At 41.1% G+C, this 144,179-nt stretch overlaps 5 protein-coding genes and 2 long non-coding RNA genes across 7 annotated transcripts in view; 3 read left to right on the top strand and 4 right to left on the bottom strand.

Moving 5' to 3' along the window:
* Nucleotides 1-23,695: 23,695 nt before the first annotated feature.
* Nucleotides 23,696-30,648, top strand: LOC105893368 (basement membrane-specific heparan sulfate proteoglycan core protein-like). Its single transcript, XM_042710399.1, has 15 exons — nt 23,696-23,778; nt 24,976-25,242; nt 25,451-25,717; nt 25,843-26,115; nt 26,381-26,641; nt 26,904-27,236; nt 27,331-27,609; nt 27,834-28,079; nt 28,163-28,291; nt 28,434-28,458; nt 28,555-28,670; nt 28,897-28,950; nt 29,049-29,099; nt 29,387-29,469; nt 29,658-30,648. Exons 1-14 carry the CDS (start codon nt 23,736-23,738, stop codon nt 29,446-29,448), a joined length of 2,406 nt encoding a protein of 801 aa, XP_042566333.1. The 5' UTR covers nt 23,696-23,735; the 3' UTR covers nt 29,449-29,469; nt 29,658-30,648.
* A 5,998-nt stretch (nt 30,649-36,646) lies between these two features.
* On the top strand, nt 36,647-71,767 carry LOC105896014 (basement membrane-specific heparan sulfate proteoglycan core protein-like). The gene is made up of 12 exons (XM_042710551.1): nt 36,647-36,784; nt 37,797-38,075; nt 42,131-42,397; nt 69,464-69,727; nt 69,943-70,188; nt 70,270-70,320; nt 70,464-70,574; nt 70,729-70,753; nt 70,850-70,965; nt 71,210-71,263; nt 71,362-71,406; nt 71,701-71,767. The coding sequence occupies exons 1-12, from the start codon at nt 36,718-36,720 to the stop codon at nt 71,760-71,762; spliced, it is 1,587 nt and encodes a 528-aa protein (XP_042566485.1). The 5' UTR covers nt 36,647-36,717; the 3' UTR covers nt 71,763-71,767.
* Nucleotides 71,768-73,538: 1,771 nt separating this feature from the next.
* On the bottom strand, nt 73,539-85,473 carry LOC122133719 (basement membrane-specific heparan sulfate proteoglycan core protein-like). Its single transcript, XM_042710398.1, has 17 exons — nt 85,461-85,473; nt 84,969-85,232; nt 84,624-84,821; nt 84,058-84,327; nt 83,481-83,678; nt 83,053-83,325; nt 82,559-82,819; nt 82,028-82,351; nt 81,648-81,920; nt 80,495-80,747; nt 80,297-80,412; nt 80,126-80,144; nt 79,449-79,504; nt 79,039-79,122; nt 78,855-78,908; nt 78,261-78,329; nt 73,539-74,017 (listed from the first exon to the last, which is right to left on the bottom strand). Exons 1-17 carry the CDS (start codon nt 85,471-85,473, stop codon nt 73,644-73,646), a joined length of 3,099 nt encoding a protein of 1,032 aa, XP_042566332.1. The 3' UTR covers nt 73,539-73,643.
* Nucleotides 77,015-77,838, bottom strand: LOC116224533. Its single transcript, XR_004165617.2, has 3 exons — nt 77,774-77,838; nt 77,464-77,529; nt 77,015-77,355 (listed from the first exon to the last, which is right to left on the bottom strand). It is a non-coding gene; the product is annotated as an uncharacterized LOC116224533 (long non-coding RNA).
* Nucleotides 85,474-85,856: 383 nt separating the features above from the next.
* LOC116224534 lies at nt 85,857-100,479 on the bottom strand. Its single transcript, XR_004165618.2, has 3 exons — nt 100,377-100,479; nt 86,949-86,984; nt 85,857-85,881 (listed from the first exon to the last, which is right to left on the bottom strand). It is a non-coding gene; the product is annotated as an uncharacterized LOC116224534 (long non-coding RNA).
* Nucleotides 100,480-114,579: 14,100 nt separating this feature from the next.
* Nucleotides 114,580-119,835, bottom strand: LOC105896011 (Fc receptor-like protein 5; the record flags this gene model as incomplete). Its single annotated transcript, XM_042710397.1, has 13 exons — nt 119,796-119,835; nt 119,462-119,695; nt 119,162-119,345; nt 117,826-117,947; nt 117,304-117,591; nt 116,914-117,180; nt 116,723-116,789; nt 116,519-116,679; nt 116,026-116,286; nt 115,638-115,776; nt 115,443-115,606; nt 115,064-115,336; nt 114,580-114,818 (listed from the first exon to the last, which is right to left on the bottom strand). Coding segments are annotated over exons 1-13 (2,439 nt in total), but the record flags the coding sequence as incomplete, so codon positions are not given.
* Nucleotides 119,836-143,413: 23,578 nt separating this feature from the next.
* LOC116224583 overlaps nt 143,414-144,179 on the top strand; it is a 2,385-nt gene continuing 1,619 nt past the window's right edge. Inside the window, exon 1 of the mRNA XM_031584761.1 lies at nt 143,414-144,179. This exon is cut by the window's right edge and continues 942 nt beyond it. Within this exon, the coding sequence (XP_031440621.1) occupies nt 143,414-144,179 (766 nt within the window).

The following is a 144,179-nucleotide window of genomic DNA, read 5'->3' as shown; positions in this document are numbered from 1 at the left end:
ACCACCCTTCCATTTCTTTAAGGATTTCTCATACTCACGGATCCACCCCCCTCTGCTGCTCTCCGTTTTCTGGGAACTTTATCCTCATCCAGACTTTCTAGTTGGTCCTTCACCTTAGCCTGGACCTCAGTGGGGGCGGTGGCCTGGATCTCACCAGCACCATCATCCAGGACTTCCACAAGTGCGGGAATCGGGATTGTGTCTGGCCCAGTTAATTGGACCTCATTCCTGGGCACCATGATGGTGAACGGGACTCTGAAAGAAGGGTAAGGGGTCATACTGATACTTGACTGCTCGTTCCGGGTGCTCATGGAGGGCCGCGGGGTCCAGGGGCCTGAGTAATTGCCATGGATGCTGGGGACCCGAAGCACCTTGTTGCTCGGTCTGGTCTTCCTGATGGGTGGCCTTTCCTCCCACAAGGTCGTCTTGCGTTGAGGGAATGACAGGCACACTATCATCAAACATATTAAGATCCCTATTATTGACCCTACCAGAAACCCGTTCCTCCACCATTTCATCCCGTAGTCCTTGTCCAGGAGAACTCGAACTCTCACTTTCTCCTGTTCCACTGGTTCGAAGCTGTCCTGTAGCAGTAGCCTCCCCTCTCTCTCGTCCTGCCCGGGCAGCACCTCCTGTATCTCCTTCGTGCTGCTCCTGTCCATTGCGCTGGACCACATCTGTTTGGCTCTCCTCCGGTGCTATAGCTCTGTAACAGAAGTTAAGATGGTGCCACACACTTGATCCTTGTACTCTTACCGCTGTTGGAGTAACCTGTGTCACCCGGTAAGGTCCCTCTCTCCTTGGCTGGAGACTTTTTCGCTTGAACTTTTTCACAAAGACCCAGTCTCCAGGTTTAACCGGTCCTCCTGTGTCCGCCTGAGGGTTGTTCACTGGTTCTTGTCTTTTTGCCTGTGTATAAATGGTCTTATGGATTAGTGACAATTGTTGTACATAGCTTCTAATTTCTCTTTGAAGTTGTTCCAGGGACGGGCCCTTATCGTCTCCCCTGCTCCGGGGTGTTGGCATGACCCGTCCTGTGAGCATCTCATGTGGTGTGAGATGTGTGATTCTATTCTTTTGAGATCTCATATGCATCAGTGCTATGGGTAAGGCATCCAACCAGTTAAGGTTCGATGATGCACATATTTTTGCTATCTTAGCTTTCAAAATCCCATTTGCCCGCTCAACCATTCCCTGACTCTGAGGATGATATACACAACCTAACCTCCTTTTTATCCCCAAAGCCTGCATTATTTTATTCCATGTTTTTTCCACAAATGCCTTACCATTGTCACTTGACACCACTTCCGGGATTCCGAACCTGGGTAGAATTTCACGTGTAAAAAATTTAATTACAGTTTCTGAGTCCGGTCCTGGACTAGGGCATGCTTCCACCCATCTTGAGAATCTGTCCACCACCACCAATACATACCTGTGTTTTCTGATTGTTTTTCCCATGTCAATGTAATCCATAACCAGATGTTTAAATGGACCCTCTGGCATAGGAATATGCCCTAGAGGTCTTGTTGGTATACCCTGTTTTATATTATAGGTATTACAGACATAGCATTGTGCTAATTTGTGATCTATAATTTCTTGTAAGTAGGGTGACCAAAATCCGTCACTCAAAATTTTGTTACGTACAACCCCCCTAGCGCTGTGATCAATATCATGATAATCAGCGATTAATATGGTCAATAATTTGAGTGGCGCCACAATCCGGCCATCCTGGTATCTCCAAACCATATCATTGCCACTTGTTGCCCCCCTTTGTATCCATTTAGTCTGTTCCCAAGGACCAGCATCCTTCTGCATTTGAATAATGTCTGTAATACCTATAGTTGGCTGTAAATGAACTACTGGACCCTGGACATCAGGCAGCCATGGTTCACATGGCTTACCACAACATAAACGACAATCCCCCCTTTGACACATAGCACAACATAGAGGATCAATATGATGGTCATGACCTGGCATAAACATTAACTGACACCATTTGCATTCAGATTCACCAGTGCCAACATATGGGCATAGTGAGGGGCATGGTAAGGTGTTACCATCCCACGCCCCCTCCACTAGGACCACAGCATGTGTTGTTTCTGACTGAGGTGGGACTCCAAGTTCCCTAGCCTTTAATGCTGCTTCTTTTGCACTCTCGTCAGCCTTTTCATTACCCAGCGTGATGTAGTCACCACCCTTTTTGTGTGCTTTGCACTTACATATGGCCAACCGCTCAGGGCGCATCATGGCTGTTAAAAGCAATTGTATTTGTTCTTGATGTTGTATCGGAGATCCATCGGATTTCTTAAATCCTCTTTGCTTCCATTGCGCACCGTATACATGACACACATTATGGCTGTAAGCACTGTCCGTGTGCACGGTTGCTCTTTTCCCTGCAGCTAAACTACAAGCCTCAGTTAACGCTTGAGTTCAGCCAGCTGTGCTGAACACGGCTGCTTACAAGGAATACACATTACTGTAACATACTCCCCTGGCCTTACCATTTGCACCACGCTAAATCCAGCCTGTGTTTTATTATCATAATGATGACTTGACCCATCCACGAAATAAACTACCTCTGCGTCACACAATGGTTCCCCCTCCAAATCCGGTCTGAGTTTGGAGAAAATCACAGAGTCAGCCACACACCTATGCGGGCTTCCCTCGTAATCCAGAGGCACTCTGTCTGCTGGATTACCCACAGAGTCACAAGTTTTAACAGTTACATCTGGACAGAAAGTCAAATCATAATATTTCAACTGCCTCTGTGCAGTGAGACAAAACCTCCCCTGTTCTGTAAGCTGAGCAATAGCATGGCTCGTATAGATAGTTATTGGCCACCCCATGGTTATTCCTGATGCTTTAACATATGCCATATATACTGATTCCAACCCCTGATAGCAAGGTGGGTAACCCTGAGCTACAGAATCCAACCTAGAGCAGTAATACGCTATTGCTTGTTTGGACTTCCCCTGACATTGTGCCTGCATCAACACACCTGTCATGTAAGCATCACACCCTTCTTCTTTTTTCACTGCAACATACAGAGCAAACGATTTAGTATAATCTGGCAAAGCCAATGCGGGTGCCTGTTGCAGTTCACTTTTTACAAGATCAAAAGCCTCCTGTCCATCTACCGTCCATGTTACGTGGTTTCTCAAATTTCCTATTCCTGCTTTGCTTATCATAGCTCGTAGTGGAGCAATTTTCTGTTCATGACACTCTATCCAGTCACTGCTAAATCCTATGAGGCCTATGAACGCCATCATCTGTCGTACTGTAAGAGGCTTGGGAGCATCTGTCAATGCCTGAATTTGTTCAGGTGCTATTCGTCTTTTCCCATGTGAAATTAGTCTTCCCAGATATGTCACCTGTGATTCTGCAAACTGTAACTTTTTCCGAGACACTTTATGACCTCCTTCTGCCAACGCTGTCAACACTTTAACCGTATCTTTCTCACAGGTGGAGACATCAGGTGAACAAAGAAGTACGTCGTCCACATATAAAAGTACAGTAGAATCCATTTTTAAATGTTTTAAATCATGTCTAAGCACTTGATTAAACACATGTGGACTATGCTTAAAACCCTGTGGCATCCTAGTGTATCTGTACACCTGACCCATATACTGAAACGCAAACAACTTCCTGCTCTGCTCTGCCAACGGTATTGAAAAGAACGCTTGCGTTGCGTCAATTACGCTGAATGTATTAGCTTCTGCTGGTATGTTTGTCAATAAAGTATGAGGGTTAGGTACATCTGCAGGCCAATCTTCCACTATTGCATTTACACGACGTAAATCCTGCACCATTCTCCATCTCACCTTATCTGCCTTGAGTACTGGATAAATGGGCGTGTTGCATTCAGCAAACGGCACTTTCTCCAATACACCAGCCTGCAAGAGTCCCTCTATTGTGCCACGTATTCCTTCCGCTGCAGCTGGAGAGATAGGGTACTGCGCCTGAAATGGTAACTGAACTCCGGGTTTAAGTTGAAATTCCATGGGGGTTACAGATTTCACTAATCCTATATCGAAATCCCCCTTAGCCCAGACTTTATCTGGAACCTGCTTTAATATGTCATTTTTGTGTATATCTGTGCCTTCCTGTAATATCATCATTTTCCATTTCTTAATTTTTATTACAGATTTGTCCTGAGGATCACTGCTTGGTTTCTCATGTTCCGTTAATGGCTTATGTAAATTAACATGCCAACATCGATAACCTGCTCCTTCGAACTGACCATATAAACAGAATTGATTTCCATAAGGGCAGGCTACTGTGTATTCTTTTTCATCACTCATCTCCACTACCTGTGGCTCCCCTTCTAGCATTGCTACGTGTCTAATTTGCATTAGTGTATCATCTTCTGACACTCCTACTCCCTCCGTGCCTGACACATCAAGGGGCACCCATACACTAGTTCTGGCTCTTTCATCATTTTATTTATATCTCTTGCTCTATATCCTAAGCCTACCCTAAGTGTAACATGCGGTGTATTATTAGGCACATTAAAGACTGTCGCATGCAATTTGTTGTCTAACGTTACCTGAACTGCTACTCCTTCAGCTCCTATGATCACCCACTGGGTCCCTTTGACCTGCTCTCTGTCCTGCATCGCCTTCCTCCATGCCGTGTCTTGCTCCTCACATTCGCCTGTGCATGAAATCTCACACACAATTACTGCACAATGTGACGGACAACGAGGTTTTCTTAATGTAGAGTGTCTGTCATGTATCAAAGTTCCCCATTTATCGAAAATTTCGTTTTCCCACCCTGTTTCCAGCAGTCTTATCCAATGAATATGTTTAGTTTGTGGAGTGGAAAGTGATCGGAGGGTCATGGAAAGTTGTGGACATCTGGTTAGTTAATGAGAGTCCATCTGGGGTACACTTTAATTTGGACTCCCTAAACGGCAAAGTACATCACGTCCTAACAAATTAACAGGAGTTTTTTCTGAGATCAATATTGGCATTTTTACTGTTTACCATTTACTTCAATTGTTATTGGAGCTGAAAAGGGAATTATTTGTACTTGCCCCTGAAAATCCAATTGTCTTAGCCACCCTTCCTGAGCTAGACAGGGGAATGTGTCGAGCTTCATCAGTAGATACACACGTGTAAGTAGCTCCTGTGTCTATCATTACTCTAACTGATTTACCCTCAATTAAAACCTGAAGTACAGGTTCTTTGTCAGCTCTCTCTGATAAAACTGTTAACTGACCCTTCCCCATAGAATCCTCTAGGCGTCCTCAGTATGGCATGCCTCCGTAGGGAGACATGGAGCCCATGGGTGCATTCATCGGTGTCTGAAAATTACTCCTTTCTGCCACATTTTGCCTCTGCGCACATGTTCTTGAGATATGTCCTGGTTGTTGACAAATCCAACAGATAGGGGTTTCTTGGCCTTGCCATCCCCCCTGGCCCCCTCTTCCCCTCCCCCTTCCTCTGAAACTCCCGTGGGTCTGACCCCAGGGCTGCCGAAGCAGCTGTGCCCTGTTTGGTTGCCCATATATGGGGTTTGGGTGGCCAAAGTCATTTTGGGGAGAGGGAGGGCTCTGTGTCATCACTGGGGCCTGGACGCTTGGTTTCTTCCCATTTTTATAGACTCAAGTTGCGTTTGGATGAGCTTGCGTTGCCTCTCCGTATCCTGCTTCTCCAGACATTCCTCTGTTTTCCTGTGTTGATTGACAAAGTGGGTTACCGCATCCCTAAATTCATTTTTTGGCATAGATCCAACTCGGTGATCATTTTCAAGTTCTTTTTTTGCCGAAAAAGGGAGAGCATCAATGATTGCCTTTCTCATCATGTTACGGACCATGGGATGCTGGTCAGGATCTAATTCCATCTTCATTCTCCAGTCTGCCTCCACTCGTTCCACAAACACTGCAGGGTTGTCGTCTGCCTTTAGTTTATTTATGACCACACTTGACAGGGAGAATGTGCTGGGGTACGCTTCTCTTAGCGCTTGCCAAATTCGTGCTCTGTAGTTATTGAAAAGGCGTTGCATCCACCATTGTATCCCCTATGAGTGCTCCCAAGTTCACTCTGTTGAAAAACAGATAAGGTAGTCTCTTTTGTGAGGATATGGCTCAACAATGATTTAATGTCGCCAATTGCGAGGCTCTTTCCTTCCATCTCACTTTCCAGTCTAGTGATGAAATTTTGATGCGCTATCCTGCAAAATGGGCAGTCGTGAGACCAGTCCAGCCATGTCCGAATGCCCCCATGGCTGATAAACATCATTATGACCCTTATTTATAAGAGGCATGACTACGTCAATAGTTTGAACAGGACTCTGTATCTCTGCTTTTTCTCCTTCTTCTCTCTCCTGTCGCTCGAGGACCTCTTCAATTTGTTTAACCTTATCCTGAATCTTTTTTCTTTTTTGTTTTTCTTTCTCCACTTCTTTAAGAACTTCCTTCTTAGTCAACATAGTGACAGAGCATTGCTCTACTATTCCTACGTCTTCCTCTTCTGAATCACTACTTTCTTTTCCCTTACTCCATTCCTTTATTTCTTTCAGCGTTCGTTTTAGTCTTTTTCCAACGTAATTTGTTGCTACTTTTTTTGCTGCCATTCCAAGTTTTAATGGAAGCAATGGGGTCATACTCCCTATTCCCTCCTTATCGGGACTTCCTGGTCTTTTATTTGATAAACTTCCCTCAATGCGCCCTCCTGAGATCTCAAATGTCACTTCTGTATCACCTGTTTTTGTCCCGTGTGCACTTTTTGCCAGCTCTTTTCTCCTAACCGCAGGCGTCAAACCCTCCAGGACCTCCTCCCGCATTTTCTTTAAACTCCGTAAATACCTTGTGGCTTTATCGTATTTTTTATGCCCTTTTACTATTACCCCGGACTCCATAATGTCTCTAATCAACGCATCCTCGTGTTCTATTTCCTTCATCAATGTTTCCATTCCTACCTTTGAGATTCGCTGTTTTAGCGTTTGTGTTACGAAATCATTCAAATGAAAAACTCTTTCATCTATTTTATCCCAAAACTCCTCATAATCTTTGTCTATACCGAAATTTCCCTTGATACTTGACAGACCACCCCAATCTTCCTTTGCATTCTTCTCACTGAATTCCTTCATCTCTTTCTCTGTGTCACTGATCATGTCTGTCGAAAGACTGGTGAATCTTTCGTATCTTCTTTTTACTTGTTCTCTATCTTCCTCATCTAAATGACTATAATCTTTTCCGTCTATCCTTTCTTCATCGGTCGAAGACCCAGATTTTCTACTGATACTTTCGACATTTAATTTGCTGTCATTCTTTTCTCCCCCGCTTTTTTGACTGACGGTTCCCCCACCTGCTGCTTGTGGCATTTCACTTCCAAGCTGGTCATTCTTACGCAGAATACCTGATCCTTCCTCTATTCCTCCCAATTTACAGGATATTTCATGTACTACCGCACTCACATCATTCATCATTTGCCCAAACCTTTTTTCTAAACCGTGAGTCAACTCAACTTCGCCCTGTATGGTCCCTTGTATTTCTACAGCAGCGCCTTGAACAACAGGTAACTGTGGATACAGTCTATTTACTGCAGGAAAAGATTCATTTGAGAATACATACGGTGGGGGCCTGAAGGCATTTCTGTCTTCATGTTCCCTTTTCTTACTTTGATCATTAACTTGTTCTGAACTTTGTTTCTGGCTCAGAGCCTTGTTTTTCGCTATTTTCATAAAGGCGCGCAACGTTAATAATTCCTGTTTTCTCTTTGTCTCCTGTACTTTACTTGTTTCTTTATGCTTATGGTCATATATTTTTCCTTCCATTTGCAGAATCAACTTGAGATCCCAAGAGCCTGCTTTTGGCCACGGGCTCGCATCATTTTTTGTACGATCATACCATTTTCTACAAATTTTTTCAATAATACTCGCCTCTGATGAGTACAATTTACTTATCTCCTCCAACGGTGTAATTTGTTCTGTGTCTACCAAAGCCATTTTTTAAGTCCAGAAATTACCACAGAATTATTTGTATTATATTATTCCCTTCTACTCTCGGTTCTACTTGTATATGCAGAAATTCACTTGTGGCTCAAAATGCTCATAACAGCCCCTCCTTTACCACGCTCCCAGGCTTGTGGGCTTAGAATAGCCCCCACCCGTTGCCTTCCGCGTGCCCCTTTCTCTCTATAGGGAGCAACTCTGCCGTGTACTCAAACAAACAATGATTGCCAAAGAAGTCAAAGTTGATCAGTTATTATGGTCAAATTACAATACTTTGAATGATGTTAATTACGATGTTATTCAATATTTTACGCGTATGCATCCGCATATATATATTTCACACCATTTCGTATTTCCTTTGTTAGTCACGAAATTACCTTTAAAGGGATATTCGATGACAGTTTTTCAAGTTAGATGTTTTACAGATCACAATTCTCACTTCTTCACAGAACTGTTATTTCCTGAAAAACAAAACTTATTTAGCACATACATCAACCAATCATTGAACTTCACTTTTCTTCATACAATGACCAATATCAGTAATTACTGACATACCAAACATTTATCACAACTCAACAAGTTATTTTTCCAAATCTTCCAATTCACAAGGAAGACCCCTTTCTTTACACACAATTTTCTACTCACCATTTACCACTTTTTTAGTAAATTAATATATTAAAGGCCCTGCCTTCTTCCACGGCAATCCCCTGATTACCTAAATAATTATCTGTGTCTAATAAGTTATGCCTAACTTTTTCCTAGACACACGGAAAATCTCCTGGTTTCCCTTTTTCTCAGGTCGTTATCCGAACGCCTTGATATCCTTTTAATCCGATTATTTTCTCATGCAATTTCTCATGCTATTCACATGCAACATTTAAAACAAACATTTTTCCTAATTACTTTCAGATATTCTACACACTCAAGTCTCATTCCAGGGTTTTTGTCTGAAGAATTTTGTCCAGGATAGGGTTTTCCTTTTGACTCAATTTCCCCAGTCTGGTTAACAAAAGACTTTGCTTACCGTTTCTTATTTAGGTGCCTTGGGTCAAGCGGTTCCCCCTTCGGATCTTTTTCTGATCAGTCCCATCGAGGGGTGCCAAATATGTCGTGGCTGATCATTCCATTTCTTTCCGTGATTAATATATTTTCTGAGACTGATTGTAGAGAATATCTGATAGTATTTATTGTGGTCGTTAATGTCACAATAAGGAGATGGTCCATGGATTAGCTCGATCTCAGCGCATGTACTGGTACGTTGGTACTATTTAAGCCTCATCATAGTGGGGCGTTGTCCCTGTATTAGGACTTGTATCGACTACCAGCAGGGGGTATTTTTACTGAGGCCACCTTTGACCTGACACCTGTCTCTTCAGAGAGCTAGACTTCTTGTCTACTGTATCGTTGTTACTTATATCTATTCTAAGAGTGCTTTACTGTAAACATGTCCTTATCTGGTACAAGTTTCCTTATCTATTCCTGTACTGTATCTTGCGCTGAGACCCAGGCCATTCCATATTCACATCAGCATAAAAAATATCCCACAGTTCCCTTAGCAGGGACCATATATAACAAGAGTTGCGTGTACAGTGTTGCTCTTGGATTGTGCTTCTACGCTCAGTTTCCTTTCCAGGACTGATTCGCCCGTGTGCTTCCCAATTTATAGGCTCCTGAGGGGGCGGGCTCAGGAGAGGGAATGGACAAATCGCAGCCTTTCAGGCGTGAATGAATAAATGCTTGAATTGGAACCGTGACTAACGTCATGTCCCATCTGCTATATCTGGTCCCTGCTTAGGGAACCGAGGTTACGTAAGTAACTGAGACGTTCTACAGCATGTAGGTGTTGTATCAGAACTCGTAAACACAGTAATGAAGCTGATAACATTGATATTGAGAGGAAGAAGATACAAATGTTGCAGGTTGCCGTATATAGATGCTTGTAGAAAAGAATGAAGATATGCACATTTATTTTCTTCCATATCACTGGTATATAAGGGCTGCAATAGAATGCATGTTGGTAAATAATGATGTCCAATTTCAATAATTGTTATGGTTATAATCAGTTGCACCCCTAATATTACATACTTTTACAGATCTGCAGTCTTCTCCTCCTGTCAATCCAACTGATTGCTGGCAAGCTAACAAAAATCTTCTTAGCTTGCACTCTTGCACTCCAACATAAAAAACAATAATCCTTCCTCAACTAGGCCAAAAAACCTACAGTGCCCTCCACAATTATTGGCACCCCTAGTGAATATGAGCAAAACAGGCTTTGAAAAAATATGTCTTTGCTGTTTATCCTCTTGGTCTTTCACTCAAAATATTCACAAAAATCTTCACTAGGGGTGCCAATTAATTGTGGAGGGCACTGTATATAGCCTTCAAAATGTAGGTTAAACAAATGATGTATGTTTTGTTGTGTTGGTTCTTTTGGTAAAGTTTCCACAGCTCTCTAATTCACAATCAAACAAGTGATAATGATGGCTGATTAATGAAGGCAGTGATTGGCCAGAGTTTTGAGTCAATCATATTCAAGTCGAGAACACGCATGACTGTAGCCTATTACATTGGATAATCACTGCTTACCAGTGACATATTGTCATAAGAGTCCATTTAACTGCAGAGGGGCAATGAGCTGCGGGCAGGTGATCTAGATTTACATAGAAAGGAATGGATGGAAATATCTATGGTAGCAAAACAGTGAATTTGAAAGAGTGAAGTTCATCCTTTCACCTTGGGTCGGGATGGCGCTGTTTTACAGATTGTAACACTAGTAGTAGTTGAATTCAGGAAATCTACCTCGTGTGTGGCAGGATAACGGCAGTTCTATATTTCAAAGGAAGTGTTGTTGTAAGGTTTTTTTTTTGCTGTTTGATTTTTGTTTTTTGGGGGGGGGGGCGAAACACTGTTTCACCTGTAGTCTGTATTTGTATTTTTGAGAAAACCAGCTACAGCTTTGTTTATTAACTCAAAACTACGGGAAATGAGAGTCAAATCAAGCTTTGGGCTCACACAGTCCTTAACACTCTGGACTCTAAGGCCTGTTTTTTACTTTAGATAGTCTGCCAGTCTGCCACTAAAAGCAACTAACTAAAAGCATTGAGGTAAAAGTGTCATGTATGATTATATTCTAGAAGACCTCAGCAATCATAACATGAGAGTAAAAGGAATGTAGTCAAAAAAAAAGTCTAAACATGCCCTTACAAAAACCTAATTTTAGAGGTTCTCAGACTTTTGGAGATTTTGGAACAAGGCTTTTGAACTCGGAACCTTGTAAACATCGGTGTTAGCTTCAAATAGGTGAGTTTAGCATTCAGAAAGTGTGTGTGGTTTCACTAATACATATTAGTAATTTCAAAGTAACCTTTTCTTCTCCAAAACCACAATGAATATTGATGAGTTAGGTCTGAATTGACCTGTGATTGCCCCTCCCCATTGTCACTGCAGTATGGCTCATCTGTCAAAGACAATGGCTTGTGAACATGGCTGGCGTTCTTTACAGGAGCCTAATTACTTCACAGGACCCTAATACTAATTTCTGCACAGACAACAAACTCCAAACACCGACGTATGTAGCCTAATAAAATGAAGCTCAAAGTAGAGGCGTTTGTCCTCGTTTGCGAAGTTATATAGTAAGATAATGTTCCAATCAACCAATCTCTTTCACATGAGGCTTATTTCACAGTGCAGACTGTTACATGGTCCAGGCGCTCTCATTCACTTCTGTTTTTGTCAATAGATGGTTTCTCTACGTTTTGTCGCAGCCCAGCTCTCGGAAGGACGCAACAAGGGAATTTCTCAAGCACGTTCTTTATTAAGGCTTCAAAGTTACAACAAAGGTATTTAAACAAACAGAAAATGGGGTAAACCCTCCGGCTTGCACCCAGTGCAACCGGCCCCTTCCCCTCTGTCTCTCTCTCGTCAGCCCCGCTTCTCATTGACTCTTTAAAGTCTTTGTCTGACTAGATTGGCACTGATCAGCCACTAGTCAAACAATCTGCAGGTGAGCTTTCAATTAGGGAAAGCCCGACCTGCCTAGTCCCCAGAACACCTCCCCAGGGTCCTAAAGTCTGCCTTGTATAGGCCTGGTAAGGGAATTCACTCGTGTTCAAACCAAGTGGGAGCCCGAGAGCAGCTTGGGCTACCACACACCCTCCCCCTTAACTTCAGGCCCTTCCCGGGGGCTAAAAGGAAGGTTTTAATTAAAGTCTTTCAACCTCAACACAAAAACCACCCAACATAACACATTTCAAGGCAGCAACAGGTTAGTCAAAATGACCACAATTTCAACATAAAATGTCCATTTTCCATTCTCAAAGTTCTGTTACTTTCCTGTGTCGGTAACCAGTTGGTCTGTCCAGCTCCTTCCAGCCTTGGGGTCTATCCTTCCCCCTTCCGGTCATGGACTCTCTGTCTCTCTGGCCGGGCGATCTCTGTCCCTCGGTTCCTTTTGGCCGTGGGCTCACCATAGCCCTCAGTCTCGCAGTTGGTGGTCTTCTTGGCCCAGCTGGAGTAAACCAAGGAGTGCTCTTTCTCACCCAACAGAAGGCTGTCATTGGCCAGAGACCAGCCCACCTGCACCTCATCGATGTCGAGGTTCTTGCTGGAGCTGTGCTTCACTGGAATCTTCTCAATGACCTTAATCTCGAAGCCAGCCTTGCCCTCGGCTGCACTGTATCTGCTTTCTTCAATGTGTCCCCTCTCTTTGTAGGTCTCGTCTGTGGGGCTTGCTACTACCGCCTTGTGCTGGTAGCCGGTGAACAGGCACATCTTTTTCCCTCGGGGCAAGGGCAGCCATGCTTGTCTGGTCCCCCTCTTCACCGAGGTCGGCGGCAGCATCATCGCCTTCGTCGTCTACCTCTTCACCGTCATCGTCTTCCCCAGACTCTTCCTTAACCATTCCAGCTTCCTTTGCTGGCGCTGCAGGGGTTGCGTCCATTTCTTCCTCCTCATCTGAATCATTCTGGTCATCAACTTCAGACTCTACCTTAGCCTTCCTCATACCAGCTTCCTTTGCTGGCACTGCAGGGGTTGTGTTGGCAGCAGACGTGGCTGGAGCTGCTTGTTTAGCTGGTGGGACTTCTTCCTTTGACTCACCATAGTTATCTTCCTCACCCGCTCCGTTATCATCATCATCATCCGCAGCATCTTCATCACCACCTTCATCGACAGCATCATCATCATCTTCATCAACAGTAACGCCGCCAACAGCATCTTCATCATCACCGTCACGGTCATACTCTTCATCATCATCAACATTATCTTCATCAACATCGACATCATCTTCGACATCACCATCATACTCTTCGTCATCCTCTTCATCGACATCTTCATGATCACCGCCGTCATACTCTTCATCATCAACCAACTCACCCAGGAACACAATCCCATTGGTCCTGGCCATCTTCGGTAGAGCCTCCCAGACCTGGGCAGTCATAGCCACCTCTCCATACGGCTGGTAAACCTCTGCTTCAAGCTGCATGTCCTCTTTCATGGCAGTAAGCATAGCCTTTACCTCCTGTCCTTCGGCCCCCTTGGTCAGCTTGGTCAGCTTCTCCTCAACCTCCTCTAGGTCCTCATCAGATGGGTTGGTCGATGTTCCGTTTGCGGAGTTCTGCAGCGGCTACCCGCAACTCTTCCTGCGACTGCCTGACGGCGGCCATCAATTCCTCTAATCTTGGATTCATAGCTTATATCTTCAAGCTGGGTCACTCTGCCCGTAGTCCCCCTGTTCGGCGACTTAGCTGGGTCACTATGCCCCCCTCTCTTCCTTCAGCTGGGTCAATGTGCCCGCATTCTCCACCATATGTCGCAGCCCAGCTCTCAGAAGGACGCAACAAGGGAATTTCTCAAGCACGTTCTTTATTAAGGCTTCAAAGTTACAACAAAGGTATTTAAACAAACAGAAAATGGGGTAAACCCTCCGGCTTGCACCCAGTGCAACCGGCCCCTTCCCCTCTGTCTCTCTCTCGTCAGCCCCGCTTCTCACTGACTCTTTAAAGTCTTTGTCTGACTAGATTGGCACTGATCAGCCACTAGTCAAACAATCTGCAGGTGAGCTTTCAATTAGGGAAAGCCCGACCTGCCTAGTCCCCAGAACACCTCCCCAGGGTCCTAAAGTCTGCCTTGTATAGGCCTGGTAAGGGAATTCACTCGTGTTCAAACCAAGTGGGAGCCCGAGAGCAGCTTGGGCTACCACAGTTTACTGAAAATGAGCTGCTGCCAGTTAGGTTGTGCGTGGCACACTCTATGGTGGCACAACTTTCTTGAGTGTCTGTACCATAAATGAGAATCCTGCAGGGCCCCTGGTCATAATGGTGTGTTCACTAAACCTCAGCCACTGATGATAGGTAAGCTTTCAAATCTTAAGCTCCTATCTTTAGCTTAAATGGTAAAATAAGTTTATTGGATCCTCCTGTATTTGTCTATGTTCACTGTACATATACAGCTTAAACCTGTGCTTTATGAGCAGCATGCCTTTGGTCAGAAATGTGTAAGAATTGGCATTGATAGAAGAGATGTTGAAACGCTAAGTGTAAGCACAGTGCTCTCTGTTTCTCTCTATCAGTGTGTGTGTGTGAACACGTGTGCCTGTAAACATCTTTGTGTGGCTGAGTAAGTGAGAGAAAGAACATTTCTGTAGACATACTTTCTAATCTAAAGTCCAATAGCAGTTTCATTGTTGTTGTGAGATGATGGCATGGCCAGGGGTACGTTCGTCGTAGGATTGAAGCTAAGTTAATCAATTGGCCTTTTAGCCCGTTAAGATAAGCGAGCTGATTGAGAACAGCAAATATCGGTTCGTTAACGGCTGATCCGCATCCTAATCATGTGGTTAATTTCAACCAGGCTAAAGTTATCATGGCATTTGCGCGTGCACGTCCTACTTCAAAAGGCAGGAAAGATTGATCACCAAAACCATGATTTTCTAACGGTATAATGGTTCTAAACTCAAAGAAAAGGGCTCTTTTTTTCTCCGCTGGCGAGTAGGAGATGAACATGAACGCTTATGAAGAATACAAGACCATAATCATGGCAAAATTCAACACCACCACCGCTGTGAGAGCAAGGTGTGTTGGGATGTTTATAGGGTGATATCTATGTATGAATTCCTGACGGCAAAAGTCAGCTGGTACAGAGGTTTCCTCTACCGGTTTGAATCTGTATGGTTGCTAGTTCAAATCCCCTCACCTCCTTCCTCGATGTAGTTTTACATTTCCTTGGAAGTCGCTTTGAATAAAAGCGTCTGTTAAATGACTAAATGTATTAATAACAAATGCAATAAATTGAAGCAGTGAAAATAAATTGTCTGTATTTCTCTCTATTCTTATCATGAGTCCACCGTAATAATTTTCTACAATAATGATATGCTATGGCGTACTAATAACACTCATATAATTATGAGTGCTTTGTTCTCCGCATCACCGACACTACAAAAATGTACCACTCGCAAAAAAGCGCAAGACGGTCAATGTGGTGTTTGCAATAAATGACTCGAGAAGGTCTTGTAAATTAATGATTCCTTGTCGGCTGAATCGGTAGCGCTCATACAAGAATAATGGATCTTGGCGATCACAAAGCACTCTCTCCCTCCGCTAATCTAACTCTAATATCAGTCCTTGGTCAATGGGATCCCTCCTTTTTCCGGGGGTGTGGCAAGCTTATCCAGCTACACTTAAGTTAGCCTGCCCTGGAGCAGGTTAGTGCTAATCGATATGTAACTATGGTGATTTATCAAAAGTTGCTTCCACGAACCAAAAAGAGGGGCGTTTTTTATCTTAGCCTGAAAATTAGCTCGCTAAACCGTTTAGCGAGCTAAGACGAATATCCCCCAGGGGTACGTTCGTCGTAGGATTGAAGCTAAGTTAATCAATTGGCCTTTTAGCCCGTTAAGATTAGCGAGCTGATTGAGAACAGCAAATATCGGTTCGTTAACGGCTGATCCGCATCCAAATCATGTGGTTAATTTCAACCAGGCTAAACTTACCGGGGCATTTGCGCGTGCACGTCCTACTTCAAAAGGCAGGAAAGGTCGATCACCAAAACAATGATTTGGTAACGGTATAATGGTTCTAAACTCAAAGAAAATTGCTCTTTTTTTCTCCGCTGGCGAGCAGGAGATGAACATGAACGCTTATGAAGAATACAAGACCATAATCATGGCAAAATTCAACACCGCCACCGCTGTGAGAGCAAGGTGTGTTGGGATGTTTATAGGGTGATATATATGTATAACTAACTGACGGCAAGTGTCAACTAGTACAGAGGTTCTCTCTACCGGTTCGAAAGTACAAGGTTGCTAGTTCAAATCCCCTCACCTCCTTCCTCGATATAATTCTACATTTTCTTGTAAGTCGCTTTGAATAAAAGCGTCTGTTAAATGACTAAATGTATTAATAACAAATGCAATAAATTGAAGCAGTGAAAATAAATTGTCTGTATTTCTCTCTATTCTTATCATGAGTCCACATTAATCATTTTCTACAATAATGATATGCTATGGTGTACTAATAACGCTCATATAATTATGAGTGCTTTGTTCTCCGCATCACCGACACTACAAAAATGTACCACTCGCAAAAAAGCGCAAGACAGTCAATGTTCGACTGTGGTGTTTGCAATTAATGACTCGAGAAGGTCTTGTAAATGAATGATTCCTTGTCGGCTGAATCGGTAGCGCTCATACAAGAATAATTGATCTTGGCGATTGCAAAGAACTCTCTCCCTCCGCTAATCTTATTAACTATCTAATATCAGTCCTTGGTCAATGGGATCCCTCCTTTTTCCGGGGGTGTGGCAAGCTTATCCAGCTACACTTAAGTTAGCCTGCCCTGGAGCAGGTTAGTGCTAATCGATATGTAACTATGGTGATTTATCAAAAGTTGCTTCCACGAACCAAAAAGAGGGGCGTTTTTTATCTTAACCTGAAAATTAGCTCGCTAAACCGCTTAGCGAGCTACGACGAATACCCCCCAGGGCTGTAGTGGAGGGTAAACACACGTAAATGCCGTTTACGCACCTTTGGAATTTTGGAAATAGCGTTTACGCATCTCAAAGTGGCGTTTACGCATCTCAAAGTTCCCTGCGCCTTGTATTCTGCCGTTATAAATTTGGTGTCATTTTAAATCATCTAAGACTAAGTTTCATATTGTTGAACATATAAACGCTGTAGTCTGAATCATTTTCATCTGCGCTGTATTATGGTCTGTGACCCTCCAATCAGTGCCTTGCGGCTGCGGCGGCACCACCAATAAGGATCCAGGAAGTATGTAAACACATACACATTGTGGATTAGCCTGCCTGTTCGGAATGGATTAATTAGCCATGGATATCAGGCGATTTTCAAAGAGACCATCGAGTGCTTTCACTCACACAGATGCCCGCAAAAGGCCTCAAGTACAAAGTAAGACTGAAGATCAATTCATATTTTTAAACGTCGCTTTGGTTCGCACAACATCGCATTAAGACAAACGCTTTTAATAACGTGCTTTCAAATACGATGATGCAGGTAACAAGCCAGCCTTCCCGGTTCCATCTAAATAGGCATAATAAAACGTACATTTTTTCAGCAATTGAAGATGCATGAGTAATTACATTTACATTTAGTCATTTAGCAGACGCTTTTGTCCAAAGTGACGTACAAGGGAGAGAACAGTCAAGCTAAGAGCAATAAAAAGCATGGTGTAACAATAAATACTACTTTACATGAGAATTAGAAAAACAACGACCTAGAAAAAAGGAAAAATAAGTGCAGGAATGTAACTGCTGAAGTGCAAGTTAAGCGCTAGTCAGGTGCCAGTTAGGAAGGGAGGTGCTCTCTGAAGAGTTGGGTCTTCAAAAGCTTCTTGACGGTAGAGAGGGACGCCCCTGCTCTGGTAGTACTAGGCAGTTCGTTCCACCAACGTGGAACTACAAATGAAAATAGTCTGGATTGCCGTGCTTGCACAGACGGCAGTGCCAAACGACGCTCACTAGACGAGCGCAGCGTCCTGGGTGTAACATTTGCCCTTACAAGAGCATTTAGGTAGGTGGGAGCAGAACCAGCAAGCACTCTGTAGGCAAGTATAAGTGACTTGAACTTAATGCGAGCAGCTACTGGCAGCTAGTAGGGCTCAATGAGTAGCGGGGTGACGTGTGCCCTTTTCGGTTGGTTGAACACCAGACGCGCCGCCGCGTTCTGGATCATCTGTAGTGGTTTCACCATCCTCACGCATATCGCTGCAGATTAGGCTAATTCATTGGAAATTGTAGACAGATTCTTTGCAAGCCAGTTAGACATAGCTAAGTGAAATGTGTTAGCTTAGCTATAGAATCTTCCATTTTCTCAGTCAAGGTCAAATATAAGTGTAGAAGAAGAGCAACGGGAGAACAAGCATAAACCCGACCGCCCCCTTCATTGAGGCAGAGATACTGTTTGTCTCCCTTCCGTGTTTTTTCACTGAGGTTTTTTGTCAGATCAGCAAGACTTAATTGGGTTCTACGCATGCGTTCAACCCAGTTTGTGAGGGATTGCGCAATCTGAGATGAGGCACAGCTCGTCGCTGCCTCACCGTCTCGCTGTCTCCTATCTGTTTGAACAGGACATGCGCAAATTCAGCGATTTTGATTATAAAAATCATGCAGAAAATACATTTATACCACAGATTAGTAGAAAAATATTAATATTTATTTAGTTTTATCGTTATTTGTTTTTTACTTTCATGATGACAGGTGAGGCTCTGCCTCCCCTGACCGCATAGAAACGTCAGCGGGGAGCCAAGCTGTTGCTTCACTGAATAGGCCTATGTGCTTAATCAATACGCTATTTGAAGTCATGAATGGTGTAGAGTAGCCTGTAAGCGAAATACACTGGAAACATAGATTATTTGAAAACAAGTCAGTTCTCAATGTGAAAAAAACATGCTGTAAAGGCTATTTATGCTGATTTAGGTAGTTATAGCCTACATGAGTGTTCAATCCAACACAGTATGTGAAGTCCTGGCTGGTGAAGCACAGGAGAGCCATGAACCCCAGAACACGCCCCTGCAAGGCAGGTTTCTCCAATGGTTAAAGAACAGGGAAAGTGTTAAATTGCAGCATGGTTTCTTTTTATATTATACTTTTCAGCTGTAACACCCTGGGCCTGTTTCCAGAGGCCTTCATTTTTTTTTTTAGGTCCTATAGAGGTCCTTTCTTTTGTCTCCCCCACCACCCCCTTCATTTTTGTGAGGCCTACACATACTTTTCTTTACTGTTTTCTTGAAATTTTATAAACTACAATCTCCAAACACATCTATTCACTGTCATATGACTTTAACTGATAACATAATGGAATATAGCCAGGTCAGCCTTACAGAGTGGCAACGCTTTGTGTTGCGTTGCTTCACGCCGTGTTTTATTGCGTCGTGTTGCATCGGGTCGAGGTCTGTCTGATCACAAAATTCATAGTTTACCCACCTCTAATTTTACCACTACCGCACTGGGCATGGCTGTAATGTAATGTAATCTATTTGTAAGGCACAATTCACTGAATGATTAAATCCAAAAAATGGACATTTGCTGTGTTTTGTTAAGCCCCGTCCTGTCTCCTTGTTAGTTTTCCTTGTGTTATCACGTGTTCTTCGGTTTTGTGTTTGTTTACTTTTGTCTCCTCGTGTCTGACTCCTCACACCCCTGCCCTTGATTGTCTGCCACCTGTCCCTCGTTATCTATTGTGTATATAATTTGTGTATTCTTGTTTCTCGTAGCGTTCACGTCATTGTATGTTTCATGGTAATTACATTGTGTTTCTCTGTATTTCTAGTGTTGACTGTTGTCATTGTTTTCTCCGTTGTTATTTCCTCGTGGTCCTCGTGTTAGTTTGATAGTTCCATTTTATTTAATGTATTTGTTGCCAACCTATGCCTGAACATGAGATTACTCTTTTGGTTTTGCCTTTGTGATTTGTTTGCCTGGATATTTGAATGAATATCGTGTACCGAACCTTTTGCAAGTAAAACTTTATTCTCTCTCACCATCGCTGTGTCCGAGTCGTGCGCTTGAGTTCACCACATCACCTCTCCGTTGTTTCATGTTTGGCCACAGTTGAACTAATTGCCACATGCTGCATTCCTTTAGTATCTAATTGATTGCTTCAGCCTTACCCCCATTGCCCCATTGTCACAGAAAGAACCCCAAGAGGTTTGAGATTTCCAAGTATGTGCAAATGTATATGAATGTAACATATTCATGTTTGGTCTGATCTTTGGTCTGTATAGTGTGACTAGTCATTGTAACTTCTGCCTGGGCATTCCCAGAAGACCAGGGTTAGTGGGGGGTGGTGTTCTCTTAGGGCATCAGGGACAGAATGTGGCCTTAAGGGATTGGCTGGTGGCAAACGCATAACAAGGGGTCTTGAGGTACAACACCAAGCACTTCAGAGTGTTTGCGTTTCTCTCTCTTTCTCTTTCTTCTTCTCTTTTCCTCCTGCTGTTTCTCCTCTCCTGTCTTTGAGCGTGGGGATCCTCTCTTCCCCTGCTCTCTTATTCTATCTTTCAGTCTGTTTGTCTCTCCTTCACCATTTATCTCACTCATTAATTTCAGGTTTGGTTATTTATCTCAGGTTATGTTATTTTCCATCTCATGCATCCAGGGTTATCAGGTTTATTTGGTCATTAAGTGGATTTGGTCTAATTGCCATTCAATCCGTTCATTCACTTGCTACTATTTACAGTTGTACTTATTCATTAGGGTTTTACATCAAATTCAGTTTGACTGATACTTATAATATTTAAGTTACTGTTTTTAAATAAACTGTGTATCGTGTCATTATATCTAATAATTGGCCTCTATACTGCTTGGTAATATTGAGTAATTGTATTTTCCACAGTATTTACCACTGTGATGTTTTCTACTGTCCCATAAGGTTCACACACATATAAACTTACCTGTCTGGTTGCCTGTGGCTGTGCTTACATAATGCATGTAGGTTTTAAGGTGTCAAAGTATAGCTGATGAAATCATTATTCGGAGGAAGAACATGCACATTTGGCTGGTTTGAGTATATAGATACTTGTAGAAAAAAGGAACAAAGACCTGCAAATTGATCCCACATCAGTGGACTGTAAGGGCTGCAACAGATTACATGAATTAATAATGATGTCTAATTTAAATTAATCTCCTATCTTTAGCTTCAATGGTAAATGTAGTCTATTGGATCCTCCTGTATTTGTCTGTGATGTCTATGTTCACTGTACATATACAGCTTAAATCTGTGCTCTATGAACAGCATGCCTTTGGTCAGAAATGTGTGAGTCATTGGCACTGACAGATGAGATGGTGAAACACAAAGGAAGGAGATGCTGTATGACTGCACTTTGCACCCATTTATGGTCACTTGGCTTTGTCTTGGAACAGACCTGTGGCTTTTGACTTGTTGAAGTTGTAGAGTATTTGATGATTGTGCTTACATGGATCTGTGTATGGAATGAGGATCTCTCTGTGTCTTTGTGTTCCAGTGCTGAGCTTGTATTCCTACTCTGGACATGCTGAAGGTGAGATTCATTCATGTTAGTCAATTGCTTTCAAGATGCACACATTACAATGAGTATGTATTCACAGGTAGAAAGAGGTGTAGATGTTTTTCAGTCCATTATATTTTGATAATAGTTCAAAGTCATATTGACCAATGCTGCAGTCTCTGGCCTCCTGTCTAACCAACTGATTTATTAGAGATACATATTTGCCCCTGACACATGTAGGCTGCAAAGCCAGTTTATGGGGAACAGACTATGTATAGTTTGATCAGAGAGACACAGTATCTTAATTATTTCCAGTGTGACTGACTGTAGATCCACTTAGTGCTGTTGTCACTTGGGAGGTTGATAAGTTTGGATGTAACATACTCACCATTTTGTTTCTACAAACACATCAGACTGCAACAATTTACAGCACGTAATATGGCCACTATTTGGCCTCAGTATTAAAGCCTTAGCATAATATGATATAGAAGGAGATGACGAGAGATAAAGAGAGGGAGAGACTGCCTGGCATGGTGTATGGTGAATTTAGTTTATGTTTAGTTTTGATGAGTTATATTTAGTCATGGTTGGCTGACATGAATAATGAGAATTTAAAACTTTAGTATGCAAGGATAGCAAGGGTGCCAGGATACGAACAACAGTGCACATCTGGCTGCAAGCTCTACCCAGGATCCTTGAAGGCTCTCCTACACAGTACTGTCTGCAGCCCAATTGTATTTAGGAATTTCATATATGTTTAGTTTTGATAAGTTATGTTATCACAACCAGGGAGAAAAATAATTCTTGATGTAAAAGGTAACCACTGAACAGATATGTGTGTGTGTTTGAGAGAGAGAGAGAGACAGAGAGAGAGACAGAGAGAGAGAGAGAGAAATAATGTAGTTTTGCTTTCATCATATTTTAATTTGTGACCTTTAACTAAGAGGAGTTTCAGTAAAGAAACGTTGATTCATTCAGGGTCATGGTAGTGTAGGTAGAGCTATAGTTTATGACAATTCTTCTATCATATGGTCCTTTATGTAAGGGATAATGTATTGTCCGGAGGTCATTATCCAAAAATAAATCCCGACGGGGCGAACTGTTGTTTCGTACTGAAGGGATTTATTTTTGGATAATGACCGACGGACAATACATTATCCCGCTTATTATACGGTTACTTGCCAAAAACAATAGAAGACATTCCTCCAAAATACCTCTTTTTAATGATTTAGTTGCTGTTTTGTGATTTACGCTAAGAAATAAATAGTTCTTCAAGCAAATAGAACTTTTAAGTTTCAGGTGTTGCGTAGCAACCCATTACTTGCTGACTTCAAATTACAATGAGTCTGTTACGTTAAATGACCGGACTACTTGCGGAATGATATGAAAGATGTGAATTAGAAGCACAAAACCCGTTGCCAATGACAGCGGTCAATATCTTTTCGCAGTGGTGAATATCAGGAAATATTCACCGGCGAACGTTGGGATGGCCCATTCAAATCAACGGAACTTTTTGGAACATTCTGAAGAGCCGTATATTTAAAGATTATTAATATAAATAGGTAATTAATGTTAAATATGTTGTCGGTGGTCTTTGACAATGATGATATTTAAAATGATAATTACTATCTAATCTAATCTATTCACTTAAGAGCTCATGTTCATAAGCTTTTTAACAGTTTGTTTAGTTTTGATAAGTTATTTTATCACAACCAGGCAGACAAATTATTCTTGATGTAAAAGGTAACCATTGAATGGATGTGTGTGTGTGATAGAGAGAGAGAGAGAGAGGTAAATAACGTAGTTTTGCTTTCATCATATTTTAATTTGTAACCTTTAACTAAGAGGAGTTTGAGTAATAAAAAAAGTTGATTCATTCAGGGTCATGGTAGTGTTGGTAGAGGTATAGTTTATGACGATCCTTCTCTCATATGGTCCTTTATGTATATTTAACGATAATTAATATATACAACTAATTAATGTTAAATATGTTATAGGTGGTCTTTCACTCACACAGTGGGAGTCAGTCAGTAAATTAATCTTTGTCTGTTAATGATGTTTTCCTCCACAGCTAGGCCCACAGCTACACTGTCTGTAGTGTCTCCTCAGGGTCCATACTACACTGGAGATGTAGTCACTCTGAGGTGTGACATAGCAGAGTACCCAGACTGGGATCGGTATAACTGGTACAGAGGTAGTGACCTCATTGACTCTCAGGAAAGCCAAACCATCACCATCTACCTACATTATAATGTTGTCCAGTACCAGTGCACATGTGAAGGAGAGAGAGGATCTAGACCAATGACTTCCCGGCGCAGTGCCCCTGTCTCTATCACTGTCACAGGTGAATACAGCTACAATGATGATATTTAAAATGATAATTACATCTATTCACTTAAGAGCTCATGTTCATAAGCTTTTTAACAGTTTGTTTAGTTTTGATAAGTTATGTTATCACAACCAGGCAGAAACATTATTCTTGATGTAAAAGGTAACCATTGAATGAATGTGTGTGTGTGAGAGAGAGAGAGAGAGAGAAAGAGAAAGAGAAAGAGAGAGAGAGAGAGAGAGAGAGAGAGAGAGAGAGAGAGAGGGGTAAATAACAGAGTTTTGCTTTTATCATAATTTATTTTGTAACATTCAACTAAGAGGAGTTTGAGTAATACATTTTTTTGATTCATTCAGGGTCATGGTAGTGTTGTTTGAGGTATAGTTTATGACGATCCTTCTCTCATATGGTCCTTTATGTATATTTAACGATAATTAATATATACAACTAATTAATGTTAAATATGTTATAGGTGGTCTTTCACTCACACAGTGGGAGTCAGTCAGTAAATTAATATTTGTCTGTTAATGATGTTTTCCTCCACAGCTAGGCCCACAGCTACACTGTCTGTAGAACCTCCTCAGGGTCCATACTACCCTGGAGATAGAGTCACTCTGAGGTGTGACATAGCAGAATACACAGACTGGTATCGGTATCGCTGGTACAGAGGTAGTGACATCATTCACTCTCAGGGAAGAAAAACCACCACCATCTCCCTCCCTGATCATGTTGGCCAGTACCAGTACACATGTATGGGAATTGGAGGATCTAGACCAAGGACTTCCCGGCGCAGTGCACCTGTCTCTATCAATATCACAGGTGAATACAGCTACAATGATGATATTTAAAATGATAATTACATCTATTCAGTTATATATTTTAATGACTATGAATATTATCTTTGAGGTAAAGAAAAAGGAGAGCTAATGCTTATAAACATATCAAGTCCTTATACAGATAGATGGCAAGATTAATGATAATACAAATGTGAAATGTCAAAATAGTTATATTACAATACAGTTTTATTTCAAAGGTTTCACCACATCAGTCATTATAACATGCCTCACAGCTGTGAAACAGTACAAGGACATGTTTAATACTATGATGCCTAGTTACCAAGGTTGGGCCCAATGCCTGTATCCAGATAGACATGGAACAGTTCACACACTCATTGTCCTTTGCTCCTTCTTCTCTCCATGTGTTCCTCTGCAGCCCTGCCTTTGGCTACACTGACTGTGGAGCCACATAGTCATGTGTTCACTGGAGAGACAGTCACTCTGAAGTGTGTGATAGCGTCTCACAGTGGCTGGGTGTATAAGTGGTATAAAGACAGGGATAACAATGTTGTGTTTGAGGGAGACACATTTACTCTTAAAGAAGTTACTGAATCACATAACGGCAAGTACTGGTGCAAGGGAGAGAGAAAAGAATCACCCACATCATCTCAAATCACCAGTGAAACAACCATTAAAGTGCAAGGTAAACTTGAAACTAAATGTATTGTTATTATTATGAATGTGTGTGTGTGTGTGTGTGTGTGTGTGTGTGTGTGTGTGTGTGTGTGTGTGTGTGAGATATACCATGTCTCACTATGTTTAGATGTGTTTGACACTTACTCTCTTTCTGTATTCTTTTTTGTAATGTCAGTCTGGTAAACAAGGATGTGTTAATCTCTATGTGTTCTCAGCCCGACCCACAGCTAGACTGACCATAGAGCCCCAGAGTCCTGTGTTAACTGGTGAGACAGTCACTCTGAAGTATGTGATAGAGTCTCACAGTGGCTGGGTGTATACGTGGTATAAAGACAGGGATAACATTGTTGTGTTTGAGGGAAACACATTTACTCTAAAAGAAGTTACTGAATCACATAACGGCAAGTACTGGTGCAAGGGAGAGAGAAAAGAAAGACCCACATCATCTCAAATCAGCAGTGAAACAACTGTTAAAGTTGAAGGTAAACTTGAAATTAGATTCATTATTATTATCATTCTATGATTTTGTGTGTGTGTGTTAGAGTGATACAATATGTCTATCTATGTTTAGATGTGTTTGACAATGACTCTGTTTCATTCTCTTCAGCATCAAAGCCCAAACTCACATTAAGTCCAGGCCACCAGCTCCTCACAGGAGACTCAGTGACTCTGACATGTGAGTTGGGTGTTTCCTCTGGTTTGGTGTTCTACTGGTACAGAGACACACAGTCCTCTGATCCTGTGGTCCAGAATGATAGAAACTCCTACAGCATCATCTCTGTTAAAGTCTCTGATGGAGGACAGTACTGGTGCAGAGCTGGGAGAGGAGACCCAGTCTATCACACACAGTACAGTGATGCAGTTGAGATAAAGGTTACAGGTTAGTTTGGTTCATTACAAGGATATATGGAGATTATAAACTCTTTGACTGTATTCTTAAGATCAGTGTAGTATAATGTATCTGATTCACTGTATTTTATGATATTCATACTTTTAATGTGCAGAACGTTTACAAATGAGGATGGATTGTTCTTATGTTTTAGGGCCAGTGGTTACCTATAACAATGCAATTATTATATATATAATATATTTTAATCAAATAACAAATAAAAATAAAGTTCTGAACTTTCATTTTTCTTTGACAGAAAGACCAAAAGCTACTGTTACCTTTAAATCAAACTGGACAGAGTTCTTCAGTGGAGAAAAGTTCTCTCTCAGATGTGACATAAAGAGTGGGGAGAGCAGTGACTGGGGGTACAGCTGGTTTAGGGATGGAGTCTCTAAGTCTGAAAAGGAACATGAAATCAATCCATCCCAAAGTGGTAACTATACTTGTAAAGGACGAAGGAAACGTGATAAAAAAGATTCAGAAGAAAGTGCTGCTGTTGGTATTACAGTTTCTTCAGGTCAGTATGTGATTATTTAAATTGACATTTACTGTCCACATTACATGTCTATTTAATTGACTAATGTTGAACGTGTCTCATTACACTGGATATGTTCCTAAGAGTAGTATTTTAATAAATTATGTTTACAGACTTTATTCATACTGGTGGCAAAGACATTTCTACACATGTATTGCTATATCATCTGTTGGTGTATCAAATATGAAGGCTATCCCTGTTGGAGCTGTGGTGCATTTTACAACTTTCTATTCTTCTTAAACAGAGAAAGCCCAGGCAGTTCTGGGTTCCCTTTCACAGATGTGGCTGACTGAAGGAGACTCAGTGACTCTGAGCTGTGAGGTTAGAGGCTCCACTATAGGCTGGAGATTCCACTGGTACAAGACTGCCCCCTATAGTCCTGAGTTGGTATATGTGTTACATGAGAGCAGGGGATATTCTCTACAGCTGGTCTCAGACAGCATCAGTGGAGCTGGAGGCTCCTACACTCTCAGCCCAGCTGTTCTTAGACACACAGGGGTTTATGTGTGCAGAGCAGAGAGAGGAGAGCCAGCCTATCACACAGAGTTCAGCCAACCTCAGCCACTCTGGGTCACAGGTGAGATAAACACTCTCTCTGTGTAGAAGTTCAGGAATGCAGAGTGTCTAGGGGACTTTTATTTCTACCTGTTTGTTTTTACTGTCTGTCTCAGGTGTGTCTCCTCCAGCTTCTGTGATCATCCACTCAAACTGGACCCAGATCTTTACATACGAGTCTCTCTCACTGAGCTGTGGGGTTCAGGGCAACTCTACTGGATGGAGACTGAGGTGGTTCACAGGCAGAGGAGGGGAATCAAAGTGTCCCATTGACTGGAGATCAGAAACAGGATCCACCTGCAGCATCAGCTCAGCATCATCATCAGACAGTGGAGTTTACTGGTGTCAGTCTGAGTCTGGAGAGCCGAGTGATCCTGTCAACATCACAGTGCACAGTGAGTATAATCAGGCATCATTTGATAATGTCCGAACATTTATAGTATTGCTTATATTTAGTATCAGATTGTTTCTGTTATTTGTTAATTCCTAATTTATCTGATTTATATTTCCACATGGTGGTTCGACATTGAAGGAAATGTTCATATTTTGTGAGAACCCTTGTAAATCCTCTGAATAATAATTATGATGATAATAAAACCAACTCACCTTCTGTGTACAGCTGGTGATGTGATCCTGGAGAGTCCTGCCCATCCTGTGACTGAGGGAGATCCTCTGACCCTGCGCTGTAGATATTGCTATAAGCCATCAAACATGAGTGCTGACTTCTATAAAGATGGGACACTCGTCCAGACCTCCACCACAGGGGAGATGACCATCCCTGCTGTCTCAAAGTCACATGAAGGAGTCTATAGGTGCAGGAACCCAGAGAAAGGAGAGTCACCAGAGAGCTGGGTCACAGTTAAAGGTAAATGTTGATCTATTCTTTCTCACCAAAGCCTTTTTGCCAGTGAGGTCACTGTTAAGACGTCTGTCACTCTCTCCCCATAGAGACCCATTCTACACATGTGGATTCTGGTTCCTTCATCATTTTAGCTGTCAGAGCGGTGATGGGAATCTCCTTGGTCTTGGTCGGAGCCTTTTCAGTCTTCCGGCTACATCAATCAAAATATCTCTCAGGTAAAACAACAACAGTAACATAAATTAATCTCACCTAACATATAAGGTAATTACATAGCAAATGTCCATAAAAAGGTGAATAGAAAATATGATTGTTCGTGATGACACTTTTCCAGTTAGATTTGTTGCTTGTTGTTTGCAGGTCTTTGTTTGACCTCTACAGCAACGTAAGTATCAATCTGCCTACATTATTTATATGGACTTCATCAGACACACATTATCACTTTGTCAGACATGACAGACAGATCTGTGTGTCCCTGTAGAGACCACCAGCAGCAGCAGCAGCAGCAGATGAGCACCAATCAGAGTTCAGACCAGGACCAGAGTCAGTCTGCAGGAAGAGGGGGGTCTGAGTCAGAGTATATGCCTCTGCAGATGAGTAAGATTGACTCTTTTGGTACTGTGTATGGTGTATGTGTTATATATGATAATGTATTGGATTTCTTACTTATTAGAGACTTCCTTGTTAGAACAATTATGGCAAACTGCAATTGTGGGATGGATAGTTGTCATATGACGGTGTGATGAGGTGAGGTTACTGGAGCATCTTATCATAGGAATGAATCTCTTTCATTGTAATCATTTGTATCTGTTTCTCCCCGTAGGAAGCACAGATGTCTATGACACCATCACTCCCCTATATATGCCACTGCAGAGAGGTCAGTGTGTTCATATTTTGAAATATCTGGACAGATTAATTTAACTCTTTTTGCACTATTATGGGTTTATTTGTATAACTCATTAATATCTGAGACAGGTGCTTCAGATGTCTATGAAACAATTACATCATCTAAGGACTCTCAAGAAGGTATACATATTGTTCAACTAAAAATCTAAATACAATTTTTCTACCATCTGCAGAAGCATTCACACTGACAAACTACTGGTACTGATACATTATTAGTGCTGTCCATAGTTTTTAAGTAGTTATTTAAGTATTGTTTCATAACCGGTTTGGATAATGAAACTGCATATGATATTTCAAAAGTGATTATTGTTTAATTTGATGTTATGGACCTGACATTGACAATCTCACAAAAAGCTACATGTGGAGTGTATGAAGACAATCCTGGTAACTTCTGTCTTCTTCTCTAGATGATGAGGAAGGATATGATGATGTGGTTCCCTCCGACACTAGAGCAGAGGAACATGTGTAACTGAGGAAAAGAAAGGGAGAGGTAAGAGCAGGCCATGAATAGTTGTGTGATGCAAGAACAAAATGAATATCTGGAAGTTGTGCGATGCATGTTAACATATCAGTATGTATTTATAATTGGTTAATGAGGAATTATAAAAGCAGTGTGTATATTATGTATATTATATCAGCTATTTTAGAGGCAATGAAACTCTATTTTTCCCCTTTTAGATGATATAACATCCATAAATATCCTTGTACCTGTTACCAAGGCTTAGGACTTCCCTAACGTCCAAGACAGTCACGGCTGTTTTATCATTTCTACTTTTTAGTTTCATGCCTTTGAGCATCTATTTGCAATACAGCATTTGTGCTCTTAATGCGTTTTCTAAAACAGTGCCATTTCCTCAAATGTGTAAATTGTAAATGTAAACAGCCTCATACATCTATGAATATGTTTGGAAAGGACAGAATGAGGGCAATGGCCTAATCAATCCTTCATTTTAGTTGTTTTAAGATTGCGAAAGGCTGAGTTCAACTCTCATAAGATATGCTAGGTGGCAGCCAATTACCTTCTGTAGTACTGTAAATATTTATATATTGCTCAACATCATAACACCTTTTTTATTTGAATGCATTTTTATAAGTTCACTCTATCTTCTGTAGACTTATATAGATGTATCATATCAGTTATTTTGGAGACAATTCAACTCTTTTTCTTTTAGATGTTGTGTTTTCTAAAGCAATACAACGTTCTCACAAGTGTGTTGTTTGTAAAATGCCTTTACTGATGAATTGTAATAATTCCTCTCTATGGGACAACACCACAGATTTGCCATATACACAATTGGTGTGTGTTTCCAAAAATGAGTAACACAACTTGTTGCAACTTGTATGTATTGTGACAAAATGACATACATTTATGAATATCTTTGGAAAAGAACAGAATAAGGGCACTCGATCCTTAATTTGAGTTGTTTAAGACTGTGAAAAACTGAGTTCAAGTCCAATAGGATACACTAGGTGGCAGCCTTTAAACTCGTGTGTTACTGTAGTTAATATTGCTCAACATCATAAAACCTTTTTATTCTAATGCATTTTTCCAAGGTCACTTTATCTTCTGTAGACTTAAATAGACATATTTCAGGCATTGTTGATTGCTTATTACTCTTTTAACTTGATACATTTTATAAAACCTTAATTCATTAAAACAATTACTTTTACAGGATGACTTGTCTCATATGCTTGTGTTTATTACACATATGGTATATTTGTATTCATTTTGTATTAATATTTACATTTTATTCTCTGTTTTCATAATATATGTATTTTATATATTGGAAATAAAAGTAATTAATTAATACTCTCTTGTGTTTCTTTGGCCTGGGGTAGGCAAGAAGAAATAGTCCATGTTAGTGGAAAACAATGTTGTTTTATCATATTGACTGTGACTTCCACTCAGAGCTTCACCTGATTATCTATATTATCCATTGAAAGATTGCAGTTAAAAACCCTCTGAGAACAAGGGGTGTCACCCTATTCATGAGGCCTCAGAGACACAAGTCTATGAGCCATTTGCTGACACTTTCACACCCTCCCTCAGGACAATCTCTTTCTCTTACTAGAAATGCTTACATTCTAACCTATGTCCAAATAAAAGCACAGTTACAGCTAGATATAAGATGCATTGAATTATTGACTAAGGTATATCATTATTAACTCTTTATTAACTCTGAACCTTCAATTCTAATTCCTTCACTGGCATGCATGAGTAGCTAAAAAAGTATTTTGATGGGATAATGAAGGCTCTTTGTCTGAACTCATCCTGAAACCAGTAACCCACAGCCCAAAAGCTTATTACACTTTGGAGAAATTCATTCAGAAGACAAAGTTTCAGGTCTATTAATATTTATCATGAGAAGCAGAAAGAAGCCCTGATCCAGGCGTGGGAGCTGTCCAGGGTGCTGAATTACTCGGAATCCTAGTATTCATGTCTTTCAGTGTTTCACAAAGCCTCACTTTATCCATCACTACCTGTACGTACAGATCTGTGCCTTCAATAGTGCATTAAAACACATGTGAATTAACCCTAATACCAATGAACCGCAGGCCAACTGAACCTCAACGGAACAGAAGACAAAATACATCACAACTGACTAACTTGGCACACAACTGACTAACTGACTAACTTGGCGAACAATAATTGTCTTAGCTCGCACTCTTGCAGACCAATTTAAGAAACAATAATCCTAAACAATCCTTACCTTCCTCAACTAGGCCAAAAAACCTATACACGGTAGCCTACAAAATGTAGGTTAAACTAATTATGTATGTTGTGTTGTGTTGCTCTCTTGATGAAGTTTCCATAGCTCTCTTAATTTGTCATCAAACACTACCATCGGGTAGTGACAGCGACTACCATCGGGTAGTGACACAGTCAAATTCCTTGTTTGTGCAAACTTACTTGGCCAATAAAACCTGATTCTGATTCTGATTCTGATCGAGTGAGGACTGCATGGTAGTGCATTGTCGCAGCAAAAAACAGCCACTCTCTCGCAATTCCACAATCAATAGTCAAAAGGCCTAATGTGTTGATCTGAGGTTTATTGTAGTCATTAAGCCACAAAAAGGAGATGGCGTTGGATTAGCTCAATCTCAATGTATGAATGTCTGGTCAGACTTTTTAAAGGAACCTAGTTCCTCCCACTCTCTTGTGTTTGTTCGTGGCTCTTTCTGTATGGCTGTTTTCCAAGACCAATCAGAATTATCTATCTAATATTATATAACTTTTTATGAGCTCATTGTGAGTATTATCTCCTCGTGAGGGTTGTGTTTTCCATGGCGCCTGATGGGGCCCCTGGAATGTCAATGAATCACTTTTAGAGTTTGTATACCGTTTTCCTAGCCTGACGATGTCATACTCATAATTCTAGTCAGAATATGAGTCTGATACTGCTCCATTGGGCTGTGATTATGGGGCGTGTTTCAAACGAACCAGGAAAAAAATGCCTCTTCACTCAATTGGATAGAGCTACAACCAATCAGAGCAACGTAGTCATCATTGGGGCCAGCTGATAAATTAAACTTTTTCCGAATCCCGTAGGAAGGACGGCAAAAACATCTTTCGATCTACAAATGCCTTGATCGCGTTTCTCTGTTCCTCTTTCAAAATGAATGCGCTGTCGATGACTTCTAAAACAGACTAGATAGCAGAATCAAAACATCTCAGCTCTCCAGCAGCAGCCATGTTTGTGAAAACGAATTCAAACCAAGCGCTCTTTTATGACGTGGTGGATAACGTTACTGTTGATCATCTGTCCATCATCGTAGAAAGCCCGCCCTGACAATTTGATTGGTCTATCTATCTCCTCACAGATTTTTTTTGTGGGCGGGGCTAAGTTTGTCTGGCATCCAGGCTACCGTTTTCCAGCTGTTCAGCCTGTCCACTTGTTAACTTTTCATACTAATGAGTCAATCCATGTTCATCTTATCATAGAAGAATATCCTACAGCATCAAATTAATTGATCATGGATTTATTATGTAGCTTATGTAATGTAATCTGTTTGTAAGACGCAATTCACTGAATGATTAAATCCAGAAAATGGACATTTGCTGTGTTTGGCCACAGTTTAACTAATTGCCACATGCTGAATTCCTTTAGTATCTGGTTGATTGCTTCAGCCTTACCCCCATTGCCCCATTGAACCCCAAGAGGTTTGGGATTTCCAAGTATGTGCAAAAGTATATGAATGTAACATATTCATGTTTGATGAAGCGGCACGACCGGGAGACAGTGGCAATGTGGTCTGTGAATGTTAGTTGGTCATCGATAATGACACCTAGAATTCTTTCTGCTTTGGAAGGAGCAAGAGATAAGGAATACATTTTGATATTGATGTTGCGGTGTATGGCCTGTTGGGCTGGGAAGACCAGCAGTTCCGTTTTAGCCAGTTTGAAGATGGTAATCCTTCATCCATGTGGATATATCAGAGACAATCCGAGATCCAGTTTCTCTCAGGTTATGTTATTTTCCATCTCATGCATCCAGGTTTATTTGGTCATTAAGTGTATTTGGTCTAATCGTCATTGAATCTGTTTATTCACTTGCTACTATTCACAGTTGTACTTATTCATTTGGGTTTTACATCTGTTACGACCCGGCTCATGAGCGGCAACATACATTTGAAACATTCCACAGAGTATAAAAAAAATAGGGGTTCTTTTCAAGAACACAAAAATAGGGGATTAAATAATGAATGCAAACCAAAAAAAACATGCACACCAGCATCAAACGCATGGTGAGAATGCAAGGTCCCCTTTTCAAGTGTGGACAATCAAACACATTATGCCCATGCTCCACCCAAAGACTGTTGCACTGCCACTGCAAGGCCAGTGGGGGTGCAGAGGGGCGTAACACATCACATTCAGTTGACTGATACTTAGAACATTTAAGCTTTCCGTGCCATTACATTGAGCAATTGGCTTCAATACTGCTTGGTAGTGATGTTACAAATGAACCCGAGGCTTCGGAGCTTGTGTCGCGAAAATGAAGCACTTCCAGACGGAGCGCGTATCGAGGCTTGTATCGTTTTGCCGAAATGACGTCACTTGTGACGTCTGAAGCCTCATTTGATTCAAGTGCTTCACCAAGTGGTTCGTTCGTTCACTTTTGGCGGGACGCTTCGACTATATGATGTCCAAATTCCCATCTCGTATTCGTGGTTGTTGTTGTCAGTGGTTGGAGATTTAGCGATAGTTGGAGATTTAGCGGGAGTTGGAGATTTAGATTGTTTGGTGTTGTTAGTAGTATAGATTATTTGAGATAGAGTTATGGAGCCAGTTAGGAAGAGAAAGCTCCTTGATCCAGTTGCACAAAGCACTTTCGCCCCCTTTTCAGTGCCCTGCACTTTCACTGACCAGTTGGCCAAAAGCACTCTCACTACCCTTGGTTTTACAAAAGTACTGACCTGTATTCCAAAAGCACTTTAACTCTGTTCCAACAACATAGGCTACAGAATAGAGTAAAGATAATTAGCAGGCGTTTTTTATCCAAAACATCGGGTTAAAATTTGCTTTGACAAGGCTTTGCAACTGTGTAGTAAACTCCTGTAGGTGACGTCGCTAACCGTTGTGCCACCATACAACCTTTTATTCCATGGGTCAGACTATTATTACAACAAAGAATAGCAAAGGAAAGCCTTTATTGTCGTTGTTTTCCTCTACAATGAAATTTGAATTAATGGAGGTACGTTTTCTTCACCATACGTTTGTGTGCATGTTATTTTAGCAGGCCTTGCGCACCACAACAAATTTAACAAATTCACTGTCCCGAGAAAATCTTTCTTACAACGTATTTTTAATGAACAGCAGGTGTCACTAGAGAGCAAACGACGCTTCGAGTAGTGAACCTTTTTTCAACATATCTGGCTGAAAAGCTTCAAAGGTTCATAAAGCTTCATTTCACCATCACTACTGCTTGGTAATATTGTAGGTCATTTAATAATTGAATTAGAAATTGTGTTTTCCACAGTATTTACTACTGTAATGCTTTCTACTGTCCCATAAGGTTGACACATAAACCTTCCTGTCTGGTGTTTTCCAATGTTTGTAATATCTTGGCTGTGCTTACATAATGCATTTAGGTTTTGTGTTTTAGTGTCAGAAAGTATAGCTGATTATTAATTATTATTCGGAGGAAGAACATGCACATTTGGCTGGTTTCAGTATATAGATACTTGTAGAAAAAAGGAACAAAGACCTACAAATTGACCCCACACCAGTGGACTGTAAGGGCTGCAACAGATTACACGTAGGGAAATAATGATAAATAATTTAAATTAAGCTCCTTTCTTTAGCTTCAATGGCAAATTAAGTCTATTGGATCCTCCTGTATTTGTCTATGTTGTCTATGTTCACTGTGCATATACAGCTTAAATCTGTGCTCTATGAACAGCATGCCTTTGGTCAGAAATATGGGAGTCATTGGCACTGACAGATGAGATGGTGAAACACAAAGGAAGGAGATGCTGTATGACTGCACTTTGCACCTGTCACAGGTATAACTGAGACCTTTAACTCCACCCGACACAGGTGGATATACAACCTCTCCACACAGAAGACCAGGACAGTTTATTGAAAATAAATATCTTTATTCATTGCCCACACCAAGCAACATGCATAAGGTCTCACACCCCTCCCCTACTCAGCTCTGATGGGGCAGAGAACCTCCCTCCCTTTGTCAATGGGGGTGGGCATAAGCTTGGGACCCGAGCAGGACAAGTCACAATACAAACGTGGTAAACATTTACAACCTCAAACAATCAGGCAATGCAGACAGTCTACCTAGGGCACTGCGAGGGGAAAGTGAAGGCACTCCACTGCATTCTGAAATACTTGGGCACTGCAAACTATTTCCAAGACCCACTCTGGAACCTAGCCCAACCCGCACCCCCTTAACTTGGGACCCCCAATGGCGATGGAAATGCAGGAGGGGCAAGGAGACACACACACAATACAGACAAGAAAGTTCAAAGAGTGGGGATCGACCCTCGAATCCCCACACATAAAAGAAAAACAATAAAACTGTCCATTAGTGGCTCCCTGCGATGCCACTTCCCTCTACTAGGCACGGTCCTGGTGATGTCACCCACTGTTCCGCGTCAGCAACCAGGGAAAGAGGAATCCGGCAGTAGATCCGGGAACGGCACAGCAGAGAAGCCTGAGGAGTGCACAGCCTTCAGTGTGGACAGTAACGAGAGGCAAACAAAAAGAGACTAGACAACAGCGGCGTAGAATGGGACACGTTCCTTACTGTTTGGATCTTAGCTCCAGTTGCACGGTGTATAGCCCCGTCGTCGCTGATCTGCCCAGCGGTCACTGCCTCCTCGTGCCAATCACGAACCGGGAATACAGCCACTACTCCCTCCCGTGAAACCAGCAGGCGCGCACACACAGGACACATAAAACCAGCACAGATTCAGACATACCGAGTGCCAACCTGCACCTAAATCCACCAACCTCCCGCACACCAAACACAGGGCCTTTTAAAAGAGGATTCACCCTATCCCCACCATGCTCTACCAATCAATGAAATGGGCAACAGCTGTGTCTCAATCACTGCCAATGTCAATCACTGGCATGGGCAACAGCTGGGCCCAACTCACTACCAATTCACCCTGTGACACACCCATTTATGGTCACTTGGCTTTGTCTTGGAACAGATATGTGGCTTTTGACTTGTTGAGGTTGTAAAGTATTTGATGATTGTGCTTACATGGATCTGTGTATGGAATGAGGATCTCTCTGTGTCTTTGGGTTCTAGTGCTGAGCTTGTATTCCTACTCTGGACATGCTGAAGGTGAGATTCATTCATGTTAGTCAATTGCTTTCAAGATTACCACATTACAATGAGTATGTATTCACATTGATAGATTGTAGATTGTTTTAAGTCATTTGCTCCTCAAAATAACAAACTTTTCTTTGAAATGTTAAGTTTGATAGTCTTCTGCCTCATGTCCATTCAACTGTTTATTAGAGATACATATTTGACACATGTAGACTGCAAAGCCAGTTTATGGGGAACAGACTCTGTATACTTTGATCAGAGAGAGACATCTGAATTATTTCCAGTGTGACTGACTGTAGATCCACATAGCGCTGTTGTCACTTGGGAGGGTGATACTTTTAGATGTTACATACTCACCATTTACTTCTGCAAACACATCAGACTATGCAGTGAGTAAGTGTCTGTCTTGAATAACAAGTGTTGTATCATTTTGAACACACTGGAACTAATTGTTTCATAGGACATGAGACAAAGATAGCAGGTGTGTAAAGTTATCAAATGCTTGTGATCATATGAGGTTTCATTTCAACAGCTGTAGTTTGCATTGACTATGCTGCAGCTCTTAGCAATTTATGGCAAATGCATATAGTAAAGACGATGCAGTGTAAAGTCTGATGCTAACAGAAAGCAGAGTCGCTGTGTGAAATAAATGGAGCCTGCACCGGTAAAAAGTTGTTGATGTTGTATCCTGCTTCTTGTGATATTAAATTATCAGAAGACAATAATCTACTTCCTACCACAAACCCTGGGCGCTATGACAAAAATGACAATGACGGCACCTCAGATTCAGTTTATCAAAGTTTCTGCATCATCTGGCAAAATGTCCTCAAAAAAATGATCTAATCAACATCTTGTGTGCATATCTTCTATCTTCTATCTTTCTTTACATGTAATATGGTTAGTCTAATTAAAATGAATTGATTAATCTGCAATGCTATACTACTATATTTCAATTTAAATATTTTTAATTTGAAGAACTATGACAATCTCTCCATAGCTCCACACCATGTTTGTGATTTAACAGAGACGACCAAAGCTGTTCTGGTACTGGATCCTGATCAAACACAGTTCTACAGTGGAGAGACTGTCACTCTCAGATGCAGCATAGAGGGACAGAACACCTCAGGATGGAAGTTCCTCTGGCATAGAGATGGTCATGTGGTTCACCCACCACAGGGCTGGACTGACAATAATGAATATACAATACAGTCTCTGGATGAGACCCATAGCGGTGACTACACCTGTGCTGGTCTAAAAGATGATAAAGATGTCCAGAGTGAGACTGTGAAACTGCACATATCTGGTATGTGAACCCTAATCACTTTTTCTGAACTTAAATTACTTTAACATCTCATCAGTTTAGCAATAATTGTACCTCCTTGGATGTCAGTCTGGATACATCAGTAGTTAAGCAGAATTATGGGGTGATTTTCACTTTTTGACTTTTAGAGCCACAGAGTCCTGTGTTCACAGGAGAAACAGTCACTCTGAAGTGTGTGATAGAGCCTAAGAGAGTCTGGAAGTATAAGTGGTATAAAGACAGGAACAGTAATCTCCTTTCTCAGTCTGACACCAGCACACACATCATCACAGTGTCTGAGTCTGATAAGGGTCCTTACTGGTGTCAGGGAGAGATGAGAGAGAGGCCTGTATCATCACAGATGAGTGGAAGGGTTTATCTTCCTGTTAAAAGTGAGTAACATCTTGAGGGTGTGATTATGTATAGTCTTCATTTGGTCTTTTGGAATGTCAGCCATTATATTTGAAAAGTGTAACTATGGCAGCCTCAGAGTGTCTTGAGAGAAGTGGTGAGAGCAAGGAAACATTTAGGCTTCCATTGCAGGAAGAAGACAGTGGTGGCAGTGTTGATGAGGGTGTGTATTCTTTTGCTTATACCTGGAACAGTTCACACAATCATTGTCCTTTGCTCCTTCTTCTCTCCATGTGTTCCTCTGCAGCCCTGCCTTTAGCTACACTGACTGTGGAGCCACATAGTCCTGTGTTCACTGGAGAGACAGTCACTCTGAAGTGCGTGATAGAGTCTCACAGTAACTGGACATACAGGATGTATAAGTGGCCAAGCAGTGCCCCAGTGTCTGAGGGGAACATCTTCACCATCAGAGGAGCTACAGAGTCTCATAAGGGCCAGTACTGGTGTCAGGCAGAGAGGAGAGACAGACCCACAGCATCACAATCAAGCAGTAACATAACTCTTGATGTAACAGGTAACCTTGCTCTGTGTGTGTGTGTGTGTGTGTGTGACAACAAAGCCAATCCCGGCATGGAGGTTGCCCTGTCCATTCTGGTGGCGCGCCTCTCGTCTCTCACTCCTGTGATGCTTTTCCATGGGCCACTTGGTGGATAGGAAAACATCAAGTCAACGGGAAGGTAAATACAAGGTAGAACAGTTCACCAAACTGTTAGGAAAGGCAAATTAGCCACAGATTAGCCAACCGAAAACCGAATTTCGCCCGAAATAGCAACTGCTAGCAGACTCAAAAAACATATGCTACCAAATATTTTACTCTATTCCCTAATAGCTGAGTGTACTAGTAACTATTAGCCTACTCTAATATACCAAAGTAAAATTAGCCACAGATTAGCAAACCGAAAAACCGAATTTCGCCCGAAATAGCAACTGCTAGCAGACTCAAAAGACATATACAACATATCCAGCAGCTGTCTCTTAGTTTGACGATAACCGTACTGAGCAGTCCTTTACGGTGCCAGTATGGTTAGTACGTCATTTCCTGTTTATCTATCTCTGAAAAATCTGTGTGCCTTTACAAATGTTTGTAACCTACCCCAGCAGCTGTCTCTTAGTTTGACGATAACCGTCCTGAGCAGTCCTTTACGGTGCCAGTATGCATGTTCCAATTGCTGATGGAAGTGGAAACATTGCTCCTCACCCCCACTACTCCTCATCTACGCATATGGACAGCCAAACTCTACCCACTCACTCTGTTCTTTTTCTTTTTCTCCTAATCTAGACTATCTTCGCTATGGGACGCTGCTGTAGTCTCTCCACCCGGTCTACCTGTAGAAACCCTCGGCCAATTGCACCCACCGCCACCGCACTGCCGTACACTTACTCTACCCCATACCCTATGCTAGCATTTATATACAATATATATTATTGCCACCATTGACATTTTTCTCTGCTCCTACTCCCCTTACCCCTGTAACAGTAACCCTATGAGCACAGTGTATACCCACTAAACTGGTCTTGTTTGTATCATGTATTTACCACCGGATGTCTGTATATATATATTATGTACAGTACATCTACCAAATGCAGGCTGTGTACAACACCTGTTGTTTCCCTTCCCCTTCTGCCACACAACCCTCCCCATCCCCCCCTTCCTATCTCCACCCGGCCGACCTCCAGCAGATGGGTCCCCCCTTATGTGCCGTGGTTCTGCTTAAGGACTAACATGGAGTTTTTTCTTGCCCCTGTTGCCATTGTGTTTGCACTAAGGGGGTTCAGGCTCTGGGCTCTGTAAAGCGCCTAGAGACAATTTTATTTTTATGGCGCTATATAAATAAAATTGAATTTAATTGAATTCAGGGTCATGGTAGTGTTGGTAGAGGTATAGTTTATGACAATCTTTCTGTCATATGGTCCTTTATATATATAACAGAATGTTAATATATAATATGGTTCTTTATATCCATTTTATATTAATTAATGTATAACTAATTAATGTTAAATATGTTATAGGTGGTCTTTGACACCAGAGGCTGTTTCTCCACTCACACAGTAGGAGTGAGTCTGCAAATACATCTTTGTCTGTTAATGATGTTTTCCTCCACAGCTCTGCCCACAGCTACAGTGTCTGTAGTGTCTCCTCAGGGTCCATACTACCCTGGAGATGAAGTCACTCTGAGGTGTGACATAGCAGAGTACGGAGACTGGGATTGGTATTACTGGTACAGAGGTAGTGACCCCATTCACAATGGGCAAAGTCAAACCACCACCATCTCCCTCCCTGATCATGTTGGCCAGCACCAGTACACATGTGAAGGAGAGAGAGGATCTAGACCAACGACTTCCCAGCGCAGTGCCCCTCTCTCTATTACTCTCACAGGTGAATACAGCTACAATGATGATATTTAAAATGATGATTACTTCAAAGTTCCTGTTCATAAGCATTTTAACAGTTTTACATCTTGCTTTCACCACACAGCTATGCCAGTCCCTACACTGACAGTGGAGCCTTCGCTGAGTCCAGTGTTTGCTGGAGAGACAGTCACTCTGAGGTGTGTGATAGAGTCTCTCAGTGACTGGACATACAGGGTCTATAAGTGGCCAAGCAGTGCCCCCAGTGTCTAAGGGAAACACCTTCACCATCAGAGGAGCTACGGAGTCTCATAAGGGCCAGTACTGGTGTCAGGGGAAGAGGAGAGACAGACCCACAGCATCACAACCAAGCAGTAACATAACTCTTGACGTGACAGGTAATCATTGTATGATCGTGTGTGTGTGCGTGTGTGTTTGTGTGTGTGTGTGTTTGGGTGAGGGAGAGAGAGAGCGGCAGTGGAGGGGTAAATATTGTAGTTTTGCTTTCTTCATGTGTTAAGAAGTAAAGAAGCAATTATTCATTCAGGGCCATGGTAGTGTTGGTAGAGGTATAGTTTATGTGGTGTGTGGTACGGTCCTTTTTAAATATGTATATGTAATATAATGTAATTAATGTTTATAACTCATTCATGTTAAATATGTTAAAGGTGGTCTTTGACACCAGAGCCTGTTTCTTGACTCATGCAGTAGGAGTCAATCAGTAAATTAATCTTTGTCTGTTAATGATGTTTTCCTCCACAGCTCTGCCCACAGCTACACTGTCTGTAGTGCCTCCTCAGGGTCCATACTACCCTGGAGATGAAGTCACTCTGAGGTGTCACATAGCAGAGTACAACGACTGGTATTGGTATTACTGGCACAGAGGTAGAGGCCGCATTCACAATGGGCCAAGTCAAAACACCACCATCTCCCTCCCTAATAAAGCTGGCCAGTACAGATGTAGAGGACATAGAGGATCTAGACCAACGATTTCCAAGCTCAGTGCCCCTGTCTTTATCAGTATCACAGGTGAAAACACTTACAATGATGATATTTAAAATGACAATTACATCTATTTACTTATACATTTGAATATGGCTATGAATATTGTCTCTGGTTTCACCTCAACATCAGTCATCATAACATGTCTCACAGCTGTGAAATAGTACAAGGACATGTTTAATACTATGATGCCTAGTTACCAAGGTTGGGCCCAATGCCTGTATCCAGATAGACATGGAACAGTTCACACACTCATTGTCCTTTGCTCCTTCTTCTCTCCATGTGTTCCTCTGCAGCCCTGCCTTTGGCTACACTGACTGTGGAGCCACATAGTCCTGTGTTCACTGGAGAGACACTCACTCTGAGGTGTGTGATAGCGTCTCACAGTGGCTGGGTGTATAAGTGGTATAAAGACAGGGATAACAATGTTGTGTTTGAGGGAGACACATTTATTCTAAAAGAAGTTAATAAATCAGGTAATGGCCAGTACTGGTGCAAGGGAGAGAGAAAAGAAGCTCCCACATCATCGCAAATCAGCAGTGAAACAACTGTTAAAGTTCAAGGTAAACTTGAAACTACATTCTATTATCATTATTATTGATATTATCGTGTGTGTGTGTGTGTGTGTGTGTGTGTGAGAGAGGGTGAAAAACTCTCTATGTTTAGATGTGTTTGACAATGACTCTGTTTCATTCTCTTCAGCATCAAAGCCGTACAGTACACAGTACAGTGATGGATTTGAGATAAAGGTTACAGGTTAGTTTGGTGTATTACAAGGATATATGGATATTATAAAAATGCCTGGCTGTATCCCTAAACTCTGTAGTATAATTAATCTGATTTACTGTATGTTATGGTATTCATAATTGTAATGTGCAGAATGTCTGAAAATGAAAATGGATATGCTGATGTTTAGGGCCCAGTGGTTACCTATGAAAACAATTATAAATGTATATTTTTTTAAATCAAAGAAATTAATTCTAAATTGTAATTCTTCTTTGACAGAAACACCAACTGTTACCCTTAAATCAAACTGGACAGAGTTCTTCAGTGGAGAAAAGGTCTCTCTCAGATGTGACATAAAGAGTGGGGGGAGCAGTGACTGGGAGTACAGCTGGTTTAGGAATGGAGTCTCTAAGCCTGAAAAGGAACATGAAATCAATCCATCCCAAAGTGGTAACTATACTTGTAAAGGACGAAGGAAACGTGATAAAAAAGAATCAGAAGAAAGTGCTGCTGTTGTTATTACAGTTTCTTCAGGTCAGTATGTGTTTATTTTAATTGACATTTACTGTCCACATTACATGTGTCTTTAATTGACTAATGTTGAAAGTGTCTCATTATATTGGATATGTTCTGAAAAAATGTATTTTAATGAATAATGCTGATGTTTGCAGACTTTATTTATATTGTTAGCAAAGACCATTTTACAGATGCCCTGCCATATCATATGTAGCTATATCATATCTGAGGGCTATACCTGTGGAAGCTGTTGTGGTGCATAATACAACTTTCTATTCTTCTTAAACAGAGAAAGCCCAGGCAGTTCTGGGTTCCCTTTCACAGATGTGGCTGACTGAAGGAGACTCAGTGACTCTGAGCTGTGAGGTTAGAGGCTCCACTACAGGCTGGAGATTCCACTGGTACAAGACTGCCCCCTACAGTCCTGAGTTGGTATATGTGTTACATGATAACAGGGGATATTCTCTACAGCTGGTCTCAGACAGCATCAGTGGAGCTGGAGGCTCCTACACTCTCAGCCCAGCTGCTCTTAGACACAGAGGGGTGTATGTGTGCAGAGCAGAGAGAGGAGAGCCAGCCTATCACACAGAGTTCAGCCAACCTCAGCCGCTTTGGGTCAGAGGTGAGATAAACACTCTCTATGTGTACAACCAGGTATCTAGTTTCAGGACACAGAGTGTCTCTTGGGGACTTTTATTTCTACCTGTTTGTTTTTACTGTCTGTCTCAGGTGTGTCTCCTCCAGCTTCTGTGATCATCCACTCAAACTGGACCCAGATCTTTACATCCGAGTCTCTCTCACTGAGCTGTGGGGTTCAGGGTAACTCTACTGGATGGAGACTGAGGTGGTTCACAGGCAGAGGAGGGGCATCAAAGTGTCCCACTGACTGGAGATTAGAAACAGGATCCACCTGCAGCATCAGCTCAGCATCATCATCAGACAGTGGAGTTTACTGGTGTCAGTCTGAGTCTGGAGAGCAGAGTGATCCTGTCAACATCACAGTGCACAGTGAGTGTAATCAGGCATCATTTGATAATGTCTGAACATTTGTAGTATTGTTTGTTTTTAGCATAATTAATACAGTTATTTTCAATTTAATTTATCTGATTGATATATATATGTGGTGGTTCTGCAGTGAAGGAATTGTTCATAATTTCTCAGGACCAGAGAAATGAAATATGAAACTTTGAGTGCTGTTGGTAGGCTTACTATGTTAATAAATTACCCAACTGATCTTCTGTGTACAGCTGGTAATGTGATCCTGGAGAGTCCTGCCCATCCTGTGACTGAGGGAGATCCACTGACCCTGCACTGTAGATATCGCTATAAGCCATCAAACATCAGTGCTGACTTCTATAAAGATGGGACACTCATCCAGACCTCCACCACAGGGGAGATGTCCATCCCTGCAGTCTCAAAGTCACATGAAGGAGTCTATAGGTGCAGGAACCCAGAGAAAGGAGAGTCGCCAGAGAGCAGGGTCATAGTCAAAGGTCGGAAAGGTTAGTAGATATGCATTGTTTTTTATCAATGGAATCAACTAATTTCAGTAACAGCCATGTTGATCTGGTTGTTGTGTTTAAAGTTTCAGATTCTGCGTCCTCTAGTTTGGTGGTAGCAGTGGGCGTAGTGGTGGGACTGCTTATACTCTTTGCTCTGGTCATTTTACTAGTCCTGCTGTGTCGCTCCCGCAAGGTCAAAGGTGAGAGAAGAGCAGAGACCTGACACATTTAATGTATTTAGTGTAAATGAACAGACTGTTTTTAATTCAAAACGAACATGTGACACAACAATGACTTCTAAAACTCTCTCCCCTGAGGATCAGGTTCAGTGACACCAAACCCGTAAGTTTTTTCATTCATTTAAATGGGTAGTCATGGATTGTGTCTGTGTGTGTGTGTTTGTTTGGTGTGTGTGTGTGTGTGTGTGGGTTTGTGTGTGTGTCCGTGTTTGTGTGTGTGTGCGTGTGTGTTTTTGTGTGTTTGTGTGTGTGCGTGTTTGTGTGTGTTTGTATGTGTGTGCGTGTGTGTGATGGGGTAATGGGTTTTTAATCGATGTTTTACACACCAGTGGTCAGGGATTGCAAAAATCTAAATAATAAAAATGAGATATAAGTTACAACATATTCAACCTGTGAAAGTATCAAAATAAATTGCAAAATACAGCAATTACATCATCAAAATAAACTAAAGCATTTTATATTACGTATACAAACCGTGACCGTGGCCATGTCAAGAAAGCGAAAAAGGAATCATATAATTTCTTGTCATCCAATCAGAGAGAGGGACAAAAAGCTACCAATGTCTGCTTCCTTTCAAAATTCATGGAGGTGACATGGTATACACTGCCCTAGCAGACACACATTATAAATGTCCCTTTTATGTCAGTTTGTGTTGAGCTGCTCTTGTTGCCTGTACTAAAAGTTGGCCTTTACACTGAATCAGAGAAGACAAATCAGACATTGATCTTTGACTTTCACAAGACATGTGTCTTAATCAAGCATGGGCAATGTGCTCAGCACACCGTTCTGTCTCCCAAAGAGGCATGCAGATGCATACATGTGACATGATGATGTTTACAGTTTTAGAGAAAGTGTTGTCTTTGTTTTTAAAAAGCAAAAATGCTGAACACTACACTACTTAGATTCTATTTTTATTAGGCCCATTAAATACAAATTAGAAAATACTATTTTGTATGTTAAATACATGTATCAGAAGTATTGTCCATCCATGCCAATGAATAATTTCCTGTTTTTCTCACGAGAAGATCTCTTTCTCCCTCTAGTGGTCAGCAGCAGAGCAACAGCCCCAGTTCAACCTCCCAGCAAAGACAAGGTTTAGGTAAGAGATTGTGGTCAGTTTCAACATGTCTATGGTAGGTCATCTTAAATTATGAATGTTTTCTGAGGAAAAAACTCATCATAAGTGGAGTTGGTGTGTACATGCAGTTAGAAAAAAAAGGGAAAAAATAAATAATTAATAAAATATATAAATGTTTTCATTGTACACTGGTCATACCAGTAGTGTTTTGGCATTGGCCCATGACTCCTGTATCAAGGTTGTCATTTTAGGAGATCAAGGACAGTAAAGCAAAACTGCAAACAGGCTAAACAATAACAAATTGCCAGACCTGCCTTCATGAACAATAACAAATAGTAGGCCTACGTGGTAAAATGTCTTTTCTTATTGCAAACAGCCCATGAAATTAGCCAAAAACATTAAACATGAGGAGAACATGTATTTATGAAATGCATTCAATTCAATTGTGATGTGTGCTTTGTGCTGATGGACTGATGCTGGTAGGCAACAGTAAAATAGGCTACCGGTACCTTATTTTACCCCCGGCCTGTATTCCGAGCCCGGCCTTTATTTGTCCGTATCGACCACGCCCCCGGCTACTATCTGAAACCCGGCCTCTAATTGAATCCCGGTCTTTATTTGAGGATTTACGGTACCCCTGTCACAGACTTCCAAGTAATGGAAAGTCTTAAGGTGTGCAACATCAAATATCGCCCCATCAGGAACAATACTGAACACAGGAGTGAAACCCAAAAAATATTTACATATATACAGCAGAGATTTGGGGAAGTTCATTAAAGGCACTAAACTTCATTTTGTACATTGTTACATTGGCAAACTGATAAACACCACTTCGATCTCTTAAGGAGACAAAGCGTTTTTTTTTATATCTGGCGCTGTATAATTCAGATCACATCAGATTTGTGTCTCTCTTCATCGCTATGATGCAGATGTCCACACAAATACAGTTGGCAAGCAATAGAGATGCCTGAGTGTAGAGATTATGCACTCATACATACGCACTGCACTAATGCATGGGGCTGAGTGTAGAGCTTGTGCACTCATACATACACACTGCACTAATGCATGGGGCTGAGTGTAGAACTTGTGCACTCATACATACGCACTGTGCTAATGCAGGGGGCTTGTGCACTCATACATACACACTGCACTAATGCATGGGGCTGAGTGTAGAGCTTGTGCACTCATACATACACACTGCACTAATGCATGGGGCTTGTGCACTCATACATACGCACTGGGGTCCAGTGATGCAACTTATGCTCAAGTTAGAAAGGGAGCCAAAAAACCTGGAAACAAAAGTAAATATACATCTTATTCTGATGTGGTTGTAGTTTACAGTGTCCTCTGTTCACAGTAGAAGTGATGCCTCTTTACCTTTTGTCAATGTATCATGTTCACAGATGCTTGACAATTACACAAATGCACTGCAAGTGACTCCAATTGCACACGGATGAAGTGCAAGCCTGGATGTGTGAGATCATCATCATGATCAAGACCATGCACTCATAAACATCATTCAACCAGAAGTAACGGGTATCAACAGGTTGTGTTAGTGAGATGCATAGTGACTTCACTGCCAGAGTTATTCCTTCCCTGTGCCGAGTGTTTCTGGTACTTATCATCTTTGACTGAATGCTACAATAGCCCTGGGAAACTGTGTGAACAGAAACATTCCTTTTCTTTTGCTTTTGATGTTTTCTCTTCAGTCATGCTTCCTTTTTCATTCAGTGCATTGAAAAGCCATTTCCATAATACTGTCACCTTTTATCATTGCCATAAGTTAAACCTTGTGGTGTTAAAAGGAGAGTATTTCCATAATACTGTCACCTTTTATCATTGCCATAAGTTAAACCTTGTGGTGTTAGACGGAGAGTATTTCCATAATACTGTCACCCTTTATCATTGCCATAAGTTAAGCCTTGTGGTGTTAAAAGGAGAGTATTTCCATAATACTGTCACCCTTTATCATTGCCATAAGTTAAGCCTTGTGGTGTTAAAAGGAGAGTATTTCCATAATACTGTCACCCTTTATCACTGCCATAAGTTAAACCTTGTGGTGTTAGAAGGAGAGTATTTCCTGTGTATAATGGAAACCCAAAGAGGTTGTTGGCACAGCTTGGCTGTCGGGGTCATTAGGCTATCATGACATTGTGACCCTGGACCCTAGATGAAGGCAAGTTCATGTCGATTTCAACCTCAACGTCTAGACAAAGAGTGATGTTTTTATAAACTGCTGGAGCTTATATGCATATTAATTGTAAGTACAGCCTCAAAGTATGTAGAACAGATATTTCCTATGTAGAGATTACTGTGTTTTAATTTAACAGTTAAAATATATATTTTTAAAGTTCACAAGTGTGTGTGTGTGTGTGTGTGTCTATATATACATATATTAATGTGATTTGTATATGTCTATCAGTGCTTGTTAATATTTTGAAAGCTTTTCTCAAATATGGTGCAAGTGTGTGTGTATTGTAAAATATGATAATATATTTTTCCAAGATTTGGTCTCATATGCAGATTTATATTCAAATATAAAATCAGAGTGTATTTTTGTATGCTGAATTTTCACTTGGATTCAATAAACTTTTTTTTCTAAAAATCATGAAATCAATGAGCTGAATCAGTCACACTTGAACACATGTTTAGGATAATAGGTTTTCATTATACCTCTGTGGTTAACCCAGAAGTGGTTGGAAAGAAGAAAAGGAACCACTGCACAAACAGGAAGTGAAAGGTCAGGTTTTTTCTTTAGACTCCTTCCTTTGGCAATGTGGGTTTGCTCAAAGGTGAATGTCAAACCACATCCTCTTGGGGTTACACCTCAATATATCTCTTTAGATTAGGGCTGGGCACGTTAACGCGTTATTATTGCGTTAACGCATCAATTAATTAACGGCGACAATTATTTTATCGCGCGTTAACGCAGGTTTTATTATTTATTTTATTATTGTAAAAGTCTGTTGCTCACAGGCTTTTATTTTGTAAAAGTCTGCTGCTGACTGTTGCGGAACCGGAAAAGAAAGGAATGGGCGGATAAACAAACATGGAGAAGGGCATTGCTGCCATAGACATATATATATATATATGATTATGATTGCTGCAACGTGCCAACTCGCCACCATCTTGGGAAGGTAAAGGCTGGACTAAACAAACGCAAGTGAACGGTGGAGCTGCGGTGGAGCTGGATAAAAAGCACTATAGTGTTTACATTTCTCAACCGATTTAATTGAGTCGTTTGTATATTCAAGGGTTTATGATCTACGTGGAGTACCAAACAAAGTTTGGTCTCCATGTTACTTAGAATCTCGATAGTTAGGCTAAAATCGCCAAAGACTTATATACATACATGTGATAATTGCAAATCATTCAACGAAACAGACAGTGGAGGGAGGCTTCGGCAGACTACGTACAGCAGAGTAACTGCCAGCATTGAACTTTTTGGTGCTTCACCACACTAACATTAATGCCTTGGCAGTGGCAATAAGCTTTAGTTTTGTGTTTGTTTTGATAACATTGTTTAAGTTGAGAATTACACAAAGTATTTATTTTATTTAACTGCTACTATATAAAAATGCTGACGTTAAGTGTTTGCACAACAAATGTTATGGCACTTTAGTTCATATGGCAGAACATTTAAAATAAAAGTGCGCTATACACTACTTTTGAATTAATTATTGGATTTTGCGTATACAAATGCGATTAATCGTGATTAATCAGGGATATCATGCGATTAATCGCCATTAAAATTTGTAATCGTTGCCCAGTCCTACTTTAAATCCTTTGTCATTCATTGATTTTGGCTTCATGTGATCAGTCCAAATCAGAGTGTCTATTGGTGACTGGTCTAAATTCCAACACAGGTACAAAGTGGCAAAGTTGGGTAAAACATACACATTGTTGGATATAAGACATAATACACACAGTGAGAAATTTTGTCCATAGATTCATTTAGATTCAACATTCAGTAGGCGTTCATCATTACACTCTTTGGCCACATCTTTTTAAACAGCCTAAGGGGTAAAACATTCCTGTTGTTCAGTTAATTCTGATTAATTCATCAGTGATGTGATAGACACCCTTTGTAACAGCAACACACATTTTCTCTCTTTTTTTCTTTTTTGATTTGTGATTTAGTGTTCAGTTCAGTGTTACAATATGGGAACATGGAAGGTCAATGAAAGATGAAAGAATGAATGAATGAATTATCTCCGAAGATCTCTACTACTGATTAATTTGATAATATCCACCTTAGTTCCTCATTGTCATCTGTATTTTGTATTAATATCATTTCATACATTACTTTTACATTGGAGTTAAAATGTTACATTTTAACACCTTGTTGCTAACATCAGACCAGCATTTTTTTTTTATTATTCTCACCCTTTTTACAATTGTTTTCATGCCTGTTTCAGAACATTTACCAAGTCCTATACCTGTTTTAACAAAGAGCTCATCAGCGACTGGGAGTACATCTGGTACAAAGACGAGGAGGAGCTGATCCCGTCCAAGTCCTGGAGCGAGAGTAACGAGTATAAGACCGTGGGTTCGGTGGATGAATCTGACAGTGGCGAGTATGCCTGTTTGGGCATGAGGAAAGTTGACTCTGTGTTCTCCTAGATTAGCGATGCTGTAATACTTACTGTGTCAAGTCAGTGTGTTCACCGTTCATGAAAAAGACTTGCCCACTACCACCAATAAAGGCTTACTTGCAGGCTGTAGTATTGAACACAATTGTTTGTTTTATTTAGCTACAGTGCCTTTGGCTACTGTCTTCAACCTGTTGTGAGAGACCGGGCGGTCATCCCACGTTCTTTGGGGGATGTGGCGACTGGACTTGGTGGTGTAGTGGGGAAGAAGGGTGCAGGAGATGGTAACTTCTTATGAAAATATAGATCTATTTATTTACAACGGGGGGACTATGTCAACCCCACACCTGTGCCAACAAACAAACATCAAAACATCAAATACACACAGTATTTTATCTCCAATTTTATCTCCAATTTTATCTTCCAAAGGCCCTGGACAAGGCCCTTGGACATCAGTACCCACAGTAACCCAAGTAACCTGTATCCTGGGCACCTGCTTAGCCGATTTAGGCCCAAATACCGGCACCTGTCTAGGGCCAAGCTAGGCCCCACACTATATACAGTGCCCTCCACAATTATTGGCACCCCTAGTGAATATGAGCAAAACAGGCTATAAAAAAATATGTCTTTGCTGTTTATCCTCTTGGTCTTTCACTCAAAATATTCACAAAAATCTTACCTTTTCATTGAAGTAAAGCTATTGAAAGAAAAAAAAACTGTTGACATTAAATAAATATTTTTCCCCAAAACATGTGTGCAACAATTATTGGCACCCCTAGGAAAATCTTATAATTAAAATCTAACTGAAGTATATTTCCAGTCATGTTTTACATTTTTAAGGTCACCTGTTTGATAAGGAACTCTTAAGAGGTCAACCATGACTTCCTGTTCCACTGGCGTACAAATATGAGGTGACACAGGCCAAATTCCATTAGTCATTCATCACTATGGGAAAGACCCAAGAACACAGTGACGATGTGCGACGGAAAGTTGTGGAGCTGCACAAATCAAGAAATGGACACAAGAAAATCTCTAAAGAGTTGAAAATACCCATTTCCACTATCATGGAAATAATTAAGAAGTTTAAAGCGACAGGAGATGTTAAGAATCAGCCTGGAAGAGGACGTGTGTGTACAATCAGCCTGGAAGAGGACGTGTGTGTACATTGACCCCACGCACCGTGAGGAGGATGGTTCGACTGGCAAAAGAATCTTCAAGGATCACAGCTGGAGAATCGTAGAGGTGAGTTGAGTCTTGGGGTCAGAAAGTCTCCAAAACTACCATCAGACACCACCTACATCACCACAAGTTGTTTTGGAGGGTTGCCAGAAAAAAGCCTCTGCTGTCAATCAACTACAAACTAAAGCGCCTACAGTTTGCCAAATGTAAGTCAGACTTTCAATGGGGCCGAGTTATATGGTCAGATGAGACCAAAATAAAGCTTTTTGGCAACAAACATCAAAGGTGGGTTTGGCGTAGACAGAAAGATAGCCATACAGAAAAGACCCCCATACCCAATGTGAAGAATGGTGGCGGATCTTTGATGTTGTGGGGCTGTTTTTCTTCCAAAGGCCCTGGACATCTTGTTAGGATACATGGTATCATGGACTCCATCAAATACCAGCAGATATTAAATGAAAACCCAACAGCCCCCTCCAGTAAGCTTAAAATGGGCTGTGGTTAGACCTTCCAGCAGGTCAATGATCCAAAGCACACCTCAAAATCAACACAAAAATGGTTCACCGACCGCAGAATAAAGGTTTTGCCAGGGCCATCACAGTCTCACGACCTAAACCCCATAGAAAATCTGTGGGATAAGCTGAAGCCGAGTCTACAAACGTTGACCTCAGAATCTGAAGGATCTGGAGAGATACTGCATGAAGGAATGGTCTCAGATCCCGTGCCATGTGTTCACCAACCTCATCACGCATTATAGGAGAAGACTCAGAGCTGTTATCTTGGCAAAGGGAGGCTGCACAAAACATTAAATTAAGGGGTGCCAATAATTGTGGCACACATGTTTTGGGGAAAAATATTTATTTAATGTCAACAGTTTTTTTTTCTTTCAATAGTTTTACTTCAATGAAAAGGTAAGATTTTTGTGAATATTTTGAGTGAAAGACCAAGAGGATAAACAGCAAAGACATATTTTTTTATAGCCTGTTTTACTCATATTCACTAGGGGTGCCAATAATTGTGGAGGGCACTGTACAAACACTAGGCACAAAACTAGGTACAACACAAGGCCCCAAAACAAAACACATAAACTAGGCACAAAGACAAGGCATAAAGACACAGCACAAAAACAAGGGAAAAAAACAAAGCTAACAGTGTCCACACATCTAGACACGTACTGCCTTTCACCTCACACAGGTAAACAGGGAAAGCAGCAGGGACGTGCACAGGAGGGGGCTAAGGTTGCTCGGGCAACTGCCCATTTGCCCTCCTCGACTGAAGTTGCCCCTCCAAAGGAAATATATATATTTTTAAATAGTATTATGGCTGCAGAACTTCATGTAATTGCGGAATATGCGTCCAGGGGGAGGGGATGTGGCGGCAGTGGTTAGTGATCGACCCTGACAATTTCAATCATTTTAATCAATTTCTCCCCATAGGAAGTACAGATGTCTATGACACTATCACCCCCCTATATATGCCACTGCAGAGAGGTCAATGTGTTTATATTTTGAAATATGTGAAGAGATAAATGTTAACATATCAGTATCCGTATCTGCTGGATGAGGAATTGTAAAAGCAGTGTGTACATTATGTATATTATATCAGTTTTTTAGAGGAAATTACTCTATTTGTTTTCCTTTTTTATTTAGCTACAGTGCCTTTGGCGTACTGTCTTCAACCTGTTGTGAGATGATATGTATCCTATAACGTCCGTAAAGCTCCATGTACCTGTTACCAAGGCTTAGGACTTCCCTAACGTCCAAGAGAGTCAAGGCTGTTTTTGCTTCTGCTTTTCAGTTATATGCCTTTGAGCATCTATTTTAAAGCTATACATTTGTCTTCTAAAGTGTTTTCTGAAGCAATGCCATTTTCTCACAAGTGTTGTTTGTAAAATGTCTTTTCTGGTGAATTGTATTAACTTATCTCTTTGGGAAAACACCACAGAATGACCATGAACACAATTGGTGTGTGTGTGTGTGTATAACAATGAGTAACACAACTTGTTGCAAACTGTATATGTGTATTGTAACATAATGACTAACATCTATCATTATGTTTGGAAAGGACAGAATAAGGGTAATGGCCTAATCAATCCTTAATTTGAGTTGTTTTACAGTTTTTCTCGATTGATTACATTCAAAAACTGGAACTTATGGCACAATGACCACAACCTGTAACTCATGTGCCAACTCCCTAAACCAATTCTGCTAAACTATAAGCACAATTATGTGCTTTAGACACAGATTTCAATTGTTAACCGCACTTTCTTCAACTCACAACACACAATTATCTGCTTTAGACACAAATTTCAATTGTTAACCACACTTTCTTCAAAACACTAAACACCATCCTCTCTACTTTGCACACTTCATCAATGCCAAAACCTCCTTGTGTTCAGACAGAACACACTGCTATTCAATTGGCAAAACTTCCATTTCCAAGGCTGTTGTGCAATTTGAAATCAAAGCTTTAGCAATATGATGGCCACAGGTTAGCTCCTGGTTTGGAGAACAATTGATGGCAACATTGAAGTGAGAGGTGATCAGAAAGGCAGAGGAGTGAGAGTAAGAGGAGGAGGAGGAGGAGGAAGAGGATGAAGAGAAAGAGCAAGAAGGAGAGCCATTATCTCTGATGAGATTCGGGCCACTGTGGTCAACCCTGTGGTCAACCATGGTTTGACCATGCAGGAGGCTGGCCAGAGGGTTCAACCAAATATAAGCCGCTTCTCAGTTGCATCCATTCTCTGGACATTCAGAAGAGGGAATAGGTAAGAAACACTACTATGACAAGAAAACACTAGTTTGAATGCCTTATCAGGAGCATAGTATTCTTGTATTTTCCATTGTACTGTATCTGTAAAATTACGTAAACAAATACAAAGTGCAACCATTGATGACCAAGACTAATTCCTAAACATCAATACAGTGAGCCTAGCCACAGTGGACTGTGTTCTAAGGCGGAACACCTTGAGAATAAAGCAGGTGTACAGGGTGCCTTTTGTCAGAAACTCCGACAGTCAAACAGTTATGCTATGACTATGTGCAAGTAGGTCATATACATTTCCACAACTGATTGCGTCCTATCAGCACTGACACATTACTGTACTGTATTGTAATCCAATCCAATGTTACAGTTTTTCTCGATTGCTTACACACATGCAGCATGCCTCGTTTTCTCAAAACTCTAAACACAAATCCCTAAACCACTCACACAAAATGCAACAACATTCACAACACTGTGTAGGTCTATTTCTGATAGCACATTGTCAATATTGTCTTGAGCTAGAACAGGATGCAGTAGTTTTTTGTCCTTTTTTATTTTACATTTTTCTTTCTTTTTTTTTGTTGACTGTACTGGCCTATATCCTATTGTTTGTTCTGTGCAAATCATTTACACATTCATTTGTGTTTGCTGTGATGTATAGGCTACAGCACTTTTGGAAAAAATAAAGAAATATTTTAGTTGTTACTGTATATTTGTGTGTTGTTTTATATTTGCGTAAAAGCATTATACAGTTATATTTTACTACAGGAGTAAGCGTATAGTAACATAATGTTCCTGATAAGGCCTTCATACTGGTGTTTTCCCATTTCATAGTAGTGTTTTCTATTGAGCACATCAGTGTTCAATCGATGCTTAGAATGTCTACTCATATAATGGGCTGTGTTTGTCATTAGAAAACAAAGTACCCTTTTGAGGTGACATAACACTGTTTTGAAAGCAAAGTTGCCTTTTGCAGGATATATAAAGGGTTTTGCATTTTGTGTGAGTGGTTTTGGGATTTGTGTTTAGAGTTTTGAGGAAACGAGGCATGCTTTCAAAAAATGTGTGTTAGCAATCGAGAAAAACTGTAATCAGTCAGTCAAACAAGCAATTAAATAAATAAATACATATGTCATCACTGCCTCTCTCTCACTTTCTGTACAACTTCAATCCTCCCGTGTTATGTCTGTGTGCGTGGGGGCGGGGTGTGGAGGTGTGGTCTGTCTCTTGTGCGTCTCTTTCTCTTGCATCACACTCAAAGATCTCAATCACTCAGTAACGGGAAGGCACACAGTATGGAGCTCTCTCCTCTAGGCCTGCTGTTCGGTGAGTTATGCCTGTTTGGGTGTGGGTTCTGGAAGTTTCTCTGTACCTTTCTCTGTATGAGTGTGCATATGTAGGCCCAGTTAGACCACATCATTTGTTTCACAGTTTACTGCTCTTACAGTGTGACATCAGGCTAAATATATTTACTAAATAAATGATTACCCTCTTCTTTACCTTATGGCTCTTAGAGAGTGGTAAGGCCAGAAACAATGCATTTCTGTAGTGTTTGGGAATTTAAAGTAGCCCACTGCAGACATAACTTTCTACAGTCTCTAAAGGTGTGAGCACAAACACCTGTGGATGTGCCTGCATTTGGATGTGTGCATGCATATGTTCTTTTGAGTGTCTGTGCTGTAAAGAAAGTGCATGAAAGTACAAGAGCTCAGTGCAGTAAAATGTGTCTGTTTCTTTTTGTCACTGAAACGTAACACTTTCATACAGATATTCTTTCATTGTCTCAAGGCTTTTGGGCTTGTTTCTGTATGTCATATATATGATCACAGTGATTACTGTAAGTTGAATCTGAATGTTGAATGATGTAATAAACTGCTTGTGAATCTTCCAGTGCTAACATCAGAATTCTAACACTGACAGGAAGAATGGTTTCAACCACAAGTCACATGTCTGCAAACGTAATGATTTCTTTCATGTCTGGACGCCTGTTAGAAAGGCTGTCTCTGTCTTTTGCTGTACTTCTGTGTCATGCCTGTGCAAAGGCAAGTTGCTATTAGACACAGTAGAATTACGCCGTTTTGTCTGAGAATGAAGCCGTTTCGCCTGAGTCTGACGATTTTTGGTTTGAGACCTGACGCCTTTTCGTTTGAGTCTGACACTTGAGTCTGAGATCTGAGGATGTCCTAAAATGAACACCGTAGGAGAGGAGAGCCATTGCTAAGGGTTAGGGTTGAGGAGAGGAGTGGGAGGAGAGGATAGGAGAGGAGAGGAGAGGAGCACCACTCAATAAACAGACTCATACCTCAGTGACTTCAACCACTGTCCCACTTAGTTTTCTTCTTCTTAAAGGGACAGTGGTCACTTCCCCTTTAGCCCTGCTACTGGCTGCACTACCATGACAGAACTTCATCTCTGCTTTGGTAGTGTGAGAAGGTGACCCCCCCCCCCCTCTTCTGACTGTGGCCCAAATTATAAAAGAACAGAACAGAGGAGAGGAGAGGGGCACCATTAAGGGTCAGTGTTGGGGAGAGGAGAGGAGAGAAGAGGAGAGGAGAGGAGCGCCATTGCTAAGGGTCAGGGTTGGGGAGAGAAGAGGAGGAGAGGAGAGGAGCGCCATTGCTAAGGGTCAGGGTTGGGGAGAGAAGAGGAGGAGAGGAGAGGAGAGGAGCGCCATTGCTAAGGGTCAGGGTTGGGGAGAGGAGAGGAGAGGAGAGGAGAGGAGGAGAGGAGAGGAGAGGAGAGGAGCGCCATTGCTAAGGGTCAGGGTTGGGGAGAGGAGAGGAGCAGCACTCAATAAACAGACTCATACCTCAGTGACTTTAACCACTGTCCCCATTAGTTTTCTTCTTCTTAAAGGGGCAGTGCTCACTTCCCCTTTAGCCCTGCTACTGGCTGCACTACCATGAAAGAGCTTCATCTCTGCTCAGAAAAGAACAGAACACAACTGACCACAACAGATAGATAAACACTGCATGTCCTTTCTTCATCAGAAAGCCTCAATGTATCCATCACTACCTGTACATGCAGACCTGTGCCTTCAACAGTGCATTAAAACACATGTGAATTACCTTTGAAACCGATGAACCGCAGGCCAACTGAACCTGACATAGTGAACATTCAATAAACAGCCTCATACCTCAGTGACTTCAACCACTGTCCCCATTAGTTTTCTTCTTCTTAAAGGGACAGTGCTCACTTCCCCTTTAGCCCTACTGGCTGCACTACCATGACGGAGCTTCATCTCTGCTCGGGACACAGAAAAGAACCGAACACAACTGACCACAACAGATGCATAGACAGCCATGGTTATGGCCTCCTGTGCTGTGCGCTGTGTGTAGTTAGGGCCCACTGACCGTCTACTTTTCAGTTGTCAAAATGGAGCTCAACCATGCAACGTGTGAAACCAAAGATGATAGTTTGTCAGCAAGGGCAAAACAACTGTGGCTTTGTTCCAGTAATACAGCACTACCCCCCCCCCCCACCCCCCATGATATTGTTCATTCTATCTTATCTCTATCTCTCTATCACTCTCTATCTGTAATGATATTGTTCATTCTATCTTCTCTCTCTATCTCTCTATCTTGTCTATCTCTCTATCGTCTCTAGCACAGTGACAGGAAGTGAGAGATTGTGGCTTTGGCTTTTGGTTTCCTGTACGTGCTGGGAGCTGTGTGTAGAAAGGGCACACAGACCATCTAGAGTAGAGTAGATGAGCAGAGGGGTGCACTTGCAGTGGAAATACACTACAACATAATAATAATTATAAGTAAGTACGATTCATATAAGTTACACAGTGGCTTCTACTTACAAAGGAAATCTACGTATGGATCAAGACCAAATATTTCATACTTTTGAACTGCAGACTGTTCCTTTGTTCCTTAAGGCCTTGATCACTATTCACCACCACTGGTACACTACTCTGATCCATCACTGCTCATACTAAAATAAAGAGGAGGCATTCTTCTATTAAATACAGCAAGCTTGTTTATCTCCAACTCTAACAGTTGATACTAAAGACAAGGCAACTGAAAATAACAACACCCAAACCACACCAGGGGTATGTCATGAGAAAAGCCCATACTGCGCTCTTTTGAAGTTCACACTTGTGCCACCCCTTGTTTTTTAACTTTGTGGCTTTTGTCAGAACACAGCAGCTGTCCAACGGTCTCTTCTCTCTGCTTCCTCTTTCACAGAAGCATATTTGTACAGAATGTAACACATACAAAACATACACAAATTACATTGATAAACTACACTAGAACTCCACATCAGAATGCATGTTTTCTTTATTGCTATTTCTTTGTCATGAAAACAAATGTGTTTCTCAGAGGATCTGGAGGTGACATACCAGTGGTGTAGAATAAAAGTGGCAACAAGCAGAAGACTTTGAGCAGAAGGCCAGTCAGGGGAAGCCCATCTGCCTCTGTCTGACATGAGGGATTCAGGCCTCCTCTTCTCCACCCCAACCACACAGAAGACAAACACCTTCCTTTCAGCAGAGCTGTAGAAGTATGAATCTATCCACTGCTATAGTGACATATTCACAAACCAGCTGTTGTTAGAGTCTGATATGATCATCTGCATGTATAAATGTTATGACAGTACATGGTACCTCTAGTATCTCTAGTCTAGTGCAACCCTCACTAATAACTCTCGAGCACTTCCTCTGTCATTCACATTCATGAGTATTTGTGTGTTATCCTGTTTCAGTTCCTTCTTCTGCATGGCTTCTAGAGATTAAAAGAAATGGACATTTAGAGGCTGACACTCACTTGAGAAAACAAGTTGAATCTTTGTCCAAAATACTTTGTCTGTTATACATCTAACTATTTAATCAGTCAGTCAAACAAGCAAATAAATAAATAAATACATGTCATCACTGCCTCTCTCTCACTTTCTGTACAACTTCAACCCTCCCATGTTCTGTCTGTGTGCGTGGGGGCGGTCTGTGAGGGTGTGAGGGGGTATGGTCTGTCTCTTGTGCGTCTCTTTCTCTTGCATCACACTCAAAGATCTCAATCACTCAGTAACTGGAAGGCACACAGTATGGAGCTCTCTCCTCTAGGCCTGCTGTTCGGTGAGTTATGCCAGTTTTTGTGTGGGTTCTGGAAGTTTCTCTGTACCTTTCTCTGTATGAGTGTGCATATATAGGGCTAGTTAGAAAACATAATTTGTTTCACAGTTTACTGCTCTTACAGTGTGACATCAGGCTAAATATATTTACTAAATAAATGATTACCCTCTTCTTTACCATGTGGCTCTAAGTGGTAAGGCCAGAAAGAATGCATATCTGTGGTGTTTTGGAATTTAAAGTAGCCCACTGCAGACATAACTTTCTACAGTCTCTAAAGGTGTGAGCACAAACACCTGTGGATGTGCCTGCATTTGGATGTGTGCATGCATATGTTCTTTTGAGTGTCTGTGCTGCAAAGAAAGTGCATGAAAGAGCAAGAACTCAGTCCAGTAAAATGTGTCTGTTTCTTTTTGTCACTGAAATGTTACCCTTTCATACAGATATTCTTTCATTGCGTCAAGGCTTTTGGGCTTGTTTCTGTATGTCATATATATGATCACAGTGATTACTGTAAGTTGAATCTGAATGTTGAATGATGTAATAAACTGCATGTGAATCTTCCAGTGCTAACATTAGAATTCTAACACTGACAGGAAGAATGGTTTCAACCACAAGTCACATGTCTGCAAACGTTATAATTTCTTTCATGTCTGGACGCCTGTTAGAAATGCTGTCTCTGTCTTTTGCTGTACTTATCTGTGTCATGCCTGTGCAAAGACAAGTTGCTATTAGACAGAAAACTCAATATGACTAAAGTGACTGGCCATACTGGTCAAGAACACTAACAAGTAGATATCACCAAACATTCTGCTGTTGACTACAACTCTTTATGCTGAATTGATAAATAGCTGTAGACGTTCATAAACAGTGTTACTGCATGTAATTGGACATATCTGTATAGCACAGAGATGAGCGGTGAAAGTCCTACTACTGTGTCCCTGATGGAGATAGATGAGTCTCTTGTGTGAGAGTTTTTTACTAGAACAGCACATTCTAGTGGTGAGAAAGAATACATGGTTAGTTGAATGGACAGTCAGCCTTAGTTGTTGCTGCTCTTACTTGCCTGTAGTTGTTCTGCTCTTGGACTTTGATTATATCATATTCTCAAAACTATCACTAGAAGAAGGAAGTGGTTTATGTGAGTTGCAGTCTAAGCATGGACATATGGGAAATGTATGATATAAAAATTCACAGTTCTGATATTTAGTGTTATTTTCAAGTGTAAGCACAGTGCTTTCTCTTTCTCTCTGCTAGCGTGTGTGTTCATGTTTGCCTCTGTAAACATTTTGTGTGTGACTGAGTGAGTGGTTCCTGGTTCTACTGCATGTAGGTGTTGTATCAGAACTTGAAAACACAGTAATGTAGCTGATGAAATTGATATTTCTTCTTTTAAAAAGGGACAATGCATAGGAGATACTTGCATAAATGTCAAATTCAAATGAAAAACACATACAAATAAATCAGAGGCCTTAAAACAATGTGTAGGGCAGATATATCTAAGAGCTAAACAGAGCAACTGTCTAGTAGAAAGCCTGAGTCACAGTATGGGCCACAAGTGGGGTGTTAGTCAGAGAGGACAAGACAGAAGACAAAAGATACCTTAACTGACTAACTTGGCACTCTTGCCAAGCAAACAATAATCTTCTTAGCTTGCACTCTTGCAGACCAATTTGAAAAACAATAATCCTAAACAATCGTTACATTTCTCAACTAGGCCAAAAAACCTATATACGGTAGCCTACAGAATGTAGGTTAAACTAATTATGTATGTTGTGTTGTGTTGCTCTCTTGATGAAGTTTCCATAGCTCTCTTAATTTGCCATCAACAAGTAAAAATGATGGCTGATTAATGAAGGCAGTGATTGGCCAGAGTTTTGAGTCAATCATATTCAAGTCAAGAACACTCATGACTGTAACCTATTACATTGGATAATCACTGCTTACCAGTGACATGTTGTCATAAGAGTCCATTTAACTGCAGAGGGGCAATGAGCTGCCGGCAGGTGATCTAGATTTACATAGAAAGTAATGGATGGAAATATCTATGGTAGTGAAACAGTGAATTTGAAAGAGTGTAGTTCATCTTTTCACCTTGGGTGGGGGTGGCGCTGTTTTACAGATTGTAACACTAGTAAGTAGAGAGAAATCAGAGTAATGGACCGCCACACGTAGCAATTGGTTTGATACAGTTGAGTTTACTGGTTTCAAGATTGGACAAGATTCAGCCGGAGATGCAGAGCTCACAATAGCTCTGTCACCCCCGGCTGGAGAACGCGTTCTGAATTTTACATGTGATAACAATGGTTTATAAGTCCAGTCTTCACTGATGGTACTCCCTGGGCCCCACACGTATACGCCTCTCTGTGACTTGCATGTTTCAGTCGTAATTTCTGGCCTGACAATTAAGTTTCTGTGAATCTCCACTCCCTGGTACAGATAGTCTCCCTATCTCATCTGTCTCCTGCCCAGGGTGCCCTCTGACCTTGGAATTTATGTCACTGGTCATTCTAAACTTGAAAGCAGTTCTTTGAATGTTATCTTAGGCCCCTCTGTCTGAAACCTGTTTTCCAACTGCCTTTAGTTATACTGGTTAAATGGGCATACATTGTTAATAGAAATAAAATGTTAATAAATTCATACCTAAACTGAATTTATCTTGTTCTATGTTTCAAAGGAAGTGTTCTTGTAAGTGTTGCTGTATTTTTTTATTTATTTTTTTGGACACTGTTTCACCTGTGGTCTTAGCCACCTCTGTATTTTTCTTTTTCTTAAAAATGTACAGCTGAGTTTATTAACTCCAAACTACGGCAGATGAGAGTCAAATCAAGCGTTTGCTTACACAGTCTTTAAAGTTAGCAAAGTTATATAGGAGATAATGTTCAAATCAACCGATTTCTTTTCACACGAGGCTTATTTCATAGTGCAGACTGTCCCCTGGTCCAGGCGCTCTCATTCACTTCTGTTCATGTCAATAGATGGTTTCTCTACCTTTACTGAAAATGAGCTGCTGCCAGTTAGGTTGTGCGTGGGAAACTCTATGGTGGCACAACTTTATTGAGTGTGTGTACCATAAACGAGAAACCTGCAGGGCCCCTGGTCATAATAGTGTGTTCACTTAAACTCAGCCACTGATGATAGGTAAGCTTTCAAATATTAAGCTCCTAGCATTAACTTCTAAATTGCAAAATTAGTCTATTTGATCCCCCTGTATTTGTCAATGTTGTCTATGTTCACTGTACATATACAGCTTAAACCTGTGCTCTATGAACAGCATGCCTTTGGTCAGAAATGTGTAAGAATTGGCATTGATAGAAGAGATATTGAAACGCTAAGTGTAAGCAGAGTGCTCTCTCTTTCTCTCTGTCAGTGTGTGTGTACATGTGTGCCTGTAAACATCTTTGTGTGTGGCTGAGAGAAACATTTTCTGGCGACATATTTTCTAATCAAAATGCAATAGCAGTCTCATTGTTGTTGTGAGATGATGGTATTGCTAATTCATCTCTTGTTGTGAATGAAATTAAATGTTTTTGTCTTGATCTGGGAATATAGGACGATGAAGATGAAATGAATGAATAAAACAGAAAAGCATGAGAAGATGTGCATTTTGTGTGTAACTGGTGTGAATGGAGGAGATGCTTGAGTGAGGACTGCATGGTAGTGCATCAAATGAATTGATCATGGCTTTATAATGTATCTTGTAATGTAGTGTAATCTATTTGTAAGGCACAATTCACTGAATGATTAAATCCAGAAAAAGGATATTTGCTGTTTTTGGCCACAGTTGAACTAATTGCCACATGCTGCATTCCTTTAGTATCTGGTTGATTGCTTCAGCCTTACCCCCATTGCCCCATTGTCACAGAGAGAACCCAGGAGGTTTGGGATTTCCAAGTATGTGCAAATGTTTATGAATGTAACATATTCATGTTTGATCTTGAACTGATCCTTTTGATGTGGACAGCAGATTGATCATGGCTTCACTGCAATCTGAAGTACCTGCCATATCTGTATAGTGTGACTAGCCCATTGTAACCTCTGCCTGGGCATTCCCAGGTGACCAGGGTTAGTGGAGGGGGGGTAATGTTGTCTTAGGGCATCAGGGACAGAATGTGGCCTTAAGGGAGTGGCTGGTGGCAAACGCATAGCAAGGGGTCTTGAGGTACAACACCAAGCACTTTAGAGTAATTGGGGTTCTCTCTTTCTCTTTCTTCTTCTTCTCTTTTCCTCCTGCTGTTTCTCCTCTCCTGGCTTTGAGCGTGGGGATCCTCTCTTTCTCTGCTCTCTTATTCTACCATTCTGTCTCTCCTTCACCATTTCTCTCACTCATTCATTTCAGGTTTGGTTTTTCATCTCAGGTTTTGTTATTTTCTATCTCATGCATCCAGATTTATCTGATGTATTTGGTCATTAAGTGTATTTGGTGTAATTGGCATTCAATCTGTTTATTCACTTGCTACTATTTACAGTAGTACTTATTCATTTGGGTTTTACCTTACATTCTGTTTGACTGATACTTATAATTAGTGCTGTCAGTTTAACGCGTTAACGCAATTAACGGCGTTAACGCAAACCCATTTTAACGCCGTTAATTTTTTTATCGCGAGATTAACGCGATTTTTTTTTTATATAATTTTTTTTTTTTTTTTTTTTTTTTTTTTTTAGATTAATGTTCTTTTTGGCCTTGCAAACTGTGTAGTAGGCTAACGTTACGGGTTGAGTGAATGGTGAGCGCGATACGGCGAAATGGATGATAAAAAGCTTCTGAATGGAAAGTTTACTTTTAAAAGTTGTGTTGTGCAAAAGAAGCGAGCTTCACTGTTGTCTGAAAATGTCAACAGGCAGCTGGCTGAAAGCAAAGAAGTAGTAGGCTTACCTTTTATTGGTAACCTAACTGTTACGGTACATTGTTTCTGAAATAAGAGGCCTGACTGCTATGTTCCCAGCAAACTTGAAAAAAAGAAAATATTAAGCCATTGTTTAACTGCACTATAGGCTGAGTCCTTGTTTACCTGAAATGTGCACTTTATAATTTTATTTTGTACTGCCCTGTTTGGCAATGTTGGTTTTCAATAAAATAAAACATTTGCATAAAGCAAGCCAATCCACTTTTCCATGTTGATAAGGGCATTAAAATAAAAATAAAATGATGGAAAAAATAAATAAAGGAAAGGACATTTAGAATAGATACAAATTTGCGATTAATCGCGATTAATCTTGAGTTAACTATGACATAAATGCGATTAATCGCGATTAAATATTTTAATCGTTTGACAGCACTACTTATAATATTTAAGCTTACTGTTTTACTAAACTGTGTATAGTGCCATTGCATCTAACAATTGGCCTCTATACTGCTTGGTAATATTGAGTAATTGTATTTCCACAGTATTTACCACTGTAATGCTTTCTACTGTCCCATAAGGTTCAGACACATATAAACTTACCTGTCTGGTTGCCTGTGGCTGTGCTTACATAATACATGTAGGTTTTAGTATCAGAAAGTATAGCTGATGAAATCACTATTCAGAGGAAGAAGATGCAAAAATGGCTGGTTTCAGTATATAGATACTTGTAGAAAAAAGGAACAACGCCATGAACATTGATCCCCTCCCACATCAGTGGTATGTAAGGGCTGCAACAGATTACACGCAGGGAAATAATGATGTCTACTTTAAATTAAGATCCTATCTTTAGCTTCAATGGGAGAATACGTGCATTGGATCCTCCTGTATCTGTCTATGTTGTCTACGTTCACTTTGCATATACAGCTTCAATCTGTGCTCTATGAACATCATGCCTTTGGTCAGAAATGTGTGAGTCATTGGCACTGACAGATGAGATGGTGAAACACAAAGGAAGGAGATGCTGTATGGCTGCACTTTGCACCCATTTATGGTCACTTGGCTTTGTCTTGGAACAGACATGTGGCTTTTGACTGGTTGAAGTTGTAGAGTATTTGATGATTGTGCTTACATGGATCTGTGTATGGAATGAGGATCTCTCTGTATCTTTGTGTTCCAGTGCTGATCTTGTATTCTTACTCTGGACATGCTGAAGGTGAGATTCATTCATGTTAGGAAATTGCTTTCAAGATTCTCACATTACAATAAGGATGTATTCACAGATAGTAGGAGGTGTAGATGGTTTTTAGATGTTTGCTTTGCGAAAAAACACGATATTCTTTTTCATTTTATTTTGATAATGGTTTGAATTCATACTCATCAATGCTGCAGTCTCCGGTCTCCTGTCCATCCAACTGATTTATTAGAGATAAATATTTGCCTCTGACACATGTAGACTACAAAGCCAAATCAGGGGGTACAGGTTCGGTATTCTTTGATCAGTGAGATAAATCTAAATCAAGTGCTTGTGATCATATGAGCTTTCATTCCAACTGCTGTAGGTTGACTTGAGTATGCAATTGAGTATTGAGTAGTGAATATTTGCTCTTGGCAAATAAATACTGTAAAGACAATGTGGAGTAAAGTCTGATGCTAACAGCAAAAACGAAATGTCAGCAGATAAGCTGTTATTATTAGTAAAATAAACTAAGCCTACACAGGTAAAAAGGTTTTCCCTTTTCCAATAATGTTGTATCCTTCTTTCTGTGATGATCAGAAGACGATGATGTACTTCCTGCCACGGACCCTGAGCACCATGTGTTAAAGGACAGTGATGACACCTCAGATTCAGGTGATCAAAGTTATTGGATCATTTTGCAAAATGTCCTCTCAACAAAAAAGGACTTTTATGAACTTAACGAATGAACAGATACAAATTTGAAATCTGTGTCTTGATGTGTTTCATGTAATTTGCCTACACAGCTCTGCCTGAAGCTATGGTGACTGTAGTGTCTCCTCACAGTCCATACTACCCTGGAGATAGAGTCACTCTGAGGTGTGACATAGCAGAATACACAGATTGGGATCAGTATGACTGGTATAAAGACAATAAGCAGATATCCGGTCAGAACAGGAAGACCATCATCTCTCTTCCTGATGATGCTGGCCAGTACACATGTGAGGGACGTAGCGGAGGTCGACCACATAATTCTCAGCGCAGTGCCCCCATCTCTATCATTCACACAGGTGAATACAGCCTGATTAAAATAGCTGTTATTAGTGTAAGATCAGTTAACATATTAATGCCTTTATTATGTGATGGTTTTGCTGTTCATCAGATTTGTATGTATTCCCAAAGCCCTGCCCACAGCTACACTGACTGTAAAGCCACAGAGTCCTGTGTTCACTGGACAGAGAGTCACTCTGAAGTGTGTGATAGAGCCTAAGAGAGTCTGGAAGTATAAGTGGTATAAAGACTGGAACAATAATCTCCTTTCTCAGTCTGACACCAGCACACACACCATCACAGTGTCTGAGTCTGATAAGGGTCATTACTGGTGTCAGGGAGAGATGAAAGACAGGCCTGTATCATTACAGATGAGTGGAAGCGTTTATCTTGCTGTTAAAGGTGAGTAACATCTTGAGTGTGTGATTATGTATAGTCTTCATTTGGTCTTTTGGACGGTGACAGCCTCAGAATGTCTTGAGAGTCGTGTTAAGAGTAAAGAAACATTTAGGCTTTCATTGCAGGAAGTACTCAGTGGTGGCAGTGTTGATGAGGGTGTGAATTATTTTGCCTCTACCTCATCTGACATTTGACATCTGTGTCTTGATGTGTTTCATGTCATTTGCCTCCACAGCTCTGCCTGAAGCTACACTGTCTGCAGTGTCTCCTCACAGTCCATACTACCCTGGAGAGACAGTCACTCTGAGGTGTGACATAGCAGAGTACACAGATTGGGATCAGTATGACTGGTATAGAGACAATAATCTGATATCCGGCCAGAACAGGAAGACCATCATCATCTCTCTTCCTGATCATGCTGGCCAGTACACATGTGAGGGACATAGAGGAGTTCAGCCAGAGAAGTCTCAGCGCAGTGCCCCCGTCTCTATCTATCACACAGGTGAATACAGCCTGCTTAAAAATAGCTGAAATTAGTGTAAGATCAGGTAACATAACAATGTCTTTATTATGTAATGATTTTGCTGTTCATCAGCTTTGTGCGTATACATATATATAATATGGTCCTTTGTATATATTTAATGTTAATTCATGTTAAATATGTTAAAGGTGGTCTGTGACACCAGAGCCTGTTTCTTGACTCACACAGTAGGAGTCAATCAGTAAATTAATCTTTGTCTGTTAATGATGTTTTCCTCCACAGCTCTGCCCACAGCTACACTGTCTGTAGTGCATCCTCAGGGTCCATACTACCCTGGAGATGAAGTCACTCTGAGGTGTCACATAGCAGAGTACACAGACTGGTATCGTTATAACTGGTACAGAGGTAGTGACTACTTGCACAATGGGAAAAGTCAAACAAATACCATCTACCTCCCTGATCATGTTGGCCAGTACCACTACACATGTGAGGGACGTAGAGGATATAGACCAACGACTACCCAGCGCAGTGCCCCTGTCTCTATCAGTATCACAGGTGAATACAGCTACAATGATGATATTTAAAATGATCATTTCATCTATTCACTTATACATTTTAATATGATATGAATATTGTCACTGAAGTAAAGAAAAAGTAGAACTGAAGCTGATGAACGTCTCAAGTCCTTATACAGATAGATGGCAAGATTAATGATAGAAAATATGAGGTGTCAAAAGTAGTTATATTACAGTGCAGTTTGATTTCAAAGGTTTCACCTCAACATCAGTCATCATAACATGCCTCACAGCTTTGAAATAGTACAAGGACATGTTTAATACTATGATGCCTAGTTACCAAGGTTGGGCCCACTGCCTGTATCCAGATAGACATGGAACAGTTCACACACTCATTGTCCTTTGCTCCTTCTTCTCTCCATGTGTTCCTCTGCAGCCCTGCCTTTGGCTACACTGACTGTGGAGCCACATAGTCCTGTGTTCACTGGAGAGACAGTCACTCTGAAGTGTGTGATAAAGTCTTACAGTGGCTGGACATACAGGATGTATAAGTGGCCAAGCAGTGCCCCAGTGTCTGAGGGAAACACCTTCACCATCAGAGGAGCTACTGAGTCTGATGAGGGCCTGTACTGGTGTCAGGGGGAGAGGAGAGACAGACCCACAACATCACAAACAAGTACTGGAATAACTCTTTATGTAACAGGTAACCTTGCTGTGTGTGTGTGTGTGTGTGTGTGTGTGTGTGTTTGTGTGTGTGTGTGTGTGTGTGTTTGTGTGTGTGTGTGTGTGTGTGTGTGTGTGTGTGTGTGTGTGTGTGTGTGTGTGTGTGTGTGTGTGTTTGACAATGACTATATTTTATTCTCTTCAGCATCAAAGCCCAAACTCACATTAAGTACAGCCCACCAGCTCCTCAGAGGAGACTCAGTGACTCTGACATGTGAGTTGGGTGTTTCCTCTGGTTTGGTGTTCTACTGGTACAGAGACACACAGACCTCTGATCCTGTGGCACAGACTGATGGAAACTCCTACAGCATCATCTCTGTTAAAGTCTCTGATGGAGGACAGTACTGGTGCAGAGCTGGGAGAGGAGACCCAGTCTATCACACACAGTACAGTGATGCAGTACAGTTGAACATCAAGGGTATGTTTTCTTGGGCTTAAATCTGACCAGTTTTCAAAAGAATGAATTGGCCAAACAAGACAAACACTTAACAGTTCATACCAATTATATTTGGTCATAGTTTATAGCCACCTTTTCTACTGTTTCTGTTTTTTTATATTAATATTGATATTTTAAAAGAAATGATCCTGGGTCATGAAAGGAAAAAGTCCAAAATCTAATGGTGCAAATAATGAGAGAACTCAGTCTACTACAGTCATATATGAGCTTAAGATGAATCTGTCTACTATATATGTCATATATGAGTTGAGATTCGTCTGTCTACTACAGTCATATATGAGCTTAAGATTATTCCCATTGTATCATGTCTCATCCAGGACCTTTGTCCATCAGTCCCCAAAGAGCTCAACACTTTACATCCGAGTCTCTCTCACTGAGCTGTGGGGTTCAGGGCAATTCTACTGGATGGAAAATAAGATGGTTATCAGGAAGAGGGGGGAATGCAAAGTGTCCCACTGACTGGAGATCAGAAAAAGAATCCACCTGCAGCACCAGATCAGCATCTTCATCAGACAGTGGGGTTTACTGGTGTCAGTCTGCGTCTGGAGAGCAGAGTGATCCTGTCAACATCACAGTGCATGGTAAAAGAACAAATCACTATCAACTGCTAAGAGATTCAACTGTTAGTAGTGGTCCACAGCTTATGATGTCCCTCATGTGTTAATGTTCATGCTGACTGTTAGTAGTGGTCCATAGTTTATGATGTCCCTCATGTGTTAATGTTCATGCTGACTGTTAGTAGTGGTCCACAGCTTATGATGTCCCTCATGTGTTAATGTTCATGCTGACTCTTCAGATGGAGATGTGATCCTGGATAGTCCTGTCAGTCCTGTGACTGAGGGAGATCCTCTGACCCTGCTCTGCAGATTCCGTAACACAACATCAGTCAACACCACTGACTTCTATAGAGATGGGACTCTCTTCAGCACCTCCAGCACAGGGCAGATGACCATCCCAGCAGTCTCAAAGTCACATGAGGGACTCTTTAAGTGCAGATCCCCGGAGAGAGGAGAGTCGCCGGAGAGCTGGGTCACAGTCAGAGGTAGATGTCATCAAATCATCTTTCCAAACAAAGCTTAGTGATGAGGTCTCTGCTGATGCATCTATCACTCTATGCCCACAGGTCTTCCTCAACCTACAGTGTCTGTAGAGACTCATACAGAACAGGAGCAAAGTAATATGCTTTATCTCTTTTATCATTTGAATTATCTCCATAATCCTCTGCATCTCTATTCTGCATTATCCCTCTCTCTCTCTATCTCACACACACACTCACACACACAGACAGATTTGGGTGACTACTCTGTCTTTCCACAGAACCAGTGTCAGACTCTGGCTCGTTCATCCTGATAGCAGTGGGAGTGGTGGTGGGAATGTTCTTCTTGGCCTTTTTAGTTTTCTGTCTGCATCGCTCAAAATATCTCACAGGTAAAACACAAGAATCTCACCTACTTTTAGACACAAGTAAGGTTATCAAATAAAAATGTAATCTAAACACAATTCAATTGAAATCTAACTCCTTGAAATCACATTATTTCACACAATCCCTGTATGGAGACATTTTGTTGTTTGTTGTTTGCAGGTCTTTGTTTGACAACTACCGCAACGTGAGAAACAATCTGCCTATATTATTTATATGGACTTCATCAGTCATACATCATCACTTTGACAGACATGACAGACAGATCTGTGTGTCCCTGTAGAGACCAGCAGCAGCAGCAGCAGCAGCAGATGAGCACCAATCACAGTTCAGACCAGGACCAGAGTCAGTCTGCAGGAAGAGGGGGGTCTGAGTCAGAGTATATGCCTCTGCAGATGAGTAAGATTGACTCTTTTGGTACTGTGTATGGTGTATGTGTTATATATGATAATGTATTGGTTTTCTTATTAATTTCCTGCCACAAGTCAGACAAGTCATTCTTGTTAAAACAATTAGAGCAAACTAAAATTATGGGATGAACAGTTGTCATTGGATGGTGAGGTGAGGTGTGGTTACTAGAGCATCTTAGTTATAGGAATGAATCTCTCTCAATGTAATCATTTTAATCTATTTCTCCCCATAGGAAGTACAGATGTCTATGACACCATCACACCCCTATATATGCCACTGCAGAGAGGTCAGTGTGTTCATATTCTCAAATATCTGGACAGATTGATTTAGCACTTTGTGCAATATTATGCGTTTATTGTTGTTTGTCATTTCTATCTGAGACAGGTGCTACAGATGTCTATGATACAATTAAATCATCCAAGGAAGAAGGTATGACAATTGCTAAACATCTAAATTAACTATTTTTCTACCATTTTCACAAGCTTTTACACTAACAAACTACTGGTACTGGGAAATTAATAATGTTATCCAAAGTTTTCCATGTATTATACAGATTTGTTTCATAACCGGTTTGGATATCGAAAATGCATATAACATTTTAAAGTGATTATTGTAATGTAATGTAATAGACCTGACATTGACAATCTCACAAAAAGCTTTTTAATTAAAAGTTGAACTAGAGTGTATGAAGACAATCCTCCTAACTTCTGTCTTCTTCTCTAGATGATGAGGAAGAATATGATGATGTGGTTCCCTCCGACACTAGAGCAGAGGAACATGTGTAACTGAGGAAAAGAAAGGGAGAGGTAAGAGCAGGCCACCGTAGGCCTGAATAAAATTTCCAATGAATATGTGGAAGTTATGCAATGCATGTTAACATATCAGTATAGGTATTTGCTGAATGATGAATTATAAAAGCAATGTGTAAAATATGTATATTATATCAGTTATTTTGGAGGCAATTAAACTCTATTTGTTTTCCTTTTAGATGATATGCTTTAAGATCTGTAAAGCTCCATGTACCGGTTACCAAGGCGTAGGACTTCCCTAACGTCCAAGAGGGTCACGGCTGTTTTTGCTTCTGCTTTTTAGTTTTATGCCTTTGAGCATCTATTTTAAATCTATACATTTGTGTTCTGAATGTGTTTTCTAAGGCAATGCCATTTGCTCAAATGGGACCATGTGTGTGGTTTGTAAAATACCTGTACAAGTGCAATGTATTCATTTCTCTCTATGGGACAACACCACCAAGTTTTTAACTTGTTGCACATTGTATATATGTATTTTAACATAATGACATACATGTATGAATATACTTGTAAAGGTTTGATTACATTTTCTAATTAATCCTTAATTTTAGCTGTGTTAAGTTTGTGAATGGCTGTGTTTAACTCACATAAGATATGCTAGGTGGCACCAATTAGCTTTTGTGTTAATGTAAGTATTTGCATATTGCTCAACATCAAAACAAAAGTTTTCATCTTCTGTAGACCTTTAACTTCATAAACCTTATACATTTTTTCAAATGTTTCTGTATTTAAATACATTTTTTACATGATGACTGTTTTTTATACTAATGTCTTATATATTTATGTTGTAAATTGGAAATAAAATGATTGAGAGATGCTGTTCCATCTCTCCCCCTGACACCAGTACTCAGCCTGGTCAGACTCTGTGGCCCCTCTGATGGTGAGGGTGTTCCCACCTTTGCTCTCGTCATCTGAGGGAAATGTCTCAGTCTGTGGGCTGCCTTTAAACCACGTGTAGTTCCAGTCACTGGGAGAGGCAGTCATACACTCCAGAGTGACGGGAATATGGGGCTGTGGACATTTTGGGCAGGCCTGTGAAAGATGTAACAAGAGAGGGGTGGGAAGATAAGATGACTGTACTTGACTCAATAATGAGGATTTAAAGAACACAGAGAGCGCAAAATAAGTTCCAAGAAAGAAATTGAACAAATTCCAGGAAAGATATCAGACCGATACAATAACGTTATCAGAAACACACACGACTAGACCTACACAATAAAATAGCACACGGTGTCGTATCAGTTCAGCTGGAGAGATGTAAGGAAATGGCCCAGCCCACCTGACACAGTCAGCTTGATTGCCTCACTGGTCTGTGAGTGTTGGGAGTCACTCTTGCGTGTTCCCCTGCAGGTGTAGTCTCCGCTGTCAGCCTCCTGCTCGTCACTGATCTGGCTGTGGCCCACGTAGCCCCTCTTGTACCAGCTGTACCTCCACTCTGCTGCAGCCTCTCCGTCCTGAACATGGCACTGCAGAGAGACCACCTCTCCACTGAAGATCTCCATGTCTTTAGGTGTCAGAATCGCCACAGTCTGGGGTCGCTCTGTTAAACAGAACACAGCCATCACATTTCAAATCATATAGTAATAAAACAGAAATATAAACAATATTGAACACAAAACAATTATTACAAGACATAAGTTTATAGTCAAAATATATATAGACAGATATAATATAAAGTTACTACATATACATATAGTTACTTATAACGGCAGCAAAATATACTGAACTCACCTGCTACAGTTAGGGTCACAGATTCACAGGCTTGGGAGAACTTGTAGTCACTTTTCCTCAGACCAGTGCAGGTGTACTTGTCGCTGTGGGATTGATAAATGAAACAATTGTGTTCAATACTACAGCCTACGAGTAAGCCTTTTTTGGTGGTAGTGGGATAGTGATGATGTCTTTTTCATGAACGGTGAAGACACTGACTTGACAATGACACTGACTGACAAGTATTACAGCATCGCTAATCTCAGAGAACACAGAGTCAACTTTCCTCATGCCCAAACAGGCATACTCGCCACTGTCAGATTCATCCACCGGACCCACGTTCTTATACTCGTTACTCTCGCTCCAGGACTTGGATGGGTTCAGCTCCTCCTCGTCTTTGTACCAGATGTACTCCCAGTCGGTGGATGGCTCTCCTGGGATGTGGCATCTGAACAACACTGTGTCTCTTCTGAATAGCTTTGTCCAGTTTGGCTTGAGGATGACACCAGCCTTTTGTCTCACTGTGCAAATGAAGAGCAATGAGCTGTCACTCCAATCACACAGGACAATAAACCAGGGGGTAATACTGTGAGGCCTAGAATTTATTTTTTTGCAATTGTCAATACAGGTATGGGACTTTGTAAATGTTCTGAAATGTTTCTAGTGAGAAAAATAAAGAAAATGCTGGTCTGATGTTAGCAAAAAGGTGTTAAAATGTAACATTTTAACTCAAATGTAAAAGTAATGTACGAAATGATATTAACACAAAATACAGATGACAATGAAGAACGAAGATGGATACTATGTAAAGAATCAGTAGTAGAGATCTTCAGAGATCAATCATTCATTCATTCATTCATCTTTCACTGACATTCCATGTTCCCATATTGTATCACTGAACTGAACACTGAATCACAAATCAAAAAGGGATAAAAAGAGAAAAACAAAGACAATGGCCCTCATTCTCGAACATTTTCTGAAGTTTCTTCTGAAATGTTTCTTACGGGCTTCGGAAAAACAACGTAAGCAAAAGACATCCGCCAAATTCATGCACGCTTGAAAATGTGGTCCTACGCAGCAGAAGTTTTCTGGGCTGTGCTCCCCCCGGAAGAGTTTTCTTAAATTGAAAGCGCGTTCTCGTGCTCCTGAATTTGCATACATACACGCCCTTCCAGCTCCTTATAAGGGCACGCAACCGTAGTGACGTGTGCAGTCGGAATCGACCGAATCTACACGAAAGCAACTCGTAAACGAGTCATGTCAAAGCGGAAAGCGATCACCCTCGAGTAAACGCAGATCTAACTTCAACTATATATGTCTATGACTTGAACGGTGCAGAGATGGACTGTTGCAGGATGTAGATGTGTCCATTCTATTCCACTATAGCTATATCAACGTAATTGAGTTTAGTGCTTATTTATTTATTCACTTACATTTGCAGTGTTCGTGTACATTACATTTAGTCATTTAGCAGACACTTTTGTCCAAAGCGACGTACAAGGGATAGAACAGTCAAGCTACGAGCAATAGAGACCTAGTGTAACAATACATACTACTTTACATAAGAAATAGAAAAACGAAATAAAAACGAAGTGCAGGAATGTAACTGCTATAAGTGCAAGTTAAGCACTAGTCGAAGTGCCAGTTAGGAAGGGAGGTGCTCTCTGAAGAGTTGGGCCTTCAAAAGCTTCTTAAAGGTAGAGAGGGACGTGCCTGCTCTGGTAGTGCTAGGCAGTTCGTTCCACCAACGTGGAACTACTTGAAAATTCTGGATTGCCGTACTTGCACAGACGGCAGTGCCAAACGACGCTCACTAGACGAGCGCAGCATTCCGGTGTAGTGCTTTTATTTATTTTATGACATCACAGTGCCTCGTAGAATCATGACTATAGGCCTACATGTGAAACGTAATTGTTAATGATACTTTAATCCGAGGATCTGTAGAGTTGATGTGAACGCAATCACCAACGATTTCTCACAAATTCATTAACACGGAGAGTTTTCTTAAATGCGATTCCCCAAAAAACCACAAGATGGCCCACGGGGCCATCTTGTGGTTTTTTAAGGAATCGCATTTGAGAAAACTCTGGCCGAGTTACGACTGCTATTTCGAGTTCGGAAAGTCTTCTGAAGTTCAGAGCAAATCCCAGATGAGAACTTTCATGAATGCCAAATGTTGTCCTAAATCCAATTCCTCTTGAATTCCTCTTAAATTCCTCTTAAATTCTTCTTAACTGCGTTCGAGAATGAGGCCCAATGTGTGTTGCTGTTACAAAGGGTCTCTATCACATCACTGATGAATTAATCAGACTTAACTGAACAACGACTACTGTGTCGGGAATGTTATACCCCTTAGACTGTTTTAGAAGATGTGGCCAGAAAGTGTAATGATGAACGCCTACTGAAAACTGAATCTGAATGAATTAATGGACAAAGTTTCTCTCTGTGTGTATTATGTGTTATATCCAACCATATGTGTGTTTTACCCAATCTTGACATGGCACCTGTGTTGAAATTTAGACCCTCGTCACCAATAAACACTCTGATTTGGACTGATCACATCAAGCCAAAATCAATGAATGACAAAGGATTTAAAGATCTCTTGAGGCGTAACCCCAAGAGGATGTGGTTTGACACATTCACATTTGAGCAAACCCACATTGCCAAAGGAAGGAGTCTAAAGAAAAAACCTGACCTTTCACTTCCTGTTTGTGGTGTGTCTTGGTCTGAAGTTTCTTTTCTTCTTTGCAGACACTTCTGGGTTAACCACAGAGGTATAATGAAAACCTATCATCCTAAACATGTGTTCAAGTGTGACTGATTCAGCTCATTGATTTCATGATTTTTAGAAAAAAAGTTTATTGAATCCAAGTGAAAATTCAGCATACAAAAATATACTCTGATTTTATATTTGAATATAATTCTGAATATGAGACCAAATATTGGAACAATATATTATCCTATTTTGCAATACACACACACACACAATATAGACACACACACTTGCACCAAACCAAAATATAAACAAGCACTGATAGGCATATTAAATCACATAGACAAACACTTCTGAACACATTTGAAAAAGATTTCAAAATATTTTGATCAAGCTGCCTCCTTAACTGTTAAATTAAAACACAGTAATCTCTACATAGGAAATATCTGTTCTACATACTTTGAGACTGTAGGTACAATTAACATGCATATAAGCTCCAGCAATTCATAAAAACACTCTTTTTTTAGACGTTAAGGTTGAAATCGACATGAACTTGCCTTCATCTAGAGTCCAGGGTCACAACGTCACGATAGCCTAATGATCCAGACAACAACCTCTTTGGGTTTTCATTATACACAGGAAATACTCTCCTTCTAAAACCACGAGGCTTAACTTATGGCAGGGATAAAGGGTGACAGTATTATGGAAATACTCTCCTTTTAACACCACAAGGTTTAACTTATGGCAGGGATAAAGGGTGACAGTATTATGGAAATACTCTCCTTTTAACACCACAAGGTTTAACTTATGGCAATGATACATAGAAACATCACAAGAAAAATGTAATACAGTATGTTCCTGTTTACACAGTTTCCCGGGGCTATTGTAGCATTCAGTCAAAGATGATAAACATGTATTATACTAAAGTACCAGAAAGACACTCAGCACAGGGAAGGAATAACTCTGGCAGTGCAGTCACTGTGCTTCTCACTAACACAACCTGTTGATACCCGTTACTTCTGGTTAAATGATGTTTATGGGTGCATGGCTCTTGATCATGATGTTGATCTCACACATCCAGGCTTTGCTACTTCATCAGTGTGCAGTTGGAGTCACTTGAAGTGAACCTGTGTTATTGTCAAGCATCTGTGAACAAGATACATTGAGAAACGGTAAAGAGACATGCACTTCTACTGTGAACAGAGGACACTGTAAACTACAACCACATAAGAAAAAGATATACAGTATATTTACTTTTGTTTCCAGGTTTTTTGGCTCCCTTTCTAACTTGAGCATACGTTGCATCACTGGACCCTCCATCTGAAACATAATTAATATAATGAATTAGTGGGTCATTTTCAGAAACATTTCTAAATAACGTAAAGTTATTCTTAAATTATAATGGGATACTTTCAATTCCCTCCTAATTACTTTTGTATAAACTCTTTAATTTGTCATTTGCTTTGCTCTTTTGTGCCATGATCACAACACATCTTTGTTCTTTTGTGCCACCATGACATCTTTCAACCACTATCATGGAAGTTTAGGACACACACTACATTACCTGATGAGCACCCGGGCTGGACAGAAGAGTAAATACAATCTTCTTTAGAGGACGTGGGTTTGGCTTAAAAAGAAGAGATACCAGCTGTTATCTACTTGCAGTCATCATGTCTGCAGCAAAGCATGTATGTGAGAGATTCATGTTAACGCAAAAGTGAGGAGTTTTGGTCTAAAAGTAGCAGGATAACCTAAAGGGCATATACAAATCATGCACTGCACACTACTGCACAGCTGCCACTGATAAAGGCTTCCTAACATACTAACTGGTCTCTTGTGCTGATATAGTTGGCGATGTTGTGCAGTGAAGGCTTTTCCTCAGATTCCAAGGGGTTTCTGATTTGGACCACAGAACTACATAGTGCGTAACCTGGGCGGCTAGTAGGCATGTTTGTCTTGTTCATTTTAAAATGAGATGCCAATAATAACATACCTCAAAAAGTGTTAAATTGATGCACACTGTTGCTTTAAACATCAGAGATCTGACTTACCTCTGTTCGCCTGTGGCTTCATCTTAATCTGTACATCAGCATATGTGACATCACTGGGGCCAGCTAAGTCTTCATATTAGAAAAGAAAGCCTCCTTAGTACAGCTTAACATGGTGGTCTTACTGAAGATTTTTTTTCAACAACTCTCTGAAAATGCTTTGAACTTGTAATACAAGTGGCACAGGGGAAACAAAGCACTAACAGCATCACTGGGTCCAGCCCCATCTCCATCTGAGACTGCAGACACTCCATGACCAGAGAGATAACACTAGCATGTTTGTGTTCTCTTCATGTAAATGTGACGAAAAGAGATAAACACCATGTGTCTTCTTTTGGGGGAAAAAAGGTGTGATGATGACACACAAGAAACAAACCAGAACAAATCCTGATGTGGAATTCAGTAATAAACATGTGAGCTTTTGATGGGAACAGTGAAGATCACATTGCACTGGCTCAGACATTAAACTCAAATAATGCTATTAATTATACCTGGTTTCTTCACTGGCTCAGACATTAAACTCAAATACTGTTTTTAATTATACCTGGTTTCTTCACTGGCTCAGACATTAAACTCAAATAATGCTATTAATTATACCTGGTTTCTTCACTGGCTTCAGGAGTGAATACAGGGTGTCTGACTTTGTTGCACCTGCAGTTTAAAAACAAAACAAAAACAGGGATAATCACACAACGGATGGCTTATCTATGCTACTGTCTCAATCACAAAATACCAATCAGCTTTCTTTACCAAGCACAAAGTGTATGTTTCACAAACAGACCTTCTTTCTTTTTCCTCTCTGCATCCATCTTCTTCAGCTCAATCTGGGCGTAGACCACGTCACTGGTTCCAGCCACAGCTCCACCTAGTTAAAGGTACAAAAAATTAGTTCTGTCCCCGTTTGCAGTTCTGCTTTACTCTGCTTCAATAATATCTCCTATAATTGCAACAGGTTGCCAAGGGAGTCATGGGTCGACTCGATACCAAACACTACTGCCATGACCAGCGTACAATGAAAACACACACACATGTACACTCCTGTCATGACCAGTGTACAATGATAACACACACACATGTACACTCCAACTCTGCTCCATTTATGATGAGGTTCCTTCCTCAGGAAAACATTCATGATTTAAGATGACCCAACATAGAATAAGAGACATGTAGACACTGACCACAATCTCTTACCTGAAACTGGTCTTTGATGGGAGGTTGAACTGGGGCTGTTGTTCTGCTGCTGACCACTAGAGGAAGAAAGAGATCTTCTCATGAGGAAAACAGGAAATTATTTGTTTACCTATGGCATGGATGGGCAGTACATACATGATAAATGTATTTAAAATATATATTTCTGTGTGAGGTGCCTAATAAAAATGGTTATGCAATTTGCCTCAAAATAGTATAGTGTTCAGTATTTTATAACACAGAAAACATTTCCCCCAAAACTGTAAACATCATGATGTCACATGTGTGCATCTGCATGCCTCTTTGGGAGACAGAACGGTGTGATGAGCACTTTGCCCATGCTTGATTAAGACACATGTCACGTGAAAGTGAAAGATCGATGTCTCATTCGTCTTCTCTGATTCAGTGTAAAGGCCAACTTTTAGTACAGGGAACAAGATCAGCTCAACACAAACTGACATTAAAGGGACTAAATTAGTGTGTGGTAGGGCGGTGTACACCATGTCACCTGCATGAATTTTGAAAAGGGAGGAGACACTGGAAGTTTAGGAAAAGAAAGGGAGAGCAAATCCATACAAATCCACACAATTTGACTCAGTCAGTAAAGCAGGGTTAAGGAATCACTAAACAAGTCTCAGCAACCCATTTATAAAATGTAACGTGAAGAACAAAAAACGTACAGGTTTGGTGTCACTGAAACTGAATATCAGGAGAGAGAGTTTTAGAAGTCATTGTTATGTCACATGTTCTTTTAAAACTAAAAACAGTCTGTTTATTTACACTGAATACATTAAATGTGTCAGGTGCATCACTGAAATGAATTCCAGATTAACGTATTGCTCTTCTCTTACCTTTGACCTTGCGGGAGCGATACAGCAGGACTAGTAAAATGACCAGAGCAAAGGCTATAAGCAGTCCAACCACTACGCCCACTGCTACCACCAAACTAGAGGACTCAGAATCTGAAACTTCAAACACAACAACACACATCAACATGGCTTCACTGAAAATCTAATTCCATTGATGAAAACCAATACATATCTACTAACCTTTCCGACCTCTGACTGACCCAGCTCTCTGGTGACTCTCCTTTCTCTGGGTTCCTGCACCTATAGACTCCTTCATGTGATTCTGAGACTGCAGGGATGGTCATCTCCCCTGTGGTGAAGGTCTGGAGGAGTGTCCCATTTTTATAGAAGTCAGCACTGATGTTTGATGGCTGACGGCGATATCTACAGCGCAGGGTCAGAGGATCTCCCTCAGTCACAGGATGGGCAGGACTCTCCAGGATCACATTACCAGCTGTATACAGAGGCTCAGTTAGCCCTCCTATTATGTTCAAATTTTACCCACATCTATTATGCTTGGGGTCAATTTGACCCCAGCAATTTAAACCTCCAAAAAATTATTATAATATTTTTTTTTTACCCAAGTTTATGTGTCAGGTACTTTAGGTTTGTTTGTTGACTACCTAAATAGCCCTTAAAAATAAAACAATATCCCCACCCACTCCCTTTATACATCCAGAATACATGTTACGCGACTATGGAGAAATATGCAGATCCCCATAAAATCTCACTGATTGACCTAAAATTGGAAAGAGATGTCTTTCTGGTGTTTTTATGGCTTTATATTATTTCTAAGTACATATTGTTGTTATCTATGACATTTGGAATAAAAAACTATTTCTTTTATCAAGAAAAGTAACAATGTGATGAAAAAAGTTGATATTTCTTATATATTTTATACAATTAAAACAGCCTGGGGTCAAATTGACCCCAAACAACACCTATGCGTAAAGTATGTGTACAGGACATTGAAAACATATCATCATGTTAATTTTGTGTTTACCCAGTTGTCCCCATTAAATTAGGAAAAGTCATTAAATATGAAGCAAAACAAATTATGTCAAACATTTATTTAGAGACGTTAAACATTGAATGGGGTCAAATTGACCCCAAACATAATAGGAGGGTTAGGTAATTTATTAACATAGTCAGTCTACCAACAGCACTTAAAGTTTCACATTTCAGATGATTCACAAGTGTCCTGACAAATTATGAACAATTCCTTCACTGCCGAACCACCACGAGGAAATATGAATCAAATAAATTATATTTAAAATCACAGAATGTATTATACTAAAAAGAAGCAATACTACACATGTCCAGACATTATCAAATGATGCCTGATTACACTCACTGTGCACTGTGACAGGATCACTCTGCTCTCCAGACTCAGACTGACACCAGTAAACTCCACTGTCTGATGATGATGCTGAGCTGATGCTGCAGGTGGATCCTGTTTCTGATCTCCAGAGAGTGGGACACTTTGATATCCCTCCTCTGCCTGTGAACCACCTCAGTCTCCATCCAGTAGAGTTGCCCTGAACCCCACACCTCAGTGAGAGAGACTCGGATGTAAAGATCTGGGTCCAGTTTGAGTGGATGATCACAGAAGCTGGAGGGGACACACCTGAGACAGACAGTAAAAACAAACAGGCAGAAATAAAAGTCCCCAAGAGACACTCTGCATCCTGAAACTGGATACCTGGTTCTACACATAGAGAGAGTTTATCTCACCTGTGACCCAGAGTGGCTGAGGTTGGCTGAACTCTGTGTGATAGGCTGGCTCTCCTCTCTCTCCTTTGCACACATAAACCCCTGTGTGTCTAAGAGCAGCTGGGCTGAGAGTGTAGGAGCCTTCAGCTCCACTGATGCTGTCTGAGACCAGCTGTAGAGAATATCTTCTTTTTTCATATACCAACTCAGGACTGTAGGGGGCAGTCTTGTACCAGTGGAATCTCCAGCCTGTAGTGGAGCCTCTAACCTCACAGCTCAGAGTCACTGAGTCTCCTTCAGTCAGCCACATCTGTGAAAGGGAACCCAGAACTGCCTGGGCTTTCTCTGTTTAAGAAGAATAGAAAGTTGTAAATGCACCACAGCTTCCACAGGTATGGCCCTCAGATATGATAAAGCAATAGATGTGTAATGTGTAACATAATGTGTAATGTAAAATGTCTTTACAAATGAAATCAGTATGAATAACATTAGTAAATAAAAGAGACATGTAATGTGGACAGTAAATTAAAATGAAAATAATCACATACTGACCCGAAGAAACTGTAATACCAACAGCAGCACTTTCTTCTGATTCTTTTGTATCACGTTTCCTTTGTCCTTTACAAGTATAGTTACCATTTTGGGATGGACTGATTTCATGTTCCTTTTCAGACTTAGAGACTCCATTCCTAAACCAGCTGTACTCCCAGTCACTGCTCTCCCCACTCTTTATGTCACATCTGAGAGAGACCCTTTCTCCACTGAAGAACTCTGTCCAGTTTGATTTAAGGGTAACAGTGGCTTTTGGTCTTTCTGTCAAGGAAGAATAAAATTCAGAGTTATTTTTTGATAATTTCTTTTTTAACATATATTGCATTTTCATAGGTAACCTACATAACAAAATCTGTCTTCATTTTCAAACATTCTGCAAGAAAGCATGCATATAATAAAATACAGTGAAACATAGAACTTGCACTAAGCTTAAGAATATAGTCAGGTATTTTATAATCTCCATATATCCTATTACAGTAATGAAACAAACTAACCTGTAACCTTTATCTCAACTTCATCACTGTACTGTGTGTGATAGACTGGGTCTCCTCTCCCAGCTCTGCACCAGTACTGTCCTCCATCAGAGACTTTAACAGAGATGATGCTGTAGGAGTTTCCATCAGTCTGGGCCACAGGATCAGAGGTCTGTGTGTCTCTGTACCAGTAGAACACCAAACCAGAGGAAACACCCAACTCACATGTCAGAGTCACTGAGTCTCCTGTGAGGAGCTGGTGGCCTGGTCTTAATGTGAGTTTGGGCTTTGATGCTGAAGAGAATGAAACAGTCATTGTCAAACACATCTAAACATAGTGAGACATGGACACACACACACACACACACACACACACACACACACACACACGTTACATCAATAGGTATTCTACTGCTTGGTTGTGATGCTGTCTCTCCTCTCCCCCTGACACCAGTACTGGCCCTTATGAGACTCCGTAGCTCCTCTGATGGTGAAGGTGTTTCCCTCAGACACTGGGGCACTGCTTAACCCTTTATACCACTTATATGTCCATCCACTGAGAGACTTTATCACACACTTCAGAGTGACTGTCTCTCCAGTGAACACAGGACTATGTGGCTCCACAGTCAGTGTAGCCAAAGGCAGGGCTGCAGAGGAACACATGGAGAGAAGAAGGAGCAAAGGACAATGAGTGTGTGAACTGTTCCATGTCTATCTGGATACAGGCATTGGACCCAACCTTGGTAGCTAGGCATCATAGTATTAAACATGTCCTTGAACTATTTCACAGCTGTGAGGCATGTTATGATGACTGATGTTGAGGTGAAACCTTTGAAATAAAACTGCATTCTAATATAACAATTACTTTGACACTTCAAATTTTCTATCATTAATCTTGGCATGTATCTGTATAAGAACTTAATGTTTAAAGGCTTTAGTACTACTTTTTCTTTACCTCAGAGACAATATTTATAAGTTAATAGATGTAATTATCATTATAAATATTATCATTGTAGCTGTATTCACCTGTGACAGTGATGGAGATAGGTGCACTGAGCTGGGAAGTCGTTGGTCTAGATCCTCTACGTCCTGCACATGTGTACTGGTACAGGCCAACATCAACATGGAGGTAGATGGCGGTTTGACTTTTCTGAGAAGGAATGTAGTAACTACCTCTGTACCAGTAATACAGATACCAGTCTGTGTACTCTGCTATGTCACACCTCAGAGTGACTTCATCTCCAGGGTAGTATGGACCCTGAGGAGGCTCTACAGACAGTGTAGCTGTGGGCAGAGCTGTGGAGGAAAACATCATTAACAGACAAAGATTAATTTACTGACTGACTCCTACTGTGTGAGTCAAGAAACTCACACAGGACTCTGTGGCTCTACAGTCAGTGTAGCTGTGGGCAGGGCTATGGGGATATACTCATAGCTGATGAACAGCAAAACCATCACATAATAAAGGCATTGTTATGTTAACTGATCTTACTCATTTCAGCTATTTTAAGCAGGCTGTATTCACCTGTGTGAAAGATAGACGGGGGCACTGCGCTGAGACTTCTTTGGTCGACCTCCTCTACGTCCCTCACATGTGTACTGGCCAGCATCATCAGGAAGAGAGATGAGGATGGTCTTCTTGGTCTGGCTGGATATCTGATTATTGTATTTATACCAGTCATACCGATACCAGCCTGTGTACTCTGCTATGTCACACCTCAGAGTGACGTCATCTCCAGGGTAGTATGGACTGTGAGGAGACACTACATTCACCATAGCTTCAGGCAGAGCTGTGGAGGCAGATTACATGAAACACATCAAGACACATAATTAAAATGTCAGATGAGGTACAAGTAAAATGGTAAAATATCAATATCAGGTTGGTGTATCACACACACACACAACCACACACACACACACACACACCGCAAGGTTACCTGTTACGTCAAGAGTTATTCTACTGCTTGTTTGTGATGCTGTGGGTCTGTCTCTTCTCTTCCCCTGACACCAGTACTGGCCCTTATTAGACTGAGCAGCTATGATGTTGAAGGTGTTCCCCTCAGACACTGGGGCACTGCTTGGCCACTTATACATCATGTATGTCCAGTCACTGAGAGACTCTATCACACACCTCAGAGTGACTGTCTCTCCAGTGAACACAGGACTATGTGGCTCCACAGTCAGTGTAGCCAAAGGCAGGGCTGCAGAGGAACACATGGAGAGAAGAAGGAGCAAAGGACAATGAGTGTGTGAACTGTTCCATGTCTATCTGGATACAGGCATTGGGCCCAACCTTAGTAACTAGGCATCATAGTATTAAACATGTCCTTTTACTATTTCATAGCTGTGAGGCATGTTATGATGACTGATGTTGAGGTGATACCTTTTAAATAAAACTGTATTGTAATATAACAGCTTTTGACACTTACCATTTTCTATCATTAATCTTGGCATGTATCTGTATAAGGACTTGAGATGTTTATAAGCTTAAGTTCTACTTTTTCTTTACCTCAGAGACAATATTCATAGCCATATTAAAATGTATAAGTAAATAGATGAAATCATCATTGTAGCTGTAATCACCTGTTATATTGATAGACACAGGGGCACTGCGCTGGGAAGTCCTTGGTCTAGATCCTCTCTCTCCCTCACATGTGTACTGGCCAACATGAACAGGGAGGGAGATGGTGATGGTTTGACTTTCCAGAGAGTGAATGTAGTCACTACCTCTGTACCAGTTATACCGATACCAGCCTGTGTACTCTGCTATGTCACACCTCAGAGTGACTACATCTCCAGGGTAGTATGGCCTGTGAGGAGACAATACAGTCACTGTAGCTGTGGGCAGAGCTGTGGAGGAAAACATCATTAACAGATAAAGATTAATTTACTGACTGACTCCTACTGTGTGTCAAGAAACAGGTCCTATAAGGTTAAAGAGATGAAACACATCAAGACACAGATTTCTAATTTGTATCTGTTCATTCATTAAGTTCATAAAAGTAATTTTTTTGTTGAGAGGACATTTTGCAATATGATGCAATAACTTTGATCACCTGAATCTGAGGTGTCATCACTGTCCTTTGACTCATTTTGCTCAGGGTCCGTGGCAGGAAGTACATCCTCGTGTACTGGTCATCAAAGAAAGCAGGATGCAACATGGTTGGAAAAGGGAAAACCTTTTTACCTGTGCAGGCTTAGTTTATTTTACTCATAATAAAAGCTTATCTGCTGACATTTAGTTTTTGCTCTTAGCATCAGACTTTACTCCATATTGCCTTTACAGTATTTATTTGCCAAGAGCAAACATTCACTGCTCAATACTCAATTGCATACTCAATGCAACCTACAGCAGTTGGAATGAAAGGTCATATGATCACAAGCATTTGACACACCTTCTATCTTTGTCTCATGTCCTATGAAACACTTCTAGTTCCAGTGTGTTACAGATGATACAACACTTGTTATTCAAGACGGCATTCACTTGCACACACATACACACTGCATAGTCTGATGTGTTTGCAGAAGTAAATGGTGAGTATGTAACATCTAAAAGTATCACCCTCCCAAGTGACAACAGCACTATGTGGATCTACAGTTAGTCACACTGGAAATAATTCAGATGTCTCTCTCTGATCAAAGAATACAGAACCTGTACCCCCTGATTTGGCTTTGAAGTCTACATGTGTCAGGGGCAAATATTTATCTCTAATAAATCAGTTGGATGAACAGGAGGCCGGAGACTGCAGCATTGGTGAGTGAATTCAGATCATTATCAAAATACAATGGAAAAGAATAGTGTGTTATTTTGGAAAGCAAACATCTAAAAACCATCTACACCTCCTACTATCTGTGAATACATACTCATTGCAATGTGCATATCTTGAACGCAATTTACTAACATGAATGAATCTTACCTTCAGCATGTCCAGAGTAGGAATACAAGCTCAGCACTGGAACACAAAGACACAGAGAGATCCTCATTCCATACACAGATCCATGTAAGCACAATCATCAAATACTCTACAACTTCAACAAGTCAAAAGCCACATGTCTGTTCCAAGACAAAGCCAAGTGACCATAAATGGGTGCAAAGTGCAGTCATACAGCATCTCCTTCCTTTGTGTTTCACCATCTCATCTGTCAGTGCCAATGACTCTGTTACGAATGGTGGGTGTTGTGCAGGACTCAATCGCACGACTCAGCACAGGGGTAGATTCAGAAGAATAAACGTTTACTAGCAGGGTTCGGTACACAGGTAGGCAGTCCAAAAGTAGGCAAACAAATCCAAACAGGGAATAGGCAGGAGAATAGTTGTAGGGCAGGCAGAGGTCAGAAGCACGAGTAATCACTTGAACAAGGCGGAAGCGCTAAACGCTAGGAACACACAAGGAGCAGTGGCAAACCAAGGAACATACCATGTAACACAATCTTACGACGACACAACGAGGAACAAGAAAACAAGGACTATATATACACACAGGCAACAGATAACGAGGGACAGGTGAGAACAATCAAGGCGGGGCAGACAAAGACACAGGTGGACTAAACAAGGGGAATAACAGGACACAGGTGAAACCAATGATACACACAACCCGGGAGATTGGGAACAGGTGAGGGGTGGAGACACGGACAACAACAAGAGGGCACATGGCACAGACAAACAAACACAGGGAAAGCACATGGCGGGAACAAGGAAGCACGAGGACTAGACATGGGAACAAACATGCGACCACACAAGGGAGACAAACACAGAAATTAGACACGGACAGAACACAGACCTTACAGTACCCCCCCTCTAAGGGCCGGATTCCAGACGGCCCTAAACACCAACAGAACAAATCCACCTAGGGTGGGTGGAGGGGGTCCAGAGCAAGGCAGGCGGGCAGACCGGACCAGACAGCCCAAAAACACACAAACAGATCAAATCCACCTAGGGTGGGTGGAGGGGGTCCAGAGCAAGGCAGGCGGGCAGACCGGACCAGACAGCCCAAAAACACACAAACAAACAGATCAAATCCACCTAGGGTGGGTGGAGGGGGTCCAGAGCAAGGCAGGCGGGCAGGCCGGGCCAGACAGAAGGCTGGAAAGAAGGGTCTGGTGGCTGACCGGGTGGACGGCCAAGCAAGGGCAGAATGTCTGGTGGCTGGCCGTGTGGGTGGCCAAACCAGGGCAGAATGTCTGGTGGCTGGCCGTGTGGACGGCCAAGCAAGGGCAGAATGTCTGGTGGCTGGCCGTGTGGGTGGCCAAACAGGGGCAGAGTCTTTGGCGGCCGACCGGGTGGATGACCAAACAGAGGCAGAGTCTTTGACGACCGACCGGGTGGATGGCCAAACAGGGGCAGAGTCTTTGGCGACCGGCCGGGTGGGTGGCCAAACAGGGGCAGAGTCTTTGGCGACCGGCCGGATGGGTGGCCAAACAGGGGCAGAGTCTTTGGCGACCGGCCAAACAGACCAACAATAAACACAACAACAACCCTAACAACAAATAGATGCCAGCGATATCGATTGGTGTTTGGGGTTGCAGGGCCAGTGGCTGGGGTAGACGTGGCACCTGGACTCGCTGGTTCATTAGGGCTGGCGGCACCGAACCCTGGGTCTGCTGCAGCTGGGACAGGGAACCCAGGAACACAGGGTCCGGAGCGCCTGGGGCCGGCGCATGGACGCCTGGAACCGGCGCAAGGACACCTTGGACAGGAACGTCGGAGACGCTCGGGACCGGGACGCCTGAGGCGCTCGGGACAGGGGAGCCTGGGACGCTCGGGACAGGGGAGCCTGGGACGCTCGGGACCGGGGCGCCTGAGACGCTCGGGACAGGGGAGCCTGGGACGCTCGGGACAGGGGAGCCTGGGACGCTCGGGACAGGGGCGCTCGGGACAGGGGCGCTCGGGACGCTGGGGACAGGGGCGCCTGGGACGCTCGGGACAGGGGCGCCTGGGACGCTCGGGACAGGGGCGCCTGGGACGCTCGGGACAGGGGCGCCTGGGGCGCTCGGGACAGGGGCGCCTGGGACAGGGGCACTCGGGACAGGGGCGCTCGGGACAGGGGCGCTCCGGCCAGGGGCGCTTGGAACAGCAGAGCCCTCAGCAGCGACGCCATCAGAAGGTGCTGCTGGACCGGTCTCGGCAGAGGGTGCTGCTGGGCCTGCATCGGAAACGGATGCTGGAGGATCTTGGTTGGCAGCTGTGGCAGCAGGGTCCGGGTCAGCTGCGGGGTGTGGGTCGGCAGCGGTGGCTGCAGGGTCCGGGTCGGCAGCGCTGGCTGTAGGGTACGCACAAGCTGGGTGAGCGTCGGCTGGGTCTGCTGGGTCAGCGACGGCTGGGTCTGCAGGGTCAGCGACGGCCGGGTCTGCAGGGTCAGCGACGGCCGGGTCTGCAGGGTGAGCGACGGCTCGGTCTGCAGGGAGAGCGGCGGCTTGATCTGCGGCGGCTGGTTCTGCTGTGGCGTAGGCCTCAGTGGTGTCACCATCAGCAATTTCTTCAGAGACTGCTTCAGGGACAGCAGCGACAGAGGCTGCTTCGGGGTTACTAGCAACAGAGGCTACGTCGGGGGCAGCAGTGGGTGCTTCGGGAGCGGTAGCGACGGAGGCTACGTCAGTGGCATCAGAGGCTGCTTCTGGGGTGGTAGCGACAGAGGCTACGTCGGGGGTGGTAGCGTCGGAGGCTGCTTCCGGGGCGGCAGCGTCAGAGGATGCTTCTGGGGTGGTAGCGACAGAGGCTACGTCGGGGCCGGCAGCGTCAGAGGCTGCTTCTGGGGTGGTAGCGACAGAGGCTACGTCGGGGGCGGCAGCGTCAGAGGCTGCTTCTGGGGTGGTAGCGACAGCGGCTACGTCGGAGGCGGCAGCGTCAGAGGCTGCTTCTGGGGCGGCAGCGTCAGAGGCTGCTTCGGGGGTGGTAACGACAGATGCTACATCGGGGGCATCAGAGGTAGCTTCTGGGGTGGTAGCGACAGAGGCTACGTCGGGAGCGGCAGCGTCAGAGGCTGCTTCGGTGGTGGCAGCATCAGAAGCTGCTTCGGGAGAGGCAGAGGCTGCTTTGGGAGTGGTAGCGACGGAGGCTACATCTGGGGCAGCAGAGACGACCTCGGAGGCGGCAGCGTCAGAGGCTGCTTCTGGGGCGGTAGCAACGGAGGCTACTTCAGGGGCGGCAGCGTCAGAGGCTGCTTCTGGGGCGGCAGCGTCAGAGGCTGCTTCTGGGGCGGCAGCGTCAGAGGCTGCTTCGGGGGAGGCAGCGTCAGAGGCTGCTTTGGGAGTGGTAGCGACGGAGGCTACATCTGGGGCAGCAGCGACGACCTCGGAGGCGGCAGCGTCAGAGGCTGCTTCTGGGGCGGTAGCAACGGAGGCTACTTCAGGGGCGGCAGCGTCAGAGGCTGCTTCTGGGGCGGCAGCGTCAGAGGCTGCTTCGGGGGAGGCAGAGGCTGCTTTGGGAGTGGTAGCGACGGAGGCTACATCTGGGGCAGCAGCGACGACCTTGGAGGCGGCAGCGTCAGAGGCTGCTTCGAGGGTGGCAGAGGCTGCATCGATGGCAGCAGAAGCTGCATCGAGCAAGGCAGCGCCAGAGGCTTCTTTGGGTGTGACAGAAAATCTTTCCAATGCTACAAAGGCAGCTTCGAGGGCGGCGGAGCTTGCTTCAAGGGTGGAAGCTCCAAAGGCTGCGTTGACGGCGTCAGAGATCGCTCTGATGGTGGCATAGGTAGAGGTTGCTTCGAGGTCGACAGTGTCAGAAGCTCTTCCTAGGGCGGCTGCGGCTGTCCTGAAGGCGGGAGGCAGGAGACGTGGAGTCGGAGCTGAAGCCAGAGCAGTATTGGTGAGTGAAGCTGAAACCCTGGAGCCGGAATCCAGGTGGCATGGAACCGGAGCTGGAGAGGAAGGTGCAGCGAGGGAATTCCAATGATGCAGGAGCTGCTGGAATTGCCCCGACAGCAGCCCCCAGAACTTCAGGGAACTTGCCGTGCGCTCCGCCATTCCCCCCAACATGAGGTGGATTGAGGTGTATTGTTGTTGCATATTTGCACGCGTCGCAAGCACCGAGTCGGCTGAGTCCATCTTTGGTGTCGTCGTACTGTTACGAATGGTGGGTGTTGTGCAGGACTCAATCGCACGACTCAGCACAGGGGTAGATTCAGAAGAATAAACGTTTACTAGCAGGGTTCGGTACACAGGTAGGCAGTCCAAAAGTAGGCAAACAAATCCAAACAGGGAATAGGCAGGAGAATAGTTGTAGGGCAGGCAGAGGTCAGAAGCACGAGTAATCACTTGAACAAGGCGGAAGCGCTAAACGCTAGGAACACACAAGGAGCAGTGGCAAACCAAGGAACATACCATGTAACACAATCTTACGACGACACAACGAGGAACAAGAAAACAAGGACTATATATACACACAGGCAACAGATAACGAGGGACAGGTGAGAACAATCAAGGCGGGGCAGACAAAGACACAGGTGGACTAAACAAGGGGAATAACAGGACCCAGGTGAAACCAATGATACACACAACCCGGGAGATTGGGAACAGGTGAGGGGTGGAGACACGGACAACAACAAGAGGGCACATGGCACAGACAAACAAACACAGGGAAAGCACATGGCGGGAACAAGGAAGCATGAGGACTAGACACGGGAACAAACATGCGACCACACAAGGGAGACAAACACAGAAATTAGACACGGACAGAACACAGACCTTACAGACTCACACATTTCTGACCAAAGGCATGATGTTCATAGAGCACACATTGAAGCTGTATATGCACAGTGAACACAGACAACATAGACAAATAAAGGAGGATCCAAAAGACAAATTTTGACATTGAAAATAAAGCTAGGAGCTTAAGATTTGAAAGGTTACCTATAATCAGTGGCTGCAGTTTAGTGAACACACCATTATGACCAGGGGCCCTGCAGGATTATAGTTTATGGTACAGACACTCAAGAAAGTTGTGCCACCATAGAGTGGCAGCAGCTCATTTTCAGTAAACGTAGAGAAAACATCTATTGACATGAACAGAAGTGAATGAGAGCGCCTGGACCATGGGACAGTCTGCACCGTGAAATAAGCCTCGTGTGAAAAGAGATTTGTTGATTGGAACATTATCTTACTATATAACTTTGTAAACTCTAAGGACAGTGTGAGCCAAGCTTGATTTGACTCTCATTGGCCGTAGTTTTGAATTAATAAACTCAGCTGTACATATTAAAGATTTTCTCAAAAATACAAATACAGAGGTGGCTTCTCCAAGACTAAAGGTGAAACAGTAATTCACCCAAAATATTTTAAATAAAACAAACAGCAAAAAAAAAAAACCTTACAGCAACACTTCCTTTGAAATATAGAACTGTTAACCTGCCACAGACATGAGATAGTTTTCCTGAATTCAACTACTTACTAGAGTTACAATCTGTAAAACAGCGCCACCCCCACTCAAGGTGAAAAGATGAACTTCACCCTTTCAAATTCACTGTTTCACTACCATAGATATTTCCATCCATTGCTTTCTATGTAAATCTAGATCACCTGCCCGTGGCTCATTGCCCCTCTGTAGTTAAATGGACTCTTTTGACAATAAGTTAGCAGTGATTACCTAATGTAATAGGCTAGAGTCATGCGTGTTCTCGACTTGAATATGATTGACTCAAAACTCTGACCAATCACTGCATTCATTAATCAGCCATCATTTTCACTTGTTTGATTGCGAATTAAGAGAGCTGTGGAAACTTCATCAAGAGACCAACACAACAAAACATACATCATTTGTTTAACCTACATTTTGAAGGCTATATACAGTGCCCTCCACAATTATTGGCACCCCTAGTGAAGATTTTTGTGAATATTTTGAGTGAAAGACCAAGAGGATAAACAGCAAAGACATATTTTTTCAAAGTCTGTTTTGCTCATATTCACTAGGGGTGCCAATAATTGTGGAGGGCACTGTAGGTTTTTTGGCCTAGTTGAGGAAGGATTATTGTTTTTTAAGTTGGAGTGCAAGAGTGCAAGCTAAGAAGATTTTTGGGTACCACTTTACAATAAGGTTCCCTTTATAAAGGTTTATAAATGGTTTATAAATAGGTTATTAATTAGGTTGTAAACCCTTTGTAAGTCATTAATAAGCCATTATAAATGAGTTATAACACAGTTCTTAAAACATCGATGCCGGCTCACTATTTGGTAAGATCCCCATTTTGGCAACCCACTGTCTATCCCTTAACTGGCTATACTAGCCCATTGCACACTCCCTACCATTCTTGTATGTTACTACCAGCACGTAAAGATTACCCCCGCACCGTGGGGGGGGGGGGGGGGGGGGGGGGGCTCGCATGCCCCACCCCCACAAAAAAATGTAAAACAAAAAAGTTTTTTTTTTTTTTTTTCAATTTGAATTACATGGGATGCACACTATGTCCTTATTGTCTTGTCTGTGTTTCCAGAGTTGATATAGAAATAAAGAAAAATATATTTAATTGTGCTTTCTTTGTTAGGTAGCCTAGTGACGTGACGACATAGGTCAGAAGGTCACAGACCGGCGCGCCCACCGCAAATAGGGAGCTTGAGTTTTGATATCTTGCCTATATGTGGGGGGGGGGGCTCTCGTGTTTCCGTTACGGTACTGGTTACTACCCCACTCGTTTTGAACGTGTTCTCCCTATGTGTATGTGATTTGTGTATGTTGTGTCTGGATGCTACTGGATGGCCTAAAATTTCCCTCAGGATTAATAAAGTATCCATCCATCCATCCAAGATCAAGTTACTGCTTACTACTCATTAATCTTATGAGTTACTAACAGGTATAACTGGCAAAAGGGAGCCTTATTGTAAAGTGTGAAACAAATCTACATCTATTAATCAGCTACTGTCATTTATAACTGGCAAAGGGAACCTTATTGTAAAGTGTGAAACAAATCATCATCTATTAATCAGCCACTATCATTTATAACTGGCAAAGGGAACCTTATTGTAAAGTGTGAAACAAATCATCATCTATTAATCAGCTACTATCATTTATAACTGGCAAAGGGAACCTTATTGTAAAGTGTGAAACAAATCATCATTTATTAATCAGCTACCAACATGTATAACTGGCAAAAGGGAGCCTTATTGTAAAGTGTGAAACACATCACCATTGATAAATGAGTAACTAACATTCACATTTACCTAATATAAGTTTTTCACATGGAATGGAAAGTAAGATGCAACAGATACAAGCAAAAATAATGTATTCACACATGTTAAAAATCAACAGTCAAAATGATTAAACTGTTGAGTACAAGTGATGCTTATATTTAGACATAAAAGCTTTACGCAGACATCAATAAAACACTTTGAAAGAAATAATGAGATTCAGACTGGAAAGGCTTTTCGTATATCCATGAACAACCGTCCAAGTGGCCCATCAGGGTGACCAGAGCCAAAAAGTCAATCATTTTATCCGGATCACGGCACCGTTGAAACAAGTCCTGCGTTGTGTTCTGTGTGAGTCTGTTTGCTGGGCAAGAAATGGCCACCCACTGAAGTTCTGATGCTTTGTTCCAGCGAAGTGGAGCTCCGTACACTGTACACAATAACATACAACGAGACAGTCTGTAACATGCAGTCGTCAAACACACTGGATATTAGCCTGTTAGCAGAGGGAAAACGTATGCTAGGAACCTCATGGCATAAGACAAAACAAGATAAATGCATTAAATATCACATCGTATGCATCACATGTTGCAGTTCACAATCTTTTAGTATATACGCCGTTATGTCATCATAATACCATGACTTTGAGGGTTTATCACTTATAAATATACGTATAGTTTCTTTGACATACCTCTCTTCAGATCAGCAACTTCAAACTGAAGCCTAAAAGGAGAGATGCCAACAAAACCGAGTTTCTTAAAGGGGCAATACAAGTTGTACTCAGTGTGTTCAAATAACAAGATTTAGTATATACAAATCATGATCAAATATGTAACCGAGTCCAAAATAGTTGCATTCATTTCATGAAATGTCACCAAATCCTGATTTGTTTATATTTAATCTTGTTATTTGAACACACTGAATACGTGAACTTCTATTGCCCCTTTAAGTAACTTGGCTTAGTTTGCATCTCAGTTTAGCATGCTACTACCCAGCAGTAGTACTGGGCCGTAGCATGCTAACTTTAGATAGCTGGCTGACACACCTCGCAAATCCCCTCAGACGTATTTTTCAGTTTAAATAAATGGGTTTCTACATTGCATAGTGTCTCGGTAACTTTTTTAAAAATCTAAGCAAAACAAGTAAAACAAACAACTTTTAAATCGCTGTTTATCTTCTGGGTAGTAGCATGCTAAACTGAGATGCAAAGAGAGGTATGTCAAAGAAACTATACGTATATTTATAAGTGATAAACCCTCAAAGTCATGGTATAATGATGACATAACGGCGTATATACTAAAAGATTGTGAACTGCAACATGTGATGCATACGATGTGATATTTAATGCATTTATCTTGTTTTGTCTTATGCCATGAGGTTCCTAGCATACGTTTTCCCTCTGCTAACAGGCTAATATCCAGTGTGTTTGACGACTGCATGTTACAGACTGTCTCGTTGTATGTTATTGTGTACAGTGTACGGAGCTCCACTTCGCTGGAACAAAGCAACACAGTTACCGAGACACTATGCAATGTAGAAACCCATTTATTTAAACTGAAAAATACGTCTGAGGGGATTTGCGAGGTGTGTCAGCCAGCTATCTAAAGTTAGCATGCTACTGCCCAGTACTACTGCTGGGTAGTAGCATGCTAAACTGAGATGCAAACTAAGCCAAGTTACTTAAAGGGGCAATAGAAGTTCACGTATTCAGTGTGTTCAAATAACAAGATTAAATATAAACAAATCAGGATTTGGTGACATTTCATGAAATGAATGCAACTATTTTGGACTCGGTTACATATTTGATCATGATTTGTATATACTAAATCTTGTTATTTGAACACACTGAGTACAACTTGTATTGCCCCTTTAAGAAACTCGGTTTTGTTGGCATCTCTCCTTTTAGGCTTCAGTTTGAAGTTGCTGATCTGAAGAGAGGTATGTCAAAGAAACTATACGTATATTTATAAGTGATAAACCCTCAAAGTCATGGTATTATGATGACATAACGGCGTATATACTAAAAGATTGTGAACTGCAACATGTGATGCATACGATGTGATATTTAATGCATTTATCTTGTTTTGTCTTATGCCATGAGGTTCCTAGCATACGTTTTCCCTCTGCTAACAGGCTAATATCCAGTGTGTTTGACGACTGCATGTTACAGACTGTCTCGTTGTATGTTATTGTGTACAGTGTACGGAGCTCCACTTCGCTGGAACAAAGCAACAAAGTTACCGAGACACTATGCAATGTAGAAACCCATTTATTTAAACTGAAAAATACGTCTGAGGGGATTTGCGAGGTGTGTCAGCCAGCTATCTAAAGTTAGCATGCTACTGCCCAGTACTACTGCTGGGTAGTAGCATGCTAAACTGAGATGCAAACTAAGCCAAGTTACTTAAAGGGGCAATAGAAGTTCACGTATTCATTGTGTTCAAATAACAAGATTAAATATAAACAAATCAGGATTTGGTGACATTTCATGAAATGAATGCAACTATTTTGGACTCGGTTACATATTTGATCATGATTTGTATATACTAAATCTTGTTATTTGAACACACTGAGTACAACTTGTATTGCCCCTTTAAGAAACTCGGTTTTGTTGGCATCTCTCCTTTTAGGCTTCAGTTTGAAGTTGCTGATCTGAAGAGAGGTATGTCAAAGAAACTATACGTATATTTATAAGTGATAAACCCTCAAAGTCATGGTATTATGATGACATAACGGCATATATACTAAAAGATTGTGAACTGCAACATGTGATGCATACGATGTGATATTTAATGCATTTATCTTGTTTTGTCTTATGCCATGAGGTTCCTAGCATACGTTTTCCCTCTGCTAACAGGCTAATATCCAGTGTGTTTGACGACTGCATGTTACAGACTGTCTCGTTGTATGTTATTGTGTACAGTGTACGGAGCTCCACTTCGCTGGAACAAAGCATCAGAACTTCAGTGGGTGGCCATTTCTTGCCCAGCAAACAGACTCACACAGAACACAACGCAGGACTTGTTTCAACGGTGCCGTGATCCGGATAAAATGATTGACTTTTTGGCTCTGGTCACCCTGATGGGCCACTTGGACGGTTGTTCATGGATATACGAAAAGCCTTTCCAGTCTGAATCTCATTATTTCTTTCAAAGTGTTTTATTGATGTCTGCGTAAAGCTTTTATGTCTAAATATAAGCATCACTTGTACTCAACAGTTTAATCATTTTGACTGTTGATTTTTAACATGTGTGAATACATTATTTTTGCTTGTATCTGTTGCATCTTACTTTCCATTCCATGTGAAAAACTTATATTAGGTAAATGTGAATGTTAGTTACTCATTTATCAATGGTGATGTGTTTCACACTTTACAATAAGGCTCCCTTTTGCCAGTTATACATGTTGGTAGCTGATTAATAAATGATGATTTGTTTCACACTTTACAATAAGGTTCCCTTTGCCAGTTATAAATGATAGTAGCTGATTAATAGATGATGATTTGTTTCACACTTTACAATAAGGTTCCATTTGCCAGTTATAAATGATAGTGGCTGATTAATAGATGATGATTTGTTTCACACTTTACAATAAGGTTCCCTTTGCCAGTTATAAATGACAGTAGCTGATTAATAGATGTAGATTTGTTTCACACTTTACAATAAGGCTCCCTTTTGCCAGTTATACCTGTTAGTAACTCATAAGATTAATGAGTAGTAAGCAGTAACTTGATCTTGGATGGATGGATGGATACTTTATTAATCCTGAGGGAAATTTTAGGCCATCCAGTAGCATCCAGACACAACATACACAAATCACATACACATAGGGAGAACACGTTCAAAACGAGTGGGGTAGTAACCAGTACTGTAACGGAAACACGAGAGCCCCCCCCCCCCACATATAGGCAAGATATCAAAACTCAAGCTCCCTATTTGCGGTGGGCGCGCCGGTCTGTGACCTTCTGACCTATGTCGTCACGTCACTAGGCTACCTAACAAAGAAAGCACAATTAAATATATTTTTCTTTATTTCTATATCAACTCTGGAAACACAGACAAGACAATAAGGACATAGTGTGCATCCCATGTAATTCAAATTGAAAAAAAAAAAAAAAAACTTTTTTGTTTTAAATTTTTTTGTGGGGGGGGGGGGGGGGGGGGGGGGGGCATGCGAGGCCCCCCCACGGTGCGGGGGTAATCTCTACGTGCTGGTAGTAACAGATACAAGAATGGTAGGGAGTGTGCAATGGGCTAGTATAGCCAGTTAAGGGATAGACAGTGGGTTGCCAAAATGGGGATCTTACCAAATAGTGAGCCGGCATCGATGTTTTAAGAACTGTGTTATAACTCATATATAATGGCTTATTAATGACTTACAAAGGGTTTACAACCTAATTAATAACCTATTTATAAACCATTTATAAACCTTTATAAAGGGAACCTTATTGTAAAGTGGTACCGATTTTTGTTAGCTTGCCAGCAATCAGTTAGATTGACAGGAGGAGAAGACTGCAGATCTGTAAAAGTATGTAATATTAGGGGTGCAACTGATTATAACCATAACAATTATTGAAATTGGACATCATTATTTACCAACATGCATTCTATGGCAGCCCTTATATACCAGTGATATGGAAGAAAATAAATGTGCATATCTTCATTCTTTTCTACAAGCATCTATATACGGCAACCTGCAACATTTGTATCTTCTTCCTCTCAATATCAATGTTATCAGCTTCATTACTGTATTTTCAAGTTCTGATACAACACCTACATGCAGTAGAACCAGGAACCACTCACTCATGTTCACAGGCGCACACATGAACACACACTCTAGCAGAGAGAAAGAGAGAGCACTGTGCTTACACTTGAAAATAACACTAAATATCAGATATTATATTACTTCATTCAGTATCACTGTGAATTTGAAAGGGACACTATACACAGTCTCTCAGAACACATGCCAGAACTGTGAATTTTTATGTCATACATTTCCCATATGTCCATGCTTAGAATGCAACTCACGTTAACCACTTCCTTCTTCTAGTGATCCAAGAGTCCAAGAGCAACAACTACAGGCAAGTAAGAGCAGCAACAACTAAGCCTGACTGTCCATTCAAATAACCATGCATTATTTCTCACCACTAGGGTGTGCTGTTCATAAACAACACTCTCACACAAGGCACTCATCTATCTTCATGTGGGACACAGTAGCAGGACTTTCACCACTCATCTATGTGCTCTACAGATACGCCCAATTACATGCTGTCACACTGTTTATGAATGTCTACAGCTATTTATCAATTCTGTATAAAGAGTTGTAGTCAACAGCAGAATGTTTGGTGATTCCTACATGTTGGTGTTCTTGGCCAGTATGGCCAGTCACTTTAGTCATATTGAGTTTTCTGTCTAATAGCAACTTGCCTTTGCACAGGCAAGACACAGATGAGTACCGCAAAAGACTTAAACAGCATTTCTAACAGGCACCCAGACATGAAAGAAATCATAACGTTTGCAGACATGTGACTTGTGGTTGAAACCATTCTTCCTGTCTTCTTACTAGAATTATAATATTAGCACTGGAAGATTCACATGCAGATCATTACAGCATTCAACATTCAGATTCAGGCAAACTCCACTTACAGTAATCACTGTGATCATATATATGACATACAAAAACAAGTTAAAGAGCCTTGAAACAATAAAAGAAAAGGATATCTGTATGAAAGTGTAACATTTCAATGACAGAAAAAATACAGACACATTTTACTTCTTGCACTTTCATGCACTTTCTTTACAGCACAGTCACTCAAAAGAACATATGCATGCACACATCCAAATGCAGGCATATCCACAGGTGTTTGTGCTCACACCTTTAGAGACTGTAGAAAGTTATATCTGCAGTGGGCTACTTTAAATTCCCAAACACTACAGATATGCATTCTTTCTGACCTTTCCACTTAGAACCACACGGTAAAGAAGAGGGTAATACTTTTGTTTTGTCATATGTAAACTATTGTTTGTGTACTGTCCATGTCCATGACTGTTGTTTGTTTAGTAATACTGCATATTTGATTATAAGCAAATGCCTGATGTCAGACTGTAAGACTGTGAGATGTTCAGAGAAGAAACATATGATGTAGTCTAACTAGGCCTACATATGCACACTCATACAGAGAAAGGTACAGAGAAACTTCCAGAACCCACACACAAACAGGCATAACTCACCGAACAGCAGGCCTAGAGGAGAGAGCTCCATACTGTGTGCCTTCCAGTTACTGAGTGATTGAGATCTTTGAGTGTGATGCAAGAGAAAGAGACGCACAAGAGACAGACCATACCCCCTCACCCTCACACCCCGCCCCCACGCACACAGACAGAACATGGGAGGATTGAAGTTGTACAGAAAGTGAAAGAGAGTGTGCACATAGGTACGTATTTATTTGTTTGTCCATTTGTTTTTTTGTTTGACTAACTGATGGATGGATGATAGATGGATGACAGGCATAACGTTGTGGACAAAGATTCAACAGACTATCCCTTGTTTTCTCAAGTGAGTGTCAGACTCTAAAAGTTCATTTATTTTAAACTCTAGAAGCCATGCAGAAGAAACAACTGAAAGAGGAGAAATCTTGAATACCTATGAATGTGAATGACAGAGGAAGTGTTTGAGAGTTATTAGTGAGGGTTGCATTGCACTAGAGGTACTAGAGGTACCCTCTACTGTCATAACCTTTATACATGCAGGTGATCATATCAGACTCTAACAACAGATGATTTGTGAATATGTCACTATAGCAGTGGATAGATTCTCACTTCTACACCTCTGCTGAAAGGAAGGTGTTTGTCTTCTGTGTGGTTGGGGTGGAGAAGAGGAGGCCTGAATCCCTCATGTCAGACAGAGGCAGATGGGCTTCACCTGACTGGCCTTATGCTCAAAGTCTTCTGCTTGTTGCCACTTTTATTCTACACCACTGGTATGTCACTTCCAGATCCTCTGAGAAACACATTTGTTTTTCATGACAAAGAAATAGCAATAAAGAAAACATGCATTCTGGTGTGGAGTTCTAGTGTAGTTTATCAATGTAATTTGTGTGTGTTTTGTATGTGTTACAGTCATGGATGGATTATGAAACCATGAGCCCCTGGGCCTGGATATGTCAAAAATATATTTATATTTTACAAACAATGTTTTGGATTTAACGGTCAAGTTAGATACTGTACTTCGGCTATTGTATTGGGGAAGTAGACAGGTCAAAGTCTACTCCGTAACATCCACCTTCGTTGAGGTGTGCACTGCCCTGCAATTGTTTCTGACATTACATGTGACAGGGCAACAGCCGAGTGATCCTTTTCCAATTTGAAACTCATTAAGACCTACCTGAGAGGCAGCTTGGGGCAGGAGAGGCTGAATGGGCTGGCTACCCTGTCCATTGAAAAAGCAAATCATGCATCACCACTTTTATGTTTGAAAGGCGTAGTTCGGCTTGCAGGTGTGCTGTGCCTTTGGCTGTGCTTGGTCAGCTTGTCGGTCTTGACGTTCAGATTTTGCTCCTGAACTAGCTATATCGTATCATCTCATCACATGATCAAATAGAGACTTGACATTGGACAACAAATTCCATTTTACCCAGCAATCATCATTGCATATCTGTATATGACAAAAACAACAAAGAAAATATTGATGAATAAAGATTGAATCGTTTTTTTTAATAGTTTCTATAGTTTATGTAGGATAAGCATATAATTGTGTTATAGATTGCTACTGACGATTTCCCCCCAAAAATGATGAAAACCATGACAGAGACAGGTTTGCTATGTCGAGGGCATATGTATCATAAGGTGTCATAAAGAATCCAAAACAAATTCATCGTTGATCACAGTCGCATTAAACTCGCTACACTCTCACACTCTGACAGTCATACAGTATGTCCGAGAAAAGTAATAAGAAAGGGCCTCCTTTGCCTACGAATCTTCCGCACTGGCTGCATTGTCTATAGCTATGCCCCTGACGCACATGCACATTTTCTAACTCAGCGAAGAAACACTCAATTAAAGTCAACATCAAATACAAAAAACAGCAACTTCACGCAGAGGCTCTGGCTTAGGGGCCCCCTGAGCTCATGGGCCCCTGGGCCTGGGCCCGGTAGGCCCGTTTGGTAATCCATCCCTGGTTACAGTCTGTACAAGCCTGCTTCTGTGAAAGAGGAAGTAGAAAGAAGAGACCGTTTGAGAGCTGCTGTGTTCTGACAAAAGCCACACAGTTGGTGTGGCGCAAGTGTGAATTTCAAAAGTCATGTTTCTCACGACATAGCCCTGTTGTGGTTGGAGTGTTGATTTTTTGTTGCCTTGGATTAAGTATCAAATCTGTTAGAGTTGGAGATAAACAAGCTTGCTGTATTTAATAGAAGAATGCCTCCTCACTATTTTAGTATGAGCAGTGATGGATCAGAGTAGTGTACCAGTGGTAGTGAATAGTGAGGAACAATCTGCAGTTTAAAATTATAAAATATTTTGGTCTTGATCCATAAGTAGATTTCCTTTACTGTTCAAAGTAACTGTGTTAATATGAATCATATATAATTATAATTATTATTGTGATGAATGAGTTTTTCCACTGCAAGTGCAAATGTTCCACACATCTACTTTACACAGTAGATCGTTTGTGTGCCCTTTCTACACACAGCTCACAGCACACACAGGAAACCAGACCAAAGCCACAATCTCTCACCTCCTATCACTGTGCAACCTCTCCATAGCAACACACAAGATAGAGAGTGATAGAGAGATGAAGAGAGAAAATAAAACATGAAAGAAGTAGAGTTAGAGAGACATTCAGACAAAAAGGACAGTAATATAATATAATGACAAACTGCATTATATTCAGTTCTCTTGATGATTCTTACAGTATACTCTATGTGCATAAATAGGCAGCCAGCCCGGGGGGGAATCATTTTTAGTTTTTTATGCTGTGTAAATTATACCAATCATATTTAATTATAATTATTATTATGTTTTTCCACTGCAAGTGCACCCCTCTGCTCATCTACTCTACACAGTAGATGGTCTGTGTGTCCTTTCTACCCACAGCTCACAGCATGGACAGGAAACCAGACCAAAACCACAATATCTCATCTCCACTCACTGTGCTCATTATAACATCTGCATAGCAACAGACAAGATATGAAAAAAATTCATTTTTTAAAATAGAACCTTTACAAAACATAGTTCCAAGAAGTGCTGTATTACTGGAACAAGGATACAGTTGCTTTGAGTTGCTGCCAAACTATCACCTTTGGTTTCACACATTGGATGTTTGAGCCCCATTTTGATAACTAACCGGCCATAACCATCTTTGAGAGCATTCCTCTTCTCCTTTGTGTGTCTGTCTATGCATCTGTTCTCTGAAGCAGTGGCCAGTTGTGTTCAGTTCTTTAGTGTGTTCCCTGTCCAATGTTGCAATTGGATTGTGATGCAATGAAGCTCCGTCATGGTAGTGCAGCCAGTAGCAGGGCTAAAGGGGAAGTGAGCACTGTCCCTTTAAGAAGAAGAAAACTAATGGGGACAGTGGTTGAAGTCACTGAAGTATGTGGCTGTTTATCGGATGTTAACTATGTCAGGTTCAGTTGGTCTGCAGTTCATTGGTATCAAGGTTAATTCACATGTGTTTTAATGCACTGTTGAATGCAGAGGTCTGCATGTACAGGTAGTGATGGATAAAGTGAGGCTTTGTGAAATACTGACATGAATACATGAATTCTCAGGTACAGAGCAATGCAGCACCCTGGACAGCTCCCACACATGGATCAGGACTTGTTTCTGGTTCTCATACTGAATATTGATAGACATGAAACATTGTCTTCTAACTGAACTTCTCCCAAGTGGTAAAGGCTTTTGGGCTGTGGGTTGTTGGTTTCAGAGGGAGCAGAGGGAGCGGTGGGAGCGGTGGGAACTGAACATCGGGAACTAGGATATCTTCATAACACGTGGTTAAGGAAAAAAATCTCTTCCACAAATAATATCAACTGTCTCCTCTCCTCTCTTTCAATGACTATCTGACTATTATTTACAAGATCAATGAAATTAGCCATGTTCAAACGAAGAGCAGATTCATCATGCCCTCAAAATGTCACTTCCTGCTCTCCCCATGTACAACACCACACTGGTTAGCCTCTTCATTATCTCACCATTTTTAGTTAACTGGCTATTTAGATAACTGCTTTTGCATGCTTATGGAAACTGCTTGATCGGTCAATCCTTACTTTGCCGAATAGCTTTAATTCAAGACTAAATGTAACGTGGGACTTTGATTTCTCGTGTCTGTCAATTGCTCTAACCAAATTAGATAGATCTGCAAATCTTGTGGTAACCCACAGATTACTAGCATATGCAGCTGTCCTCTCAAACAGCAGGCATGGCCAGTGTGTATGTGTGTATGTGTGTGTGTGTGTGTGTATGTGTGTGTGTGTGTGTGTGTGTATGTGTGTGAGTGTGTGTGTGTGTGTGTGTATGTGTGTGTGTGCAGCCGTCCTCTCAAACAGCAGGCATGGCCAGTGTGTATGTGTGTGTGTGTGTGTGTGTATGTGAGTGTGTGAGTGTGTGTCCAGCCGTCCTCTCAAACAGCACACATGGCCAGTGTGTATGTGAGTTTGTGTGCAGCCGTCCTCTCAAACAGCAGGCATGGCCAATGTTGTATGTGTGTGTGTGTGTGTGTGTGTGTGTGTATGTGTGTATGTGAGTGTGTGTGCAGCCATCCTCTCAAACAGCTGTTATCGTCCTCAAAATAGAGGCCCAGGTGTGATCCCACTAAGGACAAGTGAATTTGATTAACGACGGCCATCTCAGCCACACAGCAATGTCAAAGTTCTCACGTGCAGAAGATAACTTTCAACCAACGTATCTTCTCTTAAAGAGACAGAGCACCATTGCTGTTCATTTTATGCAGGGTTTCAAGTATCCAGACATAAATGTGGACTATATATCACCGCTCCCGACTGCTGTTCAGGGTTCTGTTTTGTAAGATTAGAACATCAGTTCAACTTGATTAACTGCATAGGCAACAAGCTGTGAATTTGCTATGGGTAATATTTAAAAATTGTATTCATAGAACATTTAACATAATGACAGTATTTCCAAATCTAACATGGGACTATCCGGACATGTTAGTGTTATTGCTATATAACCATTTAGATCCTAAAGTAGTATAAATTAAAAGACTTATTTTTCTTTTCACTAACTGTTACCAGCCAAGAGACACCAAACAGAGCCGCCTGTATAGTCTCTACAACTGTTGGTAGGCCTACCAAGCATGAGCAAAAAGAGAAGTGAAAGAGTGGTTTGTGGTTAGGTTTTTTTATCCTTAAAAAAAGTGCACTGTAGCCCACAGCACATTTGGGAAGTGTTTCATATGTGTGTCAAAACACTAAACTTATTATTACCCCCCTTTCCCCAACATGTCAGTACAGCTCAACATCAGACTACTTCATCATTAGAGATAAACTAAATAATTTAACTTTAACTTCATTGCTAGGGCAGTGAACAGAGGATACTCCACAGGGGAAAAGAAAACTTCAAAAGACAGAAAGAATACATAGGAAAACAGAGAGGGTGACAAAATAAATGAATGAAAGATGCACTACTATACAAAATACCCCATACGGCTACTGCATAGAGATCTGGTACTCATTTCAGAGCCCTTGGTGGCAAAGGCTGGTATTGCAGTTTCCTCTCTTAGCACTGCTGCTATAGGCTAAAGCTTCCATGTGTCATGTTGTATGTCCCCTTCCATTTTCCTTTGTGTTTCTCTGTGGCCAAAGACCAGCCTGGAGATGACTTTGTCACAGTATAGGGTTTAACATGCACAAGGCAAATTACAGCAGAGGGACATCATTGGGCAGGTACAGAGAGGAAGAGCAAGGTTTGGGCTAGGTGACAGTTGGAAAGCATGGGATAAGGCTACATTGCCAGAGAGGAGGCAGATTGTAAGCAGCACTACTAGGTATAAAAAAACAGTTTTGAAAAGTGGCTTTTGTGTGTCGCGTGTTCAATGATGCAATTGGAGACATTGTGATGAAGAAAGGACATACAGTGTGTATCTACCAAAGCAGAGATGAAGCTCCGTCATGGTAGTGCAGCCAGTAGCAGGGCTAAAGGGGAAGTGAGCACTGTCCCTTTAAGAAGAAGAAAACGAATTGGGACAGTAGTTAAAGTCGCTGGGGTATGTGGTGTTAATTGAATGTTAACTAAGACAGGTTCAGTTGGCCTGCGGTTAATTTACATGTGTTTTAATGCACTGTTGAAGGCACAGGTCTGTACGTACAGGTAGTGATGGATAAAGTGAGGCTTTGTGAAACACTGAAAGACATGGATAATTCAGCACCATGGACAGCTCCCATACCTGGCTCAGAGCTCTTCTCTGCTTCTCATGCTTCTGACTGAACTTCTTCAAAGTGGTATAAGCTTTTGGGCTGTGGGTTACTGGTTTCACGGGGAATTGTATGATATTGGTTTGGCACCTTTTTAGCTTCTCATGCATACAATTTCTTTGTACATACATATCCAAATACTCTAGTAAATGCTGTGATGTGAGATCTGACTGTTAAAGCCATCTCTAACCATGTTCCTCATCTGTAATCAAGCACATTCTGTTCCATCTGAGCATCAACTGACCTGCAGATGATAAAACAACATTGTTTCCACTACAAAAAAGAAGACAGCCGTAATGAATTAATTTTATTTCAAATAAACAAAATACATTCTGTATGAAAACAGAAAATAAAATGTAAATATGTAGAAATATATATTAAATATATGAATCTAAGACAATCATCATGTAAAAAATATATTTAATATTAGAATGATAAAGGTTTAATGATGTTGAGCAATATGTAAATATGTACACAGAAGATAAATGGCTGCCACCTAGTGTACCTTATGGGAGTTGAACTCAGCCCTTCACAATCTTAAGACAACTCAAATTAAGGATTAATTAGGCCATTACCCTTATTGTGTCCTTTCCAAACATAATGATAGATGTCATTATGTTACAATACACATATACAGTATACAACAAGTTGTGTTACTCATTTGTATACACACACACCAATTGTGTACATGGTCATTCTGAGGTGTTGTCCCAAAGAGATAAGTTAATACAATTCACCAGTAAAGACATTTTACAAACAACACACTTGGCATTACTTCAGAAAACACTTTAGAAGACAAATGTATAGCTTTAAAATAGATGCTCAAAGGCATATAACTGAAAAGTAGAACAGCTGTGACTCTCTTGGACGGTAGGGAAGTCCTAAGCCTTGGTAACAGGTACATTGAGCTTCATGGATGTTACAGCATATCATCTAAAAGGAAAACAAATAGAGTTTCATTGCCTCTAAAATAACTGATTTAATGTACATAATATACACACTGCTTTTACAATTCCTCATCCAGCAGATACGGATGCTGATATGTTAACATTAATCTCTTCACATATTTCAAAATATGAACACATTGACTCTCTGCAGTGGCATATATAGGGGTGTGATAGTGTCATAGACATCTGTACTTCCTTTGGGGAGAAATAGATTCAAATGATTACAATGAGAGAGATTCATTCCCATACGCACACTACGTTACCTGATGAGCACCAGGGCTTGACAGAAGAGTAAAGGTCTTCTACTTTAGAGGACATGGTTTTGGCTTAAAAAGCAGAGATACCAGCTGTTAGCTACTTGCAGTCATCATGTCTTCAGAACAGCATCAGTAATGCAACAGTGAAGAGTTTTGGTCTAAAGTTAGCAAGATAACTACATAAAGGCTTTTCTTGGACTTTTGAATTTAACCACAGAACTATATAGTGCATAGCCTAGAAAAGCCTAGGAAAGAAAGCTTCCTTAGTACAGCTTAACATGGTGGTCTTACTGAAGATTTTTTTCAACAACTGCTTTGATCTTGTAATATGAATTGGCACAGGGGAAACAAAGCACTAACAGCATCTCCATCTGAGACTGCAGACACACCATGACCAGAGAGATAACACTAGCATGCTTGTGTTCTCTTCATGTAAATGTGACGAGTAAAGATAAACACTATGGGCCTCATTTACTAACAGGATTGCGCCCATTTCAGGCGTAAAATAGCGGGTAAAGACATAAAACCGTATTTCCAAAGGAGGCGCACCTGAGTAAATGCGCATATTACCGCTGCTGGGAGGGTATAAGGGAAAGTGGGTGTTCGTCGCAAAGAGATGGGAGGAGATGCGTAAAGTGCGCTTAATTGTGTATTAGTAACGAAACAAGAGGTGCTTTAGCATGACATATCAGCTGCTAAATGAAAACTATGTGCCTGCGAGAAATTTGAAAAATACGAACATCAGAAATGTTATTTTTTTTATATATATATAATTTAATATAGGCATATACAAACTGTCCCATTGCATGGTTTAAACCGTATTTTCACTTATAGTTCAAGCACACCGAGTACAGTGCACACCTTCTGCGTAGGAGTAACGCGTATCTATTCAGGAAAAGTACTTGTACTCGAAGTACACTAACTAAACTACCGGTAAGTAAATTGTAGAGACAGAGCAGCATATTCATTTCACCTTCCATGTTTATTTTGACGTTATAGCCTCTCGAGCGCAAGCTACCCCCAGTGCCATGGCAACCAAACGTCTGAAAACTTCAGTTTCCCCTGTCCAGGCTACAACTCCAGTTTTCAAATGTATCCGCCTAGAGCAGCGTTTTTGAAAAGCATGGTGGAATATGCCGTTTTAAAGTAGGGGGTGTTGTGTATTCCTACAAGACTATTTATCGGGATTCTATGGAGCAGTTAACCTGACTATTAAGTATCCTAGCTATCTCTAGCTTAGGGAACCATCTTAACAGTTTGCAGTTGCCTGTGTGTGATTAACTAATATGTGTGAATATGAACTTGTGAACATAAACTCGTTAATATGAAACTGCACAGGCACCCTGGGGGTAACCATAGCAACCCAGAAACTCAATGTTCGCTGAAAAGATTAATTTCCCCAAATCAGCTCACCAATAAAAGACAGTCTTGAATTCAAAGTGATCACAACTTTTAGTGTGGACGGAAGGGCTAAACGGAGAAATATTTATGAGTTTCTATATTTACCCGGGTTAGTTTGCTGTAACCTCGTGAACCAAAAGCTCTAATTCTAATTCATCATCCATGGTGGCAGGAACACGCAGGCTCTTTCTTCCCTATTTTAGCGGAGCGCTAAATAACACTAATGGGCGGTGTTAGGCGCTGATTACGACGAGGTTCTAAATACCACGGAAAAATACCGTGCGTTATATGCGGTTTGGCAAAAGCGCAGATTAAGCTGCGGTCGCAATGTTAGTAAATGAGGCCCCCAGTGTCTACTTTTGGAGAAAAAAAGTTGTGATGATGACACACAAGAAACAAACCAGAACAAATCCTGATGTGGAATTCAGTAATGAACATGTGAGCTGTTGATGGGAACAGTGAAGATCACATTGCACTGGCTCAGACATTAAACTCAAATAATGCTATTAATTATACCTGGTTTCTTCACTGGCTCACACATTAAACTCAAATAATGCTTTTAATTATACCTGGTTTCTGCACTGGCTCAGACATTAAACTCAAATAATGCTATTAATTATACCTGGTTTCTTCACTGGCTTCAGGAGTGAATACAGGGTGTCTGACTTTGTTGCACCTGCACAAGTTTAAAAACAAAACAAAAACCGGCATAATCACACAACAGATGGCTTACTGTATCTATGCTGCTGTCTCCCTCGCAAAATATCAATCAGCTTTCTTTACCAAGCACAAAGCGTATGTTTCACAAACAGACCTTCTTTCTTTTTCCTCTCTGCATCCATCTTCTTCAGCTCAATCTGGGCGTAGACCACGTCACTGGTTCCAGCCACAGCTCCACCTAGTTAAAGATACAAAACATGAGTTCTGCCCCTGTTTTCAGTTTTGCTTTACTGTGCTTGATCTATATCTCCTATAATTGCAACTGGTTGCCACAGGAGTCATGGGATGGCACCAAACACTCCTGTCATGACCAGCGTACAATGAAAACACACACACATGTACACTCCTGTCATGACCAGTGTACAATGAAAACACACACACTGATTATATATATTTATATATATATATATCCTAAAATAAATCAGTTCAGTCTCTGTTTGCAGTTCTGCTTTACTGAGCTTCGATTATATATATATTTATATATATACATTCTAAAATAGATCAGTTCAGCCTCTGTTTGCAGTTCTGCTTTACTGTGCTTTATTAATATCTTCTAAAATTGCAACTGGTTGCCACGGGAGCCATGGGACGATAACAGACACTACTGCCATAACCAGTGGAGAATGAAAACATACATATGTTATATATTTTAGTCATTATTTATTTGTTTACGTTTAATTTTTATCCTGATAAACATTGACACTCCAACTCCACTCCATTTATGGTGAGTTTCTTTCCTCTGGAAAACATTCCCAATTAAAGATGACCCAACACAGAATAAGACATGTACAAACTGACCACTGTGTGGATTCTCCTACCTGCAAATTGTCTGTGGGAGGTTAGAATGGGGCTGTTGCTCTGCTGCTGACCACTAGAAGGAAAACGAGATCTTCTAATTTGTTTACTTCTGGCATGGATGGTTGATATTTCTGATACCTGTATTTAAAATACAAATGCAAAACAGTATTGTATCATTTGTGTTTGATTAGCCTCATGAAAATGGTTCGGTAATATGTATCAAAGTAGTAGAGTGTTCAGTATTTTTGTATTTTAAAAACAATACTTTCCCCAAAACTGTAAACATGATGTCACATGTGTGCATCTGCATGCCTCTTTGGGAGACAGAACGGTGTGCTGAGCACTTTGGCCATGCTTGATTAAGACACATGTCTTGTGAAAGTCAAAGATCGATGTCTCAGTTGTCTTCTCTGATTCAGTGTAAAGGCCAATTTATAGTACAGGCAACAAGATCAGCTCAACACAAACTGACATAAAGGGACTAAATTAGTGTCTGCTTGGGCAATGTGAACCATGTCACCTTGCCACCTTTTTTTCCGATACCGGTGCTAAACCGATACTTTTAAAACGATACCGGTGCCTAAACGGTGCCTGAACCGATACTTTTTTTTTTTAAAGCACAAAGCAACGATTGACGACATTAAAGAAAGGCTTTTTTTTTATTACCAAGGCAAATTTTTTTTCTTCAAATTGAACAATATATTAACTGTTTAAACTTTAAAGTATATTATAAATATAAATACATACAAAACACTTGGCTTCCAACTACAGCTTCAAACTTTTTAACTTCAAACAATGAACATTATATTAATTGTAAACAACAGTTTATAGTATACTTAAATAAATATAAATAAATAAATACAAAAAAACAGCTTCAAACTTCTTTTGCAAAAATATGAGCATATTTGCCTTTGGAGTCAAAAATGTATTATTTTGTTTGCATTTATTTCACCATTTTATGATTTGTTTATACCTATCTTTTCTATCTTGTTTATAGTTAATCTTGTTACTGAACACACTGAGTACGAGAAAATGTGTACTGCCCCTTTAAGAGTCTACCGTAGGTTGTTTAGTTGTAATCTCCGTTTATTTTTCAGTCTTCGGTTGCTGATCTGCCGTTGACTCTTGCCTTCTCTCCCCTGTTTTCACGCAATTGTTTTGTTGCATTTGCTGCACGTCGCGATGTTTTAATCTTTTTGTGCGAAATACAGCCACACTTTTGACCGTTTACCTTTCGGTATTTTCTCTGTTAAAAGGTTGATGGCTAGTTCTGTTTGTGCTTGCTCTGTGAAATGCTGCCTGCTCTTCACTGTCATAAGACTGTTGCTATGAAAACACCAATGAGCGTGAGAGACACAGTACAAAGTTTACATTGGGAGCTGGGGCAGTTTTACATGTGCCCCACGGCGCTCTGCCTAGCGACCGTGTTCAATTGGCTCAGGCACCGAAATGAAGCACCGAAATCTGCGTTGCATTTCGGTCCGGGTAGGTACCGGTTGTATTGGAACCGGTTCCATATTGGTACCGGTTCTCGGTACCCAACCCTAGTCACCTATATTCATTTTGAAAAGGGAGGAGACAATGGAAGTTTAGGAAAAGAAAAATCCATACAAATCCACACAATCTGACTTAGTCAGTAAATCAGGGTTAATGAATCACTAAACAAGTCTCAGCAACCCATTTATAAAATGTAACATTGTGAATAAAAAAAAACTTACGGGTTCGGTATCACTGAGACTGAACCTGAATCTCAGGAGAGAGAGATTAGAGATTAGATTGAGAAGTCATTGGGCCTCATTCTCGAACGCAGTTAGGAAGAATTTAAGAAGGAATTTCTTCTGAACTCCACTTACGATGTTTTAGGGACAAACTTGGCATTAATCAAAGTTTTCTCATCTGGGATTCGTTCTGAACTTAGACCAGAATTTCAGAACGCGAAATAGCAGTCGTAAAGTTTTCTTAAATGCAATTCATAAAAAAAACACCGGATGCCCCACGAGGCCGCTCCGTGTTAGAAGAGTTAAGGGCTGAGTTTGTGAGAAATCGTTGGTGATTGTATTCACGGATTTAAATAATTATAATAATAATAATAATAATAATAAATACGAGAATATTTGTATCATTAACAATTACATTTCACATTTATAGTCATGATTCTACGAGTCATTGTGATAAATAATAAATAAAAGCACTACACGAACACTGCAAATGTAAGTGAATAAATAAATAAGCACTAAACTCAATCGTGTGGATATAGCCATAGTGGAATAGAATGGACCCATCTACATTCTGCGACGGTACCTCCACCTCTGCACCGGTGAAGTTAGGTCTGCGTTTACTGATCTGTGCACCACTGGTATTTGCTTTCCGCTTGGACATGACTGTCGATTGTATTGCTTTCGAGTTGCTTTCGCTGGGATTCTGTTGATTCTGACTGCACACGTATCTACGGCTGCATATGGCGGAGCATATATGCATGCAATTCAAGGTGTGCGAGAACGCCGGTTCAATTTAAGAATCCTCATTCGGGGGAGCACAGACACTTCGGCTGTGTAAGAACCCATTTTCATGGGTTCTTACACAGCCTCATGAATCAGGCGGAGATCTTTTCTTACGTTAGTCTTCTGAAGTCCGTAAGAAAACATTAAAGAATACACTTCAGAAAATGTTCGAGAATGAGGCACAATGGGCCACTTCCTCGAACGCAGTTGAAAAGAATTTAAGAAGGAATTTCTTCTGAACTCCACTTCCGGTGGATTTAGGAAAACATTTGGCATTCATGAAAGTTGTCTCATCTGGGATTTGTTCTGAACTTCAGAAGACTTTCAGAAGCGTAAATCGGCCAGAGTTTTCTCAAATGCGATTCCTTAAAAAACCACAAGATGGCCCCTCGCATTTAAGAAAGCTCTCCGTGTTAGAAGTGTTAAGGGCTGAATTTGTGAGAAATGGTTGGTGATCACATCACATCACATCAACTCTACAGACATCCTTGGATTAAAATAATTATAATAATAATAAATACGAGAAATTATGTTTCACATTTATAGTCATGATTCTACGAGGCATTGTGAACAATAAATAAAAGGTCTACACGAGCACTGCAAAAATGTAAGTGAATAAATAAATAAGCACTAAACTCAATCGCGTTGATATAGCTAGTGGAATAGAATGGACACATCGACATCCTGCAACAGTCCCTCCACCTCTGCACTGTTGAAGTTAGATCTGCGTTTACTGTGAGTGCTCGCTTTCCGCTTTGACATGACTCATTTATGAGTTGCTTTTGTGTAGATTCGGTCGATTCCGACTGCACACGTCACTACGGTTGCGTGCCCTTATAAGGAGCTGGCGGGGTGTGTATGTATGCAAATCCAGGTGCACAAGAACGCGCTTTCAAGTTAAGAAAACTCTTCCGGGGGAGCACAGCTCAGAACACTTCTGCTGCGTAGGAACACATTTTCAAGCGTTCACGATCCGGCAGAGGTCTTTTTCTTACGTTGTTTTTCCGAAGTCCGTAAGAAGAAACTTCAGAAAATGTTCGAGAATGAGGCCCAATGTTCTCATGTGTTCATTTTTGACTAAAAACTGTCTGTTTGCACTTGATACATGACATTTGTCTGGTGCATGACTGAAATGATTTCCAGATTAAATGATTGCTCTTCTCTTACCTTTGACCTTGCGGGAGCGATACAGCAGGACTAGTAAAATGACCAGAGCAAAGGCTATAAGCAGTCCCACCACTACGCCCACTGCTACCACCAAATTAGAGGTCTTAGAATCTGAAACTTCAAACACAACAACGCACATCAACATAACTGTTACTGAAAATCGAATTCCATTGATGAAAACCAATACATATCTACTAAAGTTTCCAACCTCTGACTGTGACGCAGCTCTCTGGTGACTCTCCTTTCTCTGGGTTCCTGCACATATAGACTCCTTCATGTGACTCTGAGACTGCAGGGATGGTCATCTCCCCTGTGGTGGAGGTCTGGAGGAGTGTCCCATCTCTATAGAAGTCAGCACTGATGTTTGATGGCTTATAGCGATATCTACAGCGCAGGGTCAGAGGATCTCCCTCAGTCACAGGATGGGCAGGACTCTCCAGGATCACATCACCAGCTGTACACAGAAGATCAGTTGGTTAATGTATTAACATAGTAAGCCTACCAACAGCACTCAAAGTTTCATATTTCAGATGATTCACAAGGGTCCTGAAAAATTATGAACAATTTCCTTTAGTGCCGAACCACCAGGTGGAAATAGTAATCAGTTAAATTATATTTGAATTAACAGAATTTATTATTCGGAAACAAGCAATACTACGCATGTGCAGACATTATCAGATGATGCCTGATTGCACTCACTGTGCACTGTGATGTTGACAGGATTACTCTGCTCTCCAGACTCAGACTGACACCAGTACACTCCACTGTCTGATGATGCTGCTGATCTGATGGTGCAGGTGGATCCTGTTTCTGATCTCCAGTCAGTGGGACACTTTGATTCCCCTCCTCTGCCTGTGAACCACCTCAGTCCAGTAGAGTTGCCCTGAACCCCACAGCTCAGTGAGAGAGACTCGTATGTAAAGATCTGGGTCCAGTTTGAGTGGATGATCACAGAAGCTGGAGGAGACACGCCTGAGACAAACAGTAAAAACAAACAGGTAGAAATAAAAGTCCCCAAGAGACACTCTGCATTCCTGAAACTGGATACCTGGTTCTACACATAGAGTGTTTATCTCACCTGTGACCCAGAGTGGCTGAGGTTGGCTGAACTCTGTGTGATAGGCTGGCTCTCCTCTCTCTGCTCTGCACACATAAACCCCTGTGTGTCTAAGAGCAGCTGGGCTGAGAGTGTAGGAGCCTCCAGCTCCACTGATGCTGTCTGAGACCAGCTGTAAAGAATATCTCCTGCTCTCATGTAAACACATATAACAACCCAGGACTGTAGGGGGCAGTCTTGTACCAGTGGAATCTCCAGCCTGTAGTGGAGCCTCTAACCTCACAGCTCAGAGTCACTGAGTCTCCTTCAGTCAGCCACATCTGTGAAAGGGAACCCAGAACTGCCTGGGCTTTCTCTGTTTAAGAAGAATAGAAAGTTGCAAAATGTAACAGCTTCCACAGGTATAGCCCTCAGATATGATATAGCTACAGATGATATAGCAGGACATGTGTCGAAATGTCTTTAGTTTTTAAACATCTGCAGTATTCTTTAAAATACTAGTCTTATGAACATATCCAGTGTAATGAAACATTTTCAACATGAGTCAATTAAAGAGACATGTAATGTGGACTGTAAATTAAAATTTAAATAATCACATACTGACCTGAAGAAACTGTAATACCAACAGCAACACTTTCTTCTGATTCTGTTTTATCACGTTTCCTTTGTCCTTTACAAGTATAGTTACCACTTTGGGATGGATTGATTTCATGTTCCTTTTCAGGCTTATAGACTCCATCCCTAAACCAGCTGTACTCCCAGTCACTGCTCTCCCCACTCTTTATGTCACATCTGAGAGAGACCTTTTCTCCACTGAAGAACTCTGTCCAGCTTGATTTAAAGGAAACAGTAGCTTCTGGTCTTTCTGTCAAAGAAGAATTCATATTCTGATTAATTTTGTATGTGTTATTTGATAAAAAAGGTAACCACTGGACCTTAAACATACAAAAATCCATCCTAAATTTCAAACATTCTGTACATTACACGCATGAATATCGTAAAATACAGTGAATCATATACATTATACGACACTGAGTTTAAGTATACAGTCAGGCATTTTTTGTTCTCCATATATCCTTGTAATAAACCAAACTAACCTGTAACCTTTATCTCAACTTCATCACTGTACTGTGTGTGATAGACTGGGTCTCCTCTCCCAGCTCTGCACCAGTACTGTCCTCCATCAGAGACTTGAACAGAGATGATGCTGTAGGAGTTTCCATCAGTCTGGACCACAGGATCAGAGGTCTGTGTGTCTCTATACCAGTAGAACACCAAACCAGAGGAAACACCCAACTCACATGTCAGAGTCTGAGTCTCCTGTGAGGAGCTGGTGGCCTGGATTTAATGTGAGTTTGGGCTTTGATGCTGAAGAGAATGAAACAGTCATTGTCAAACACATCTAAACATAGTGAGACAGTTTATCTCTCTCTCTCTCTCACACACACACACACACACAGAATAATAACAACTAATCTAATTTCAAGTTTACCTTGAACTTTAACAGTTGTTTCACCGCTGATTTGAGATGATGTGGGTCTTTCTTTTCTCTCTCCCTTGCACCAGTACTTGCTGTTATGTGATTCAGTAACTTCTTTTAGAGTAAATGTGTCTCCCTCAAACACAACCTTGTTATCCCTGTCTTTATACCATATATACACCCAGCCACTGAGAGACTCTATCACACACTTCAGAGTGACCGTCTCTCCAGTGAACACAGGACTCCGGGGCTCTACTGTTAATGTAGCTGTGGGTCGGGCTGAGAACACATAGAGATTAACACATCCTTGTTTACCAGTCTGACATTACAAAAAAGAATATAAATAAATGCATACCTGACATTGACAAAACATTGTAAATGGGACTCAGAGGAGAAACTCACTTGAAACAGTCAGAGTTACATCATCACTCTGATGAGAATCCTTTGCATCTTCTGTTCTCCTTCCTCTGCAGCTGTAGTCCCCACTCTGGTCCTCCTGTAGAGACTGAAGTCTTAATCCATTGCTGTATCTCCAGCCTTGATGTGGGTAAACCTGCTGCTGTCCTTTAAACCATCTGTAGATCCAGTCTGATGTGGACTCTCCCTGTATGCTGCATGTGAGAGTGACGGTCTCTCCACTGAATACTGGAGTCCAGCTGGGGCTCAGACTCAGGACAGCTTTGGGTCTCTCTGGAACAACAGACAACACCTCAATCAGGATACACTAAAACCAAAACCAAAACATCTGAAACAGACTAGGCCTTTACTCTACAGTAGATGACAATATACCTCCAGCCAAAGGGATCAGTGCACCTCACGATGTTGGCATTTAACAAAGAATTTCTAAAGTGTGTGGTTGAAATAAACATTAAATAAACAGCACAAACAGCCCACACAAAAACTGCATAAAATTCATTTTTTTACCTGAGACAGTCAGTCTAATCCCATCACTGGTCTGTGAACTCTGTGTGGTGGCTCTCTGTCTCCCTCTGCAGGTGTATTCACCAGAGTCTCCATCAGCAGCAGAACTGATTCTGTACTCCTGACTAGGGTTGGGTACCGAGAACCGGTACCAATATGGAACCGGTTCTAATACAACCGGTACCTACCCGGACCGAAATGCAACGCAGATTTCGGTGCTTCATTTCGGTGCCTGAGCCAATTGAAAACGGTTGCTAGGCAGATTCCGCGGGGCACATGTAAAACTGCCCCAGCTCCCAATGTAAACTTTGTCCTGTGTCGCTCACGCTCATTGGTGTTTTCATAGCAACAGTCTTATGACAGTGAAGAGCATGCAGCAGTTCACAGAGCAAGCACAAACAGAACTAGCCATCAACCTTTTAACAGAGAAAATACCGAAAGGTAAACGGTCAAAAGTGTGGCTGTATTTCGCACCAAAATATTCAAACATCGCGACGTGCAGCAAATGCAACAAAACAATTGCGTGAAAAGAGTGGAGAGAAGGCAAAGAGTCAACGGCAGATCAGCAACCGAAGACTGAAAAATAAACGGAGATGACAGCTATACTTAACCTACGGTAGTCTCTTAAAGGGGCAGTACACATTTTCTCGTACTCAGTGTGTTCAAGTAACAAGATTAACTATAAACAAGATAGAAAAGATAGGTATAAACAAATCATAAAATGGTGAAATTTCATGAAATAAATGCAAACAAAATAATACATTTTTGACTCCAAAGGCAAATATGCTCATATTTTTGCAAAAGAAGTTTGAAGCTGTTTTTTTGTATTTATTTATATTTATTTAAGTATACTATAAACTGTTGTTTACAGTTAATATAATGTTCATAGTTTGAAGTTAAAAAGTTTGAAGCCAAGTGTTTTGTATGTATTTATATTTATAATATACTTTAAACAGTTAATATATTGTTCAATTTGAAGAAAAAAAATTGAATTGAACAAAAGAATTGCTGAAGTATTGAAGCTGTAGTGTGTGTACAGAGTGTGTGTGTGTTTTGTATTTATTTGTATTTATTTAAGTATAGTCTAAACTTTTGTTAACAGTTCATATATTATTTAAGTTTTAAGTTAAAAGGTGTTTTGTATTTATTTATATATATGATCTACTTTAAACAGTTCATATATTTGGCAATAAAGCCTTTCTTAAATGTCGTCAATCGTAAATTTTTTTTTATTTTTTATAAAAGTATCGGTTCCGGCACCGTTTAGGCACCGGTATCGTTTTAAAAGTATCGGTTATGTACCGGTATCGGATAAAAACCAAACGATACCCATCCCTACTCCTGACTGGAGGCTACATGAGAGTTTGAGATTCTCTTTAAATACCAGCTGTAGTCCCAGTCTGTGTCTGTCCACTCTGGGATCTCACACCTGAGGGTAACAGACTCTCCTCTGAATATGTTTCTACTGGCAGGTGTCAGAGTCACAGCAGCCTTGGGTCTCTCTGAAAACACATCATCAGCTCCTGAAAAAATTCTCAGGGGGGGCAATATTATATTACAATATATGACCAAAGTGTTCTACCTGTCACAGTCAGTCTAATCCCATCACTGGTGTCTGTCCAATACAAGTGGCTCTTACGTCTTCCTCTGCAGCCGTAGACCACACTGCTGTCCTCCTGTACAGACTGAAGTCTATATTCATTGCTGTTACTCCAGTCTTGATGTCGTGGGTAAACCTGCTGCTGTCCTTTAAACCAGCTGTAGATCCAGTCTGATGTGGACTCTCCCTGTATGCTGCATGTGAGAGTGACGGTCTCTCCACTGAATACTGGAGTCCAGCTGGGGCTCAGACTCAGGACAGCTTTGGGTCTCTCTGGAACAACAGACAACACCTCAATCAGGATACAATAAAACCAAAACATGAAACATCTGAAACAGACTAGATCTGTACACTACAGTAGATGACAATGTACCTTCAGCCAAAGGGATCACTTTTTCTAACGGTGTTGGCATTTAACAAAGTATTGTTGAAATGTGTGTTTAAAATAAACAGCACACACATTAGCATAACTCATGTTTTTTACTGACCAAAGCCAGTTGACTGTAATTATTGTCTTGCTCTTCTCTGTACTATCCTGGACTGACTGACTACTATTGTGTTTTTTTTGTTGCCTCAGCTTTTCCCCTGCTGTAGGCCTGCTGTTTCTTGTCCTGCTAATTTGGTAAAAGTTCACTTTGAATCATACTGTCACTTAAGAGGCTACTTCTCTTTGCTCTGTTTAATAAGAACCAAACTGGTTCATGAACATCTGTCACGCAGGGATGTATGGCGGGATTGAAGCTTGAAGTAGGGCAGGTTAACCCACTAAAACATGGTTGTAACAGTGAAATCAGTGTGCTTGGACATGAATCTCTGGTGTTTTAATTTGGAATTGGGAGTGGAGGGGGAAAGGGAATAGCGATTCAGTCACTTCCAGAATTCCGGAAAGGTATTAAATTCCAGGAATGTTAGCTGTGGGCTGCTGCACACGGGGAACGTTTAGATTAGGGGCTGGAGTGATGCAGTGAGGAACCACAGGACCTGAGCACTGAGCTGGACCAGGAGTGATGCAGTGAGGAACCACAGGACCTGAGTACTGAGATGGACCAAGAGGAACCACATGACCTGAACACTGAGCTGGACCAGGAGCTGAATTTAACCCCTGGGCTGAAGACGCTGTGTGCAATGGAAGATGGGCCTTAAGGGATGAATCGATTGGCAGAAGGAAATTAAGGTGGTCCTGGAGGGAGGGGACGTCTTTCTTTGAGTCAGGGTTTGGGAGTCCTGGGAGCTACTGTATTTATGATAACAGAAATCCTGTCCTGCTTCTCTTTTGGAAAGGGCAATGAAAAATTGCTCGTATCTAATTGCTGGTATAAGATACAAAGGAATTCCAGCCTACTTGGTAGAATGAGGGAGTGATGCAGGGTGTTAAATTCTGTGAAGTTTGAACCTTTACATCACAATATATTAGCTAGTGAAGGGGCTAGGTTTTTTTTTTAAACATTACTCACCAGGTGATGCTATTCCACATATGAGTCATAATGAGCCAGGGGCCTGTAATTGCTAGAGGCCAACTTGCCATAAAGATTTCGTAATTTTGGGTTAAATGGCTGTCGAGCTATTTCCCAAAAAGCGCTTTGAGCCTACCCCACTTCAGTGGGCGGAAGCAGGAAGGGACACGCCCGCTTAAGGACACAAACCTTATATTCCTTATCAGCCATGTTGGGCTACAATCACGCCAAGTTTAATGTGGATTGGTCTAAGGATAGGATGTCGTCAACCAAAAATCAACCTAAAAAATTACTAATCTGTGGTCTTACTAGGATGTTTCTTTATAAGTGTTGTAAGTAATGCAAAGGACTCGGAGAGCAGAGTAATTAACAGAAGCGATCCAGGGAGTTGATAACATTTGTTGTACAAGACAGACGCTAACTTGCATATACACACACTGCATAGTCTGATGTGTTTGCAGACAAATGGTGAGTGTTTACATTTAAAAGTATCACCCTCCCAAGTGACAACAGCACTAAGTGGATCTACAGTCAGTCACACTGGAAATAATTCAGATGTCTCTCTGATGAGAGACTGATACAGAGTCTGTTCCCCATAAACTGGCTTTGCAGTCTACATGTGTCAGGGGCAAAGAGTTATCTCTAATAATAATAACTAATCAGTTGGATGGACAGGAGGCCAGAGACTAAAACCAATCTACAACTCTTACACAGAGGTCAGGAAACTACATCATTGGTCAGTATGATTTAAAGAGATTGTGACATTTTTCTCTACCTTCAAGTGATAAAGTATGCCACATCCATCAAGAATGTGTAAGAGTTGATGGACTTAACCCTCCTATTATGTTTGGGGTCAATTTGAACCCATTCAATGTTTAACGTCTCTAAATAAATGATTTACATAATTGTTTTTGCTTCATATTTAATGACTGTTCCTAATTTAATGGGGACAACTGGGTAAACACAAAATTAACATGATGATATGTTTTCAATGTCCTGTACACATGCTTTACGCATAGGTGTTGTTTGGGGTCAATTCAGACTGTAAGAAATATCAACTTTTTTCATCACATTGTTACTATTCTTGATAACAGAAATAGTTTTTTACGCCAAATGTTATAGAGAACAACAATATGTACTTAGAAATAATATGAAGTCATAAAACACCAGAAGGATATCTATTTCCAATTTGAGGTAAATCAGTGAGATTTTTTGGTGATCTGCATATTTCTCCATAGTCGCGTAACATGTATTCTGGATATATAAGGGAGATGGGTGGGCGTATTGTTTTATGTTTAAGGGCTATTTAGGTAGTCAACAAACAAAACTAAAGTACCTGACACATAAACTTGGGTAAAAATTGACCCCAAGGATAATAGATGTGAGTAAAATTTGAACGTAATAGGAGGGTTAAAAGAATAGGGTGTTATTTTGCAAAGCAAACGACTAAAAAAAAGCATTTTACATCTCTTACTATCTGCGAATACATCCTTATTGTAATGTGTGAATCTTGAAAGCAATTTACTAACATGAATGAATCTCACCTTCAGCATGTCCAGAGTAGGAATACAAGCTCAGCACTGGAAAACAAAGACACAGAGAGATCCTCATTCCATACACAGATCCATGTAAGCACAATCATCACATACTCTACAACTTCGAGTCAAAAGCCAAATGTCTGTTCCAAGACAAAGCCAAGTGACCATAAATGGGTGCAAAGTGCAGTCATACAGCATCTCCTTCCTTTGTGTTTCACCATCTCATCTGTCAGTGCCAATGACTCACACATTTCTGACCAAAGGCATGCTGTTCATAGAGCACAGATTGAAGCTGTATATGTACAGTGAACATAGATAACATAGACAAATACAGGAGGATCCAATAGACTTAATTTGCCATTGAAGCTAAAGATAGGAGCTTAATTTAAATTACACATCATTATTTCCCTACGTGTAATCTGTTGCAGCCCTTACATACCACCTTTACATACCACTGATCTGGGATTGATTTGGAGGCCTTTGTTCCTTTTTTCTACAAGTATCTACGTATATACTGAAACCAGACAAATGTGCATCTTCTTCCTCTGAATAGTGATTTCATCAGCTATACTTTCTGACACTAAGAAAGGAAACCTAAATGCATTTTGTAAGCGCAGCCAAGATATTACAAACGTTGGAAAACACCAGACGGGAAGGTTTATACTTGTCTCGACCTTATGGGAGAGTAGAAACCATTAGAGTGGTAAATACTGTGGAAAATACAACTACTCTGCCTTAATTCAATTACTAAATGACCTAAAATATTAACAAGCAGTATAGAAGCCAATTGTTAGGTGTAATGGCACGGAAAGCTTAAATGTTATACGTATCAGTCAAACTGAATGTGATGTGTTACACCCCTCTGGCAGTGCAACAGTCTTTGGGTGGTGCATGGGCATAATGTCCCTCATTGTCCACACCTGAGAAGCTGTTGGCCTTCAGAAGGGGGCATTGCATTCCCACCAAGCGTTTAATGCTGGTGCTTGCATTCACTATTTCATGCTTATTTTTGTGTTCTTTAAATAAACCCCTATTTTTTATAGTCTGTGGAATGTCTTACATTTATGTTGCAGCTCACGAGCCAGATCGTAACAGATATAAAACCCAAATGAATAAGTACAACTGTAAATAGTAGCAAGTGAATAAACAGATTGAATGACGATTAGACCAAATACACTTAATGACCAAATAAACCTGATAACCCTGGATGGATGAGATATAAAATAACATAACCTGAGATAAATTACCAAACCTGAAATGAATGAATGAGAGAAATGGGGAAGGAGAGACACACAGACTGAACGATAGAATAAGAGAGCAGGGGAAGAGAGGATCCCCATGCTCAAAGACAGGAGAGGAGAAACAGCAGGAGGAAAAGAAGAAGTAGAAAGAGAGAGCGAGAGAGAAACACAAACAGTCTAAAGTGCTTGGTGTTGTAATCTCCCTGCCTCCATCCGAGATGCAGACACCCTACCTATATTCAAATCGAGACTAAAGACATTCCTCTTTAGTGCATCCTATAGCCACAAGTAATTGCGTCAACAAACCCATCACCTGCTGGGCCAGCCAGTCAGCAAGCATAACTAGACATATCTGAACACACAAGAATTAAAAATAAAAATGTATAACACTGGGCTACAGACAGCGTATGTTGTACCCTGCAACCCTAACAAAACTTATGACTAAAATCTCCATAAGTACCAAACCAAACTAATTGCTAAATGCCAGCATAACTAAACATAACCAATGCCAAACCAAACTAAATGCCAAACCAAACTAAATGCTAAATGCCAGCATAACTAAACACATCTAAACACATGCAATAGCCCCCTAATCAACAAAACTGGGCTACAGACCGCGTATGTTGTACCGTGAAGGAGTGCAACAGATCCCGGGTCCAGCACACGGCGCGTTTTGCGACTGTCACCAGCCAACTAAATACTAAATAAAATTCCCATACACCCAGCCAGGCAGCCTCTCTCTCTCTCTCCCTCTCCCTCTCCTTTCTTATCACATTGCTAATGCCTATAATAACCCACTCACTCTGTTCTTTTTCTTTCTCTCCTAATCTAGACCATCTTCGCTATGGGACGCTGCTGTAGTCTCTCCACCCGGTCTACCTGCAGAAACCCTCGGCCAATTGCACCCACCGCCACTGCACCGCCGTACACTTACTCTACCTCATACCCTATGCTAGCATTTATATACAATATATATTATTGCCACCATCGACATGTTTCTCTGTTCCTACTCCCCTTACCCCTGTAACAGTAACCCTATGAGCACAGTGTATACCCACTAAACTGGTCTTGTCTGTATTATGTATTTACCACCGGATGCCGTGGTTCTGCTTAAGGTTCCTTCCTGACTAACAGGGAGTTTTTTCTTGCCCGTGTTGCAATTGTGCTTGCACTAAGGGGGTTTCAGGCTCTGGGCTCTGTAAAGCACCTAGAGACAATTGTATTGTTATGGCGCTATATAAATAAAATTGAATTGAATTGAATTGTACCTCAAGACCCCTTGTTATGCGTTTGCCACCAGACAATATTCTCCCCCCCACTGACCCTGGTCATCTGGGTAAAACTGGTGTTTTACCACCAGCCAATCCCTTAAGGCCACATTCTGCCCCTGATGCCCTAAGACAACATTCTACCCCCACTAACCCTGGTCTTCTGGGAATGCCCAGGCAGAGGTTACAATGGGCTAGTCACACTATACAGATATGACAGGTACTTCAGATTGCAATGAAGCCATGATCAGACGGCTGCCAACATCAAAAGGATCAGTTCAAGATCAAACATGAATATGTTACATTCATATACATTTGCACATACTTGGAAATCCCAAACCTCTTGGGGTTCACTCTGTGACAATGGACAATGGGGGTAAGGCTGAAGCAATCAACCAGATACTAAAGGAATGCAGCATGTGGCAATTAGTTCAACTGTAACCAAAAACAGCAAATATCCATTTTCTGGATTTAATCATTCAGTGAATTGTGCCTTACAAATATATTGCATTACATTACAAGATACATTATAAAGCCATGATCAATTCATAAGAGATTATCCACCCACGCCATCATCTCACAACATCAATTAAGCTGCTGTTGCACTTTAGCTCTTTATTAGAAAATATGTCTACAGAAACGTTCTTTCTCTTACTTACTCAGCCACACACATATGTTTACAGGTGCCAACATGCACACACACACACACTTCAGAGAGCACTTGAATTACACTTAGTAGTTTTAACATCTCTTCTATCAATGCCAATTCTCAAACATTTCTGACCAAAGGCATGCTGTTCATAGAGCACAAATTGAAGCTGAATATGTACAATGAACACAGACAACATAGACAAATACAGGGGGATCCAATAGACTCATTTTGCAATTCAAAAGTTAATGCTAGGAGCTTAAGATTTGAAACCTTTCATCAGTGGCTGAGGTTTAGTGAACACACTATTATGACCAGGGGCCCTGCAGGTTTCTCATTTATGGTACACACACTCAAGAACGTTGTCCTGGGTGAATATACCTTGGGCTGACCTGGGGAGTGAGGTGTGATATTAGACTCTCACCTTCCCCCCCAGGTCGAACCAAAGAGCCCTGCACCCATGGCCCATTTGAATAGACGGTAACACCCCTTGAATATCGGTGTATTTAACAGACTGTTCCTCAAGGAATAAGCAGACGAGTCTGAGGTGAAACTATGAGTGGACGTTCAGGCTTTGTCTCCCTTGGTTGGCCACCACTGTATACGATTAACACCTGGATCTTGACTGACTAAAACCTAAGACTGAATCTTCAATATATGGTATAAATTATATTCCATCAATTGGTCTGCAAGAGTGCGAGCTAAGATGATTATTGTTCGCTTGGCAAGAGTGCCAAGTTAGTCAATTAAGGTATCTTTTGTCTTCTGTCTTGTCCTCTCTGACTAACACCCCACTTATGGCCCGTACTGTGACTGAGGCCTTCTACTAGACAGTTGCAAAACAAAAACAGTTCAAAACAAAACTGCCTGCCTCGTGCTACTGCTAGGGTATGCAGTGAGTATATTTTATGTAATATTAGGGGTGCCAGTGATTATAACCATAACAATCATTGAAATTGGACATCATTATTTACCCACATGCATTCTATTGCAGCCCTTACATTCGACTGATTTGGAAAAAAATCAATTTGCATGTCTCTGTTCTTTTCTACAAGCATCTACAGTATAAACTGCATCCTGCAAAATTTGTATCTTCTTCCTCTCAATAGTAATGTTATCAGCTACATTACTGTGTTTTCAAGTTCTGATACAACACCTACATGAACCAAGAACCACTCACTCAGTCACACAAAAAATGTTTACAGAGGCACACATGATGTTAAAGGTAGGGATAGCTTGACAGTCTTGAGCTAGATGGTAAACTCATAGGAGGACTCAGGAGGTTAAAGATATTAAAGATGAGGTTTTTATTTCCCCAAAATAAGGCCAATAAGGCGGTAAAACAATGCAAATAATAAATACAAAGCAGCACGTTCCAATAATGAAAATAAATGGGCATAATAGACACCTACAAATAAGCACAATAAAAGTCGACTTTTCATAGATAAAAGGACCACATTATCTAGTCCAAAGACTTACGTCTCTATGAAACGGCAACTCTCCCGACACAAAGGATCTTCTTGTATAAATAGGCCATGGCACTCCCTTCAATTGGACCATTCCAACATTTAAACTTCAGGGGTGTCAGGCAGGTAAACACATTTGGCTCATATCAGCCACAAATCAAAATCCCACACAGCGGGGAAAGAGTATACAGGGTAGCATAACCTTATGCATACCACGGCTTGGTGACGGCACAGCCGACACATAAAATATCAGCCAACATTAATAAACCTAATTCGGCCAACCCGGAAGTTATGTGCCCTTTTAAAACTTGCGCATAATCGCGGTATATTCACCAAAACAAACGAACAACGAGACACTAAACAACGGTAGACAAACGGTATGGAATATGACATATGATGTATGCTATTTAAACTAAATAAACGGAACATTTAACATAAGACATTGTATGATGTGGTTATTTAAACTGTAGAGGTGTAATGATTGTAGAAAGCAAGCGCAAGTCACGGAAGTTTAGATGTGGTACAGTGGTACAGTGGTAGAGAAGTCGTTTAGTAATCAGAAGGTTGCTAGTTTGATTCCCTGTCGAAGCATCCTTGAGCAAAACACTGAACCCCTAATTGCTCCTGGGGTACGTTCGTCGTAGGATTTAAGTTAATCAATTGGCCTTTTAGCCTGTTAAGATTAGCGAGCTGATTGAGAACAGCAAATATCGGTTCGTTAACGGCTGATCCGCATCCTAATCATGTGGTTAATTTCAACCAGGCTAAAGTTATCATGGCATTTGCGCGTGCACGTCCTACTTCAAAAGGCAGGAAAGGTCGATCACCAAAACCATGATTTTCTAACGGTATAATGGTTCTAAACTCAAAGAAAAGGGCTCTTTTTTCTCCGCTGGCGAGTAGGAGATGAACATGAACGCTTATGAAGAATACAAGACCATAATCATGGCAAAATTCAACACCACCACCGCTGTGAGAGCAAGGTGTGTTGGGATGTTTATAGGGTGATATCTATGTATGAATACCTGACGGCAAGTGTCCACTGGGACAGAGGTTTCCTCTACCGGTTTGAATTTGCTTGGTTGCTAGTTCAAATCCCCTCACCTCCTTTCTCGATGAAGTTTTACATTTCCTTGGAAGTCGCTTTGAATAAAAGCGTCTGTTAAATGACTAAATGTATTAATAACAAATGCAATAAATTGAAGCAGTGAAAATATATTGTCTGTATTTCTCTCTATTCTTATCATGAGTCCACCTTAATCATTTTCTACAATAATGATATGCAATGGTGTACTAATAACACTCATATAATTATGAGTGCTTTGTTCTCCGCATCGCCGACACTACAAAAATGTACCACTCGCAAAAAAGCGCAAGACAGTCAATGTTCGACTGTGGTGTTTGCAATAAATGACTCCAGAAGGTCTTGTAAATTAATGATTCCTTGTCGTCTGAATCGGTAGCGCTCATACAAGAATAATGGATCTTGGCGATCGCAAAGAACTCTCTCCCTCCGCTAATCTAACTCTAATATCAGTCCTTGGTCAGTGGGATCCCTCCTTTTTCCGGGGGTGTGGCACGCTTATCCAGCTACACTTAAGTTAGCCTGCCCTGGAGCAGGTTAGTGCTAATTGATATGTAACTATGGTGATTTATCGAAAGTTGCTTCCACGAACCAAAAAGAGGGGCGTTTTTTATTTTAGCCTGAAAATTAGCTCGCTAAACCGCTTAGCGAGCTACGACGAATACCCCCCTGATGTGCAGTGTGCCATCAGTGAAAATGAAAAGTGTGTATACATTGTAAGTCGCACATATGTAAGTCGCTTTGGATAAAAGCGTCTGCTAAATGACTAAATGATGAATGAGCCGGTTAACCAAGATTTAAGAAAGTATATGCAGACAGGGATAACAAACATAACACACACACGGTGCAGGCACTGGCGTGACGGTCGCCATGCGTACCGTCACACATGAACACACACGCTAGCAGAGAGAAAGAGAAAGCTCTGTGCTTACACTTGAAAATAACACTAAATGTAAGAACTGTGCATTTTGATATCATACATTTCCCATATGTCCATGCTTAGAATGCAACTCACATAAACCACTTCCTTCTTCTAGTGATAGTTTTGAGAATATGATATAAACAAAGTCCAAGAGCAGAACAACTACAGGCAAGTGATAGCAGCAACAACTAAGCCTGACTGTCCATTCAACTAACCATGTATTATTTCTCACCACTAGGGTGTGCTGTTCTAAAACAACACTCTCACACAAGGCACTCATCTATCTCCATCAGGGACACAGTAGCAGGACTTTCACCGCTCATCTCTGTGCTATACATGTATTGCATGTAGTCACTGTTTATGAATGTCTAAAGTTATTTATCAATTCAGCATAAAGAGTTGTAGTCAACAGCAGAATGTTTGGTGATTCCTACATGTTAGTGTTTCTTGACCAGTATGGCCAGTCACTTTAGTCATATTGAGTTTCATGTCTGATAGCAACTTGCCTTTGTACAGGCATGACACAGATACGTACAGCAAAAGACAGAAACAGCATTTCTAACAGGCGTCCAGACATGAAATAAATCATAACGTTTGCAGACATGTGACTTGTGGTTGAAAACATTCTTCCTGTCTTTGTGTTAGAATCCTAATATTAGCACTGGAAGACTCACATGCATATTATTACAGCATTCAACAATCAGATTCCACTTACAGTAATCACTGTGATCAAATATATGACATGCAGAAATAAGCCAAAAGACCTTGAGGCAATGTATAAAAGAGCATTTGTATAAAAGGGTAACATTTCAGTGAAAGAAAGAAAGAAACAGGCACATTTTCCTACAATGAATTATTGCACTTTCATAGACTTTCTTTACAGCACAGACACTCAAAAGAACATATGCATGCACACATCCAAATGCAGGCACATCCACAGGTGTTTGTGCTCACACCTTTAGAGACTGTAGAAAGTTATGTCTGCAGTGGACTACTTTAAAATCCAAAACACTACAGATATGCATTCTTTCTGACCTTTCCGCATTAGAGTCACACGCTAAAGAAGAGGGTAATACTTTTTTTTTAAATAATATGTACACTATTGTTTGTGTACTGTCCATGTACATAACTGTTGTTTGATTATAAGCATATGCCTGACGTCACACTGTAAGACTGTGAGATGTTCAGAGAAGAAACATATAATGTAGTCTAACTAGGCCTACATATGCACACTCATACAGAGCCAAGTACAGAGAAACATCCGGAACCACACACAAACAGGCATAACTCACCGAACAGCAGGCCTAGAGGAGAGAGCTCCATACTGTGTGCCTTCCAGTTACTGAGTGATTGAGATCTTTGAGTGTGATGCAAGAAAAAGAGACGCACAAGAGACAGACCACACCCCCTCACCCTCACACCCCGCCCCCACGCACACAGACAGAACATAGGAGGATTGAAGTTGTACAGAAAGAGAGAGAGAGGCAGTGATCTCATATTTATTAATTAACGAACTATCCCTTGTTTTCTTAAGTGAGTGTCAGCCTCTAAAAGTTAATTTATTTTAATCTCTAGAAGCCATGCAGAAGAATTACCTGAAAGAGGAGAAATCACAAATACCCATGAATGTGAATGACAGAGGAAGTGCTTGAGAGTTATTAGTGAGGGTTGCATTGCACTAGAGGTACTAGAGGTACCCTGTACTGTCATAACATTTATACATGCAGGTGATCATATCAGACTCTATCAACAGATGATTTGTGAATATGTCACTATATCAGTGGATAGATTCATACTTCTACAGCTCTGCTGAAAGGAAGGTGTTTGTCTTCTGTGTGGTTGGGGTGGAGAAGAGGAGGCCTGAATCCCTCATGTCAGACAGAGGCAGATGGGCTTCCCCTGACTGGCCTTCTAATCAAAGTCTTCTGCTTGTTGCCACTTTTATTATACACCACTGGTAAGTCACTTCCAGATCCTCTGAGAAACACATCTGTTTTCATGACAACAAAACAGCAATAATGAAAACATGCATTCTGGTGTGGAGTTTTACTGTAGTTTATCAATGTTATTTTTGTGTGTTTTGTTATATTTTGTACAAGCCTGCTTCTGTGAAGGAGGAAGCAGAGAGAAGAGACCGTTTGAGAGCTGCTGTGTTTTGCCAAAAGCCCCAGAGTTAAAAAACAAGGGGTGGCACAAGTGTGAACTTCAAAAGAGCACAGTACTGGCTTTTCTCATGACATACCCCTGGTGTGGTTTGAGTGTTGTCGTTTTAAGTTGCCTTGTCTTAAGTATCAACTGTTAGAGTTGGAGATAAACAAGCTTGCTGTATTTAATAGAAGAATGCCTCCTCTTTATTTTAGTATGAGCAGTGATGGATCAGAGTAGTGTACCAGTGGTGGTGAATAGTGAACAAGGCCTTAAGGACCAAAGGAACAGTCTGCAGTTTAAAGGTATTAAATGTTTGGTCATGATCCATACATAGATTTCCTGTACAGTTCAAAGTCACAGTGTAACTTATATGAATCGTATTTACTTACGTATAATAACATTATTATTATGTTGTAGTGTATTTCCACTGTGTAAATATATGAATCATATTTACTTATAATTATTATTATGATGTAGTGTATTTCCACTGCAAGTGCTCCCCTCTGCTCATCTACTCTACAGCAGATGGTCTGTGTGACCTTTCTACACACAGCTCACAGCACGTACAGGAAACCAAAAGCCAAAGCCACAATATCTCACTTCCTGTCATTGTGCTAGAGACAATAGAGAGATATACAGTACAAGATAGAGAAATAGAGAGAGAAGATAGAATGAACAATATCATTACAGAAAGAGAGTGATATAGAGATGGAGAGAGAAAATACAAAGAAAACATGAATGAAGGAGAGTTAGAGACATTCAGTCAAAGAGCAAGATGTGAATATAATGTGTTTGAAGGAATACTTTCCTACTTCGAGGATCATCCAGGTGCTTCCTACAATGCTTTCCAGATAGCCAACGTAGTGGGACTGAAAACTATATCTAGACGTAAGGTGCAACTGACATAACTGACGACCTTGACCTTGAAATTTCATTCATACATACTACTGAAACGCTCTTACACTCACTATTGAAACGCTCTTACACTCACTATTAAAACGCTCTTACACTCACTATTGAAACGCTCTCACGGTCACTACTGAAATTACTTGAATGAATACATGTGAAACGCTTGCACATCCTCATGTAAGAGCATACATACATATAACTGAAAAACGTATACATACACATTTGAAACATTTATACAAATATATGTGAAACACTTGCACATGTATCTAAACTTTTTCTATCTTTGTAATCATATGCAAGAGATTCAGATATGAATGTATAAGTGTTCGACGATATATATATATATATACTGCATTTTCATAAGTGCATGCATGAGTGTTTCAGATAGATACGTATAAATGTTTCACTTGTATGCATGTAAGCATTTCATATGTATGTGTATATGACACAGAGGTATGTATGTATGCGTGTGTGTTTCTCATATGTATGTGTAAGTGTTTCAGACGAGTATGTATAAGGTTTTATATATGAGCGTGCATAGGTTTACAGAGTCTGTATGTATGTGTGAGTGTTTCAGTAGTGAGTGTGAGAGCATTTCAGTAGTGAATGTAAGAGTGTTTCATTAGTATGTGTGAGAGTGTCTCAGTAGTGGGTGTGAGAGTGTCTCAATAGTTATGTCCTAGACGGCCCCTCATATGAATGAATGCTGTGTGTGTGACTGTGTGTGACTGTGTGTGTGTGTCTGTGTGTGTGTGTGTGTGTGTGCTGAATGAATGCTGTGTGTGTGTTTGTGTCCAGCTGGTGATGTGATCCTGGAAAGCGTGTGTGTTTGCAGTGTATATGTGTGTGTGTGTGTGTTTGTGTCTGTGTGTGTGTGTGCGTGTGTGTGCGTGTTTGTCTGTGTGTATGTGTGTGTGTGTGTGCGTGCTTGTGTGTGTGTGTGTGTGTGTTTGCAGTGTGTGTGTGTGTGTGTGTGTGTGCGTGTGTGTGGGTGTGTGTGTGTGTGTGTGTGTGTGTCTGTTATAATGTAAATGACGTCAGTGTTAATTTCCCCTCATTCTTGAAAGGCTCACGCTCCTCTCCAGTGCTTGCAGTAGGGATAGGAGTGGGACTAGGCGTGGGACTAGGCCTGGCCTTTATTCTCACCGCTCTGTCTGTGCTGCTGTGGGGATAGGAGTGGGACTAGGCCTGGCCTTTATTCTCACCGCTCTGTCTGTGCTGCTGTGGGGATAGGAGTGGGACTAGGCGTGGGACTAGGCCTGGCCTTTATTCTCACCGCTCTGTCCGTGCTGCTGTGGCGCTCCAGAAAGATCAAAGGTAGTGCATATTCATCAATGTCCCACGTTTATAACATACACATTCTTCCTAAAGTTTGTAAACCGTACGTTCTTTTTCCCATTACAGTTGTTCTTCTTTCCAGCACATTACCGTGAGTTCTCCCACCCCCTATCCGTGGTTCATTTTGCACAGATATTAGTTTTGATAAAACTATAACTTTTAAAAGCACTTTTTCCCTGACTGTGTTCACCGTATTATGGATCTTTGTCTCCCTCTAGTGGCCAGCAACAGCAGAGCACCAATCAGAGTTTAGACCAGGGCCAGGTACAATCCACTGAGAGGGAGGGGGACCAGTCTGATTACATGCCCCTTCAGCGAGGTTGGTCTATTCACCTCATTGAGACCTGTAGTAGACATAGATGTAGACATTTCCTCTGTACTACTCAAAGGGTCTTGAGAAACTGGAGATTTCAGATTAGAGTCTGAAAGTCTTTCATTGGCTGAAAATCTATATTTTGTATCAGTATACCCTGTGTTCTACACCTACTTCTAGTTAGTTGGGAACTTAAAGGATCTCAGACAGAAACTGGATGACAGTTAATTAAGGACATAATTAAGGTTCTTTCTGTTTCCATTATGAAAGCATCTACAGCACAGCTTTGTCATGAACTCTGGATTGTGTCTTTGACTGTTTCCTTCATGAACTGTGGATTGTGTCTTTGACTGTTTGCTTCTTCGTGAACTCTGGATTGTGTGTTTGACTGTTTGCTTCTTCATGAACTCTGGATTGTGTGTTTGACTGTTTGCTTCATGCTGATCTCTGGATTGTGTCTTTGACTGTTTGCTTCTTCATGATCTCTGGATTGTGTCTTTGACTGTTTGCTTCTTCATGATCTCTGGATTGTGTCTTTGACTGTTTGCTTCTTCATGAACTCTGGATTGTGTGTTTGACTGTTTGCTTCATGCTGATCTCTGGATTGTGTCTTTGACTGTTTGCTTCTTCATGAACTCTGGATTGTGTCTTTGACTGTTTGCTTCATGCTGAACTCTGGATTGTGTCTTTGACTGTTTGCTTCATGCTGATCTGTAAACACTTTTTTTTCAGTTATCTCTGATCAGTTTAGGTATCAATTATCTCAGTGAGTTGGACATGTACTGTGACAAATCAGTTATCTCTGATCAGTTTAGGTATCAATTATCTCAGTGAGTTGGACATGTACTGTGACAAATCAGTTATCTCTGATCAGTTTAGTTATCAATTCTCTCTGATAACTGATAGTTGCATTTCAAACATTATGGATCACTATTTACATTGGTGTAGAGTTTGTTGACATCACAATTTATCACAATATCATGAATGCCTTGAATAATGAAACTGTTGTGATGTTGTGATGAAATGTTGAGATGTATTCAAAAGTAAGATGTTGTGGTTATTTAAGGAGAAGGAAATCACTTGATCATGTTTTAGTGCTCCACTGGAACAGACATGTTAGTTATTGCCCAATCAGGAACAGACATGTTAGTTATTGCCCAATCAGGAACAGACTATGTAGACCTCCCTACCCTCCATTTATTTTATTGTAGAAAATCTTTTTCAGTATGGAATCTTTTTTATTTGTTTTTTTTTAATGTGAACTTCTATGTTTCCTCTTTATATTGTGATCTATATTGCATATATTATATTTACATATGACATTTTTATATCATTAGATACACTTTTTCTTTCTGCGCATATCAAGTCAAGATGTATGACCAACAATATGATTTATTTTTCATGTGTACAAGCCTGTTATGGTTTGCTTCATTGTACACCTGATCCCAGCTACCTTGGTGCAGGATATATCGAGTAGTAGCCATTCTGATCAGCTCCCTTGGTGCAGGATATGTAGAGTAGTAGCCATTCTGGCTCCCTTGGTGCAGGATATATAGAGTAGTAGCCATTCTGGCTCCCTTGGTGCAGGATATGTAGAGTAGTAGCCATTCTGGCTCCCTTGGTGCAGGATATGTAGAGTAGTAGCCATTCTGGCTCCCTTGGTGCAGGATATGTAGAGTAATAGCCATTCTGGCTCCCTTGGTGCAGGATATGTAGAGTAGTAGCCATTCTGATCAGCTCCCTTGGTGCAGGATATGTAGAGTAGTAGCCATTCTGGCTCCCTTGGTGCAGGATATGTAGAGTAGTAGCCATTCTGCGACCCGAGAGCTCACTTCGGCTGTAATCATATCGGTACTTCAAAATGAACCACACATCATTAATTAGGAGCTCTCAGTAGCCATGGAGATCACGCTAGCTGCATGCACACATACACTAGGATCAGTCCTCCAGCAACACGTGTGGTAGCCATGGAGACCACCCTAGCTGCATGCACACATACACTAAGGGCAGTCCTCCAGCAACACGTGTGGTAGCCATGGAGACCACCCTAGTTGCATGCACACATGCACACATGCACACATGCACACATACACTAGGGTCAGTCCTCCAGCAACACGTGTGGTCCTCTGCATGATGACAATGTTAAGGCAATATTCTGTCTGATCCACAACATGTACTTTACAGCCAATGGGCCTGAATTTCATTTCACTTCACTGGTAACATGCAATGTCCACAGAGCACGATCAAAAGCTGATTTAATAACTTGGCAAAATCGTTTTGCTAATTTGAGGAATATCCTAAGCCTAAAACAGGGTGTGTCTGCGTACAGACGTCGGAGTTCGATGCATGAATGAGTTCCTTTAAAGCAGTGGTTCTCAAAGTGTGGGTCGCGCCCCACTGGTGGGGCGTAGAGACGTGACAGGTGGGGTGTGAATGGACGCGATGAACGGGAGATATTTTTTTTTTTACCCCTGATCTATGGCAATGCTTTCCTTTATAGACAATAGATTTTGATTGACGTCAGCGTATTAATTGCAGCGGGACCATTAAAAAAAAACTTTAGTTTAGTTAAGTTAGGGCTGTGTACTTTCAGTTTCAGGCTCTGGGCTCTGTAAAGCGCCTAGAGACAATTGTATTGTTATGGCGCTATATAAATACAATTGAATTTAATTGAATTGTACTGTTCTCGCTACGTGTTTTTCACGTCCAGTGTGTTGACAGTCAGTTCAACAGTCAGCCAAACTTGATTTCACGAGCCAGGTAGCTAGCGCCTTGCTCCTTCAAAACTTATGAGTGAAACAATTATACACAAGAAACGGAAAATACTTAGAAGGTATCTTAACCCTCCTATTATGTTTGGGGTCAATTTGACCCTTTTCAATGTTTAACGTCTCTAAATAAATGATTGGCATCGTTTTTTTTGCTTCATATTTAATGACTTTTCCTAATCTAATAAGGGACAACTGGGTAAACACAAAATTAACATGATGATATGTTTTCAATGTCCTGTACACATACTTTACGCATAGGTGTTGTTTGGGGTCAATTTGACCCCAGGCTGTTTTAGTTGTATAAAATAAATAAGAAATATAAACTTTTTTCATCACATTGTTACTATTCTTGATAACAGAAATAGTTTTCTATTCCATATGTTATAGATAACAACAATATGTACTTAGAAATAATATGAAGCCATAAAACACCAGAAGGATATCTCTTTCCAATTTTAAGTCAATCAGTGAGATTCGATGGTGATCTGCATATTTCTCCATAGTAGCGTAACATGTATTCTGGATGTAAAAGGGGGGTGGGTGGGGGTATTGTTTTATTTTTAAGGGCTATTTAGGTAGTCAACAAACAAACCTAAAGTACCTGACACATAAACTTGGGTAAAAAAAAATATTATAATAATTTTTTGGAGATTTAAATTGCCGGGGTCAAATTGACCCCAAGCATAATAGATGTGAGTCAAATTTGAACATAATAGGAGGGTTAACTAAACACAGCAAGTTACTATTAGATTCATTACACCAAGAATCAGAGCAACAACAGATTACAGCACAGCTGGCTAATAACTGCTAACGTTAGCCACCAACGGAGTTATGAATGAACGTAACGTATCTAAATGAATAATAATTACATTTTACGTTTCAACGAACTAACACAGTTCATAGAATTTAAACATAGGTCACTTAAACATATTTATCACAGTGTGAGACATACTAGATATGTGCGTTACTAACTGTCACAGTTGTTCCCTATCCCACGAGACGAGTATGATATCAAAGTAAAAGTCCATAAACAGAAAGAAATACAATACTGTGTGCGTGCAGGGATGGATTACCTACCTATATACCCCTGCCCTGTGTGAGTGAAATATATACCCCTGCCTGTTCCTACAGTGTGGCTACTGCTGTGCAAAGCCTGTTTGCGCTTTAGTACCGCTATGAATTAGGGCCCAATGAGTGATATCATTTTGTTATTAGATTGGTCAGTCATTCTCCTCTCATTATGTGTATATTTCTGTCCCTAAGGTTTTTTTTCTTTTTGCTAGTTATGTGTCATTTATGTGATGTACAGTAAATTGTTGTGTGTGTGTGTGTGTGTGTGTGTGTGTGTGTGTCTGTATATGTGTGCATGTGTGTGTGTGTGCTTTATCAGCATTAAAATATAAATTTGAAAGTGTGAAAAGAAGACTAGTGTGACTTTTGTATTAGACAAATGAAATGGCACGCACACATAATAAGTACTTATAAGTCCTATAGAAGTAAGTAAGTAAGTAAGTAGTAATAGTCTATTGCAAACACTGTCATGACCAAGATATGACCTGTATTGGTCACCAACAAATATTGTTGCACTTGTACACGAGTTACAAAGGAGAAGTTTAACCCAAAAAGGAGACATGATAGAAAATATGATGTGATAAGATTTGTCCAGTAGAGGGCACCATTTGTTATGAAGCACAAGCATCAGGGAAACATGAGCCTCACTGTCTGACATTCATAGCTGAAACAAAAATGAAAGAAATTTACAAGAAAGAGGTTAAAAATGATGTTACAAGCACAGTACGTACAGAGACACAGTCACAGTGACTTTCTGACTCAATTTGTCTTCAAACCTCTGGTGCACTGTGTGCGAATGTTACATCCCATTCTACATACAGTATACCCTAATCTCTTTGGTAAGTACCAACATTTTCCATTCACTTTATTGGTAATTTTATACCACAGATTAGTGGAGACTTCAGTCAGACAATGGTTGAAAAATCAGGAAAAAGCTATATTCCTTACAATGGTGCACAAAGGCTTCACATAAAGATACCCCAGCCTTTCTGCTTAGACCAGAGAGAGTTGGAGTTTAAGCATCATACTTGACAGGAAGGGGGGTAACTATGAATAACTGGGCTCACCATACGTGGGTCACACTGAGTCAGGAGAATCACAAGGCTATCCTGGTCAATGCTATCCTGGTCATTTAGCTAAAGACACAGAGAATGCTCTCAGGTGTAACAGTGACACTAAAACACAGTCTAATCAATGCTATCCTGGTCATTTAGCTAATGACACAGAGAATGCTCTCAGGTGTAACAGTGACACTAAAACACAGTCTAATCAATGCTATCCTGGTCATTTAGCTAATGACACAGAGAATTCTCTCAGGCGTAACAGTGACACTAAAACACAGTCTTATCAATGCTATCCTGGTCATTTAGCTAATGACACAGAGAATGCTCTCAGGCAGAACAGTGACACTAAAACACAGTCTAATCAATGCTATCCTGGTCATTTAGCTAATGACACAGAGAATTCTCTCAGGCGTAACAGTGACACTAAAACACAGTCTAATCAATGCTATCCTGGTCATTTAGCTAATGACACATAGAATGCTCTCAGGCAGAACAGTGACACTAAAACACAGTCTAATCAATGCTATCCTGGTCATTTAGCTAATGACACAGAGAATGCTCTCAGGCGTAACAGTGACACTAAAACACAGTCTAATCAATGCTATCCTGGTCATTTAGCTATTGACACATAGAATGCTCTCAGGCAGAACAGTGACACTAAAACACAGTCTAATCAATGCTATCCTGGTCATTTAGCTAATGACACAGAGAATGCTCTCAGGCGTAACAGTGACACTAAAACACAGTCCCAGAAACATTCTATTCTCCATTTTCCCTTCTTGCCAGATCTATATACCTGTGGATCCTGCCTCTCTCACTTTCGGGGTCACCTGCCCCCTATAGGCCTGGAGTCACACAATGCAAAGTTTTGATATTTACTTTGATTTGAAAACAGCAACGCTTTGTACTGAATTTAGCTTGTTTTAAAACTGTTTATTTCTTCTTCTTTATGTTTTTCTGTATATGAATCAAATCACTCTCAAACCTCAATCCAACTGCAAAGTGAACAGACTAGTATCGAAAAGTAAGTCCCGACAGAACAAACAGGATATGTGGAATGCAGTGATATGTGGAATGACATGAAAGATGTGAATTAGAAACACAAAACCCGTTGCAAAAGGCAGCGGTCATTACAGCATAATCTTGAGTCATGTTCATGACAGGAAATCAAGAAAATAATCTGACATGTGGGTTGGCCCCGCATAGTGTTTAAATATTTAAATCAAATCTGCAGGATCTGTCATTTGGTTCCTGGACAAACAGAGATAAATATCAACACAGAAGAAGAGTTCATCATTCACTCAGATGAAATACTGATATACAAATGCTGCTACATGACCTGATTTTCACCTGCAGATTATTGTCCATTTCGATGAGGAAGAAGGAGTGTTTTATTTTCCCCCTACTATAAGAGGTTACTAGTTGGTCTGGTTTCCATTTTCAAGCTGAGCTTCAGTGTGGGACACTAAACTCATCCACAAGTAAGTTCAATCCTTTTCTTCATGCTTTTTAACATCACTGCAGTCTGGCTATCTTCATGGCAGAACCCTTCACCCAAAGGTTATATAAAAGGTTCTATACCTTCCGGTCCTTTGAAAAATCCTAATTTGTTCTTGTTAAAATATGAAACTCTTAGAAGAATATTAAAAAGGATATTTTGAAGAAATTTCTAAGTATGAAAGACATGCCAGCATAGAGTCTATGCAGTACTGTCAGTGTATTGATATATGATTATAAGCCTATGCAATATATGAACATTTGTATTTATTGATCCATTTGTTTATGTGAATTACTAAGACGTGTAGTGCCTGTACACCACTAATCATTGAGAAACAAATGCAATCACTTTGCAACCACCACTGCAGACTCTCTCTAGGATTGAACCAAATGTAACCTCCTTAGGAGTTCTTACTGTGCAGATACTTCTTTCCCTTTAAATGCTGATTAAGAAAGCATATCTCTAAAAGACTAACTGAATAATTGACAAAATGTAAGTTAAACTATGCCATAGTCAACTAAGAGGTATGTCAAAAGTCAAAGTCAAAGTAGCTTTATTGTCAATTTCCTGCATGTCAGACATACAATAAAAACGTTTCCCACTCTCCCACGGTGAAACATATAAAGTGCACAGGCACAACAACAGATAAGACAAGACATTTAGATACATATAGATATACATATAGATATAAAAAACATACAGATACACGTACAGCAGCAGCACAAGTTTTTCTTTAAAGTGAGGTTATGGTAGTGCAAAAAAGGCAATTAAGGCATGCAATTAAGGCAATTAAGGCAATGAGGCGTGATGAAAGCAATAACGCGTCAAAGCTAGTAGTGGTACTGAATGCTTGGTGATCCTAACTTTCCAGCTTTGCTGACAGCAAGTTGACAAGAGGCTCCACCCGTTTCTGCAAGTGTCCCATAAAAAAGACGAGACACCAACATGGCCTACGTGTGAGTACAGTACGGAAATGATTTAAAAGAAGCAAAAAAGTTGATAAAATAGTTAAAAATCATGTTGTTTGTTGTTTGGTGTAGCTTGCAATGCTATACATCACGTGTCCCCGTATTTGACCTTTACTTGAGCATTCCTGCAAGCTAGTGAACGAAGAGCACAGAGTGGGATCTTACTGAAATAGTTTTATATGCAGAACATTACGCTCTGTAGAACATATCCATTAAGATGTACATTACATGGCTAATATATGGCTGTATTAGTACCCACTATAAGATATGGCTTTAATAGTACCCAATATAATATATGGCTGTATTAGTACCCAATATAAGATATGGCTGTATTAGTTCCCACTATAAGTTAGGACTCAATATAAGATATGGCTGTATCATGACTCAATATAAGATATGGCTGTATTAGTACCCTATAAGGTCTGTGTTAAGCATGATTAATTGGTTATTATGTATTCACTAATTTCTTATTCTTATTGAATAGTTCATTTATTCCTGGCATACCCTTAATAATAAACTAGATGGTCTCAATCAAAACTTACTGATAAAGAGTATGAATCAAAATAGAAAGTTTATAGGCTTCATAGGATTAAAAGAAGTATGTATGGTAATTTGACCTGCTGTGTGATTGCATTGAGCAATTAAATAGATGAATACTTATTCTAGCATGTTCAGGCAGTATAATATGATGCTATGAACTTGTATATATGTATATATGTGGGCTATAAACTTGTATATATGTATATATGTGTGTGTGTGTGTGTGTGTGTGTTTGATTATGTATATGTGTGTGTGTATATATATATATATATATATACACTACCGTTCAAAAGTTTGGGGTCACCCAGATAATTTTGTGTTTTCCATGAAAACTCACACTTTTATTTATCAAATGAGTTGCAAAATGAATAGAAAATATAGTCAAGACATTGACAAGTTTAGAAATAATGATTTCTATTTGAAATATTAATTTTGTTCTTCAAACTTTGCTTTCGTCAAAGAATGCTCCATTTGTAGCAATTACAGCATTGCAGACCTTTGGCATTCTAGCTGTTAATTTGTTGAGGTAATCTGTAGAAATTTCACCCCACGCTTCCTGAAGCACCTCCCACAAGTTGGATTGGCTTGATGGGCACTTCTTGCGTACCATACGGTCAAGCTGCTCCCACAACAGCTCAATGGGGTTGAGATCTGGTGACTGCGCTGGCCACTCTATTACAGACAGCATACCAGCTGCCTGCTTCTTCCTTAAATATTTCTTGCATAATTTGGAGGTAATCTGTAGAAATTTCACCCCACGCTTCCTGAAGCATCTCCCACAAGTTGGATTGGCTTGATGGGCACTTCTTGCGTACCATACGGTCAAGCTGCTCCCACAACAGCTCAATGGGGTTGAGATCCGGTGACTGCGCTGGCCACTCTATTACAGACAGCATACCAGCTGCCTGCTTCTTCTTTAAATATTTCTTGCATAATTTGGAGGTCATTGTCCTGTTGTAGGAGGAAATTAGCTCCAATCAAGCGCTGTACACAGGATATGGCATGGTGTTGCAAAATGGAGTGATAGCTTTCCTTATTTAAAATCCCTTTTACCTTGTACAAGTCTCCCACTTCACCAGCACCAAAGCAGCCCCAGACCATCACATTACCTCCACCATGCTTGACAGATGGCGTCAGGCACTCTTCCAGCATCTTTTCACCTATTCTGCGTCTCATAAATGTTCTTCTGTGTGATCCAAACACCTCAAACTTTGATTCGTCTGTCCATAACACTTTTTTCCAATCTTCCTCCTGGCCATTTTGAGAGTATAATCGAACCCACAAATGTGATACTCCAGATACTCAACTAGCTCAAAGGAAGGCCAGTTTTATAGCTTCTCTCACCAGCAAAACAGTTTTCAGCTGTGCTAACATAATTGCACAAGGGTTTTCAAGGGTTTTCTAATCATCCAGTAGTCTTCTTAGGCGATTAGTAAACACAATGTACCATTAGAACACTGGAGTGATAGTTGCTGGAAATGGGCCTCTATACATCTATGTAGATATTTCATATTTCACGTTTCCACCTAGAATAGTCATTTACCACATTAACAATGTATAGAGTGTATTTCTGATTAATTTAATGTTATCTTCATTGAAAAAAACAGTGCTTTTCTTTGAAAAATAAGGACATTTCTAAGTGACCTCAAACTTTTGAACGGTAGTGTATATATATATATAGTAGAGAGGAAATAGAATTTATATTTTTAAGAGGATACACTCTTGCCTCTACAATAAAATGAGCAGCACATGTGTGAACTATTTTTCAGAACAAGTGGTACATCATCCCCCCTGCGGTTCTTGGTGCAAAAGAAAATTCAGATCAGGCTCGGACCCCCAGTATGCTACCGCCTACCAACGGAGAAGAAATACCTGGATGAGAATCCAATGGTCCAAAGATGGAGATTTGGCAAGAGAGACCCAAGGAAAATGAACAAGACCATTCTGCTGGTGGGGGAGACTGGCACAGGCAAAACCAGCATCATTAACACTTTGGTCAATTACCTCCTGGGCATTAAGTGGGAGGACAAAGTCTGGTTTGACATCACAGAGGAGGTGGAGGTAAAGCTGTCCGAAACCAAAACGACCAACATCACCGTTTACGAGGTCTTCGTGGAGGAGAACCCCATCTGCTTGACCATCATTGACACACCTGGGTATGGCTATACCAGAGGGATGGAGTATGACCTACTGATCGCTGAGAACCTGAACAAGCTGTTCCGATCGGAGGACGAGGTGCGAGGGATCGACGCCATTGGGCTCGTGGTGAAGGCGACTCAGAACCGACTCACCGCCCCGCAGCGCTACATCTTCGACGCGATTCTGTCGCTGTTCGGGAAAGACTTGGAGAAAAACATAGTGCTTTTCGTCACACACTCAGATGGGAAGCCGCCCAAAAATGCACTCACTGCCATCACTGAAGGCAATATTCTCTGCTCCAAAAACCATGAGAACCAACCCGTCCACTTCTTGTTCAACAACTGCCAAGCCGATTTGGACAAGGACTTTGAAAGCC

Source organism: Clupea harengus, chromosome 18 (genome assembly GCF_900700415.2).
Source record: "Clupea harengus chromosome 18, Ch_v2.0.2, whole genome shotgun sequence".
NCBI classification, from domain to species: Eukaryota; Metazoa; Chordata; class Actinopteri; order Clupeiformes; family Clupeidae; genus Clupea; species Clupea harengus.
This window is presented reverse-complemented; position numbering and strand designations above follow the sequence as displayed.

What these genes read in the sequence shown, in the direction of transcription:
- LOC105893368 (XM_042710399.1), top strand. Translation starts at nt 23,736, where the DNA reads ATGACTTCCCGGCGCAGTGCCCCTGTCTCTATCACTGTCACAG. An exon ending in TGTCTCTATCACTGTCACAG is followed by an intron (nt 23,779 to 24,975) that starts GTGAATACAGCT and finishes GTTCCTCTGCAG; the next exon opens with CCCTGCCTTTGGCTACACTG. An exon ending in ATATATGCCACTGCAGAGAG is followed by an intron (nt 28,951 to 29,048) that starts GTCAGTGTGTTC and finishes TATCTGAGACAG; the next exon opens with GTGCTTCAGATGTCTATGAA.
- LOC105896014 (XM_042710551.1), top strand. Translation starts at nt 36,718, where the DNA reads ATGAGGATCTCTCTGTGTCTTTGGGTTCTAGTGCTGAGCTTGTATTCC. An exon ending in TGTCAACATCACAGTGCATG is followed by an intron (nt 69,728 to 69,942) that starts GTAAAAGAACAA and finishes CTGACTCTTCAG; the next exon opens with ATGGAGATGTGATCCTGGAT. An exon ending in TCATACAGAACAGGAGCAAA is followed by an intron (nt 70,321 to 70,463) that starts GTAATATGCTTT and finishes GTCTTTCCACAG; the next exon opens with AACCAGTGTCAGACTCTGGC.
- LOC122133719 (XM_042710398.1), bottom strand. An exon ending in TGATGCTGGCCAGTACACAT is followed by an intron (nt 84,328 to 84,623) that starts GTGAGGGACGTA and finishes TTTCCTCCACAG; the next exon opens with CTCTGCCCACAGCTACACTG. An exon ending in AGTTGAGATAAAGGTTACAG is followed by an intron (nt 82,820 to 83,052) that starts GTTAGTTTGTTT and finishes CTTCCTTGACAG; the next exon opens with AAAGACCAAAAGCCACTGTT.